This window comes from Bufo bufo, chromosome 2 (assembly GCF_905171765.1).
Source record: "Bufo bufo chromosome 2, aBufBuf1.1, whole genome shotgun sequence".
Taxonomy (NCBI): domain Eukaryota; kingdom Metazoa; phylum Chordata; class Amphibia; order Anura; family Bufonidae; genus Bufo; species Bufo bufo.
This window is the reverse complement of record NC_053390.1, coordinates 62,627,673-62,771,851: the sequence shown is the minus strand read 5'-3', so window position 1 is coordinate 62,771,851 and position 144,179 is coordinate 62,627,673.

Genomic DNA, 144,179 nt, shown 5'->3' with positions numbered 1-144,179 from the left:
TATATGTGGTAAAAATCTTTATTGAATTATTTCGGTCGAAAAACGAAATTTATTCAGTGGTCAGCGCTGCGATTATATGTGGTTAAATCTCCATGATGTCTCCATGATAAATCTGCAGCGTGGGGGCCCCATGTGGCTTCTATATACTTTAAAATTAATCCTTCAGCAGAGCGAATAGATGCCGGATGACTAGGACGCTCTATGACCTTCCCAGGAGCTGCTATCAGGAGCAGCGGTTCATTTCTGAGACGTCCGTATAGTGCGGGGGGAATCCGAAGACCCTTTCCATCTCCGTGATCTGTTATATGTGGTAAAATCTTTATTGAAGTATTTGGGTGGAAAAATGAAATTTATTCAGCGTTCAGCACTGCACTTATAGTAACATAGTCACATAGTACATAAGGCCGAAAAAAGACATTTGTCCATCCAGTTCGGCCTGTTATCCTGCAAGTTGATCCAGAGGAAGGCAAAAAAAACCTGTGAGATAGAAGCCAATTTTCCTCACTTTAGGGGAATAAAAAATTCCTTCTCGACTCCAATCAGGCAATCAGAATATCTCCCTGGATCAACGACCCCTCTCTAGTAGCTATATCCTGTAATATTATTACACTCCAGAAATACATCCAGGCCCCTCTTGAATTCCTTTATTGTACTCACCATCACCACCTCCTCAGGCAGAGAGTTCCATAGTCTCACTGCTCTTACCGTAAAGAATCCTTTTCTATGTTTGTGTACAAACCTTTCCTCCAAACGCAGAGGATGTCCCCTCGTCACAGTCACAGTCCTGGGGATAAATAGATGATGGGATAGATCTCTGTACTGACCCCTGATATATTTATACATAGTAATTAGATCTCCCCTCAGTCATCTTTTTTCTAATGTGAATAACCTTAATTTTGATAATCTTTCAGGGTACTGTAGTTGCCCCATTCCAGTTATTACTTTAGTTGCCCTCCTCTGTACCCTCTCCAGCTCTGCTATGTCTGCCTTGTTCACTGGAGCCCAGAACTGTACACAGTACTCCATGTGTGGTCTGACTAATGATTATATGCGTTAAAATCTTTTGTGACTTATTTCGGTGGAAAAAAAACTTGTATTCAGCATTAAGCGCTGCACTTGTATGCGGTAAAATCATTTGTGACCTATTTTGGGGGAAAAAAAATTGTATTCAGCCTTAAGCAAGGGGTCGTCATTGATGGGTGGTATGTGTCACCGAGGTTCCTGGCCTGGTTGAGGTAAGAGCCGTTTTTTCCCCCTGAAATGTCATTAATGCAGTTTGACACTTCAGCTGGTTAGTATGGCTGTAAAGCTGATCCGGGACGGCTCTTACTGGAAGTAGTCAAAGTGCTGGGTGGGTGGCTACTCACCATGTTCCAGGCCGGGTCTTGGGAGGCTTATAAAAAGCAGTCAGCACTGTCAGGTGGTGTGGATTATCCTCCATCTCACAGTGAAGCTGTGGAGTCTCTGTGTTTTGGGATCTGAAGATGTGGGGCGTGCTAAAGGGCTGAGAGCCGCATGCTGGAAAACAGGCCCCTAAAGAATGCTGGGGACCGCTGATGAAAAACTACTAACAAGGTGAATGTTTTGTTCTGTGGACTTTCCATAGAGTGAACGAACACCAAGACTGTGAACTGTCAATATGTTTTGCCTTCTGTGTGAATAAACACTGAACTGTTTAAGTTAAAGATTTTGTGGTTGCCTCTATACTGCCTCCGCTAACCTGCCTACCAGAGTGAATCCCCACACTGCATATAAGTGCAGCGCTTAACGCTGAATAAAAAAAAAATTCCCCCCAAAAAAGTCACAAATGCTTTTACCGCATATAAGTGCAGCGCTTAATGCTGAATACAAGTTTTGTTCCACCAGAAATAAGTCACAAAAGATTTTACCGCTAACTTAGTTCGGTGAAAAAAAAAAATTGGATTCAGAGTTAAGCGATGCACTCTTCAATATATTTATTAATGATCTTGTAGAAGGCTTGCATAGTAAAATATCAATTTTCGCAGATGTCACTAAACTGTGTAAAGTAATTAACACTGAAGAGGACAGTATACTACTACAGAGGGATCTGGATAGATTGGAGGCTTGGGCAGATAAGTGGCAGATGAGGTTTAACACTGACAAATGTAAGGTTATGCACATGGGAAGGAATAATGCAAGTCACCCGTACATACTAAATGGTGAAACACTGGGTAACACTGACATGGAAAAGGACCTAGGAATTTTAATAAACAGCAAACTAAGCTGCAAAAACCAGTGTCGGGCAGCTACTGCCAAGGCCAATAAGATAATGGGTTGCATCAAAAGGGGCATAGATGTCCGTGATAAGAACATAGTCTTACCACTTTACAAATCGCTAGTCAGACCACACATGGAGTACTGTGTACAGTTCTGGGCTCCTGTAAACAAGTCAGACATAGCAGAGCTGGAGAGGGTCCAGAGGAGGGCAACTAAAGTAATAACTGGAATGGGGCAACTACAGTACCCTGAAAGATTATCAAAATTAGGGTTATTCACTTTAGAAAAAAGACGACTGAGGGGAGATTTAATTACTATGTATAAATATATCAGGGGTCAGTACAGAGATCTATCCCATCATCTATTTATCCCCAGGACTGTGAGGAGGGGACATCCTCTGCGTCTGGAGGAAAGAAGGTTTGTACACAAACATAGAAGAGGATTCTTTACGGTAAGAGCAGTGAGACTATGGAACTCTCTGCCTGAGGAGGGGGTGATGGTGAGTACAATAAAGGAATTCAAGAGGGACCTGGATGTATTTCTGGAGTGTAATAATATTTCAGGCTATAGCTACTAGAGAGGGGTCGTTGATCCAGGGAGTTATTCTAATTGCCTGATTGGAGTCGGGAAGAAATTTTTTATCCCCCTAAAGTAGGGAAAATTGGCTTCTACCTCACTTTTTTTTTTTTATCTCTGGATCAACTTGCAGGATAACAGGCCGAACTGGATGGACAAATGTCTTTTTTCGGCCTTTTGTACTATGTTACTATGTTAACTTACTATGTTACTTCTATGCGGCTAAATCTTTTGTGACTTATTTCGGTGGAAAAACAAGTTTCATGCAGAGTTCAGCGCTGCACTTATATGCAGTAAATTTTTTGTGACTTATTTCGGTGGAAAAGCTAATTTCATGCAGCGTTCAACTCTGCAGTTATATGTGGTAAAATATTTAGTGACTTAGTTCGGTGGAAAAAATATATATATATTCAGTGTTAAGCGCTGCACTTACAGTATATGCGGTAAAATCTTTTGTGAATTATTTCGGTGGAAAAACAAATTTCCACCTCCTCCAATAACTTCCTCCTCTCTTCATTCTCATCCTCAACACATATACTGACTTGACCCCCGTACCCCCAGCTATACATATGAGAGGTCCCAGCACAACCTTGCGGCGAATAAAGGTAAATGACACTGCCTGTTAAAGGGAATTACAGCATGATACCACAATACATTTGATATGACATTTAGCAACAGTTTAAAGTGCCCACATATAGCACATAGTGGGCCACTGCATCAAGATGAATCAGGCATGGATCAGCCAGGATTTCCACACACCAATGCCTGATGCATCAGACTAGATCATCCATGGTGCCACACCAACAATTTGACAAAAGAAACTGGTTTCTTCTAGCTACCTGCCTCAGCTACTATTCTGATGCTGCAACCCACCTGATGCCACTTGATCCTTCTTGTACCTACCTTCGTCAGCGGGTACTGGTATTGCCCCCCACTGCCCCATCTCCAAACTATGTCACCTTGCCACTCTGTGGCCTCCTCATGCTGCTGCCATATCCACACTATTTCACCTTTCCACTCTGTAGTCTCCTGATTCTGCTGCTTCTGCTGCTACTGCCAACTCCACACTATGTCACCTTGACACTCTGTGGTCTCCTCATGCTGCTGCCATCTCCACACTGTCACCTTGCCAGTCTGTGGTCTCCTGATGCTGCTGCTGCCATCTCCACACTATGTCACCTTGCCACTATGTGGTCTCCTGATGCTGCTGCCATATCCACACTATTTCACCTTGCCACTATGTGGTCTCCTGATGCTAATGCTGATACTACTGCCATCTCCACACTATGTCACCTTCCCACTCTGTGGTCTCCTGTTACTGCCATCTCTACACTATGTCACTTTGCCACTCTGTGTCATCCTGCTGCTGCCATATCCACACTATGTCACCTTGCCACTCTGTGGTATCCTGCTGCTGCAGCTGACATATCCACACTATGTCACCTTGCCACTCTGTGGCCTCCTGATTCTGCTGCCATCTCCACACTATGTCACCTTGCCACTCTGGGGTATCCTGCTGCTGCCGCCATATTAACACTATGTCACCTTGCCACTCTGTGGCCTCCTGATGCTGCCGCCACCTCGCAGTTATGGCACCCAACAGGTGAGTTTTAGTGTTAGGACAAAATGTATTTGCTAAGCATCTCTAAGTTATTAGCATAGTATTTGCAATGTAATATACTTTTGTACTCTACTTTTGGTTTGTAGTGTGCTGTTGCACCTTGTGTTTGTCAGATGTACAGTATATATGCAGCCACAAGCAACGTGCACCTGCGTATTGGGATGAGCTGATCCCCCCCCCTTTTTGTACCTCCAAACTATGTCACCTTGCCACTCTGTGATCTCCTCATGCTGCTGCCATCTCCACACTATGTCACCTTGCCACTCTGTGGTCTCCTGATGCTGCTGCCTTCTCCACACTACGGTATGTCACCTTGCTATTATGTGATCTGCTGATGCTGCTGCTACCGCTACTGCCATCTCCACATTATGTCACCTTTAGAGATGGCCGAACATCAGCCGGGACGGTTCGCAAATGCGAATGCGCGTTTGCGATCAAATGTTTACGAACCACGCGTTCGTGGCGGGCCCCATTCACTTTAATGGCAGGCGAACCTGAAAAACTTCAGGTCATATTTGCAGCCACCAAATACTTACTAGAAGTGCACAAATAGTCCCACAACATGGACAGTGACATGCCAGAGGGGGATCATTGGCAAAAATTCACACAAAAATTATGTATTTTAATGAGGGGCTATTTTTATGCGTCTTAAAGGGAAACTCTCAAAAATGTGCCCTGCTGGAGCCTAAATTTTTTTATTTTAGGCCACGGAAGTACAGGCCCAAAAAATTAGGCATTCACCTGACAGAAAAGAACTTGTGATGATGTGGCTAGAGGTACATTAGGCGGTCAGTGGCTAAAAATGTTACTGTAGGCCAGAACAGGCCCCAAAAATTAGACAGTCCTCTGACAGAAAATAACTTGTAATGATGTAGCTGGAGGCAGTGGAGTTGCAAGGGGGGTGCGGCGGGTGCGGGCCGCACTGGGTGACACCAATCTGTTGGGGCGAGTGCAAAGGGATGCGCACGGGGTTGGGCTGCTGGGCACACCCTAATCAAGCCTGTCACCTACGTGCTCCCGGGTGCCCCCCGCTGATTCCACTTTAACGCTGTGAATACTAATCAGAGCTTCCATTTTGGAAGCGTTGATTAGTACCGGAGGACCGGGAAGCGGTGAAGGATCTGTACTCACTGCTTCCTGGTCCTCGGCTGTCTGCTGTGCAGGGCTGCGCACAGCGTGCTTTGCTCTGTGACGTCACGCTGTGCACACCAGCTGACATCAGGAGGAAGAAGATCGCAGGAGGTTAAGGGGTACAATACTATCTGCACATTGTAAAAAAATATATATAAACAGGCACCAAATTATTTTCTATCTGCCGCCACAAAACAATCTAGAAGTGCCCGTCCCGAGGGGTAAATTATACAGGGGGTAATATAACTAGGGGTATTAGGGTACATTATTATACGGGGGTTATATAACTTTTATTTTTGTTCATATTGATAATTATATGAGTGCGGGTATGTATGTATGTATGCAGAGTGTATTTGTGTATAGATATGTGTGTGTGTTTTGTGGCAGTGGAGCTGCCAGAGGGCCACATGACGGCCATTGAAAGGGTGTATCTCACTCAGAGGAGCCTGGGTGAGAACAGAAAAGTCCCGGCAAAGCATGTAAAGGGGTTGTTGTTTGCACCAGGAGTGTGTCACCAAGGGGCCCAGCCTTGGTGGAGTAAAGGCCCTAGATATAGGTGGCCACTAAGCTAGTTGGTGGACACCAAGCTACTTAGCTTAGCTGGCTTCAGCTAGTCCAGGGCGGGCTTTTACTGGGAACAGGCAATGTGTTGGGTGGGTGCCTGTTCCCCACGCTCCACTGCGGGATTTAAGAATATGCCCATGTCCAGGGATGCTATTTAATCCTGTTGCTGGACTTGGGTGGGGCTCTCAGTCTGAGGAAGGAGCAGGCTGTGCTAAAGCCTGTGGGAGCCGGGACCCTCTGACCCTGTGTGGGGTAAGCACTGCGGTGTTTTGGGGAGCTGGGTGGTACTGTAGACCTGGATCCTGCTGGAGAGAGACTATACTGTTTAGTCAGTGGCCAGGCAGCTGAGGATTTGTTTTGGTTGCTTTTTGTGCATGAAGACTGCCAAATAAATGCACTGTTTGGACACTAGAGCCTATGTCTGGAAGAAGTCTGTGAGAATGACCCCCGAATAAAAAGACGATCCTTTACAGTATGTATGTGTATATACTGTAATATATTTATACATACATACATATGCTGCGTGTGTGTTTGTGCTTTAGGCTGCGCACGTCTATGGGTGAGTGACATCACCAGCCAGACCCAACACCACTTGCACCCCCCCTCCGGTAAGCGATCTGACTGCTAGCATTCACCTGACAGAAAATAACTTGAAAAGAAGATATCCGGCACCTCAATTTTTTTGTGCTTGAACGATGTTTATTCCACAAACCAAGTGTACAGCGGTAAGAAAATCCTCAAAGTACAAGCCCCAATACGGTCTATGCGTTTCGAACCAGGTGGTTCTTAATCATGACCTTCACAATAAATTTCTGAGGAAATATATATATAGAACTGAACAAAAAAAATCCCTCCCCCCCTAAACTAACTGGGCGGTGCAAACCATCCCAGGTGTTTCAATCAGAGGTGCTAGCAGAAATTTAAATGCACAAAACAGGTTTAAAATCTGACATGAGCCACTATGAACAGACATTTTATGACATTAGATTCAGCAAAAAAAGGGAGAAAATAACTTGTCATGAAGTGGCTGGAGGTACATTAGGCGGTCACTGGATAAAAATTTTACTCTAGACCACTGGAGTACAGGCCCCAAAAATTAGGCACTTGTCTGACAGAAAATAACTTGTGATTATGTGGCTGGAGGTACATTAGCCGGTCACTGTATAACATTTTATTGTAGGCCAGTACAGGCCCCAAAAATTAGGCATTCACCTGACAGAAAAGAACTTGTGATGATGTGGCTGGAGGTACATTAGGCGGTCACTGTATAAATTTTTTACTGTAGGCCAGTACAGGCCCAAAAAAATTAGTCATTCAGCTGATGGAAAAGAACTTGTGATGATGTGGCTCGAGGTGTATTAGGCAGTCACTGGATACAAATTTTACTGTAGATCAGTACAGGCCCCAAAATATAGGCATTCACCTGACAGAAAAGAACTTCTGATAATGTGGCTGGAGGTACATTAGGTCACTGGATAAAATTTTTACTGTAGGTGACTGGAGTACAGGCCCCAAAAATTTGGCATTCACCTGACAGAAAAGGCCTTTTGTGCCGCTGTATATACATAAGGCAAGGACCATTCTTTCTTCTGAGTGGTGGTGGATATATGTGGGCTGGCATGAGGAAATTTAATTACACGTGGTCATCACAGATGTTGAATTCCTCCGAGATCCATGCTTCATACATTTTTAAAAATGTGAGGTAGTCCACACTGTCGTGAGCTAGGAAAATGTGCTTATCGGTCACGATCCCCCCCTGATGCGCTGAACATCCTTTCGGACAGGACACTCAACAAGGGACAAGCCAAGAGTTCCATGGCAAATTGTGCCAGCTCTGGCCACAGGTCAAGCTTGCACACCCGGTGGTCCAGGGGTTCCACGCTTCTCAGAGCGTATACATCGGCCGTTAACCCGATTGTATTTGGACACCTGTTGGTCTAGGCGTTCCCTGAGGCTGGATCCAGAGGGTGGCTGTCGATGGGTTGGCTGCAAGAATGATCTCATATCTGAAGTGACCAACACATCTTCAAACCGCCCTCTTTTTTCAGGCGTGGTGGGATTGGTACCCGCACCTGTTTTGCTGTGGGTGGAAATTCCTCTGCCAGCGCCCGCAACAGCAGAATGCAGCATCTCTCACAGCAAGACCTGGAAATGCTGCATTCTGACAGCACTCTGTGATGCTGGTAACATGTCCACCATTTTGTGTTTGCACCGGGGGTCTAAGTACGTTGCCACCCAGAACAGGTCCTTGACCTTCATGCTTTTTATAAAGGAGTCCCTCTTCAAACACTGGAGCATGAAGGCCCCCATTTGCACTAAATTGGAAACGGTGGAGCGCCCTGGCTCCTGCTCATCGCAAAGGAGAATGTCGTCCTTGGTCTCCTCACCCCAGCCACGGACAACACCAGGGATCCCTGAAAAGTTTAAAGCCTGCTCTTCTTGCTCCTCCTCCTCCCCCCCAGCCCCTATCCTCCTCTGACTCCTCTTCAGACTCCTGCTGACTTGTCTCAGATGGAGTAGCCCGCCCATGAGAATTCATTAAGTATTGCGACTTCTTCATCTTCCAGCTCCTGCTCCTCGACGGCTTGATCAATGACACAACGCAATGCACGCTCCAGAAAGAAGGCGTAAGGTACGATGTCACTGATGGCGCCCTGACTGTGACTGACCAGTTTGGTGATCTCATCAAATGGCAGCAGAAGTCTGCATGCGTCGCGCATTAACAGCCACTGGCGCGGTGAAAAAAAAACAAGTTCCCCAGAACCTGTCCTGCCACAGAGTTCGTACAGGAAGTCGTTAACTGCACGTTTCTGCTGGAGAAGCCTATCGAGCATATACAAGGTGGAGTTCCAGCGCGTCATGCAGTCACAAATCAGACGTCTGACGGGCAAGTGGTGTTGCAGCTGAACGTCAGCAAGGCGAACCATGGCCGTGTAAGATCTTCTAGAATGGCCAAATTATCCTGGCCTGCCGCAAGACGCCCTGGACCCCAGCCCTGTTTCAGCGCGCTCAGTAGATTGACACCGTTATTGCACACCACTTTACCAACTGTCAAATTGAGCAGGATTAGCCACTGATCGGCCTGTGACCGCAGAGCTGAAAGCAGTGCAGGACCGGTTTAGCTCTTGGCTTCCAAGCTCAACAGCCGCAGCACAGCATGGCAACTTCTCACCTGGCACGTCAAATAGGTTCTGGGGGTGCAGCGGAAGAGGCAGTAGCAGTGGAAAAGGAGAAGTCAGCCGAGGAGGAGACAGAGGATGGAGTAGAAGAGGCAGGCCTGCATGCAAACCATGGCGGTAACGCCAAATCCACATGGGCGCCACGGGTTACATGCTTGACAGCCGTCAGAAGGTTCACCAGTGGGCAGTAAAAGTCATGTACCTTTCATGCCCGTGTTTGCTAGACCACGTGTCTGTGGTCAGATATATCTTGGCACCGACACTGTGTGCCAGAGATATATTAACTTGCAGCTGAACGTGGCCGTATATTTCAGGGATGCCCTTCTGGGAGAAATATTTCCTTCCGAAGACCTTCCATTGCGGTGTGCCAATGGCCTAAATTTTCTAAAGGCCTCCAAGTCCACCAATTTATATGGCAGTAGTTGGCGGGCTAGCAGTCATTTTTTTTCTGTAAAAATGATGGGTGACTGCAAAACTACTTTTGCTGTATGGACCGAAGGACGTCATGTGAGGTCGTGTGATGTCTGAAAGTGTGAGGAAAATGTCATGGTGGGGAGTGGGGGAAACTCCCCACCGTACGATAATGGGTAAGCGGTGAAGCAGCTAGGCCAGGATGCTAGGATAAGGGAGCAGGTCACCTCCTAAAGCGTCCCTAATCCTCGCCCTAACTCCTCACCGTATGAGCGGACCTGGATGGTAGGACAGCTCATACCCAGTATACCTAGGACCCTGAGTCGCCCTGATAATCTCTCTCATAGGAGCAGGGGAGAGACGACCTGATCTTCCAAGACACGGATGAACCGGAGTCTCCCACAGGCCTAGCAACAAAGGAAAAGGACACCAAGTAGAATGACAGGTAAGTAACCAGTGGCCAAAGACAACTGAACCAAGAACAACAGTAAACCTGGTCACTTACCTGCCGCAGTTGCTGAAAGGCACCAAAGAAGAACACACGGTAGAAAACTGGAATCCATACAAATGCACTGCAATCCAAAACCATAAGGATGCAGTACGCATAGACACACAGTGTTCTGGTTCTGATCAATGGTCAGGTAGGTTGATACACTGCTCCAAATTAGATAGATAGATATGTGCATACACGGCGAGAGAAATAACACTGACACTCTAGATAAGGTCAAAGCCTAACTCTAATTTATTAGGTGGGGGCTTTACATTATATACCCTCCATATTAGTGGGAAGAGTGGGCTCACATGATTGGTGTTTTAGCTAGAATGAATTTAAACAGGAAATAAGTTTAAGGCATATGTATGATAGACTCAGAGGAATTCCTGACAGTTTCAAGTTTTTGCTGCAAATAGTTTCAATCATAGAATGCATACTGGGGGTTGTCTCTCGGACAGACACCATTTTGTAAGTGCCAAGCAAGTGTCCATTATATTCCATAACAGTCCCCCCTTGGATTCTTGATTGTAGAACTTTCCCTGCCTAGTAAACCCCTGGGAATACCATTCGCAATCCTCTTCACCCACAGTGGCGACAACCTACCCCTTTTGGGTAGACTCCCGGTTAATTGGACTTATGATAGTACCCTGGGATTCATCTTTCCCTATCTCGGTATGGCATCATAATTGGTGGGGGAACTTGTGTTGAATTCTTTGGTTTCCATTTCTTCTTCACCATATAGCAGCATGATGGGCTGTTCAGCAGTTGAAATCACAATTTTTTCCCATATTTTTCGAACACAGGGTACAATGCAACATAACACTACTGACATTAATACTAGCATCAAGACTATCACCATACCTATCTGGGTGAGGAAGGATTTCCAATTTTCGAACCATCCAAAGTACTCATCCCATGGGTCTTTTATCCCTGAGTTGCGTTTTAATTCCTCTGAGAGGTTAGTAAGCTTGTTTATTGCTTCAGTTACCTTCCCTTTGGGGCCAGTGTTATCTGGGATGTAGGTGCAGCAAGTTTCCCCAATCATTTTACAATCTCCACCAGTCTCAACTAGGATCATATCTAGGGCCATCCTGTTCTGAAAGGCCACAGCAGAAGTAGCCTCTAACTGTTCTGCAATTCCTTTTAGGGCATCACGGGTGTAGTTTACAAATCGTTGCTGATTATAATATATGTAGTTTATCCAGTCGACATTCTTGTTGATTGTCACCATTGGGAGTAGGGATTCAAATCCAGCTGCCACTTGATCTCTGGCCTTAAACTTGTTGGGGACCCAACTTAGGACTCCTATTGCGTCTATATACACTTGTGGGTCAAAGCTCCCCTGTGGTGAGGCCTCCCTTTTTGACCTCCCTAAATAGGTTTTTTGAGTATAGCCTCTAGCTGTGGGGTCATCTTCTAGTATGTGAAGGGGCATTATGGCTTTCGCTAGGGTGCATTCACCGGACCAATTGCCTTCTAACCTAGTTCCTTTTTTCTGTCTCCACAGATCCAATAGATGTCCCCCAAAGATACCCTCTGATTCTGTGTTTCAGTGGACAGGTTGCTGTAGGATGAGCAGTACCCCTCTGTGAAGTTGCCCAAGAATCTCTGACTGCCAGGGTTAAAGTAACAGGTGTAGTTACCGGGGTATATGGTTATGCCTTCACCTGGTTTGGGGGTTTTTAATACCAGGGGGTATTTTCTCTTCCACTTTTTACAGCTGCTGCATCCGCCATCTCCAGACTCTGTCATTTTGCCACTCAGTGGCTTTCTCCTGATGCCGCCACCTCCAGACTTGGTCATTGTGCTACTCGGTGGCCTCCTCATACTGCTGCCAAATCCAGACCCTGTCATTGGGCCACTCTGTGGTCTCCTCATGCTGCTTCCACCTCACCACTATGTCAGAGGTCCACTCTGTGGACTTCTCATGCTGTTCCCACCCTCCCCACTTCATGACTGGTCCACTATTTTGGCTTTCGGCCTGGCTGACATCATCATTTGTTTGACCTTTCTTCTGATCTGTCAGAAGGAAGGAAAAATGAGACGCGCAACGGATCCTGTCTGTGTAGCAGCTGTAAGGCCTGTATGGTCCCATCAGAATTGGCTTGTGATTTGGTAGCCAAAAGCAGGAGTGGGTAGAAAACACAGAAGACATGCAAATATTCCATTCACGTGTCATCTCTGTTTTACATCCGCTCTTGTTTTTTTTGGCATTAGCAATACTGATGGATTATTTTGCAAATGTTGCCCGATTGAAGGCATATGCTCCACAGACAGGATCCGTTTTTTGTGGGTTATTGTTCTGACGGATCAGAGGAAGGGCAAATTAATCAGTGACTCTGTCCTGGGGGCTCTACTTGTATACGTGTTTAATAGAACAGGTTCTGGTAACATCTATGTGGAGTTAGCTGGCAACAGTGTAAAAGGAGTGTGCTTCTTCTTGGCGCTAACATCGACCTGTAATGACTCTTTCACACGACCATATGGCTTTTTCAGTGTTTTGCTGTCCGTTTTTCACGGATATGTTGTACGGTTGTTTGCTTCCATTTTGTTTCCGATTCTGTTCTGTTTTTCCGTATGGCATATACAGTATATAGTAATTACATAGAAAAAATTGGGCTGGGCATAAAATTTTCAATAGATGGTTTCGCAAAAACGGAACGGATACGGAAGACATACGGATGCATTTCCAGATGTGTTCCGTTTTTTTGGCGTACCCATTGACTTGAATGGAGCCACAGAACGTGATTTGAGTGCAATAATAGGACATGTTATATCTTTGAACAGAACGGAAAAAAATAGAAATACAGAAACGGAATGCATACAGAGTACATTCCGTTTTTTTGCGGAACCATTGAAATGAATGCTTATACGGAACGAAAAAAACGACCAGTAAACGTAAAAAGAAAACGGTCGTGTGAATAAGGCCTGAGGCTGAGTTCAAACTTGAGTTATTTGGTCAGTTTTTGCCCCGTGACTGCCCTAATAAGTGAAGTGTGCAGTGATTCTAAGAGCGACGCTTGTCATCTGCATGTCATACGAACTCACATTATTATTTCACTACTACAGTAGACTCCCTATGCGTGTTACTTCAAGGCACAGTGTTCTACACCACTATAAAGGCTCTCAGCAGCCAGGAAATAGACATTTTTTTAACGCGATTCACCGCGATTAAATTCGGATCGAAGCAAATTTTTCCAGAAAATTGAAAAATTTGCTCATCTCTAGCCCAGTCCTATCCCCTCCTACCTGCTCTGTGCGTTGGCACGCGCGTGGAACGCATGCCCACTGCACGCGCTTCCCTGGAGCGCTCGGAGAGGGAGGTCACTTGGTAGATAGGGCAGCCAGAAGGAGCGTGACATGACAACCAACCGTCGTGCGCTGCTAAGCAACCTGACAGCGCCTGGCCCCTCATCTTCCCATGTTGTTGTTTACAAGTAAAGGAGTAATGGTACTCCAACCAGATTTAGGCAGTACCCAGTAAGGGAATCTATATGTATTTGGAAAGCAATAAAAAGCAGGCCAGATGATAAATAATAATAAAAAGGTGATGATACTTAAATAATATATGGCCTGGGATCAGAATAAGGTAACAGATCTAGTGTAGATCTGTTTTTTAAATGTGGACTTTGCAGGAAGCCAACCATGTCGCTACCTCCAGGAGAATTCTAAGTATAGTTGAGGAGGGTGCCTTAAGTACTCAGGGATAGCCAGCCATTAGATGGTCTCATTTGCATGTGCCCATGCTGGACCTTTAAAGGGAGAGAATTAGCACACTTGCACCCCAGTAAACAGGCCAGAAAGCTTTCAGCAGTATTCACCGGCCCCAGGCTAGAGAGGGCACAGTCTGCGACCATGGCCAGGAGCATCTCCAGCTAGAAGGAGATGGAAGAGAGAATGGCAGCATATGGGGATCAGTAGGGTAAAATATGCCGTGTCTGTGCCCCCAGGAGAGAGCAGAAGCATGGCAGACATGGACCACCAGCATAATAACAATTTCAAAGATACCGATAGGTAGGCACATGTCAAAGAGCTGTAGGTTTTTGGGACTTTTTAATATTCTTAATGTACGGTAATATTCTTAACATTTTTTACTTCCCTTTTTTGATATTTTTGTAAGGCTACATTCACACGAATGTTCATGTCTATGGGGCCGCAAAAGATGCGGACAGCACATGGTGTGCTGTCCACATCCGTCGTTCCGCACCGCGGGCCAGCAAAAAAAAAATAGAACATGTCCTATTCTTGCGGACAAGAATAGGCATTTTCTATGATAGCTGTGGCATGTGCGGTCTGCAAATTGCGGAACGCACATGGGCCGATATCCATGTTTTGCGGATCCACAATTTTCGGATCCGCAAAACACCACGTTTGTGTAAATGTAGCCTTCAGTTGTAAACTTGACTCCATCATTCTTACAAATACATAACCTCATTCACGTTTCTTAGTAAACAATAAGGCCGTTCATTCATTTTTTTTACATTACTTTTACTAGAGGTTTTCTGGGGGAAACAAAATTAAAAAAATCTAGGCCATAAAGCGTTAAAAAATATGCCTGAATCTAGGACCAGTAGGTAAAGAGCAGCAGAGACCTGACCAGCCGTGGAATGGCGGCAGAGGTGGATTGGTGAGGATGAGCATAGTTTGTATTTAACCCTTTGAAACCCTCTTAAATTTTTTTTATTTCCTCCGAAAATTCCCTTTAAGGCCTATTTTACGCAAACTTTTTGGTTCCGTTCTGTGCATTGGGGACCGCAATTTGCAGTCCCCAATGCACGGGCAACGTCCGCCTGGCGGCTGGGACGGATCTAGACCCATTTAACTTGAATGGGTCCGTGATCCATCTGTTCCACAAAAAGATAGAACAGGTTCTATTTTTTTGCGTAACGGAAGCACAGATCGGAACCCCACGGAAGCACTCCATAGTGCTTCTATGGGGTTCCGTTTCGTGCTTCCGTTTCGCACCGCACCGCCTCTCCGGATTTGCGGACCCATTCAAGTGAATGGTTCTGCATCCGTGATGCGGAATGCACATGACCCGTGTATGCGGCCCACAATACGGCCACGGGAGCACTATGGCCGTGTGAAAGAGGCCTAAGGCATTTACTTGAATGGGTCCGCAAATCCGGAGATGCGGTGCGGAACGGAAGCATGGTACGGAACCCCATGGAAGCACTACGGAGTGCTTCCGTGGGGTTCCGATCTGTGCCTCCGTTCCACACAAAAATAGAACTTGTTCTAGTTTTTTTTTTGCGGAACCGACGGATCATGGACCCATTCAAGTTGATACGTTCGTGTGAAAGAGGCCTTAGTCCTCACATATCTTGATTAAAATATCAAGTCCTGACTGTACATTTCTGCATTTACCATTTTTGCCCTTGCACTGAAGGACAACATGGATGGTTATGACATGATCTAAAATACAGTGGAAACAAATCTAACTCATATCTATAGCAAAGGAAATAGGAGTCGATGTGAATCAACTGAATGCAAATATTTATAAAGCCTACGGGGGGAGTAAGTGCCCCTTTAAGGATATGAGTCATCTCTGCTCTCTTCAACTGGCACAAAAGTTTATTGAAGGAAAGTGCTGTTGGCCTAAGTTTGATGGTGACATATGTCACGTTGATCCTTGGTGTATGCGACTTCCAGCTGATTTGGCTGACAGGACACAAAATAACGCTGAATAGAAGAATGCCGGGGATGAGGAAAACACGGCTCCTCACACTTATTTGGAGACAGATGCTCAAAGTAACACATCACCATTCGGTGACTCAACCCGTCCAAACTTTTCAGAAGCAGTTAAATCTCCGCTATTTGTATCTCTGCATTGGCAATCTGTGTTTTTTTTCCATTTTATTATTCTATTTTTGATACATTGCATTCAGTTTCGTAAAGTAAAGAAACTTCATGGCTAAAGAAAAAAGAAATGTTCATATTGTTTTGCTTTTGTATTCTTTTATGTGCAAGTTATATTTTTTAATATTTTATACATTTATATATTATATATATTTTTTTTTATTTTACATAAAATCTTCTACATTATTTTATATTAAAACTAATTTTAGATATTTTATCATTATTATGCCTTTATATTTTATTCAATTTATACTGCAGATAGGTACCGTATTTTTCACCCTATAAGACACATTGGCCCATAAGATACACCTAGGTTTTACAGGAGTACAATAAGAAAAAAAAAAAATTCATTAGACCTCAGATCAGACCCGCAATCAGACCCCCAATGTTAATCAGAACTCAGCTCACAGCCCCAATCAGACCCCCAATGTTAATAAGACCCCAATGAGACCTCAGATCAGACCCCCAATCAGACCTCAGCTCAGACCCCAATGTGAATGACCCCCAATCAGACCTCAGATAAGAGCCTCATGCCTCTTATCTGCCCCCCATTGCCTCAAATCTGCCCCCATGCCACAGAGAACATTAAAAAAAAAAGTACCTTTCCTGCTCCTGCTCCGGACGCGGCCGCTCCTCACCTCCAGCGCTCTCTCTTCTTCTTCCTGTCGGTTGTGCTGTGACCTGATGCGCACAGCATGAGGTCACAGAGCGCCCTCACGCTGTGCACAGCCACAGCACAGTCGACAGCCGAGGACCAGGAAGTGGTGAGTACAGAGCCTTCACCGCTACCCACTCCTCCAGTACTAATGAGCGCTTCCGTAATGGAACCATCAGTGGAGCCATCGGTGTGTTATCAGTTCAGGGGTCTGACACAGGAACCCATAAATCTGCAGTACTAAATGGCAGTGGCCCCATTACTGTTTGTCAGGACACTGCTGCTCTTCCGTACACACAGCCAAGCCTGATACTGCAGCTCAGTGATATTTAAGCCGCTGTGCTAGAGAAACATTAAAAGGGGTTGTCACACCTAAAAAAAATAAAAAATCTACATATTTAAATGCAGCACCTGGATCTGAATACTTTTGTAAATTTAAGTATTTAACAATTTAGTATCGCCTCTGAGTTAATCGATAAAATGTATCTTTATAACGCCATCTGCTGTTGCGTCTTGAGGGGGGAGTCGCACATGCTCAGTTCTATCCTTCAGCTGCCAACAGCCATAACTACTGTTAGAAGCTGTGACAGTTACAGGAAGAGAGTGGTAGCGGAAAGGACAAGCCCCCTGAGAAAGGACACCCCCCCCCTGAGCTGTAATAGGGAGAGAGCTGCAGCAGAATGGACACACCCCCTGAGCTGTGATAGGGAGAGAGCTGCAGCAGAATGGACACACCCCCTGAGCTGTGATAGGGAGAGAGCTGCAGCAGAATAGACACACACCCTGAGCTGTGATAGGGAGAGAGCTGCAGCAGAATGGACACATCCCCTGAGCTGTGATAGGGAGAGAGCTGCAGCAGAATGGACACATCCCCTGAGCTGTGATAGGGAGAGAGCTGCAGCAGAATGGACACATCCCCTGAGCTGTGATAGTGAGAGAGCTGCAGCAGAATGGACACACACCCTGAGCTGTGATATGGAGAGAGCTGCAGCAGAAATGACACACCCCTAAGCCAGCCTCATGACAATCTAGCAAATGAATTTAAGCAATGAATTGGGTGAGTTCTGGATCCATGTGAGGTACAAGGCTAGTTCTAGTTTTTTTTACAAAGAGATTGTCATGTGCAGGGGACCCATAGAAAGAATCTGAATTGGGCCCCCTAACCCCGCCCACTACCACCCCTGGCCCATCCCACCTCCTGTCCTGGATCCTCCCCTGCCACACCCCCATTTGCCAATAAAGAAATGTATACATACGTCCGTACGTATTCATACTGACCCAGAGAATAAAGGGCACAGGTCAGTTTTGCGGCAAAGGGAATGCCGTAGGAACAAAGCCCTGTGGTATCTGAGTCTATGGACCTCCTGTTGATATTCCATAAAAGTATAAATCTGCAGTTCTCTGTAACACTAACAATAACACAGTGATAACTCTCTGAGTACAGATCATGTAGTAGATGTCACCTGCAGTCCTATGTAATACCACAGATAACACAGTGATAACTCTCTGAGTACAGATAATGTAGTAGATGTCACCTGCAGTCCTATGTAACACTAACAATAACACAGTGATAACTCTCTGAGTACAGATCATGTAGTAGATGTCACCTGCAGTCCTACCTAACACCATAAACACAGTGATGGCTCTCTGATTGCCGAAAATGTGGTAGTGTTACCTGCAGTCCTATGTAAAACCACAGATAACACTAGTGCTGATAATATGGTAGTGTTACTTGCAGTCCTATGTAAAACCACAGATAACACTAGTGCTGATAATGAGGTAGTGTTACCTGCAGTCCTATGTAAAACCACAGATAACACTAGTGGTAGTGTTACCTACGTCCTTAGTCTGCCTCCCTGTGTCTCTTCCTGACCTCTGCTCTGCATGCCTCCTTCTGAGCGCGACCTGGCAGCATCAATCAGCGTCAGCAGGCACGTGTGTAGAGCCCGCTCCTCATTGGCTCAGCGTGCCTGCTGACGTGTAGGATGCACTCCCTGAGCATGCACTCCCGACAGATAAGTAAATAAACAGGGGGGTGGGGAACCCGGGCCACCACAATGCCGGCCCATTGATTTTATAGTAGGAATAGTTTTGCAGAGTAGACGTAGGGGGCGGGGCCTTCCATGCGCTCCAGTCCCCCCTGTGCCGCGGGCCCCATAGCAGTGGCGTACCCTACCTGTATTGGCGGTACGCCACTGGTCATGTGCTTTAGGATCTCAGAATTTTATTTTTTTACATTAACCATGGAAAAATCCTTTAAAGAGGCATGAGTGTCAATCCTGGGTCCTAATTGTAAGGCCTTATGCACAAGGCCGTTGCTTGGCCATTCCGTGCATTGGGGACTGCAATTTGCAGTCCCAATGCATTGGCAACATCTGTGATTTTTCGCAGACAGATTCAGACCCATTCAACTTGAATGGGTCCGTGATCCATCCGCACCGCAAAAAAAACATGTTTCAATGGGCACACGGCCGTTTCCCGCATATTGCGGACCCACTGTTTGCAGGCCGCAATACGGGCACGGCCGAACAACGGATGTGTGCATAACGCCGAAATCTGTAACAGGGACCCCACCTTCCATGTGTCATTTATAAAACTGGCGTCTGCTTTAGTGTTGAGCGAATCAAAGCTGACGAAGTGGAATTTGATCTGAAAAAAATTATTTGTCACGAATCCGAATTTCCGCGTGCTTCGTGTAAACGAATCGCATTTATTCTAAAATGGCTGCTGCACATGTTACAAAGTGAAAGTAAGAATCCTGGGATCGAGGGATCACCCATAATGCCATGCAGACAGCCAATCAGCAGATAGCCAGCCCCTGTGATGTCACAGCCCTATAAAAATGCCTCCTCATGCCCGATCTCCGCCATTTTACAGTGAACTTAGTGCAGGGAGAGACGTTACAGGCACTAGGGACAGTGTTTAGAAAATACTAAAAAAGCGATTGAGCTGTTCAGGGAAAGATCATTCAAGATGTAAGGAAAGGATAGGGAGTAGGGTGGCCAGATGTCTGGTTTTTGGCCGGAGAGTCTGGATCTCTGGCTCTCTGTCCTCCGTCCAGCGCAGGGCACTGAGCTGTCTGAGCGTGAGCTGCAGCAACTGACTGAGGCTTCTCTCACGCCAGTCAGTCACTAGAATGGCAGATATGGCTCCCCGTGGCTTCACAGAGCTGGGCGCAGCTTGTCCATTTGGGGGCGTGGCTGTTAGGTCCGGCATTCTGGGGTGAAGCCAGTGGCCACTCTAATAGGGAGGCATCATCTACACTATAGGGAGAGATCAGGGACCAATAGGGGAGTGTACAGCCTGGGTAATAAGTTCAATAACAAATGTATGAAAATAGGACATCAATGGTTGTGCTCACCTTATAGTGTTGTGCATACGTAGGCACAACACTCGTGAGGACAGGGGGTCGGTGTAGCCGGTATCTTCTCAGTCCTCGTAGGTGGAGTGGCCGATTCTCCAGAGGAATGATATGGAACACAATGGGAAAAGTTCTGTGTACTAAAATAGTACACCAATTGATACCTTCTGGCGCAAAGACACGACCTCAGTAGATAAATAAAGGGTCTTTATTGATGAGTGACAACGCGTTTCGGAGTCAGTACACTCCTTTTTCAAGTAGAGGAGGAAAAGGAGGAGGATGAGGCACATCCTCCTCCTCTTCCTCCCCTACTTAAAAAAAGAGTGTACTGACTCCGAAACGCGTTGTCACTCATCAATAAAGATCCTTTATTTATCTACTGAGGTCGTGTCTTTGCACCAGAAGGTATCAATTGGTGTACTATTTTAGCACACAAAACTTTTCCCATTGTATATGTTAGAGGGACCAGGGCTAAAGTGCATCTGGTAGCACAGCTTCACCTACTGTATAGCTGCTCCCTTGGCTGCTACACTTTTAGAAAGTACTGCAACCCCCCAATCAGTAAATGTCTCAGGGTCGGCCATCAGTTGTTGTTTTTTCTGGACAACATATGCCAAAATCGCGGACAGCCAATATTTACTACAGACAAATTGGAAAACCATAATGAATGATAAAGATTCTAAGTAATACATGTCTATAGCTCAATATACTGTGAGCTGTAAAATGATAATTTCCACCAAAAATAATCTAGTCAAGAGCCACCAGCTGCAAAAAGTCACAGACACATCAATTTTTTTTATTACGCGCACATTAAAAAAAGTTGCCTATTTTTACGGACTGTCCACAAATTTCCAGACAGTTGCCTCACCCTGCCCTGATCCCACCGTTCCAGTCCCTGCTGCTCTTTACTTCCTGGACCCAGCTGAACACACAGGAAATGGCTGGATAGGCCAGCTCAGCCAATCACTGGCCCCATCAGGCATTGATTGGTTGAGCAGGCATTTCCTGTCTGTTGAATCGGAAGCAGGAAGTGGAGAGTCACAGGGACCAGAGCAGCATTAATAAGGCAGCGGAAGAGAATAGGCAAGAAAGAAAAAAGTAGCAGCACTTAAGAATCTATAGCAAAAAGTCTCTATGGTGCTGGTGCCCGCAGTTTTGGATACCAGTCTGTAGCATCCCCAAATCATCCAGAATAAATCAAAAATAAAACTGCAGCACTCGCCGCTCTTCAATTCATGCTGGTTTATTCAACAATTTTTGGTGAATAAACCAGCATGAATTGAAGACCGGCGAGTGCTGCAGTTTTATTTTAGATTTATTCTAGAGAATAGGCAAGGTGAATAATGCTTATTTTTTTTTATTTTTAACCCCTTCCGTCCTTCTTTAAAACAAATGTAAAACCCCTTTAATGTGATACTATCCCTTCCCTCCCCAGTCACCTGCAGAAAGTCATTGGCGATGTCATTCCGCGCGAACCCGTAGTGTGATTGCTCTCAGCCCATTCGGCTCTGCCCATTCCAGGTAAATAAGAGACATTTTATGCAAGATCGTGCATTCTAAGATGCAGTATTAACAATTTTATTAACATGAACACAGATTGCCTTCCATTAGCTTATTGCATCCTAATAAAAATGATGGCGCCTTTCAGGAGTACAATTTGATATAAACTGAAGTGATTAAACCCTGCTTAGATATCTACGCTGTGACTATTCAATTTCAACAATAAGCCTGTAATTTTATGCATTGCTGGTTTCAAATGGCATAAATTGTTATAATACTGAAAATTATCAAGGAGAACTGGCTGGTGGAAAATTAGAAATAGCTTAGAATCAAATAATTAGAATTTCTGTGCATGTGAAGGGAATGTGCTCCGTACGTTCCATTTTCTATTTCATTAAAAAAATATGCGTGGGAATTAACATTAAATGCTCTGCTCGGTAACTTATACACATCAGCGATCTGTTTATTACACGGTCAGTGGGGAGTGGGGCAGTTTAAAAGGGGGATTCTGATACTAATATCACCTTCCTAACACTTTGCAATACCCTTTATGAGAGGCAAATGGACCCCCCCCCCCCAAAAAAAAGGAAATCGTAGCTTATTATTTATTTACGGATGCAGCAGTGCTGTGTTTGCCATCTAAGGATTAAAGGGGTAGGTTTGTCTCAGACATCGATGGACTATCGCCAGTGGCGGATTAACATAGGGGCATTAAGGCCCGGCATCGCTGAGGGGCCCAATGCCGACCCAAACGCCCACGTACTGCGTCGAGGCACGGAAACGCATAGTTCCCTTCCCCGCCGCCAATCACAAATTTAGGCTTCAGGCCTAGTAAGCCTGAGGCCTATGTGGTAGTATAATCCCGACGCAGGCGTGCGTGATGACATCATGGTGCACCTGCACGGGACGGCAGGACAATGAAGATTGTGCGCCTGTGGCTTGCCTCACCATCAGGTAAGTACTAGTTTTTTGTGTGTTTTTTTTTTCTGTGTGTGCCAACTTTGGGGGGCAGAGGAGATGTGGGCAGTGTGGGGAGAAATCACTTCGGGGGGGGCAGTGTGGGGGCAGATTATTACATGGGGCAAATCACTTCATTGGGGGCAGATTATTACATGGGGCAAATCACTTCATGGGAGGCAGTGTGGGGGCAGATAAATTCATGGGGGGCAATGTGGGGGCAAATTACTTCATGAGGGGCAGTGTGGGGGCAAATTACTTCATGGGGCAGTGTGGGGGCATATAACTTTATGGGGAACAGTGTAGGGGCAAATTACTTCATGGGGAACAGTTTGGGGGCAAATTACTTTATTGGCGCAAATTACTTTATGGGGACAATGTGGGGTTAAATTACTTCATGGGGGAAGTGTGGGGGCAAATTACTTCATATGGGTAAATTACTTCATGCGGGCAGTGTGGGGACGAATTACTTCATGGGGCAGTGTTGGGGCAAATTATTTCATGGCGCAGTGTGGGGGCAAATTAATCAGGGCGCAGTGTGGGGGAAATTACTATATGGGGCAGTGTGGGGTAAACTACTATATGGGGCAGTGTGGAGGAAATTATTATATAAAGCAGTGTGGGGAAAATTACTATATGGGGCAGTGTGGGGGAAATTATTATGTGGGGGCAGTGCGGGGGAAATTACTATATGGGGGCAGTTTGTGTGTTGCTATTAGGGGACATTATTTTTGGGGACACTATATAGGCATTATTACCCAGAGCAAAATATAGGGAGTTATTATTACTGGGGGCACTCTTAGGGACATTATAACTGCTATAGACACTATAGGGACCTTTGGGGTAATTTATCAAACTGGTGTAAAGAAGAACTGGCTTAGTAGGCCATAGCAACAGATTCCACCTTTCATTTTTGACAGCTCCTTTGAAAAATGGGCAACTAGGCCAGTTGTACTTTACATCAGTTTGATAAATGACCCCAATTATGAGAAATCGAACGTGTCTGTGTAACAAACTCTGTAGAGACGAGATGCGGCTGAAGGAATTTGTCATGATGGTCTGGGTCAAAGGGAGGAGAAAATAAAAGAGAAGATCTACATGACAGGAGATGTGTCATGCCCCGCTCTGACAATGTGCGGAGGTCGGCCAGGATAGCAGCACGAGTTTAGTGTTTGTTTTGGAGCCATCCTGGATCCGCCTCTCATCAGGTGCACTGGGTGGGGTTATGTGTTTAAATAGCACTCTACCCCAGTGCTCTGATCGGATTATATTATTCACTTTGGTCTTGGAAGCTGGAAAGGAAGGTTGTCTGTTCCAGCGCAGAGAGATAAGTGTGGTTTCCTGTTTGATTGTTTGGTGTCATCTTCCCCTTCCAGGTTCTGTGCGAGCAGGCTGCTCCTATTTCCCCTCTTCACCATCTCAGGGAATTTAGGGTGTTTCAGTCCAGGCACGAGGACACTTCATACCTACCACAAAGGTATGCATGTGGGCTGAGCAGTGCAGTGAGAGAGGTCAGGGATAAGTTAGGAGGTGACCCTTCCCCTGCCTCTCGCCTAGAGCCTGGTTGGTGGTTTAACTGTTAGTCTAAGTGCACGTCCGCCGTGACATTATAATCCGCCCAAAACTTTGACTGTCATTGCGCAGCGGTTTTGTAATGGCGTCAATTGAGGCATTAGTTGACCGCATGCAGGGGCTATCCCTAGAGGTTGCGGAGCTGCATGGTTCGGTCGCACGATGTCAGAGTGCTCTGGCATCAGGAGGAGGTCAAGTTTGTGTGGAGCCTAAAGTGGCTCTTCCTGATCGATTTTCAGGGGGTACGGATGACTTTGTCCGTTTTAGAGAGTCCTGCAAATTGTACTTTCGGCTGCGTCCATCTTCATCAGGTGATGAGGGTCAGAGGATAGGAATAATTATTTCTCTGCTTAAAGGGGACGCGCAATCCTGGGCCTTTTCTCTGCCGTCTGGTTCTCGGGCCCTCCGGTCGGTGGAGGAATTTTTTAAGGCTCTGGGATTGATCTACGATGACCCAGATCGTGTCTCGATGGCAGAGTCGAGATTATGTAATTTATTTCAGGGGGAACATACTGCAAAGGCTTATTGTGTTGAATTCAGGAGATGGGCTACTGAATCAGAGTGGAATGATCCTGCGTTACGTAGCCAGTTTTGTCAGGGGTTATCTGAAAGACTGAAGGATGCCCTTGCTTTTGATGAAAACCCAGACTCTTTGGAGAACGCCATGTCGTTAGCAGTACGACTAGACAGACGTATCAGAGAGAGGTATAGGGCTTCTCCTGCACGAGGTATCCCTTCTGTGAGTGGTTTCGTCTCTACTGCCTCCCCGGGTGATGTTACAGGTAACGTGGGGGTAGCGGAGGAACCCATGCAATTGGGTCAGATTTCTTTCCATTCGAATAGTAGAGACTTTAGGAAATCGCACAAACTATGTTACTATTGTGGAAAGGGTGGTCATTTTGTTTTTGCTTGTCCTTATGTTAAACCACAGGTGGTAGAGAAAAAGAAAAAAAAAACTTCCCTAACACTTGGTAGCATGAATGGTGTGGTGGAGCAGGCAGGTATGCAAGCTCCCTGCAGTTCCCGTTTTCTCCTTCCAGCTATGGTGGCGCTGGAGTCAAGAAATGTTTTTTAGAGGTGTTCCTTGATTGTGGTGCTGGTGTAAACCTAATTGACTTTCTTTTCCTTCAAGATTTAGGACTAAGTACTTGCACTTTAGAGAACGAGATTCGTGTTTTTGCAATTGATTCTTCCCCTCTTTCTCAAAGAAGCCTTACTCACATTGTTCATGGTGTTCATTTAAGGGTGGGTGATTCACATGTGGAAATTATTTCTTGTTTTGTCTTGAAGGATTTGCCAGCTCCTATAGTTTTGGGGTTGCCATGGTTGACTAAACATAACCCAATTATAGACTGGCAAGCGAGACAAATCATCGGTTGGAGTGAGTTTTGTTCGGATAATTGTTTTGGCACTTCTATCTCTGGTGTGTCCACTTCGGCTTTACCTCCGTATCTCTCAGATTTTGCTGATGTCTTTTCGGAGGGTGGGGCTCAGGAATTGCCCCCTCATCGTGACTACGATTGTCCAGTCAATCTCGTCCCAGGGGCTAAGTTGCCAAAGTTTCAGCTTTATAACCTTTCTCAACCCGAAAGAGAGGACATGCGAAAGTATGTCGCCGAGAGTTTGGCAAAAGGGCATATTAGACCATCTAAGTCTCCAGTGGCAGTGGGGTTGTTCTTTGTGAAGAAAAAGGATGGATCACGGAGACCGTGTTTGGATTTCCGGGAATTGAACCGTATTACAGTCCGGGATCCATATCCCCTGCCTTTGATCTCTGACCTTTTTGATCAGATTGTTGGAGCCAAGGTGTTCTCCAAGTTGGATTTGAGAGGGGCCTACAATTTGATCAGAATCAAGGAGGGGGATGAGTGGAAAACGGCCTTCAATACGCACGAGGGTCATTTTGAGAACCTGGTTATGCCTTTTGGGTTGACGAACGCGCCAGCAGTATTTCAGCGATTTGTCAATGACATTTTTCATCATTTGGTGGGGAGGTTCGTCGTAGTTTACCTGGATGATATTTTAATTTATTCTCCTAATCTGAAGACCCATCAGGATCATGTGAGACAGGTTTTGACGATCCTTCGGGAGAATAAATTATATGCTAAGTTGGAGAAATGTTTGTTTGCGGTGCAAGAGCTTCCGTTCTTGGGATACCTGCTTTCTGATTCTGGTTTTCGTATGGACCCCGAGAAGGTCCGTGCGGTTCTGGAATGGGACCGACCAGAGAATCAGAAAGCCTTCATACGGTTCTTGGGGTTTACGAATTATTATAGAAAATTTATTTCAAACTATTCTACCATAGTAAAACCTCTCACTGATATGACCAAGAAGGGCGCCGACGTCTCTGTCTGGTCGGATGAGGTATTGCAGGCCTTTTCGGCTATTAAGGAGCGTTTTGCGTCCGCTCCCATTCTGGTGCAGCCGGATGTGTGTCAGCCATTTGTAGTGGAGGTTGATGCATCAGAGGTGGGGGTTGGAGCGGTACTGTCACAGGGTTCATCCCCGGGCAAGTGGGTCCCGTGTGCCTTTTTCTCCAAGAAGCTATCGGTCGCCGAGAGGAATTATGATGTTGGAGATAGAGAGTTGTTGGCTATCAAGTTGGCCTTTCAGGAATGGCGCCACTGGTTGGAGGGGGCAGTTCACCCCGTTACGGTATATACAGACCATAAGAATTTGGCTTACCTGCAATTTGCCAAGCGTCTGAACCCTAGGCAAGTCAGATGGTCACTGTTTTTTACCAGGTTCAATTTTGTGGTTACCTTTCGCCCAGGGGTCAAGAACGTCAAGGCAGATGCCTTGTCTCGCAGCTTTCCTGGGGGAGGTGATTCAGAGGATCCTGCGGCGATTTTAGCGGATGGGGTGGTGGTCTCCGCTCTATACCCTGAATTGGAGATGGAGGTGTTGGGAGCCCAGGAGGGGGCTCCTGGTTCTTGTCCCCCAGGGAGGTTGTTTGTTCCTGAGGGCCTACGATACAAGGTGTTCAAGGAACATCATGATACTGTCCTTGCTGGACATCCTGGTGGTAAGTTCACCTGTGATCTGGTGTCCCGGAGGTTCTGGTGGCCAGGGTTACGTAAGAGCATTGAGAATTACGTGACAGCCTGTGAAACCTGCGCTCGGTCAAAGGTTGCTCATACTCGACCGGCTGGTTCACTTCTTCCATTGTCTATTCCGTCTCGTCCTTGGACGCATTTGTCTATGTATTTCATTACGGATCTGCCGAGTTCCTCCGGGAGAACAGTGATTTTGGTGGTGGTTGACCGTTTCAGTAAAATGGCTCACTTTATAATACTAACTAGTCTGCCTAACGCTAAGACTCTGGCGCAGATTTTTGTGGATAATATTGTGAAATTGCATGGTATTCCTTCAGATGTGGTCTCTGATAGGGGCACGCAGTTTGTCTCCAGGTTTTGGAGGGCGTTCTGCTCTCGGTTTGGCATTCAACTTTCTTTCTCTTCGGCTTTTCTTCTGCAGTCGAATGGTCAGACGGAGCGTACTAATCAAAACCTGGAGACCTACTTGAGGTGTTTTGTGGCTGAGAATCAGGAGGACTGGTCCTCATTCTTGTCCTTAGCAGAATTTGCGTTGAATAACCGTAGGCAGGAGTCCACGGGTAAGTCGCCATTTTTTGGTGCATACGGTTTCCATCCTCAGTTTGGTACCTTTTCTGGGACTGGTTCCTCTGGGATGCCAGAGGAGGAGAGATTCTCTTCTGCCTTATCCTCCATCTGGCGGAGGATTCAAGGGAATTTGGAGAGAATGGGTGAGAGGTATAAACGAATGGCTGACAGGAGACGTGTGACTGGTCCGGACCTGTGTGTGGGTGATCTGGTATGGTTGTCCACTAAGAATATCAAGTTGAGGGTGCCATCTTGGAAACTGGGTCCAAGATTTATTGGTCCGTATAAAATTTCTGCGGTGATCAATCCTGTAGCGTTTCGGCTGGATCTTCCGCAGACTTGGAGGATCCATGATGTGTTCCACAGGTCGTTACTAAAAAAATATGTGAAACCAGTGGAACCATCGCCATTGCCTCCTCCTCCTCTTCTGGTCGAGGGAAACTTAGAGTTCGAGATCTCCAGGATTCTTGACTCTACAATTCTTCGGGGTTCCCTTCAGTACCTGGTGCACTGGAGGGGATACGGCTCTGAGGAGAGGACGTGGGTTCTGGCGCTAGATGTCAACGCCAGCCTACTGGTGAGGGCCTTTCATAGGTCCCATCTGGATAAGGTTGGTCCAGGGTGTCCGGAGGTCACCTGTAGAAGGGGGGGTACTGTCATGCCCCGCTCTGACGATGTGCGGAGGTCGGCCAGGATAGCAGCACGAGTTTAGTGTTTGTTTTGGAGCCGTGCTGGATCCGCCTTTCATCAGGTGCACTGGGTGGGGTTATGTGTTTAAATAGCACTCCACCCCAGTGCTCTGAGCGGATTATATTATTCACTTTGGTCTTGGAAGCTGAAAAGGAAGGTTGTCTGTTCCAGCGCAGAGAGATAAGTGTGGTTTCTTGTTTGATTGTTTGGTGTCATCTTCCCCTTCCAGGTTCTGTGCGAGCAGGCTGCTCCTATTTCCCCTCTTCACCATCTCAGGGAATTTAGGGTGTTTCAATCCAGGCACGGGGACACTTCATACCTACCACAAAGGTATGCATGTGGGCTGAGCAGTGCAGGGAGAGAGGTCAGGAATAAGTTAGGAGGTGACCCTTCCCCTGCCTCTCGCCTAGAGCCTGGTTGGTGGTTTAACTGTTAGTCTAAGTGCACGTCCGCCGTGACAAGATGTCACTGGAAGAGGTATGTGGTGCTGTATTCTCCTATATATAGAGCTGGCTCATTACTGTGACCTGCGTCTCATCTTCTCCAAGTCTTTTTTATCATAATCATATGTATTTTAAATTTGGCAACTAAAATTTCAATTTGTCATCTGCAGTCCTATGTAACAGCCCAGATAACAGTGATAACTTTCTGTGAGCAGATAATGTAGTAGATGTTCCATGCAGTCCTAGGTTCACTATGTTATGTGGGGTGTTACATAGGACTGCAGGTAACATCTATAACATCTGTACTCAGAGAGTTATGAGATGGTGGGGGTCAGACTCCTGGCACCCCCGCCAATCAGCTGTTTGAGGAGACCGCGATGTTCCAGTGAGCGCTGCAGCCTCTTTGCTCGTTACTGTCCATTTGATAGCACTGTGCTTGGTATTACAGCTCAGCCCCAATCACTCAGATGGTACTGAGATGCACCTAGACCATGTGAACGATGAATGTGATGTCATGTGGCCTAGGAAGAGACTGTTGCGCTCAAGAAGCGCCACAGCCTCTTCATACAGAAAAAAAATTAACTAAAATGGAGGGAGTTGGGTATCATGCACTTAATCCGCCCTTGACTATTGCTAAGATATTAATATCAGATAGGTGCGGGTTCCAGAGGGACCTGCTCATATCTGCAGAATGGGTCTCCGGAACTGAAGGGAGAGCAGCCGCGCATGCACAGCCACCCTCTATTAACTGCTATGGGAGTTCCAAAAATAGTGCAGTGCTGGCTATCTCCAGCAGTCTCATAGCCGTCAATGGAGCGGTGGCTGCTCAATGATCTCTCCATTCACTACTGTGGGACTTCTGAAAACAATTCCCCTAGAGATGATTGGAGAGCACGCTGTGCATTCGCTGTGTTCTTTCCTTCACTTCAGAGATAGCAGAGGGTCCCAGAGACCTGAGCCTAGCTGACATTGGTGACATATCCTAGTGATATGCCATCAATGTCTGAGATGGGTCTAGTCAGTACGACATTATTCCCACACCACTAGTCACCAAGGTGGTCTCACAGTGAGAATGTGACATGGGACACCTCCCGATTGTGGCAGCCAATGGTTGGCCATAGAAGTTGAATGCTTCTGATTTTGGTGAGTGCTGCAATTCCCATATGTGGCCTTCACACCGTATGATCTATAATGATGACACCATCACATGGCATGGACAACAATTATATTAGGAAGCAGTTAAAGAACTGAGCTAAGTTTAAAAGGAGATCGACACTGGAAGAAACATCAACCTCTGCCAGTCCTCTGAAAACCCATGTACTAAAAGGGAGATCAGTGGAGGTCATCAACATTAAATCCTACTCTGGAATTGAAATGTCTGATGTGTCCTCTTCAAAAAGAACCTGTCATCAGGAGGTAGGCTCCCAATCTGCCACCAGTCTGGAGGGTGGCATCTTCGCAATGATGTCCTTATACCTTCCTAGAGGTTTGGCATTAGTCAGAAAATACTGTACAGTTTAATTCCACTATTGTAATCCATTTCAGGAGCCATGGGGGAGGAGCTACTCCTTTGAAGTCACAATGACCTGTCCCCCTCTTGGCCTTATTGATGTCCCACAGCCCAGGTACATTATCATAATCTACTTCCAGCAGCATCTGGCATATGTTCATGGAAGCAAAGCACCATGCCTCCAGCTTCAAATGGGCACATACTCTGTCACAAGATATCTATGTCATATAAGTCCATGTGCCGCCACCCAGTGGTTGTGATATGCATTGCAGCTGGTCAAGGGTTTATCTAGGAAGTCGTGATATTGTATTGATCTGGTTTCATTTGAAATTGGAATCTTAACCAGATTGAGGCTAAGGTAAGGGTGGATATATAGATAGATGAATAGTGGTGGTGGATTGCTATGACAAACTGGCATATGCTAGTGACATCACACCTCTAGTATTTATTAACCTGGCTCTAGCAGCAACAGACACTGCCTGATTATTAAGGAAATGTCATCGACATTCGTGCCTGCTTATTCCCTGCCCTGATACATCCAGTCCTGCTACATCATCTGAGATCTTCTACTTGGCTCTTCTACACCCTGCCAACTGCATAAAGTTCAACGGGTGATCCCATGATCAACGAGTGATCCCATGACGAATGTAAAAAATGAAAACCAGACATCATATAGTACATGATAACCAGCCCTGTGCCTCACATGGATCCAGAGATCTCCACATTTATTGCTCTGCTAGATTTATATCAAGGTGACAGCTCAAGGGGAATGTCTTTTCTGTTGCAGCTAAGGGGGCGTGTCCATGCTCTCCCTATCACAGCTCAGGAGGCTGTTGAAGGATGAAACTGAGCATGTGCGGCCTTCTCAGTGAGCAGGACAAAGAAATAAGAAAAACAAACAGCAGGTGGCGCCATACAGATACACTTTATTGAATAACTCAGTGGCTATGCAAAGTTTTTAATTACATGAAATTGCAAAAGTATTCAGATCCAGGTGCTGGTTTGAAAACTGTAGAATATTTTTCATGGGACAAACCCTTTAAGCTCCACTCAGAATTGACTGGGCCCCACAACAAATTTTTGAACGGGGCATCCCCCTGGTTCTCCTATAGCTACGCCCCTGACTCCACTACTCCAACCCTGCTATATCAGTTCATTTCCCCTATTCCAGTTCTGCTTCATCAGTTCAAGCCCATTATTCAGTGCTGTTCCACTACTCCAGCTCTGCTGCAAGAATTTGCTTTGCTACTCCAGCTCTGCTGTATCAGTTCAACTGTGCTACTCTGGCTCTACTGCATCAACTCTGCTATATATCTACATTTACTCTGTTGCAACTCTAATACACCACAGCATCAACTCTACCTCATCTCTGCATCAACCCTGCTACATCACTGCATCAAATCGGCTACACCACAACCTCAACTCCGCTACTCCTACTCAGGTCTTCTGGACCAGGCCTATGTTCTGCCGCACATGTTCTCCAGCTATGCTACTTCTGCCTTCATCATTCTGCACCATCTATTTAGGACACGCAGCTTACAGCTTCCACCTTACCAGGCGAGACATACAGTGACACTGTGTCCATTCACCTGCCGTGTTTGTGATTGCAGCTCATCCCCATTTAAGTAATTAGTTCTAAGCTGCAATACCAGACAGAACCTATGAACAAGAGAGGCGTTGTTTCTGAACTCTCTAATTTCTCATCTCTAAGCTTGGACAACCTCAAATAATAACATTGTCTTTTTCCTAGATTGGCAATCCACCTACTTTGAAGTTTCTTTCTCCTCTTCCAAGTTTTCTCATATATCGGAGATAAGCGGTAAGTATTTTCATCATTATGAAGGGTTCAGGTTCAATTGCTTTAAACATTAACATCATAAAATGAGTGAACCGAAATGTCAAGTTATAATTTCCATTTGTGCAAATGGAAATTCTTATTTTATTTTCCAATACTCGGCTACATTCCGGCTAGGACGCTCAGAGTGTGGAGTATTTGCCCAGCTCTGGACCACTCGAATATCACAGAGTTATTTAGTTAATGAAGCCTAATGGAGCCGCGCTCGCTGCACCCAGGTTTATGGCGAAAGGCAAATACAGTGAATCTTGATTTTCAGAATGACCTTTTGGGGTTTTATGATCTTCACACATGACGGTGTTACCTCCTGCATATTCTCCTAATCGCTGAGAATGAATCTCTGCCGAGTGATGTTCAGTATCAATCATTCTGATTACCGGCGAGCAGAAAACATGTTTGCGGAAATGTTAACGTCATACCTGAAATATTTTATTAGTATGTGCACTGAAGCCTAAGTAAATCTCACTGACCATAAAACACCCATCACACGACACTTTGACAAAAGCTTGTGTTTATATGCAGTGCCTTACATCTGAGAAGAAGCCGGAATTTTAGCCTTTTTTAGGTCAGTGAAAAGGCAAAAGAAAAATATATAAAAAATGCATAATAACAATAATAATCAAAGTATAATAATTACTATTTTATGAATTATGGGCATCATTTACTAATAGATATACACCGCTTTTTGGCAAATATCTGTCGCCGATTGCGGAGCAATAGATATTTGCGCTGCAATCTGCGACTTTTTCCGTGTGCTGTCCACATCCGTTGCTCCATTCCGTGGCCCAGCAAAAAAAATAGAACATGTCCTATTCTTGTCCGTTTTGCAGACAAGAATAGGCATTTCTACAATGGGCCGCCTGTTCCGCAAATTGCGGAAGGCACGCGAGCGGCTTCCGTTTTTGCGGATCCGCGGTTTGCGGACCCCAAAAAAACTGAATAGTCAAGTGCATGAGGCCTAAGTTATATAGCAGCCAGCGCCTCTACAAAACTTAGGAAAATGAACCAACAGCGGGGATGAAGGAGGAACAAAGACATCATGTTCCCCTATGTTCTTATTTACGTTGCCCAAAAAATAGAATTTTACCAATTTGCTTTTGACAGTAACAATAATAGAAATATTCTTATTATTATTATTATTATTATCATTATTATTAAGAATAAAAAAATAATAACAATACTAATAATTGTTAATTTTAGATTTTTATTCTCTAAGGTTGTGCTCTTAGAGGGTAGGAATTACGTTACATGAGTTGCACTGATGTTGTAAGTCATATTGATATAAAGAAGGGGAGAAGGGATGAGAAAATGGGGGGAAAAAGATTGGTAATTAGGTTGTCTGGTCAGATCCAACCATTTGCCCCTCTTACAGACCAGGTACATTTTCTGTTTTTCAATTACATGCATCTTTGACAGCCATAACGGTCTTTTCTTTCCATCGGTTATGTAAAAAAAATTTTGCACCTTTGTTAAGTCATAAATAGGGCTATATTTTTGTAATTTTCATTTTAGTATTTTTTTTGTATTTGTGTTTATTTTTATACCTTGGAAAAAGTTGAAAAAAAAGTATATTTTCGCTTTTTTTTTTTCATTGTGCTAGTCAGCTAAAATATTCATTTTTTTTTCCATTTTATACTTTGTTCCCCACATAAGGTCTATTTTTTTTTTTTGCTGGTTTCATTTGTAACTGGGCTGACATGTTAGCCCCACTTGCAGAAGGAATACCGTCCTCAGAAACTTTAAAATGCTCACTGCAGAGCTGATCTGGGTCTTTTGTGCAGTTTGTGAAGTTACCTGGACACCGATGAGTGGATGAGTGGTTCAGAGCAGGAATCCGTACACAGCAATACAGAAGATGGGAACTGTAAAAAAAGACATCCCTGACTTCTCTATGGGGAAACCTGCTGTCACTAACAGTGGGCTCCCCATTCCCGCAGCTGCACACTCTCTGTGCAGCTGCTAACTTTGCAAGAGCGTTCATGATGTACAGCACAGAGTCAACAGACAGTCCGGGACTGGTAAACAAACAAGTCAAACGAAAAAAAGCAAAACAAACCTGAAACTGCCCATCACTACTGTTCTGACACTCCCCGCAAGTTTCTACTTCCAGGACCTTCTCAACATACAGGAAATGACTGCTCACCACTGTGGCCAGTGATTGGCTGCATGGTCATTTTCTTTGTGTCGAGAGGGTCCAGGAAGTACTTGGGAAGTGTTGTAACATGAGCAATGAGGGATGAGTGAGGTGTTGCTTCCTGTGGTTTCTTTAAATTTTTTTATTTATTTTTTCACTTTTACATTCTGACCCTTTTAAAAACATGCTTTAAGGTTATGATCGACTGGAGCTTTCAATTTAGACAAAAACTTTTTTTAACTTTTTTTTCAATTTGTCAATCAAAAGAACAACTTATCCTCACAAGACTTTGCTCGGTGTAGAAGATAATCATCAGCACTTATTGAGTATCTTCAGCCTCAGAGAAATTGGTACTTAAGATGCTGACTGGTGCTTCAGATGTATAGGGACCATGTAGATTCCTTCACAGTCTGAACACAGTGGAACAGATTTATTACCGGTTCACTTCACAATTTTTATTTAGTGTGGCCAAACTCCAATGTACGCACTAATGCATCTATAGGCGTCCTTTTGTCCTCTGCCTGGCTGGTAATCAACCCTAGTAGACCACACTATTCTATACAATAAAATCCAGTACCTGACAGTATATGTATTATTTTTCTGGAGCCTATAAAATCCATCATCACTCTATTTAATGCATGTTTGTGGCATTCCAGAGCTGAAATTTGCACTCTGGTATCCTAAATTTGTCCTGGTTGAGTATCTCGAGAAATGTCAGCATCTCCCTTGATGTGTAGTTAGAACAAGTAGCCTTTTGTGGGATCACCCCTGGAGAGGGGCGATAAAATCAGCACAAGGTGGGTCACAGTAGCTGGACACTGGAAATTGACCGAATATATGGACCAGTGCCATAGGCATGGTGCCCCTGGTCTTTTGGAGCTTTCATGGGCAAGAGATAACAAGAATCTAAAAGAATATTAGCCAACTCTCCTGGAAAGTCTAGGAGGCTCTCAAAAAAGGACAGGTCTTCTAGGCTCCCAGAAGAGCATGAAAATCTCCCAGGACCAGCATGTTTTCTCCCAGAAAGTATCCTACAATTTACAGTGCTTTCAATGTATACAGCGCCAGGATGCTGTGTCACCGTATGAAGCCCTAGTATACAAACATGTATGGGGGGTGTGGTGCCATAATAAAGGGATGAGACTTCATAAGAGAAGACATAGGGCTCATAAAAAGATGGTGCATCTTAAAAAGGGCAAGGTAATGTCCATTAAAATTTGGGTGCAATGCTTTTCAAAAGTTGGCAAGTATGCCTAAAAGGTGCCTCTGTATGTATGGCCCTTGACCAGGGAAGCTGGAAATTCTCCTTTACATGCATTCTGGTATCTGTATAGAGTCCTCCTGGCATATACCTTTAACATAGGCTGCCACAGTATGTTGATATGGTTACTGGTGCTTCTCCCTACCATGCCTTTTGGTACTAGTATAGAGTACTCCCGGCATATACTTATGACATAGACTGCCCTAGTATGTTTATATGGTGTTGTGGGTCTGTGTGGTTGTGGTAGGGTCGGCCATGACAGATTCATAGATTTCAGGGGTTAAAAGTTCAAACAACATTATTTTCAGGCATCCAAGGTCATTAGTTACTTTTAGGCATCCACATGGAGGTGTCATAAACAAAATAAATCATCTTAAATGTCTGGGCGCTAACTATCTATCAGGTTACCTCACCTAGGTACTTAAGATCCAACACAGGGAGATCAAGCTTTGCACAGTCACCAAGCCATCCGGCCAGTGGAGTACTTAGAGAAGTAAGCCATTTTACCCACTGCCCCGCTTGCTAAAAGTTATTCCTTTAGAGGGTAGAGTCCAAGTTTTCACCCCCAGTTGAAGAGAAGATGATCCCTACTGGGCCCCCTCTTGCCCTGGGCCCCATAGCAGTCTGCCACTATGGTAGTTACAAGTGGCTTCCAGGCACTGATACTGACTGATTTCAGCCCTGTATTTATCCCCACAGCAGTGAGCCTAGCAGCTACACCGGAGTTTACTTTAGACTAGAGTAAAATCTTGTACTGCATTAGGGAGGGAATGGTAGGTCCTTATACCAAACCTACCAACCATTCCATAAAAATCCAGGGCCATAAAACCTTGTAAAGAAAAGTGCCTCAGCAAACTACACTTTGCTAAAACCACCCAGCTTTCCTGAATTATTTTATCTCAATCATCTGAGCATTCTATGTGAGATATACACCCCCTCCAGTACATTACAAGCCACCATGTTACAATGGTCGCTGATGTTTTTTTTCAACGTGCCATCTGGTAACAGTATATAGTCCTTCTGGCACATACAGTTGCAAGAAAAAGTATGAAACCCTTTGGAATGATATGGATTTCTGCACAAATTGGTCATAAAATGTGATCTGATCTTCATCTAAGTCACTACAATAGACAATCACAGTCTGCTTAAACTAATAACACACAAATAATTTAATGTTACCAATCCATGTTTTTATTGAACACACCATATAAACATTAACAGTGCAGGTGGAAAAAGTATGTGAACCCATAGACTAATGACATCTCCAAGAGCTAATTGGAGGGAGGTGTCAGCCAACTGGAGTCCAATCAATGGAATGAGATTGGAGGTGTTGGTTACAGCTGCCCTATAAAAAAAACACTCCAGTTCTGGGTTTGCTTTTTACAAGAAGCATTGCCTGATGGGAATGATGCCTTGCACAAAAGAGCTCTCTGAAGACCTACGATTAAGAATTGTTGACTTGCATAAAGCTGGAAAGGGTTATAAAAGTATCTCCAAAAGCCTTGCTGTTCATCTGTCCACGGTAAGACAAAATGTCTATAAATGGAGAAAGTTGAGCACTGCTGTTACACTCCATAGGAGTGGCCATCCTGTAAAGATGACTGCAAGAGCACAGCGCAGACTGGTCAGTGAGGTGTAGAAGAATCCTAGAGTGTCAGCTAAAGACTTACAAAAGTCTCTGGCATATGCTAACATCCCTGTTAGCGAATCTACGATACGTAAATCCCTAAACAACAATGGATTTCATGGGAGGATACCACAGAGGAAGCCACTGCTGTCCAAAAAAAACATTGCTGCACGTTTACAGTTTGCACAAGAGCACCTGGATGTTCCACAGCAGTATTGGCAAAATATTCTGTGTACAGATGAAACCAAAGTTGAGTTGTTTGGAAGAAACACACAACACTATGTGTGGAGAAAAAGAGGTACAGCACACCAACATCAAAACCTCATCCCAACTGTGAAGTATGGTGGTGGGGGCATTATGGTTTGGGGCTGCTTTGCTGGGTCAGGGCCTGGACGGATTGCTATCATCGAAGGAAAAATGAATTCCCAAGTTTATCAAGACATTTTGCAGGAGAACTTAAGGCCACCAGCTGAAGCTCAACAGAAGATGGGTGTTGCAACAGGACAACGACCCAAAGCATAGAAGTAAATCAACAACAAAATGGTTTAAACAGAAGAAAATACGCCTTCTGGAGTGGCCCAGTCAGAGTCTTGACCTCAACCCGATTGAGATGCTTTGGCATGACCTCAAGAAAGTGATTCACACCAGACATCCCAAGAATATTGCTGAACTGAAACAGTTCTGTAAAGAGAAGTGGTCAAGAATTACTCCTGACTGTTGTGCACGTCTGATCTCCAACTACAGGAAATGTTTGGTTGAACTTATTGCTGCCAATTAGGTTCAACCAGTTATTAAATCGAAGTGTTCACATACTTTTTCCACCTGTACTGTGAATGTTTACATGGTGTGTTCAATAAAAACATGGTAACATTTAATTCTTTGTGTGTTCTTAGTTTAAGCAGACTGTGATTGTCTATTGTTGTGACTTAGATGAAGATCAGATAACATTTTATGACCAATTTGTGCAGAAATCCATATAATTCCAAAGGGTTCACATACTTTTTCTTGCAACTGTAGTTATGACATAGACTGCTGCTGTTTGTTTATATGGTTGCTGGCACTTCTCCCCACCATGCCTTCAGGTACCAGGATAGAGACCTCCTGGCATATACTTTACCTCTGACATAGACTGCCCATAGACTGTGATTTGGCTTCTTCGCCGAATTTCACAAAGAAATTTGCTTTGTGACGCATTACTTCATCACAATTTTTTGGGCATTTCTTTCTGAGGAGAGGGCGAAATGACGAGGAACGGCAATAGCGTCGCCCCCTCTGTCATTGAACCCCTCAGATGCTGCATTCTTCACTGATTGCTGTATCTGAGATGACCATTGAGGACTTTCAGGGGTAATCTGTTTAAAAAAATATATATTTATACTCACCTATTTGATTGTGAATGGATGAGGCGTGTATGATTGTTTTTTTACCACCATTTTAGGGAAAATTGATTCGTTACCATGAACACAAGGAAATTCGGCTTCGAATTTGAACACTTTTGCTGTGGTCAACAGACATTGAAATATCTGTAAATCAAGAAAGACCTGACCATTTTGCATAGGGTCAGTATGATATTCAGTAACATACGATTTACTGCCATATACTATAAAGTTACAGTGTAATCAGTTACTGCTATTTTTACATTTAGATCCTTTTTGAGCTACACAGCAGTATCATTCGTCTGCTCTGCACCTCCCTGACTCTCTGTTCTTATACAGAACTTCTTGGAAAACCTCTTCGCCTGAGTTTAATACATTTTCTGTTCTGTAAAGGTCACGGCTGGCAATGATGTATATAGAAATCATTAAGCAGACACATTTTGAAAAATTCTTTTTAAGCTGCAGCAGTATTAACAAGGTCTTTCTTGGGCTGCAGTGCAGAGCACTCTGCACAGAATTGTACATTGTGACCTCACACAGCATACGCCGCTCTTACAATAGTCATTAGTTCCAACTCCATGGCTACAGGAGAATGAGACTGCTTCAGAGTTGTGGCCAAAATGTCACGAGAGGTCGTGCAAGATACGGAAAATCCTCCAGAACATACAAGTTCTAAACCTCAGCTTTCAACTGACAGTTTTGCTTCCAACTTCAACTTTGACTTACATGTGCCCAATGGTCTGTCTCATGTCCTACTGACCTGAGTAGACCTTGCTTCCTACAGTAGCTGTGAGAAGTTATATGTTTCATTGGCATCATTTTGAGACTGCCACTTACTGCCCCGATCTTGATATCCCCTGCACTGCTGGAGGATCCCCTGCTCAGACCTCGTCATAAATAAGCAGCATCCTTTAGAAGTCCATGTGCCTAAACAGAAATCTACAGCATCTCTGACCTGCCGTAGATTCTGGCTTTATTTTTGCCTGAAAACTGGACTAAATGAAGATAACTTTGTTGCGGCTGCTGGCCGTCCCCGTTCCTGGACAGCTGTGGATGTAGTTTTTCTGGATTTTGCAAAGGCTTTTGATACTGTCCCTCATAGACGTTTAATAAGTAAAGTAAGGTCTATAGGCTTGGAAAGTATAGTTTGTAATTGGATTTAAAACTGGCTGAAGGACCGTGTCCAGAGAGTTGTGGTCAATGATTCCTATTCAGAATGGTCCCAGGTTATAAGTGGTGTAGTACCCCAAGGTTCAGTGCTGGGCCCTTTATTATTTAATTTATGTATTAATGATATCGAGGACAGCATTAATAGCACCATTTATATTTTTGCAGATGATACTAAGCTATGTAGAACTGTACAGTCTATGAAAGATGTCCATAAAATCCAAGCTGACTTGAACATTCTCAGTGATTGGGCATCAACTTGGCAAATGAGGTTCAATGTGGATAAATGTAAAGTTATGCATCTTGGTAGTAATAATCTCTGTGCTTCATATGTCCTAGGTGATGTAACACTGGGAGAGTCACTTATAGAGAAGGATTTGGGTGTCCTTGTAGATGGTAGATTAAAAAACCTCACACAATGTCAATCAGCTGCTTCTAAGGCCACCAGGATATCGTCATGCATTAAACGAGGCATGAACTCGCGGGGCAGGGATGTAATACTACCACTTTACAAAGCGCTGGTGCAGCCTCATCTGGAATATGCAGTACAGTTCTGGGCACCAGTCCATATAAAGGATGCTCTGCAGCTGGAAAAAGTACAGAGGAGAATGACTAAACTGATAAGGGGCATGGAGGGTCTTAGTTATGAAGAAAGATTAAAAGAATTTAATTTATTTAGTCTTGAGAAGAGACATCTAAGGGGGGACATAATTAACCTATACAAATAGATAGGAGGAGGAGGAGCGGCATGACGTAGGTGTGCCGCGCTCCTCCTCCGGCTGCCGTCTCCACTCTCTCTCCTCTCTCCACCTCGCCTAGCTTTGCTCCCCGATGTGCATCCTGAAGGAACGCCGCCCCCTGGCCAGGCCTGGCTAGCCGATCCTAGATGGGAGTTCGAGTTACCTGCCTACTGCCCGCTGTGACCCGCCGTAAGCCGTGAGCTGACTGTCTTGGCCCGTCACCTGATTCCGCCTGCCTGCTGTGACCAGCGGCACGATGGTTCGCTCCTGCCGAGGTGCCGTGTGCCGGCGGTGGTAAGCCTCTGATATTCTGGACTGTGGCTCCTGTCTGCCGCCACCAGTCACCTACTGTATACCGCCCGCCTTAATCCGACATCTGATGCCCGATACCCGCTCCCTGCCGTGACTTGCCGTGGCCTGCTCCATGTTGCCCTGCTGCCTGGGGGGTGCTAGGTGTCGGAGCTGGTAAAGCCACTAGGTAAATTGGGCTGCGGCCCTTGTGGGTGAAGTAGGGGTTCGGTGCCAGACACCCTGCGGGTGAATTGGACGTCCCGACCCTGATACTGAGTGCTGAGGAGTGTGCTGACCCCCGGTGTGGTTGGGCGATGGTGGTGGCGTGGTGTTCTCAGCCTGCTGTGCCATCTTTTCTGTCCCTGTTGGGGAGCCCGGCTGATTGCGGCGGCTGGCTGCGGGCCCTGGGGCTGTCAGATGTGTGGTCTGCTGTGGTTGCTAGGGTCTGGGGCTGCGATATTAGTGGAACTAACGAACAGTAAAGGCACATAAAGACCCTCTTTAATTCACAGTCTTCTGGATTTTGCCTGTTTTCTTCTGGATGGACTGGCGCCCCCTGACAAACCCAGTTGCTAGGGGCAATCTGATTTCGCAACTGTGTAGCTGAAAAGCCAAACTTTGGTGTCTGCACCTTGAACGTAAGAGGGTGCCCCCACTGGGTACCCTGCTCCTGCATACTGCTTATGGGACATATTCCTTAAAACCTGCTTTGATACTCTGCTTTGATACTCTCATAATCTGCTTTGATACTAATTGGGTTTGCTCCATTCATATCTCTATGACTGTTATATAACTGCCGGCAACCTTATTTTAGCCTGTTAGCGGTTTATCTCGCCTCCGTCTATATCACCGTTATATAACTCCAGGCAACTCTACTTAGCCTCTTATTTGGGGGTGGTAACCAGTTAACTTGCACATATCCTGGGTTCTTAGTATTTACACCTAGTCAGTGACTACTCTTCTCTCTGATGTGATATGTGTATATCTAACTGGTATTTGCCTCTTTTTCCTATGTGTTCCGGCTAAAATAGATGAGTGGTGCCCTGTACATATTTATATATGAGATATAGCTGTGTGGGAATTGTGTTCATAGATGCAATATATCGAACTATATAAAAATGCCGCCAAAATATCGTAAATCAGGTGGTCTGTCCTCTCCAAAAGGTGGATCAGGGGGGAGCCCACAGGCTCGACTAGATAAATTTTTGAAATCACCACCCCCTAAAACTAGAGGAGGGGTTCAGAGATCTGCTCTTCAGGCTGAGACAGGATTGGATAATGCGGATCGGTTAGAGCAGGGTTTATTAAAGAGCAGCTCCTCCCATAGTGAAGGCTTTGAGAGCATTAATAAAAAATTGCAGGATATACTGGGAGTAGTAAATGCTACCAGCACTTCGGTCGCAGAGTTGGCTTCTTCCCTTGCAGTAGTACAGGGGGACGTCACCATAATAAGAGACAAAATGACGAAGCTGAGACTAAAGGTGAAGGAATTGGAAACTGCAGTTAACTCTGTCAGTGTAGAGAACGGTGTATTAAAGAACAGACTAAAAGAAGTAGACGAAGACCGTACTTGGTTAAGAAGGAAAGTGGTAGAACTGGAGGACAGATCGCGTAGGTATAATTTGCGATTAGTAGGGTTCCCAGAGGGGGCAGAACAGGATAACTCGCCGAAATTTATCCAGAAGTGGCTGGTAGAAAATTTGGGGCCAGACTACGATGCATCTACCTTCTGTGTAGAAAGGGCCCACAGGATCCCCTTTAAAAAACCACCTCCAGGTGCCCCTCCTAGGGCAATTTTAGCTAAATTTGTCTGCTCAAAGGATCGGGATTGGGTTCTTAGACGCAAAAGAGAAATATTAGAAACATACTTTGATAATAACCTGATATCAATATTCCCTGACTTCTCTCGAGGGACGCAAAACAAAAGAAGATCCTTCTTTGATGTTAAGAAAAGACTGATCTCAGCTAAGATTAAGTATTCAATGTTATATCCCGCTAAATTAAGAGTGGTAGACAATGATACTGTCAGCTTCTTTTCTACACATGAGGAGGTGGCACAATGGTTGGATTCTAGGGGTTTATGAAATATTATGAAGAGGAGGTAGGGAGGGGGGTGGGTGAGGGGAGGTGGCGGGGGGGAGGTTTGGTGGAAGGTGAGAGGTTGATGGGTATTGTAATTTGCCTTGTCAATCATGCAGGGGGGTTTTTGGGGGTGGGTTTTAGGGAGGGATTGGCTGCCGTTCTCCGTCTCGTGGTCATGCGTGCCTCTCCGCTGAGATTGTAGATACCATTACTCATATGACATGCCGTGTAACATCTTATGTTGGAATGTGAGAGGGTTGGGAGACAGAGTGAAGAGGACGGTGGTATTTGACCTTGTGATCCGTCATTTGCCCGCGATTGTGGCACTATTAGAGACCCACGCAACAGAAGATAGGATTTATACACTGAAAAGGAAATGGGCCTCTCTGGAGTACCACGCTTGCTACTCTTCTTACGCAAGAGGTGTCAGTGTATATATTCATAGAGGGATAGAGTTCCAACCGTTAGACAGTTCCATCGATAAAGAGGGGCGATATGTATTTCTTCATGGGTTTTGGAAAGGGCAGGAGGTGATACTGGCTTTTATATATATCCCCCCTCCATTTAAATCAACGTTTTTTTCACATTTAGCTCAATATATATCTACTAAAAATCAATGTGCCTTATTGGTGGCAGGCGACTTTAATGCGGTACCAGACCCTGAGTTGGACCGGTTCTCTTCACTCTCTGGGCGCGGTCGCAGTGGGTCCCCTTTGACTGCTGTGTGCCAGGAGCTGGCGCTGGTTGATATCTGGCGCCACCTCTATGGCAATAAAAAAAATTCTCATGTTTTAGCCAGTCATACGGGTCTATGTCCCGTATTGATCTGGCATTTGCTAGTCGGGATCTGTGCGGTCGTGTCCTGAGAATGAGGTACGAGCCTCATGGAATCTCGGACCACTCTCCAGTCTTGATCGTGTTTGTGGAGGCTCCAACTTCAGGAAGAACCTTTAAATTGAACTCGCACTGGTTTGAGGTGATAGGGGAGCAATCCCGTGTAGATCAGGATATTCAGGAATTCTGGGGCTTCAACGTAGGCTCAACACATATTCATTATGTGTGGGACGCGTTGAAGGCCCATATTAGGGGTCTGTACTTTAATAAAATCCATAGATTCAGAATGGAAATACGTCGTAGGGAAAAACAGCTGACAGACTCAATAAGGAGTTTGCGTGCCGCATTGATTGACTGTCATGAGGAGCAACTTATCAGTCAATTAAAGGAGGCCAATTCTCAGCTTAAGACACTTTTATATAAAAAAGCACAACATAAGCTCTTTTTCCAAGGTCAGAACCGATTCTGCGAATCTGGTAAAACGGGAAGGTTTTTGGCTCGTTTGGTGGCCAACCAGAGAGAGGTTACCACTATAAAAGAAATTAGGAATTCTCAAGGAATTGGGGTGAGATCCGCAGAGGAGATAAGAGAGGAATTTGTGAAATATTATTCTACCCTCTATAAATCTGAGTCTATGTTTAGACGTACGGACATGGATCAATACCTCCAACAATTGGCGCTCCCCCAGTTATCTACCCAGGAGAGAGGGATGCTGGACTCCCCCATCCTTTTGGAGGAACTCCAAGTGACTCTTCAGTTTTTAAAGTAAAGTTCATCTCCCGGCCCAGATGGATTGCCGTTTGAAACCTATAGGTACCATGCCAAATCTCTTTTGCCGATTCTACTTCAAGTCTTTAATGAATCCTGCGCATTCGGCTCTTTACCACCATCATTTAGAGAGGCAGTGATTATCCTGGTCTTGAAAAAGGAGAAGGACCCATGCGATGTGGGGTCATATAGACCCATATCGCTCTTAAATACGGACTATAAGATCTTTGCAAAAATTTTGGCTAACCGCTTGAAGAGGGTTATAGCTGGTCTGGTCCACCCTGACCAGACGGGCTTTATCCCGGGCCGCCAAATACAGACGAGCATATATAGGGTCTATCTGAATCTGTCTGTTGGGGGTAGTGCGGACCACTCCATCCTGTCATTAGATGCCGCAAAGGCATTTGACAGGATGGAGTGGCCTTTTCTCTGGGCTACGATGTCCCATTTCGGCCTTGGGAATCCATTTTTGGAAATGACCCAAATGTTATATGAACAGCCAGTTGCATATATTAATATCAATGGTATGAGTTCCTCTCCCGTGGCGATGTGGAGAGGGATGAGACAGGGTTGTCCCCTGTCTCCCCTCCTTTTCGCTCTTTTTATTGAACCATTGGCTTGCCGGATACGTTTGGAGAATCGTATAGAAGGCTTCGGGGTGGCGGGAGTGAACGATAAAATAAGTCTGTATGCAGACGATGTGATTCTGTTCCTGGATCAGGGATGGAAAATCCTTCCGTATGTCATAGAGGTAATAGAATCCTATGGTAAATTATCAGGATATATGATCAACTGGACAAAGTCATCGCTCCTCCCGCTGAACCGGAAAGCTGTAGATTTGGGGAGCCGAGTCTGCCTCTTGGCTCCTAACGATTCCTTGAACTATCTGGGGGTTAAGATCGGGGTTCCAATAAGTAGGTTTTACGACCTGAATTTGGCCCCAGTTTTGAATAAAGTTAGGACCAAAGTTGGCGCTTGGCGGAAATTAATATTGGCACAGACAGATCGAATTGCATTGATCAGGATGATTATTTTGCCTATAGTCTTGTTCCCGATGTGTACTTCCCCTATTTGGATTGACGATATCTTCTTTCATAGATTGGAGACCCTGATTAACGACCTAATCTGGGGTAGGAAGAGGGTGCGTATAAAGCAGAGATATCTATGGTTGTCGGAGGCAGATGGTGGGCTGTCACTACCTTTTTTTCAAGGTTACTATTTTTGTGCACAGATTCAGCGGTGTTGTCATTGGAAAGAGAGCTTATTATCACGGTACTTGAATAAAGTTATTGACACACCAATAGAGAATATTTTTGCATGTTTGGAAACTGGTACTATGGGAATGAGGAGGTCCTTGCTGGTCCCTTGCTCACTACAGAGGGTGTGGAACAGGCTGAAGGAGATCCTTAAAGTCTCCGGTCCGTTTGGTTTCACCCCTCTGTGGGGGAACGGGGCGCTGGAGGAGTTCTTCAAAATTACAGACTTTGGTTATTGGTCACGAAATGGCATCTATACGGTGTCTCACCTTTTTTATTTAGGTCGCTTTAAATCACTTTTGGAATTCGGTTTTAATCATTGTTCACCATTAGATGTATTTATGTATGCACGTTTGAAACATTTATTTGAAGCCTCTAGGAATAGGGGTCGTATTTTCCCATGAGAGAATATATTTTTCGATTACTGTCACGCCCAGAAGGATGAGAAGGTGAAAATATCTAGATTATATACTAAACTCCGAATGGCACTGGCAACTGTAATGCCTTTTAAAAGCCCAAGTAAATGGGAGCAAGAGTTGAATTGCCCTCCTTTACATTGGTCTACTATTTATAGGAACGTGAGAAGGGCGACAGTTTCCAGTGCACGTAGACTAATTCAATTTAAGATCCTCCATAGGTTGTATTATACGCCCAAAACTCAAGGAAAATTTCCCCAAAATAGGGGCCGGGACTGTTGCTGCCCTAAATGTGGATATGTTAATGCGAACTATGTCCATTTGCTTTGGAGTTGCAATAAAATAAGAAAATATTGGGATGAGGTTTTCTCTGCTCTATAAAAGGAATCCTCAATGAACTATAACCCGGGGATCTTGATAGTGATTTTAGGAGATTATGGTTCAGAAACGGAAGTCCCCCCCCAGGTTAGACGGATTTGGATGAGAGGTTTGATGGTGGCGAAAGCTATATTGGTGAAGTACTGGGGCTCTGCCTCCCAGCCCTCTTCAAGGGAGTGGGATCTATACCTTCAACAAATTAAAATTTATGAGGATATGGAAAGGAAGCGGAGAGTAGCACGCAGAGCCACGTAGATATTTCTAATGTATTTATTGTTTTGTTGTATTTGAATGAATTGAGGGGGGGAGGGCTATAAGGATATGTATGATTGTTATACTATATACACTGATTTGTTTTAAATTGGTCTATGTATTAATTTTACGTATTTTCAAAATAAAAATATAAAGAATTTAAAAAAAAAAAAAAAAACCTATACAAATATATAAATGGGCCATACAAAAAATACGGTAAAAAACTGTTACATGTAAAATGCCCTCAAAAGACAAGGGGGCACTGCCTCTGACTGGAGAATAAAAAGTTCAGTCTCCAGAAGCGTCAAAGCTTCTTTACTGTAAGAACTGTGAATGTGTGGAATAGACTTCCTCAGGACGTGGTCACAGCAGGAACAGTGGACAGTTTAAAAAAGGGTTTAGATGAATTCTTAAAAGTAAACAACATTAACATTAATGCTCAGAAAACGTGTAGAAATCCTTCTGGGATTCGCGTCCCCACCTATCCCTTAGTTGAACTTGATGGACTTATGTCTTTTTTCAACTATGTAACTTTGTTGCGGCTGCTGGCCGTCCCCGTTCCTGCCCTTGTCTGAAAAGTAGCGAGGGCAGCATCGCAGTGAAGAAGTCGCAGACGCATAGTTTGCCACTTTTTTACACCACTTTTCAGGCACATGGGAGATAACTCTCCCCCATATAATTTATTAGCTTTGAAGGGATGCTAAAAAAAACCCATAAAAAACAGGAATTTCTTTGTGGTATTTTTTCATTATTCCCATGCAGAAAGAAAGGAACATTTTAATGTTATTCTATAGTTTGGAACAAATGCTGTGATACCAAATGTATTGTTTAGTTCACTCATTTATGTAGCACCAACATATTCCATAACGCTGTATACAGTTTGTCATCACTCCCTTAGAATCTAAATTCAAAAGTAAATGGTCTCATGGTTGAAGGCTACATCCATCACTCACAGCAGGGGGCAGGGATTGTGGAGCTGCTCATGCATTGAAAGTGAAGCGGTGCAACCTGAGGGCTCATCCAATGCACTTGCGGGAGCTGCACCCTGGCCATTCACAGTTTATTTTTACAGCACTCCATGAATTAAAATCTGGGTGTAAGATCCTCACCTGTCTCGCACTCCGGTGTGACCAAAAAGGGTCCTCGTGGAGCTGCGGGACAGGTTACGCGTGTCTCCATTTATACACCAGCTCCGACCCTTTTGCGAACCAACGTGGGGATGTGTTCACATGTGCGCCGGAGGGGAAGACCGTCTGGCTTTCGGGGACAGCTTGGCCGGGCTAGTGGCAGTACGTTGCGGCCGGGCTTGTCTCCGGTGCCTATTGCGGATTCCATTCCGGTGTCCATGTCGACGCGCTCGCACACTCTCGCAGAGCCTGTCGTGCATCCGCATTTACATTCGAAAACAGGTTCGCAAGGAGATACGCGGTTGCGCGCACGCGCTTCTTATGCGCTTCGCCAACCAGCGAAGGGAATAGCACCTGGCCACAAGTTCAAAGCAGATTAGGGGGCCGGCATTGGTCTAATTGGTGTAGGGCAGGATCATGACCTATGGGGAGTGGACACTTGGCGCCCTGGGATTTGTTAGCAGGCACATAAAAAGGTGGCCTCCCAGGTCGGTCAGTGCCCACTGTTATCTCTTCTTATCCAGGTGCAGATCAGTACTGCTAGCTACTGAAGTTTGCTGGGACTCCATCCGTTACAGTGGGACCCAGGACCCGAGACTTTCCGTGACGCATCAGTTTACCTGGCAAGTTGCACAGAGACTTATGCACGGATGGGGACTACTCCTGGCTTTCCTTTGTTTTTTGTTTGCCTGATATTTGGCCAGTGAAGTTTACCTGGACTTTGTTTATTTTGTTAATAAACCCCGTTGACTTCATCCTCACTGGTCTGTTTAGTTGGTGCCTTGCATTACACTGGGACAGAGGTATATATTGCCTCCTGCCCCTTCCCTCTGTCTGTCAGCAGTTTTAAATTGACAAAACCCAATATTATTGCCTGTCAGTGTGCCACTCACAGGTAAACTATTAGAGCATGCCTATGGCATTATTTGGGGCTATCACTTATTGATTACGTTTTATTTATTTTTTAAAGGGTGCAAAAATGTTTTGCATTTTTGCTTATTTTGTTTATGTTTTACCTTTATTTATTTATTTTTGCTTTTTACCGTGTGGTGAAAATATGTTAAATGGATAATCCCAGGCTTGGACTGGCCCACAGGGGTACAGGGGAATCCCCCAGTGGGCCCCTGGGCAAAGTGGGCCCCTAGTCTCCCACTCCTTGCCCAAGTGGCACATAACACATTAGACTTACTGCACTACATGCATATATTCAATGTGCAGCGCCTTCACCAGTCTATGTTCATATAAAAAACTTGTTAGATTATTTATTATATTTGAATGTATCCGTACGGTGGGCCCTCAAAATAAATTTTACTGGTGGGCCCTAGGTACCCCAGTCCGACACTGAATAATCCAATCTCCATATGACCACTTCCACCCTCCTTCTATCTGGATGTGGCAACCTGAGATAGGAGAGACTATGGAAAAATTGCAGTGGGTTCTGCTATGCTGTTGCTGCAGCTCCAATACAATGAAGCAAAGGGAGCTGTGCTGTTTTCATATCTCGGCATAGCACTCCCCTTTGGCCTTTTTCCATTGCACCCCTAGTCACCATGTTTAGACCCGTTTTAGAGATAGGTGTCAGCACCTGAGGTGTTGCCTGCATCTATCAGACAGACATTTACAGTGTAGCCCGTTGACATGCCATGAATATTTGATATGGGAAAACCACTTAAAGGTGTTGTCCAGGTTCAGAGCTGAACCCAAGCATATCCACATTTTCATCCATATGGCCCCCCTGATATGAGCAGATGCTCTCCCTTGCCCTGCACTGTACCGTGCAGGGCAAGGGCTTTCTTTATGTTTTTGCACTGCTAGGCGTAGGCTTCAGTCTAGCAGTGTTGCTGGTGACGTCACCGGCACTGATGGGCCAGATAAAGCCTGCCCATTAGTGCCGGTGATGTCACTGGGATCACTGCTGGGCAGAAGCCTCTGCCTAGCAGTTCCTTTGGAGAGCCTAGTATGTCCCCAGATCTTCTAAAAAAAGCCTTAGCCATGCGAGATTCATATTAGGGGGCTGTCTGGGTAAAAATGTGGGTATGTCCGAGTTCAGCCATGAATCTGGACAACCCCTTTAACCTTTACTGTGTGGGTCAGTATGAATATGGTGATCCCAAATGTGCGCAGTTTTAGCACGATAAAAACGTTTTGGAGAAAAATATAATTTGTAAAATATCCTTTATTAACCCCTCGAGGACAAAGCCAATATTTGATTTTGCTTATTCGCTTTCTCCTTCCTGTCTTCACCACATGAGGGCTTGTGGAACATGATGCATTTTAATGACACCATTTAATTTACCAAAGCTTATATTGGAAAATTGAAAACAAATTCTTAGTGGGGTGAAATGAAAAAAAAAAAAAAAAGAAATTCTACCATGTTTTTGTGGGTTTTGTTTTTACAATGTTTTCTATGCACTAAAAATGATATGACAACCTTATTATGTACGATTATGGCGATACCAAATTTATAGTTTCTTTTACTACTTTAAAAAAATGTTTTAGTACTTTAAAAAAATAAAAGCCTTATTAGGTGAACTTTTTTATATATCCGTCAGGGAGGGCAATTTTGTTTTGCTAGGCAAGCTGATACAATTTTGGGGTACATACAATTTTTTACTGAAACAAACAAAAATGAAATTTTTTTTCTGCTGCAGCATCCATGATAAATATTTTTTCTAGACCATTAGACCAGATATTTTTGGACATGGTGATACCACTGATGTTTATTTTTATTTTTTTTATTTTTATATGTAAAATTGGGAAAGTGGGTGATTAGAATTTTTTCATATTTTAGTTTTTTATATTTTAAACATTTTTCACTGTACTTTTTAGTCTTCTTAGAGGACTTGTACATGTGATCTTCTGAACGCTTCCCCCATAGATTGCAATAGAATATAATTGCAATCTATTATATATCAGCATTTGATATATAAATATATCAAATGCTGCGCAATGTTTGATAAATGTGGTACTTCTTTAAGTCTAACACTTTTGATTTTCATCTTTTTTCTATGCCGCCCATTTACAGAAGTAAGATTACCACATTTGTTGTGACTTTTTTAAAGTCTCACTTGATAAATTTGGAGTAAAACCATATAGGGTGTGACACAGTGAGAGGTTTGGTCTGGGAAAACATGTATTTTCCTCCCAGCATGTTTTACAGCCAGATGAGGACCGGATTTTAAGTGCCAGTCAGGTTTGGACAGCTCCTGGCTGTCCTTTAATAGGCAGCTGGGCTCAGAAGCGAGATCTCTGTGTTGGGATCTGGGAGCCTTGTGTCTGGATGAAGGCTTGCTACCTGTTTGGCGTGAAAACAGGTTGGTGCTGTTATGCTCAAGGACTCTTTGAGGCAGAAATGCCGCATGGTGTAAATTACCACCAACACCGTAAGGTGACTTTTTGCTTGTTTATGACTGCTTGTTTTGTCACTTGCCTAAAGTGTGAATAAAACACTGAACTGTTTGATCCAAAGAACTTGTTGTCGCCTCTATACTGCGTCCGCTAATCCTGTCTACCAGAGTGAAACCCCACAAGGGATTTGGACTTCATTGCAGGGAATCCTCCAGTGATTACCTCCTAGTGTAGTCCCAGCTGATCCAAGATGGTTAAAGACTCTGGTACAAAGTATCGAGGGATCAGGCATAGCTTGTGGTCAGTAACAGGCCGAGTTCACGGCAGGCTGAGTTTGTGCAAATCCGAGAAAAAGTCAGGCAGCTCTGGGTCAGTATGATGAACAGGCATGGGCCAGGTCAGGCAGCGAAGGGTCAGTACTTAGTACAGTGAACATGCACTGGTCAGGTCAGGCATCATAGGGTCAGAAACCAGAAATGAGGCAGAGGTGCTAAAGAGCCTATTACTCTTAGGTGCCTTAAATACTCAATCTCCACCGGGGGCACAAGACTCCATCTGCCCGCCCTGCTGTTGGAGAGCAGAGGTGGTGCAGTGGGGGCTGGCTGCCAGGCAGGGGCTAGGTGAGTGATGAGGCACCTATTCCTGCCTCGGAAAGTAGGACAGCAGTGGGCACAGAGCACCGCCATGACACTCACAGTACAAATTTAATACAATATTGTCACATGCTCTCAAGATCTTTAACAGGTTGAAGATCACACCACAACCACTGGGTGGCCACCCATAGACACATAAGGTGTAAACAACTCCTGACAGATTATCGCAAAACAATGTTTTATCTTCAGAGCTGGTAATCTTGTGCCATCTCAGGATATGTCGTTCCGACAGGAAAGGTAATGAAGGACACGTCTGTACTAGTCCAGTAATGCTACTATATCTTGGCCTGGAGCTCCTCTGCTTTTGATTCTAACCCATATTCAACTTTTCTAAATGTTGTTGCTAGAGGTAGGTTGCTATGAACATACAAATTTGCTCCTGTGGTTGTATAATTAGGTCTGGTGAACATGTTCTACTGTACCTTTTGCATCTTATTGATAAATGTATAGAGTTAGGCTTCGTTCACATCACCGTTCAGCCTTTCCGCTCTCCTGCTCCGTTTAGGAGCAGGAGAACGGAAAGGACGGAAAAGGCACATAACTGACGCCAAACTGAGTCAAACGGAGCCCTTAGGACCCCATAGACTATAATGGGGTCCGTTATGTTTCCGCTCAAAAGATGATTTTTAAGCGGAGACAAAAGTTGTGCATGCAGGACTTTTGTCTCCGCTTAAAAATCATCTTCTGAGGGGAAACATAACGGACCCCATTATAGTCTATGGGGTCCTAAGGGCTCAGTTTGACTCAGTTTGGCGTCAGTTATGTGCCTTTTCCGTCCTTTCCGTTCTCCTGCTCCTAAACGGAGCAGGAGAGCGGAAAGGCTGAACGGTGATGTGAACGAAGCCTAAGGCTACTTTCAGATCTGCGTTTTTGCTGGATCTGTCATGGATCAGCAAAAAACGCTTCCGTTAGGATAATACAACCGTCTGCATCCGTTATGAACGGATCCAGTTGTATTATCTCTAAAATAACCAAGACGGATCTGGCACTAAAACAATTGTTAGAAAACAGATCTGACACCATTAACTTGCATTGTGTCTCATTTCGGATCTGTCTTTCTCCATATCCCATGATGCACTCAAAAACGTTGCTTACAGCGCTTTTGTGTGCGTCATGGGAATGCCACGAAACAGACCGGAACGCATTCTGGTGCACTCCGTTGTGTTCAGTTCAATTTTGTCCCCGTTGACAATGAATGGAGACAAAACTGAAGCGTTTTTTTCCGGTATTGAGACCCTATGACGGATCTCCATACCGGAATGGAAAATGCAGATGTGAAAGTGGCCTAAGTCTTTTTCATTTTCTCCTCATTTTCATTTAGATGTTCTCAATAGTGATGGCCTTGCGGTTTGCCCGGCGGTCGGTTCGCGGCGAACTTTGCTCGTTTGATATTCGCCGAACATATGGCAAAATTCGCGCCCGCCATATTTTTCTACATTGTGAAGAACTTTGACCCATGACACATCCATCAGGTGGTACAGGACAGCCAATTGAAAAGTTTTAACACATGGACACACCCCCTACCTTATAAATAGACCCGATCTGGCCGCCATTTTACATTCAGTCTTTTGCCAGTGTAGGGAAAGATTGCTGTGTGGAGCAGGGACATGCTGTTAAGGACAAAAACGCTATCAAATAGGTCCACAAAAGTCCTTTTAAGGGTCCATTCACACGTCCATAAGCGTTTTTGCGGATCCGCAAATTGCAGATCCGCAAAACATGGACACCTGCAATGTGCGATCCGCATTTTGCGGACCGCACATCACAGACACTATAATAGAAAATGCCTTTTCTGGTCCGCAATTGCGGACAAGAATAGGACATGTTCTATTTTTTTCAGGAACGGCATTGCGGATCCCGAAAAACATTCCAGCCCCATTGAAAATAAATGGGTCCGCAAATTGCGGAACGAATGCGGACCCAAATTACGGATGTGTGAATGGACCCTAAGGACTGGTATAGGTGTACTATTAATTGGTGTGCAGTACAGAGGGGTGTAATACACTTATAATATACTTTCTAACATAGAAAGCATATTATAGTGGATTTGTATTGTGCAGCAGTGATGTGCGGTTCTGCAGCGATACTGCAGCTACACAGAGTGACAAACGCAATTAGAAAAAATTATTATAACTGGTGTGATATGCCAGTCGCCCCCCAAAAAAATGATAGAAGCGGGGTGTTATATACCAATAATATACTTTCTATACAGTGCATTTGGGTACAGCAGCATTGGTTTGCAGTTTTGCTGCGTTTCCTCTGCTACACACAGTGACAAACGGTATTGAAAAAATAATAATTATAACTGGTGTGCGCATGCGCGTACGCGAAAATTATATTGCCGACATTTCGCATTGAAATTTTTTTTTTTATGGAGATCGCAAATTCGAATAATACATCTGGTATGTCACTGTCCATGTTGTGGGACTATTTGTGCACTTCTAGTAATTATTTCTTGGCTGCAAATATGAGCTGAAGGTTTTTCAGGTTCGCCTGCCATTAAAATGCGTTTGCGCGATCACGTTCGCGAACCGTCCCGGCAGATGTTCATCCATCACTAGTCCTCAATTATCAATAGGACAAAGAAAAATGGTGGCGTACCTCTGTACTGATTTATTCCTACATGGGCACCATTTTCCATACATTTCGCACAGCTGCACCAATTAAGGCTACTTTCACACTAGCGTTTCTATTTTCCAGTATTGAGATCCGTCATAGGGTCTCAATACCGGAAAAAAACGCCTTAGTTTTTTCCCCACTCATTGTCAATGGGGACAAAACATAACTGAACAGAACGGAATTCTCCAAAATGCATTCCGTTCCGTTTGGTTGTGTTTCCATACCGGAGAGCAAACTGCAGGATGCTGGGGTTTTTATTTCCGTCATGAGATGGGGAGCAAGACGCATCCGTCATGACCCACAATGCAAGTCAATGGGGACGGATCCGTTTAACTCTGACATAATCTGACACAGTAGAAAACTGATCCGTCCCACATTGACTTTCAATGGAGTTCATGACAGATCCGTCTTGGGTATGTTAAAGATAATACAACCGGATCCGTTCATAACGCTTGCAGATGGTTGTATTATCAGTAACTGAAGCATTTTTGTTGAGCCCTGCCGGATCTGAAAGTCGCCTTACATTAAAATTGTTGACTGAATATATTTTTCAGTTTTACATTTTGAAATAAATGTGAAAAGCACATGCTAACAATGACAATAATATGACCATGTCCATATTTATTATTGTTTCTATGCAAATTCTCAGAGCCGGGCACTTACTTGTTATCTGCTGTTTTTATACACTTGGTAAAATAAGACATTTCTGCTTAAACATGAATCTAAAAAGTCGATTTTCAATATTAAGGAACTTTAAAATCCCATCATAAAACATTTCAGAGATATTATACAGTGCATTAACTTAAAGAATAATAAATCTCGGAGATATATGGATACAATTTAACAGCATCTTCCTTTTCCTTTGTGTGACCTTCAGCAGATAAGTGTAATTTGATGGTTTGTGAATATTATTCAGAGCTAGGTGCATTGTACAATGTATGCTAAATTAACATGCTGATTGCAATTGTCATTTTCCTTCCATCACCAGTTCCACTCCCGATGCTAAACAAAGGTTGGGAATGATTTTTTGCTAACTGCCAATTTGTCACAGGAGCTTTAAAAGGTGTCTCATTAAAGGTCCCAGCCAAATAAAGTTAGGTCCATATATATTTGGACACTGACACAAATTTTGCTTTACTACCTGTTTACTAAAACATATTTAAGTTATAGTTATATAATGGACATAAAGTCCAGACTTTTAGCTTTCATTTGAGGGTATCCACATTAAAATTGTATGAAGGGTTTAGAAGTTTCAGCTCCTTTACATGTAGCAACCTGTTTTTTTAAAGGGGCCAAAAGTAATAGGACATTTGACTCAAAGGCTGTTTCATGGGCAGGTGTGGGCAATCCCTTCATTATTTCATTCTCAATTAAGCACATAAAAGGCCTGGAGTTTATTTGAGGTGTGGTGCTGAGAAGTAAACATTAGAAATGGGAAGTTCGAATCTTTTTCATGAATCGGTTCATTTGAATCAGTTCATTCAAAAGAACCGATTCATGAATCGAATCTTCGATTCACTTGCTGAGTCGGCTGACTCGGCTGAAAAGCAAGTGAACCAAAGCTCAGGTGGTGCGCAATGCGTATGTGCAGTTGATCGAATCTTCGATTCACTTGCTGAGTAGGCTCTCGGCTGACTCAGGCTGACAAGCAAGTGAAGCGAAGCTCAGGAGCCGGATAGGTAATAAGTGTTACATGATCAGTGGTGACCTGACTGATGGCTAGAACAGGAAGGGGGAGCTGGGGGCACTGATTTGGGCATTATACTGAGTAGGGGGCACTTCTGGAGATGTTCTATTATATGGAGGGGTGCTTAGGGGCATTATACTGAGTGGAGGGCACTTCTGGAGGTGTTCTATTGTATAGAGGGCACTTAAGGGCATTAAACTGCTGCAACCTGGTCATTAGACTCAGTGTACTGTTCTGGTGACACACGATTCTTTAAACTCAAAGAATTCAATGTAGAATCATTAAAGGGGTTATCCCACTTAGCAGTTTCATACTTACCTGCTGCCACCGCGCGTTCACTTCCTGGATTCTGGCTGGGGGCGGGCTTCATCTTGATTGAAGTCTTCTCCCGGCCGGGCCGCGCGCTGGACTGAACGCGCACGCTGCCGCGCATGCGCAATGTGACTTATTTCTGGCCAGTATAGTACAGAGCCGGCGTGCGCGTTCGCAGCTCTGTACTATTCTGGCCGGGAAGAAGTTACCGTCGCGCATGCGCGGCAGCGTGCGCGTTCAGGACAGCGAGTGGCCCGGCCGGGAGAAAAGAAGAAGTCTTCTGGGCAAGCGCGACCATCGGGATTTTGCGGAAGAGCGGTGGTCGTAACCAGGGGAGACCGAGTCACAGCAATAAGGTAAGTGGGGATGAATTTTCTCCTAATCAGTGGGAATTTGTTAATAAAGTATATTTACAAAAATGATCACTGTCAAATCATTAACAGATTTAACAGTGATCATTATGATGGGATAACCTCTTTAAATTCTTTTAACTAGTAGACTCTCGTTAGATTCTTAGACTCAGTGTAGGACTCATTGCTTGTGCTTCACAGATCTGATTGGTTGCAGGGAGGGGAGGGGCTGGCAGAAGCCTGGCTTTCCCCCTAGGATCATATTACACAAGACCTGCTGCTAGAGTCTCTGCTATGTACTGAGTCTGACTGAGCTGTTTAAGGGCTCTTTCACACTTGCGTTATTGTCTTCCGGCATAGAGTTCCGTCGTCGGGACTCTATGCCGGAAGAATACTGATCAGGATTATCCTAATGCATTCTGAATGGAGAGTAATCCGTTCAGGATGCATCAGGATGTCTTCAGTTCCGGTACGGAACGTTTTTTGGCCGGAGAAAATACCGCAGCATGCTGCGCTTTTTGCTCCGGCCAAAAATCCTGAAGACTTGCCGCAAGGCCGGATCCGGGATCAATGCCCATTGAAAGGCATTGATCCGGATCCGGCCTTAAGCTAAACGTCGTTTCGGCGCATTGCCGCATCCGACATTTAGCTTTTTCTGAATAGTTACCATGGCTGCCGGGACGCTAAAGTCCTGGCAGCCATGGTAAAGTGTAGTGGGGAGCGGGGAGCAGTGTACTTACCGTCCGTGCGGGTCCCCGGGCGCTCCAGAGTGACGTCAGGGCGCCCCAAGCGCATGGATCACGTGATCACATGGATCACGTCATCCATGCGCATGGGGCGCTCTGACGTCATTCTGGAGCGCCCGGGGAGCCGCACGGACTGTAAGTATACCGCTCCCCCGCTCCCCGCTCCTACTATGGCAACCAGGACTTTAATAGCGTCCTGGGTGCCATAGTAACACTGAAAGCATTTGGAAGACGGTTCCGTCTTCAAATGCTTTCAGTACACTTGCGTTGTTACGGATCCGGCAGGCACCTCCGGCAACGGAAGTGCATGCCGGATCCCAACAACGCAAGTGTGAAAGAGGCCTTAAACAGATCAGCTCAGTCAGATGAATCGACTCCTCCACTTCAGTGAAGGAATCGATTCAAAAGAACGATTCATTCATGAACCGGACATCACTAGTAAACATGCGGTCACAGGAGCTCTCCATGCAGGTGAAACAAGCCATCCTTCATCTGCGAGAACGTAAAAAAAAACATCCAAGAAATTGCTACACTATTAGGAGTGGCAAAATCTACAGTTTGGTAGATCCTGAGAAAGAAAGAAAGCAGTGGTGACCTCAACAATGCAAAAAGACCTGGACACCCACAGAAGACAACAGTGGTGGATGATCGCAGAATAATTATCATGGTGAAGAGAAAACCCTTCACAACAGCCAACCAAGTGAACAAAACTCTCCAGGATATAGGCATATAATTTCCAAATCTACCATAAAGAGAAGACTGCATGAAAGTAAATACAGAGGGTTCACTGCACGGTGCAAGCCACTCATAAGCCTCAAGAATAAGAAGGCTAAATTGGACTTTGCTAAAAAAACATCTTAAAAAAACAGCACACTTCTGGAAGAACAGTCTTTGGACAGATGAAACCAAGATCAACCTCTACCAGAATGATGGAAAGAAAAAAGTATGGTGAAGGCATGGCACTGCTCATGATTAGAGTTGAGCGAACACCTGGATGTTCGGGTTCGAGAAGTTCGGCCGAACTTCCCGTAAATGTTCGGGTTCGGGATCCGAACCCGAACCGAACTTCGTCCCGAACCCGAAACCCATTGAAGTCAATGGGGACCCGAACTTTTGGGCACTAAAAAGGCTGTAAAACAGCCCAGGAAAGAGCTAGAGGGCTGCAAAAGGCAGCAACATGTAGGTAAATCCCCTGCAAACAAATGTGGATAGGGAAATGAATTAAAATTAAAATAAAAAAAATAAAAATTAACCAATATCAATTGGACAGAGGTCCCATAGCAGAGAATCTGGCTTCACGTCAGCAGAGAATCAGTCTCTTCATGCCATAGCAGAGTATCTGGCTTCATGTGAGCGCAGAATCAGTCTTCATGTCATAGCAGAGAATCAGGCTTCACGTCACCCACCACTGGAACAGGCCACTGTCACACATTTAGGCCCAGGCACCCAGGCAGAGGAGAGAGGTCCCGTAACAGAGAATCTGGCCTTATGTCAGCGCAGAATCTGTCTTCATGTCATAGCAGAGAATCAGGCTTCACGTCAGCCACCACTGGAACAGGCCACTGTCACACATTTAGGCCCAGGCACCCAGGCAGAGGAGAGCGGTCCCTTAACAGAGAATCTGGCCTTATGTCAGCGCAGAATCTGTCTTCATGTCATAGCAGAGAATCAGGCTTCACGTCACCCACCACTGGAACAGGCCACTGTCACACATTTAGGCCCCGGCACCCAGACAGAGGAGAGCGGTCCCGTACCAGAGAATCTGGCCTTATGTCAGCGCAGAATCTGTATTCATGTCATAGCAGAGAATCAGGCTTCACGTCACCCACCACTGGAACAGGCCACTGTCACACATTTAGGCCCCGGCACCCAGGTAGAGGAGAGAGGTCCCGTAACAGAGAATCTGGCCTTATGTCAGCGCAGAATCTGTATTCATGTCATAGCAGAGAATCAGGCTTCACATCACCCACCACTGGAACAGGCCACTGTCACACATTTAGGCCCAGGCACCCAGGCAGAGGAGAGAGGTCCCGTAACAGAGAATCTGGCCTTATGTCAGCACAGAATCTGTATTCATGTCATAGCAGAGAATCAGGCTTCACGTCACCCACCACTGGAACAGGCCACTGTCACACATTTAGGCCCCGGCACCCAGGCAGAGGAGAGAGGTCCCGTAACAGAGAATCTGGCCTTATGTCAGCGCAGAATCTGTATTCATGTCATAGCAGAGAATCAGGCTTCACGTCACCCACCACTGGAACAGGCCACTGTCACACATTTAGGCCCCGGCACCCAGACAGAGGAGAGCGGTCCCGTAACAGAGAATCTGGCCTTATGTCAGCGCAGAATCTGTCTTCATGTCATAGCAGAGAATCAGGCTTCACGTCAGCCACCACTGGAACAGGCCACTGTCACACATTTAGGCCCAGGCACCCAGGCAGAGGAGAGCAGTCCCGTAACAGAGAATCTGGCCTTATGTCAGCGCAGAATCTGTATTCATGTCATAGCAGAGAATCAGGCTTCACGTCACCCACCACTGGAACAGGCCACTGTCACACATTTAGGCCCCGGCACCCAGACAGAGGAGAGGTTCATTCAACTTTGGGTTGCCCCGCAATATAATGGTAAAATGAAATTAAAAATAGTATTGAATGAGGAAGTGCCCTGGAGTAGAATAATATATTGTTAAGGGGAGGTAGTTAATATCTAATCTGCACAAGGGATGGACAGGTCCTGTGGGATCCATGCCTGGTTCATTTTTATGAACGTCAGCTTGTCCACATTGGCTGTAGACAGGCGGCTGCGTTTGTCTGTAATGACGCCCCCTGCCGTGCTGAATACACGTTCAGACAAAACGCTGGCCGCCGGGCAGGCCAGCACCTCCAAGGCATAAAAGGCTAGCTCTGGCCACGTGGACAATTTGGAGACCCAGAAGTTGAATGGGGCCGAACAATCAGTCAGTACGTGGAGGGGTGTGCACAGGTACTGTTCCACCATGTTAGTGAAATGTTGCCTCCTGCTAACACGTTCCGTATCAGGTGGTGGTGCACTTAGCTGTGGCGTGTTGACAAAACATTTCCACATGTCTGCCATGCTAACCCTGCCCTCAGAGGAGCTGGGCGTGACACAGCTGCGTTGGCGACCTCTTGCTCCTCCTCTGCCTTCGCCTTGGGCTTCCACTGGTTCCCCTGTGACATTTGGGAATGCTCTCAGTAGCGCGTCTACCAACGTGCGCTTGTACTCGCGCATCTTCCTATCACGCTCCAGTGTAGGAAGTAAGGTGGGCACATTGTCTTTGTACTGGGGATCCAGCAGGGTGGCAACCCAGTAGTCCGCACACGTTAAAATGTGGGCAACTCTGCTGTCGTTGCGCAGGCACTGCAGCATGTAGTCGCTCATGTGTGCCAGGCTGCCCAGAGGTAAGGACAAGCTGTCCTCTGTGGGAGGAGTATCGTCATCGTCCTGTGTTTCCCCCTAGCCACGCACCAGTGATGGGCCCGAGCTGCTTTGGGTGCCACCCCGCTGTGAACATGCTTCATCTTCATCCTCCTCCACCTCCTCCTCATCCTCGTCCTCCTCGTCCTCCAGTAGTGGGCCCTGTCTGGCCACATTTATACCTGGCCTCTGGTGTTGCAAAAAACCTCCCTCTGAGTCACTTCGAAGAGACTGGCCTGAGAGTGCTAAAAATGACCCCTTTTCCTCCTCTTCCTCCTGGGCCACCTCCTCTTCCATCATCGCCCTAAGTGTTTTCTCAAGGAGACATAGAAGTGGTATTGTAACGCTGATAACGGCGTCATCGCCACTGGCCATGTTGGTGGAGTACTCGAAACAGCGCAACAGGGCACACAGGTCTCGCATGGAGGCCCAGTCATTGGTGGTGAAGTGGGTCTGATCCGCAGTGCGACTGACCCGTGCGTGCTGCAGCTGAAACTCCACTATGGCCTGCTGCTGCTCGCACAGTCTGTCCAGCATATGTAAGGTGGAGTTCCACCTGTTGGGCACGTCGCATATGAGGCGGTGAGCGGGAAGGCCGAAGTTACGCTGTAGCGCAGACAGGCGAGCAGCGGCAGGGTGTGAACGCCGGAAGCGCGAACAGACGGCCCGCACTTTATGCAGCAGCTCTGACATGTCGGGGTAGTTGCAAATGAACTTCTGCACCACCAAATTCAGCACATGCGCCAGGCAAGGGATGTGCGTCAAACCGGCTAGTCCCAGAGCTGCAACGAGATTTCGCCCATTATCGCACACCACCAGGCCGGGCTTGAGGCTCACCGGCAGCAACCACTCGTCGGTCTGTTGTTCTATACCCCGCCACAACTCCTGTGCGGTGTGGGGCCTGTCCCCCAAACATATGAGTTTCAGAATGGCCTGCTGACGTTTACCCCATGCTGTGCTGAAGTTGGTGGTGAAGGTGTGTGGCTGACTGGATGAGCAGGTGGAAGAAGAGGAGGAGGAAGCTGAGTAGGAGGAGGAGGAGACAGGAGGCAAAGAATGTTGCCCTGCGATCCTTGGCGGCGGAAGGACGTGCGCCAAATAGCTCTCCGCCTGGGGCCCAGCCGCCACTACATTTACCCAGTGTGCAGTTAGGGAGATATAGCGTCCCTGGCCGTGCTTACTGGTCCACGTATCTGTGGTTAGGTGGACCTTGCCACAGATGGCGTTGCGCAGTGCACACTTGATTTTATCGGACACTTGTTTGTGCAGGGAAGGCACGGCTCTCTTGGAGAAGTAGTGGCGGCTGGGAACAACATACTGTGGGACAGCAAGTGACATGAGCTGTTTGAAGCTGTGTGTGTCCACCAGCCTAAATGACAGCATTTCATAGGCCAGTAGTTTAGAAATGCTGGCATTCAGGGCCAGGGATCGAGGGTGGCTAGGTGAGAATTTACGCTTTCTCTCAAATGTTTGTGAGATGGAGAGCTGAACGCTGCCGTGTGACATGGTTGAGATGCTTGGTGACGCAGGTGGTGGTGTTGGTGGTACATCCCATGTTTGCTGGGCGGCAGGTGCCAACGTTCCTCCAGAGGCGGAGGAAGAGGCCGAGGCGGCGGCAGCAGCAGCAGAAGAGGCCGAGGCGGCAGCAGCAGAAGAGGTAGCAGGGGGAGCCTGAGTGACTTGCTTGTTTTTAAGGTGTTTACTCCACTGCAGTTCATGCTTTGCATGCAGGTGCCTGGTCATGCAGGTTGTGCTAAGGTTCAGAACGTTAATGGCTCGCTTCAGGCTCTCATGGCACAGCGTGCAAACCACTCGGGTCTTGTCGTCAGAACATTGTTTGAAGAAGTGCCATGCCAGGGAACTCCTTGAAGCTGCCTTTGGGGTGCTCGGTCCCAGATGGCGGCGATCAGTAGCAGGCGGAGTCTCTTGGCGGCGGGTGTTCTGATTTTGCCCACTGCTCCCTCTTTTGCTACGCTGTTGGCTCGGTCTCACCACTGCCTCTTCCTCCGAACTGTGAAAGTCAGTGGCACGACCTTCATTCCATGTGGGGTCTAGGACCTCATCGTCCCCTGCATCGTCTTCCACGCAGTCTTGATCCCTGACCTCCTGTTCAGTCTGCACACTGCAGAAATACGCAGCAGTTGGCACCTGTGTTTCGTCATCATCAGAGACGTGCTGAGGTGGTATTCCCATGTCCTCATCATCAGGAAAAATAGGTGGTTGTGCGTTAGTGCATTCTATCTCTTCCACCCCTGGGGAAGGGCTAGGTGGATGCCCTTGGGAAACCCTGGCAGCAGAGTCTTCAAACAGCATAAGAGACTGCTGCATAACTTGAGGCTCAGACGGTTTCCCTGATATGCATGGGGGTGATGTGACAGACCGATGGGCTTGGTTTTCATGCGCCATCTGTGCGCTTTCTGCAGAAGACTGGGTGGGAGATAATGTGAACATGCTGGATCCACTGTCGGCCACCCAATTGACTAATGCCTGTACCTGCTCAGGCCTTACCATCCTTAGAACGGCATTGGGCCCCACCAAATATCGCTGTAAATTCTGCTGGCTACTGGGACCTGAGGTAGTTGGTTCACTAAGACGTGTGGCTGTGGCAGAACGGCCACGTCCTCTCCCAGCACCAGAGGGTCCACTAACACCACCACGACCATGTCCACGTCCGCGTCCGCGTCCCTTATTAGATGTTTTCCTCATTGTTCCCGTTCACCACAATTTTGAGAATGGCAATTTTGGGAATGCTTTTTCAACCCAGAACAAAAAGTCTGCTTTTACGGTCACTACAAATAACTTGACCAGCTAAAACTGTGCAGATTTGGTTGAATAGAGATGTGAGACCTGTTTTTTTTTGCGCTGTGTGACAGTTATAGGTTTAATCACAGAATGACACTTCTATCAGCACGCTAGCGTTTGTCTTAGGTTTTTCTGAATGACTCTATCAATACCTTCAATGTAAGATTTTCTTTTTGGGATAGATTTCAAGTAGGCCTCAAATACCACAAACTAGTTATTTTCAGAATGGCAAATTTGGGAATGCTTTTTCAACCCAGAACAAAAAGTCTGCTTTTACGGTCACTACAAATAACTTGACCAGCTAAAACTGTGCAGATTTGGTTGAATAGAGATGTGAGACCTGTTTTTTTTTGCGCTGTGTGACAGTTATAGGTTTAATCACAGAATGACACTTCTATCAGCACGCTAGCGTGTGTCTTAGGTTTTTCTGAATGACACTATCAATACCTTCAATGTAAGATTTTCTTTTTGAGATAGATTTCAAGTAGGCCTCAAATACCACAAACTAGTTATTTTGAGAATGGCAAATTTGGGAATGCTTTTTCAACCCAGAACAAAAAGTCTGCTTTTACGGTCACTACAAATAACTTGACCAGCTAAAACTGTGCAGATTTGGTTGAATAGAGATGTGAGACCTGTTTTTTTTTGCGCTGTGTGACAGTTATAGGTTTAATCACAGAATGACACTTCTATCAGCACGCTAGCGTGTGTCTTAGGTTTTTCTGAATGACACTATCAATACCTTCAATGCAAGATTTTCTTTTTGGGATAGATTTACAAGTAGGCCTCAAATACCACAAACTAGTTATTTTCAGAATGGCAAATTTGGGAATGCTTTTTCAACCCAGAACAAAAAGTCTGCTTTTACGGTCACTACAAATAACTTGACCAGCTAAAACTGTGCAGATTTGGTTGAATAGAAATGTCAGGTCTATTTTTTAGGCGCTGGGTGACAGGCTCAACTTGCCCCTGATGTAATATATGGCCAAAAAATAACCACACTGTTGATGGTTAAATGCACTTGGGTGACACAGGCTCAGCCTGCAGCTGATGTAGTATATGGCAAAAAAATAATCAGACTGTTGATGGTTAAATGCACTTGGGTGACACAGGCTCAGCCTGCAGCTGATGTAGTATATGGCCAAAAAATAACCAGACTGTTGATGGTTAAATGCACTTCGGTGACACAGGCTCAGCCTGCAGCTGATGTAGGATATAGCACAAAATAACCACACTATCGATGGTTAAATACACTTGGTGATAGCTCGTGCTGGCGCACCACAAGTCACAAAATGGCCGCCGATCAAAAACGCTCTGGGCAGCCTCAAAAAAGTGAGCAAGTCAATAATAGCACTTCAATGATCCACAGCTGCAGATCGATCACAGAATGAAGTCTTTTGGAGGAGTTAATCTGCCTAATCTCGCCCTAACGTCGCAGCTGCAACCTCTCCCTATACTGATCATAGCAGAGTGACGTGCGGCGCTACGTGACTCCAGCTTAAATAGAGGCTGGGTCACATGGTGCACTGGCCAATCACAGCCATGCCAATAGTAGGCATGGCTGTGATGGCCTCTTGGGCCAAGTAGTATGACGCTTGTTGATTGGCTGCTTCGCAGCCTTTCAAAAAGCGCCAAGAAAGCGCCGAACACCGAACCCGAACCCGGACTTTTACGAAAATGTTCGGGTTCGGGTCCGTGTCACGGACACCCCAAAATTCGGTACGAACTCGAACTAAACAGTTCGGGTTCGCTCATCCCTACTCATGATCCAAAGCATACCACATCATCTGTAAAACACGACAGTGTAATGGCTTGGGCATGCATGGCTGCCCGTGGCACTGGGTCCCTAGTGTTTATTGATGATGTGACACAGGACAGAAGCAGATGGATGAATTCTGGGGTTTTCAGAGACATACTGTGTGCTCAAATCCAGACAAATGCAACCAGACATAATACAGAGGGACAATGACCCAAAACATAAAGCCAAAGCAACCCAGGATATTATTAAAGCAAAGGAGTGAAATATTCCTGAATGGCCAAGTCAGTCACCTGATCTGAACCCAATAGAGCATGCATTTCACTTGTTAAAGACTAAACTTAAGACAGAAAGGCCCACAAACAAACAGCAACTGAAAACCGCTGCAGTAAAGGCCTGGCCGAGCATTAAAAAGGAGGAAACAGATGGGGTATAGACATCTGTACGCTACGCTGGGACACAGAAGTGGATGTGCTAGCTGATGGTGCTTGTGAAGGTCCAGGTGTATGGCGGGAGGCATCCAGGCCTGCGACTTGGCCAGCACGTAGCACAGGGGAAGAGGAGGCAGTGGTGTGACCCGCAGACATTGGTTGTGGACCCAGGCGTTCCGCCCACCTATTTGGGTGCTTTGATGCCATGTGGCGGATCATGCAGGTGGTGGGGAAGTTGCTAGTGTTCACGCCCCTGCTCATTTTGGTACGGCACAGGTTGCAAATGACAATTTTTTTATCGTCAGCACTTTTCTCAAAAAAGCACCAGACTGCGGAACACCTACCTCTTGGCAAGGGAGATTGCCGCAAGGGGGTGCTCCGGGGAACAGTTGCGGGCCTGTTTGGCCCGCCTTCTCCTTTTTGCCACCCCACTGCCTGTTCCAGCCTGTTACGGTGCTGCGGATCCCTCCCCCTCTGTACTGCTGTCCTCACTCGTCTTGCCACCTTCCCAGGTTGGGTCAGTGACTTCATCGTCCAGGACCTCCTCTTCCACTTCTTCACTCTGGTCATCCTCCTGACTTGTTGACATAACAACAACCTCAGTTATTGACAACTGTGTCTCATCCTTATCATGAACCTCTTGAGACACTAATTGCGGTTGACTTATTGGCAACTGTGTCTTATCATCATCATCCATTGCCGTTCCCCACCGTCATCTTCTTCTGACTGTGGATGCTCCAGAGTTTGGGAATCAGGGCACAAGATCTCCTCATGTCCCTCTTCAAGCGGGCTTGGCGAGAGGCCCAAATTAAGGAATGGCGATGAAAACAGCTACTCGGAATATCCGAGTGTGGGATCACTTGTTTGCCAAGACTCTCCATGGTGGGTGGAAAGAGTATCAGGGTGAGGATTATGTTGACCAGACTCTTGGCTACTGAGACTGGACTTTGTGGAAGACAGGGTGGTGCTTATCCGACTGGAAGCATTATCTGCTGCAATCCAACTGACTACCTGGTCGCACTGGTCTGACTTCGAGAGTGGTGTCCTGTGCCGCCTTGCAAACTGGGACAAGAAGCTAGGTATTGTGGATGACTATGTTTCTTGTGCTCTGGCAGCAGGAACAGTTTCACTGCGCCCAGGGCCACAGCCTCTGCGTGCAACATCAGCAGCACGGCCACTTCCTTGTCCCTTACTGCTCGCCTTGCGCATATTAAATGGAATATATGCTTGCAAGTATGTCACATGTACAGAAGCGCAGGTTTTGTAAGTGTATGCGCAAATAAAGTACACAGAATGTCACAGATATTTTTAGGATACGCACACGTTAAACACTAGGTATAGCGCAAGTAATGTCGCTGTCACCACCGCCTAATAAAAATTACACTGAATGACTGTCACTGATATTTAATCTGTTCTGTTATAGACACATTGATTAATAGTCCTCAACACAATGAATAAAGTACCAATATACCCATAAATATGTAAAACAAAATATATATTTTCATTAAAAAACACATACCGTACATACAATAACGTGGAAACAAATAAAGTGCCAGCAAGCGATTGATCACATCTATCCTACGACATCATAATATAATATCATACATAGGCTATCATCTGAAATACATCGTAAATATAATATCTAAGAGTTATATATGGGTGAATCAAATCACAACTTACTACCATAAATAATCTTATAGTATAGGAGAATCTCCATATACCATCAATGTAACCACATGTAGTGTGATTGATACAGCCCCTGTATCTCTATCATATGTCTATGTCCTCTCAGTGGCTACACTATTTCCATGGAGGTCTTTTTAATTGTCCTAACAGCCAATGATCTATCTCCCTAGCTTCCATGTGATCAAAAATACGTCTGCTCGGTTGTCGGCGCATCGCAATAGTTCATTAGTATGGCGCATCTGGAACTTCCGCCCTTCCGCCTACGTGATCTCAGTGAGGGCAGCCCCTACGTCTGACATCACCAAGAACACCAGCGACGGAACGGCGCAAGTCCGCCCACCTCTGAACCGCGATGCGCACTGGAGTCAGAAGGTTAGTATCTCCAAATATGAACCTTGATCTATATGAGAATATATTATCTAACTATTACCTATCATTGTTCTTATCTCTTCTCCGGTGCTTGAGAAAAATCCCATTGAGAGGATTGAAACGTCGCATGCTTGATGAATAAAGCTTCTTTTTACTTTTTGATCAATTGGATGTGCTGCGGATTTCTTTTTTTCTATATTATTTGGAGGTGGATCGCCTACTCAGCCGCTGGCACTCCGTTTGTACTATTTTGACAGTGGTGCTGCCCACATTTTCTCTATTCTCCGGTACATAAACATATATAACGTTTAAAGTTTTAAAAAATCTTGGGATTTTTAAAAAACATACAATATATAACATCAACAGAATATCTCTAAGATACATACGATGTGTAACATATATAGAATATCCCTATCAGTCTTTCAATGTGGGCATAACTCTCTTATCATCTGTGCCGCGCGGTTAACAGCAATACCACTCTGGGTAGTGTCGGCAGCACTACGATCACCCACACCACACAGACGAAACAAGGTGCCATGTGCAATTATTCATAGAAAATAAATAAGATATCTTGAATATATCATTATACATATAAAGTGCTCAGTACAAATATACTATTAAATAATAAAATAAATGTGAAGTATAATATATACATATATAATTATTCCATAATCTATAGTGTCCTCTCATCATAATATAATAACATTATTGTGCCACTCATATATATCACCATCCTTCTTAAATCGATTTAATATACAGTATATTACAATCAAATAAATAAAGTGCTAAGTGCCACATGTGTATTCTTAGTTAAATATGCCTAAAATAATATAATAATTCATTACTAACTATATATAAATATATCCACATTCTTAAAGGGGTTCTGCACTTTCATTTAACTGATGATCTATCCTCTGGATAGATCATCAGCTTCTGATCGGCGGGGGTCCGACATCCAGGACCCCCGCCGATCAGCTGTTTGAGAAGGCAGCGGCGCTCCAGCAGCGCCGCGGCCTTCTCACTGTTTACCGCCGGGCCGCCGGCCCACTAACGTCACGACTAGTATCAACTCTGTTCACTTGAATGGAGCTTAGCCCCGCCCACGCTAGTTGATACTAGTCGTGACGTCAGTGGTCCGGCGGTCCGGCAGTAAACAGTGAGAAGGCCGCAGCGCTGCTGGAGCGCCGCTGGAGCGCCGCTGCCTTCTCAAACAGCTGATCGGCGGGGGTCCTGGGTGTCGGACCCCGGCCGATCATCAGTTAAATGAAAGTGCAGAACCCCTTTAATACATAATGCCGATGCTATCTTACATATCCACCCATTAATTCAAGATATCTTTTACATTATTATTCTTCCTTTGTTTGTTCTTTATTTACTTTTTAATTCTTCATATATTCTTTTCATTCTGTTAGATGTCCCATCACTGGACTCCAGGCTCCTCCGTCACCTCATAGCAGACCCGACCACAGGTAAGTTCTACAACTAATCATAAAGACAATTGTTAAAAACATTCCTAATTACATAAAAACATTTAAAACCTCCTACAGTATTTTTACAAAAAGGAACTGAATCCCAAAGTCTCATCGACCAAAGTATATAATGCTTCCCTTTCCTTCTTACTTAGATTATCTTCTTTTTTTTCTTCCTTGACCCGATAATTCCATCAATTCCTCACTCACTAATTTAACAAAAATTTCAATTGCAGGACACAATTGGAATGGGGGGAAAATTGGTGGATTTTTTATTTAACTCCATAGGGATTATACTCACTTTTACCTGTTCTTCTTCCTCATTCGCTAGGTCTTCTAGAATTTTTAATGCTTTGATCTCCTCCTCTGAATCTAACCCGCCGTCATGATTCATTTTTTTGTTGTGTAATTTTTTTTAAAGCAATTTTCTTGCAAATAAATGCAAGTCCTTTGTTACTGTGAAGACATCAAAATTATTTGCAGGTGAGAAACTTAATCCTTTATTTAATACATTTATCTGATCTTCCGTTGGTACTGATGAAAGGATTGAATCATGACAAAAGTTATCTAATTAGAGAATATATCTCATGTTCTTCAAAAGGGGTAATCTAACATGCGCAGTGCCCATGTAATAAAATCTATATTGGCCTAACGACTAGAGAGTTGAGAAAGCGAGTCAGAGAACATATACGGGATATAGAAAAAAGTAAGGAAGAAGAAGATTTGAGTAATTTGAAAACTATACCCCGACATTTTAAATTATTCCATCAAAGTTATGGGGATTTATTAAAATTTACAGGCATAGATCAAATACATATGGGCATGCGAGGAGGTGACCTGAGTAAGAGGCTGGCACAAATAGAAAGCAAATGGATCTTCCGACTAGGAACTATGGTACCAAGAGGATTAAATGAGATTTTGGGATTGAGGATTAAATGAGACTTTCACCTTTTTGTAAAAATACTGTAGGAGGTTTTAAATGTTTTTATGTAATTAGGAATGTTTTTAACAATTGTCTTTATGATTAGTTGTAGAACCTCCCTGTGGTCGGGTCTGCTATGAGGTGACGGAGGAGCCTGGAGTCCAGTGATGGGACATCTAAAAGAATGAAAAGAATATATGAAGAATTCAAAAGTAAATAAAGAACAAACAAAAGAAAGAATAATAATGTAAAATATATCTTGGGTTAATGGGTGGATATGTAAGATAGCATCGGCATTATGTATTAAGAATGTGGATATATTTATATATAGTTAGTAATGAATTATTATATTATTTTAGGCATATTTAACTAAGAATACACATGTGGCACTTAGCACTTTATTTATTTGATTGTAATATACTGTATATTAAATCGATTTAAGAATGATGGTGATATATACACTCACCTAAAGAATTATTAGGAACACCTGTTCTATTTCTCATTAATGCAATTATCTAGTCAACCAATCACATGGCAGTTGCTTCAATGCATTTAGGGGTGTGGTCCTGGTCAAGACAATCTCCTGAACTCCAAACTGAATGTCAGAATGGGAAAGAAAGGTGATTTAAGCAATTTTGAGCGTGGCATGGTTGTTGGTGCCAGACGGGCCGGTATGAGTATTTCACAATCTGCTCAGTTACTGGGATTTTCACGCACAACCATTTCTAGGGTTTACAAAGAATGGTGTGAAAAGGGAAAAAAACATCCAGTATGCGGCAGTCCTGTGGGCAAAAATGCCTTGTGGATGCTAGAGGTCAGAGGAGAATGGGCCGCCTGATTCAAGCTGATAGAAGAGCAATGTTGACTGAAATAACCACTCGTTACAACCGAGGTATGCAGCAAAGCATTTGTGAAGCCACAACACGCACAACCTTGAGGCGGATGGGCTACAACAGCAGAAGACCCCACCGGGTACCACTCATCTCCACTACAAATAGGAAAAAGAGGCTACAATTTGCACGAGCTCACCAAAATTGGACTGTTGAAGACTGGAAAAATGTTGCCTGGTCTGATGAGTCTCGATTTCTGTTGAGACATTCAAATGGTAGAGTCCGAATTTGGCGTAAACAGAATGAGAACATGTATCCATCCTCTGATGGCTACTTCCAGCAGGATAATGCACCATGTCACAAAGCTCAAATCATTTCAAATTGGTTTCTTGAATATGACAATGAGTTCACTGTACTAAAATGGCCCCCACAGTCACCAGATCTCAACCCAATAGAGCATCTTTGGGATGTGGTGGAACTGGAGCTTCGTGCCCTGGATGTGCATCCCTCAAATCTCCATCAACTGCAAGATGCTATCCTATCAATATGGCCCAACATTTCTAAAGAATGCTATCAGCACCTTGTTGAATCAATGCCACGTAGAATTAAGGCAGTTCTGAAGGCAAAAGGGGGTCCAACACCGTATTAGTATGGTGTTCCTAATAATTCTTTAGGTGAGTGTATGAGTGGCACAATAATGTTATTATATTATGATGAGAGGACACTATAGATTATGGAATAATTATATATGTAGATATTATACTTCACATTTATTTTATTATTTAATAGTATATTTGTACTGAGCACTTTATATGTATAATGATATATTCAAGATATCTTATTTATTTTGTATAAATAATTGCACATGGCACCTTGTTTCGTCTGTGTGGTGTGGGTGATCGTAATGCCGCCAACACTACCCAGAGATTACAGGGGTGCTGGTGGTATTGCTGTTACCCGCGCGGAACAGATGATAAGAGAGTTATGCCCACATTGAAAGACTGATAGGTATATTCTATTTATGTTACACATCGTATGTATCTTAGAGATATTCTGTTGATGTTATATATTGTATGTTTTTTAAAAATCCCAAGATATTTTTAAAACTTTAAACGTTATATATGTTATGTACCGGAGAAGAGATAAGAACAATGATAGGTAATAGTTAGATAATATATTCTCATATAGATCAAGGTTCATATTTGGAGATACTAACCTTCTGACTCCAGTGCGCATCACAGGTTCAGAGGTGGGCGGACTTGCGCCGTTCCGTCGCTGGTGTTCTTGGTCATGTCAGACATAGGGCTGCCCTCACTGAGATCACGTAGGCGGAAGGGCGGTAGTTCCAGATGCGCCATACTAATGAACTATCGCGATGCGCCGACAACCGAGCAGACGTATTTTTGATCACATGGAAGCTAGGGAGATAGATCATTGGCTGTTAGGACAATTAAAAAGACCTCCATGGAAATAGTGTAGCCACTCCTCCTGAAGAAGCTAACGCGAAACACGCGTAGAGGGGCACGCCAGCTAATGATTAAGAGCCATCACACATACCAGAGTGACTAGGTAAGAGTGGATAGGATTGTGCAGTTATATTCCTAGGATACGTTTTTGGATGCATGAGTATACTGGTGAGAGTGGTCCCGGTCTTTGTGGGCCAGTCAATCAGTATAGATATAGGATATGATGCACTGAATAGGGCGATCCCTATGCTCTTTGTAGTCCCATATGACATTATGGCATGTTAACTATACATGGCTACATAGTAAGTATGAGAGGACATAGACATACGTTAGAGATACAGGGTCTGTATCATCCACACTACATGTGGTTACATTGATGGTATATGGAGATTCTCCTATACTATGAGATTATTTATGCTAGTAAGTTGTGATTTGATTCACCCATATATAACTCTTAGATATTATATTTACGATGTATTTCAGATGGTAGCCTATGTATAATATTATATTATGGTGTCGTAGGATAGATGTGAGCAATGCCTTGCTGGCACTTTATTTGTTTCCACGTTATTGTATGTATGTATGTATGTTTTTTTAATGAGAATATAATAAATTTTGACATATTTATGGGTATATTGGTACTTTATTCATTGTGTTGAGGAATATTTGGAGGAAGTACACCCGTGTACGCACTGGCTATATTGATCCAGTAGAATAACATTGATTAATAGATAACAAATTCTATTAGTCCCTGATTCACAAAGTGTGGTGATACACTTGTCTCATTCTACTGTTTGTGGTGTGTCGACATTGATTAAAAGATTAGCAATTACATTATACCCTGACTCACAAATTGGGGTGATACACCTGTCCAATTTTACTGTTTGAGGCGTGTCCACATCGATTAATAGATAAGCAATTCCATTATTCCCTGACTCACAAATTGGAGTGATACACCTGTCTCATTCTACTGTTTGTGGTGTGTCTACATCGATTAATAGATAAGCAATTCTACTAGGTCTTGATTCACAAATTGGGATGATGCACCTGTAAACAGGTATACAGCAAAACTGTTAGACCTCATGCACACAACAGTTTTTATTTTGCAGTCCGTATTTCACAGATCCGTTGTTCAGTTTTTTGTATCTGTAGTGTTTCCATACTGTTTCCATTCCGTATTTACGCCAAAAAATCTCTGTATGGTTTCTGTATGCTATCCGTTTTTTGCGGATTGCAAACAGAAACAGGAACTTGGTAATCCTTTTTGGACACATCCCCTTTTTCACTCCCCCTATATAACTTGGTCATGTGATTGTTGTTACTCCATTTTATGCAGCTTCTTGCAGCATTGAGAGCTTAGTTGGAATCCTGTGTTTGGCAGACATTGGTTTATGGCTATAATTTTCCGTTGTATCATGGCTGACGATTCGGAGGAACTGGTTCTCTTCTGCTGCTGCTTTCTCGGCAACAGTAACAGCAGCCAACTATGCTGAACATGGAACCGAGGAGGAGGAGGTATTGGGTTCACCCAATTGTCTCTCAGCGGTGCAGGAAGGGTCACTTCCACATGCTATAAAAGGATCTGTGACAGCATCCTGAGAAATTTCATGGGTATTATCGTATGTCTGTGAACAGTTCGACTTTTTGTTAGCGACCCTGCGCCCTGGCCTCACATCCCAGGACACAAATATGAGGCGCTGCATTTCTCCTGAGAAACGGCTCATCGTTACGTTGAGGTATGTATTTTGTAAATTATTTTCTTTTTGGTGAATGTGCAAAATATTAAATCTTACTATTTTTTCTATTTGTAATATGTGTGATAGTGTAGCTACAATGTGATAATGTGTATATTTAGATTTGGTGTGTATTTTTGGTGTGAGAGTATTTCTGTGTAGCAGTAATTCTTTTTCTTTTTTTCCCCAGATTTTAGGCAACTGGGAATTCATTTGCATCTCTGGATTTTAAGTTCCTGCTGGGAGTCTCGAATATTTCTCAGATAGTACCTGTGATTTGATTTGGCAGCGACTCCAGGAAGCGGTGATGCCAGAGCCCAAGGCGGAGGATTGGATACGAATTGCTGAGGGAATTTATGTTGATGGAAGTTTCCAAACTGCATTCGGGCACTGGATGGCAAATACATGCGTGTTAAGAAGCCGCCTCACTCAGGGTCCCGATACTACAATTATAAACAGTATTTTTCTGTTGTGCTTTTGGCCTTGGCTGACAGTACTTACAAGTTTATAATTGTGGATATTGGGGCCTATGGGAGCACTGCAGATGCGCACATTTTCAGTTCTTCTAGAATGTGTAAGAGACTTCAAGCCAACCAACTTGCCCTCCCAGGACCCAGAAGACTGCCAGGTTCTGCTGGACCACCGGCTCCATTTGTAATTATGACTGATGAAGGGTTTGCTTTGGCTCCACATGTCATGTGCCCCTTCCCCAGATGCAACCTGGATGACAGCAGACATATCTTCAACTATCAGCTGAATAGAGCCCGTCAGTATATTGAGTGTGCGTTTGGAATATTTACACACAAGTGGAGAGTATTACTGTCATCATTACAGATGACACCGGAGAATGCACCCTGGTTATTCAAGCATTTGTGATCCTGCATAACTTCGTCACGATTCATGATGCTCCCTCAGAACTTGATTTATTAGAACCTGGTACATACTCTTTATCTGGAGGATTGGACCAGACTATTCATGGATGACCTGGAACTGCAGGGCTTGCAGTTCAGGACCTCTATGAAGAATATTTTTCAAGCCTTGAGGCTGCATTGCCGTGGCAGATGGACGTAATTCATGGCAGACTATGAAGTGATCTGGACTCTGGTCATCATAGTTTTTGTTGTTTTCTAGTGAGTTTTTTTTATTTTGGTGGGGGGTTATATATAGATAGTGTAGGGACAAAGAGGACCGTTGACGTGGGCTTGTGGGCTGGGGTTAACTGTAGGCAAAACCTAAAAACATCTGTCTGTGTTAACTCATGTTCATTTTTGAAATGTGCATGAGTTTGTAATTTTTTCTTTTTTGCCTACAAAAACCCTCTAATACCTCTTTAATTATATCTTTAGGACCTATTTAATGTTTGATTACGTGCCCACCTGTTTGGATAGGTTTTAACAACATTTTTTGTTTCTTTAGGCATGCAGAACACTTCAAGACGCTGTCCAAGGTCCCTGCTTTGGAGGCTATTCCAGCACTTAGAACATTTGGAAAATCATTTGTCATATGTATGGTTGTCTACACACAGGCCTAGTTGTAATTAATAATATAAAGTAATCTAAACTATGTGTGTTATTTTTTTAATGTTTGCATCTCAATAAAAACATAAATGGTGTTATTGTTTGAATGTTATCACGTATTTAATAGAGGGCCAGACAAACAACATTGGCTTATCATTCAGCCACTATAAAAAAATAAAATAAAAACAACTTATAAGTCCATAAGATCCCTGATGAAAGGTCCCGGCCCACGTGCAGGAGGGGCAGCCACATTACTTTGGTGATGGTATGGCATTCTGAGGCCTTGAAAATGCGGCAAGGAGCCATATTCATGCTCCTGGGAGTATAGGGGGTGCGAATATGAGCTGGGCCTAGCATTTTGTGACAACATGTTGGGCCCAGATTGTGATTCTGCTGACAACTAGTGATGAGCGGGAGGTGCCATATTTGATTTCGACAAAATTCACGAATATTCGCTTGAATATTCGTCTCATATTCGTCAAAATCGAATATTCGTCATTATTCTAGTTATCGCGATTAATATGCGATTTAAATAATCGCGTATTGCGATTTTAACTTAAGGTAACTTTCCTATTGGTTTGATATCTAGAATCAGCGAAGATGACGAATATGACGAATGTATTCGTCATATTCCTCAAAACGAAGATAACAAAGTATTCTCCATCTTCGTTTTAGCTCCATATTCGTCAACTTAGCTCTAAGTTGAAATCGCAATACGATTAATATAACTTGAAGTAATCGCATTGCGATTTCAACTTAGAGCTGTGTTTCTAATGGGTCAGCTTGCTAGAATTAACGAAGTTAACGAATATGGAATATAGCAGTGCTAAGTTGAAATCGCAATTCGATTAATATATTATAATTAGCGAAGATAACGAATATGACGAATGTATTCGTCATATTCCTCAAAACGAAGATAACAAAGTATTCTCCATCTTCTTTTTAGCTCCATATTCGTCACCTTTGCTAATTCTAGCAATAAAATAGGAAAGTTGACTAGAGACAGCTAAGTTTTTAATTCGCTATGCGATAATATTACTTAGCTTTTTTTTTATAAATAAAATAATTATAATACTTGATAATTATTATAATTATTCTATATATTAAAAAATAAAAGCTAAGTAATATAATCGCATAGCGAATTAAACACAGCTGTCTCTATAGTCAACTTTCCTATTTGATTGCTAGAATTAGCGAAGTTGACGAATATGGAGCTAAAATGAAGATGGAGAATACTTTGTTATCTTCGTTTTGAGGAATATGACGAATACATTCGTCATATTCGTCATCTTCGCTAATTCTACCAAGCCAACCATAATAAACCAGGTCTAAGTTGAAATCGCAATGTGATTACTTCAAGTTATATTAATCGCATTGCGATTTTAACTTAATTCTCACATCCGACAGTACATTCTAGTATGGAGGCGTTACCATGGTGATGGGGACGCTCCATGAGCACGGAAGTCGGCAGAAGCGGTAACTGGCACTGACTGGAGCAGCCAGGAAGCCAGGAATCCTCAGGACAGGTAAGAACTACTTTTGGGAAGTGGGAAAGAAAAAAATATAACAATAATAAAAAAATAAAAAAATGAATATTAGAAATAGCGATTTTTTTTAGCGAATGTGGGCACTTCGCTAATTCGCGAATATTTCGAAGTGCCCACATTCGCTAAAAAAATTCGCTATTCGAATATTCGCGCTCAACACTACTGACAACAATAAAGCTTGCTGCTTCATGTAATCGACAGTCCGCACCAGCTCCATAGGATCCATAGGTGAATCCATTATTGTGGCAACAGAAGCCATAAGGAATGTCTCGAGCCCCCCTTCTTTGCCGTGGCTGTTTCCTGGGTCTTTCTGGGCTGGATAGAAGAGCAGCAGCTCCCTCCAAAGCTGATGACTCTTCCTGCCTCTCAGGACGAACCAGGTGCTCCACACTTTCTGCCTTTTCCACCACAGGACGAGGGAATTCCAGGGGGCCAGCAGCTTGCTCTTCCTCGGTAGAGCTGCTCGCATTACCCCCTTGTTCCTCCAGGCTGTCAATGGTGCTGTGAATGAGATATCATTTTGAATAAACAATGTGTGTAAAGGGTATGACCATAACACATTTAATAACCCACACTGGAACACAGGGGTCCAGCAGCCTTTTTAGATATTGATGAACTATTTTGAGTATTGGTTGTCAATATTAAAAGGCTGTAGAAGCTCTTAATAAAGTGGTTCTTTGGGTTCCAAAATGGCACCCCAAATAAACCCTTCATATCTCATGTAGTCTAAGTAAGTACATTTTTGGTTAATGTCTTGGTCCATTGTTCCCATTAGCCATGTGCTGCATTGCAGAGGGCAAGGTCTGGTTCAGTACTAGTGATGAGCAGCAGGGGCAATATTCTAATTCGCGATATTTCGCAAATATTTTGTAGAATATTCGTCATATATTCGCAAATTCAAGAATTCGTGATTATATTCTTGATTGCGAAAATCTCCCCCTAACTATCTGAATTAACTTTTTTATATATATATATATATATATATATATATATATATATATATATATATATATATATAAGTTAACTGTCTAATGTAATACAACAAAGCACAAAGTACAGCAATGACACTGCTGTCTCTTTCATAACTGCAATAAACTTTAGAAAATAGCTGCTGGGGAGGTTCTTATATAGTAAGGGGCAGGCAACTTTCCTATTCGTTGCTAGGGATGTTGCTATGCTCAGACAAAGACATTGTAGCCTTCACATTGGCCCACAAGCAAGAAGAAGGGAGGGATCATGGGTTCAGATGAAAAAAAATCTAGAATATTCGTAAATACAAATAAATAGCACTATATTTTAAATCTTCGCAAATTCTCGAAGTTGCGACATTCGTGACTAATATTTGCAATTCAAATATTCGCGCCCAACATTATTCAGTACTGGCAGTGATGTACTGTCCTTGTCCACACTATGCTAGACACTGACCTCCGCATAGCAATGTTGATGAGCTGTTGACGGGACCTGCACAGATGGATGTTCCTTATTGCTCTCCTCACCTGTTTCAGATGTCACCCATTTGTGCAGGTCAGGTCAGGAGAAACAATGCTAGATGGAAGTCTTCTTCTAGCATGATCTGGACAAGGGCAGTATATTACCGACTGCGAACAAATTGTACCAGGTATGTGCAATCCAGGCCAATGCAGAGCATTGCATCAAAAATTACTTCTATGCTGTTATCATTCATACAAAATAAAAGCCAAAATCAAGCTTTTATTTGCATGTATAAAATTATAACAAACAAATAAAAAAATGGCATGGTGTTACACAGGCAGGAAGTGCTCAAACCCATATGCAGTTGTGCATGTATATACAGGGGAACAAATCCTGCACTTGTGGCCCATTGATAATGGCGATCCCCAGAAAAAATGCATACAGTGTACAGGATGCCTGCAGCGGACCACAAGTACCACAATAAACATCCAACACAAGATAGCAATTATGTGGATGTGATAACCAATAAAGCTAAATAATAATATTAGCAAAGACAGGTGCACTCTGCGGTCTTCCTAAACCCTCAAACTGATGCTAAAAATGAGAGATTAGCCAACATATGCTACTGTGTCTTTGCTAAAATTATTATTTTGATAAAATTATAACAACCACTAAATACATTTGGTACTCACGGCCTAAGATCAAGCACAGGTCGCAAAAACTACAGATGTTTAGTATAGAGATAGGGCTTTTTTCTAACCCCCACATCACCACTGTGTCCCTGTGACATGACCAGTTCCCACCGAAACTGGTCTCGGCCTGATTGCCAGCAGGTCTTTACTCGTTGCACTGTAGAAATATAACATAACCATTCTAAATGTATATGTACACACACACACACACACGTATAAATGCACATGTGTACAAATGGTTAAACAAAATGTTTACATGAAAAAAAAAATATTATGTTAATACCATACACAGTAACGTTTACTGTACTAAGATTGTGCTATAAACCAGTTCTTTACTAATTAGTTGGGGCATATATATTCAATGGCCCTCTAAACAAACATTTCAGTCTATTTGATTCTAAAGGGGTTGGGTCACATCAGCAGATAGCCTTTATAATGCAATAAATTAGACCTGATGCTTTTATTGACCTGTAATACTGATGCACAGTAATTCCACAGCTAACAGAAGGGATTAGCTATGAATCTTGGTGCACTGCACAGTTATGTACACTGCGATAAATTACACCTGTAATACTGATAGCACAGTACCTACAGAACAGATTAACTATGTATGCGAGTGTACTAGAACGTAATGAACATGGCGATACCCTCTCCCTGCACTGGCCCTGCAGTTCAAGTTCCAAGTCTTCACATTTAGATTGGGCCACCAAGTGGGATGCATATGATTAGTAGGTATACATGGGTATACCTGATTTATTGTGATTCAGGACAAATTAATTTGGAAAAAATCTAATTTCTTGAAGAATTTCGGCGAAGAACTTTGCTCATCTCTAGTGATAACTAATGTGGCATTTTAATATTTTAGACTTTCTTATTGTTGTGTGTTTTTAACATGACAAAAAGGGTAAATTTTTTATATTTTTGTTTTTTTATATATTTTTTAAAAAGTTATTCAGATGATTTTTCCTTTTATTTTAGTCCTCTTGTTCAATTGCTTGTACTTTTCACTGCAATACAGTACTTCTATTTTGCTGTGAATATAAATTTAAACTGTCGCAGGAAGGGTATAATAGAAGCCATAACATGACAGGTTTGGGGTTCTTCAAAAGGTCCCAACTGCCATAACAACCAATCAGCAGCCTGCAATTGCACCTCAGGGGTGTTATCAGCGGACAGAGTGAGCATGCTCCCTCTGTCTAACAGTTCAGATAGCACGGTCATTATTGACAATGGCATCTGAAAGATTAAATGGCCAGGATCATCATTATCTCCCTTAATGGCCATGGTAAATAGGTGTCAGCTGTATAACACAGCTGACACTGGCCATGTATGAAGTAGGTCTGCTCCTTACATTCCTTTGCAACTAATGATGTATATGTATGCTTATTGGTTGCTAAGAAGTTAATATGCAGATCTTTAAGATGTTGACTGCTTTTAACCCCTAAAGTATGGAGCCATATGTGGGCTATATACATCTTTGCACTTTATTTCTGGGGTGTAATAATATTACAGGTTATAGTTTCTAGAGAGGGGTTGTTGATCAAGGGAGTTATTCTGATTGCCTGATTGGAGTCGGGAAGAAAATGTTTTCCCCTAAAGTGAGGAAAATTGGCTTTTACCTCACAGGTATTTTTTTTGCCTTCCTCTGGATCAACTTGCAGGATAACAGGCCGAACTGGATGGACAGATGTCTTTTTTAAGCCTTATAAATTATGTTACTATGATATATTTTTCTATTGGTCATTTGTTTTATGAATGCAAAATTTAGCAAATTTCTAAATAATCTTCAATTAAAATTTCCTACAATTTTGCTCTTCCCATCCCTTCTCTCAGTGTTAGAGATAGCAGCAAGACCTTGCACATGGCAGATATGTATGGAGAGGGGGAAAGGTTCAAAAGAGGACAGTTCAAACAGACTACAGATATGGGGAAGACAGCAGCAAGTCGGAGTAAAATGCATAGCTATCTCTGTCAGTTCCATAGACTTTGAATGGAATGGCAGCTCCCTTGTGTGACCAACGTTCTGTTCAAGGGCGCTGCCATTCCATTCAAAGTCTATGGAATGGCATGGAAGTACCGTTGTGTGACCAATGTTCTGTTCAAGAGGTGGACACGATACATACCAAGTGAAACCTCTTCAACACACAAAGCAAATATGTAGTAAGAAACTGTCATCTAGAGGGGTTGGTCTCTATAAGAAGAAAGCCAATATACATAGGATGAAAGGAAATACATGATCCACAGAAAAATCACATGACAGAAAACATCTGGATGAAAGTAGAGCCGGTCATTTTAAAGAAGCTCATGGGTCTTAATGCAAGACCTGTAAGAGGGTGCCCCACCTACCATGTGCCATAAATAAGTACTGGTAACTTATGTGGCAGTGGGGCTTTGGGCTGCCTCAGGCACCAGGGCATCAGTATGACAGCTGTTAACCTGTTTATAACTAATAAAACAAATATATAAAGAACATTCGCTTCATGAAAAATATTCTACATTTTTCAAACCAGCCCCCGGATCTCTATATTTTTGTAACTGTAAGTAATTAAAAATGTAGTATAGCTGATAAGTTATTCAATAAAATGTATCTGTATAGCGCCACCTGCTGTTTGTTCTTTTCTTTATTTTTCTGTCCACCCCAGAAACATCGCTGAGGTGGATGCACATGCTCAGTCTCACCCTTCAACTGCCACCAGCTGTATCTACTGTTAGAAGCTGGGACACTTACAGGGAGAGAACTGCTGCAGAAAGGACACACACCCTTCAAAAAGTACATATCCCCTGAAAAGGACACACACCCTGAGATGCAACCTTGAAATAAAAATCTAGCAGAGACATTGGAGCAATGAATGGGGAGATCTCTAAATCCATTTGAGGTAGAAGGCTGGTTTAAGCTTTTTTAGAAAGAGATCTGAGTTTCATATTTTTGTTACTAATGGGATAACAAATCATTTCATTAACAAATCATTTCCAAAACTTTTAGACTAATGAATACAGATGAGCGAATTTCTTAAAAATTCGATTCGGCCGGTTCACCAAATTTTCGGAAAAAATTTGCTTTGATCTGAATATATTTGCGACGAATCGCGATAAAAATCGGCTATTTCCGGGCTGCATAGAGCCTTTATATGGGTGTAGAACACTGTGCCTTGCAGTAACATGCATAGGGAGTGTGCTGGCATAGTGAAATCATGCAGATGACAGGCGTCGCTATTAGAATCACTGCCCACTTCACTTATTTGGGCAGTCACGGGGCTGACATAGTAGCCCCAGTTACAGAAGAAATGCACCCCCCAGAGAGGCTGTACAGCGCAATACAGTGCTGTGCAGCCTCAGTGCAGGGCTGATCGAGGTCCCGGCGATCATATGACCTGTGTATACAGTGATCTAGAAGGCAGGGACACCTGGGCACTGTCCCTGCCTTCTCTAAGGGTTGCCCTGCTGTCACTGACAGCAGGCAAACCAATCAGCAGCTGCACGATTAGCGTGCAGCTGCGATCTCTGAAAGGACATTTTAAAACGTCCATTAGGAGATAGACAACCACCTCCCGGACGTTTATATTCAATGGGCGGACGGGAGGTGGTTAAAGGGCTGTGACATCACCGGGCTGGATGGCTGCTGATTGGCTGCTTGCATGGCATTATGGGTCATCCCGCCTTCCCAGAGTTCCTTGCCCCATGTCCTCACACGTGTGTCCACCATTTTATCCGCCATTGTAGCCGGATAGCCGCCATGATAGGAAAAATTGAGATTCCTTACCACGAAGAGCAAGGAAATTCGCATTTGTTCAGAATAAAAATTTTCCTGAAATTCGGAACGAATTAGATTTTGTCAGCTTCGATTCGCTCATCTCTACTAATGAAGATTGGGGGAAATCTATGAATTCTGGTATGCTGGTTTTATGGTGTTAAAATGTGGCTGGACGACGTGATTTTTTGCACAACATTTTGTGACCAAGTACATCATTTATAAAGCGGTTCTCTCATCAGAACCTCTTTAAAAATGCCTGTGGCATCCCAGGACAAGCTCCCGCAGGACTTCAGGGCCAGACTTGATTATTTCTTTACTGCCGTCAATGGTGGGGGCGCGGCATGAAGGGCAGTGAGCGTAGCTTCTGGTAGCAACAAGATGCATCAGCACCATCATGAATGCTCCTAGGCGCTCATTTGCATATTATAAAACATCAATTTTATCAAGAAATTTAGCTCCCAGGGACGGACTGGCCATAAACACTTTGGGGAAATTTCCCAGTGGGCCGATGCCCAGCGGGCCACGTAAGCCCTCCTCTTGGCCAAAAGCCTAGTACATAAAGATCTGATGCTCTCAGCATTCATTAATTTAGGCAGTAGTTTGTGATGCACTGTGGTATCTGGTTCTACTGAGGTAGTATTTTGTACTGCACTGTGGTGCCTGGGGCCACTTTAAGTTCCCAGTCTGCCCCTGAGAGCGCCTAAGAAGATGGGACCAAGACTGTAGTGTTCAACTGTCAAGCAAACCAATAGTGTGCTTAGTGCCTACATCTAATATGTCTTAGAATGCAAACATACAGCTATGACTTCCTGTGAAATATCCCCTAACACCCTGGTTATCGGCTTGACGGCGCTCAGAATACTTTAATAACGTGCTCTCTCACATAGTTCATAGATAATTCGCTGAGAATCTCATACTGTGCGCGGGTCAAATGTAAATGTGAACAACAGGAATTGGCTGATTTTTAATTAAAACTCTGATGAGGTTACCCACGGTCTCATTAAAAAGATTAACACTTGTCACTGTTTTAATTCATTTTTGATATATCTAATTTATCAGCGAATTCATAAAGATTGTAATTATTCGATTTACCTGCAGTCATTTTTTCGTGATTGTTTTCTTGTTTCAAGTTCCAGAGAAAATTGCAATTTGCCAAACTTTTTTTCTTTTGCTGTAATGGATCAATCCAATATTTCTTGCGGTCAGTGGAAACTTCTAACTAATTACAATTATAATTGCTTCTTTAAGGCATCCAAACCATCTGATTTGCAAACTTTTCTACATTTGCAGCACAATTTACCTCCTATTTTCAACATAGGGAGCAGACTAATTATATTTCTTTATTTTCTCTTTAATCCCTTATTCTTCCAGCGATAAGAACTTTTTTTTTACTTTTCATTGTTTTGTTTACTTTGCTGTCTTGAGTTTTAGTTGTTTAGATAATGTTTAGAGCATATACTCTACATTACAAATTGCATAAAAAAAAAAAGTAAAAAAAAAACTATATCTGCATTTTTTTTTATTCTCACAAAAAAACCTTAACACATACATTTTTTGTGCTTTTTTTGTGCAGTTTAGTGGTTTATTTGTATTTTTAGCACCTTTAGCTTTTAGTGTACATTTTGCAGTAAAAACTCAAGCTGAAGATATTTGTTGAATTTCTATGGGAAATATGAGCACAAGACACACAAGCTTTTTTGATACTACTATTTTTATTAACTAGATGACATTTTTGGGTTGAAAAACACAGAATGTAAAAGCTCTGTTTTTTGTTTTTTTCTGGTGAATTTTGACACAAAAATTTGAGCAGTTTCTATAGCGTTTTTAAGTGAGCAAAAAATGCCAGAGCTAAATCATGTGTGTTGGCCCCGCTAAAAGGGTTAACCTGGATTTTAAAAACATGTCAACTTTTTTCAGAAAACAGTGACACACATATCCACTGGTTGTGTGTGGTATGTGCAATGCTATAGCACAGGCATGCTCAACCTGCGGCCCTTCAGCTGTTGTAAAACTACAACTCCCCCCATGCCCTGCTGTAGGCTGATAGCTGTAGGCTGTCCGGGAATGATGGGAGTTTTAGTTTTGCAACAGATGGAGGGCCGCAGGTTGAGTATGCCTGCTATAGCATATCACACATACTATATGTGTATAATGGGTTGTGACCCTGATCCTGCACCCCGCATGGCCAGAAATGTCAACATGCAGGAAAAAACATGAAAGATCATGTGTTTCAGCATTTGGACTCCCACAAGTCACAAAGTGGGGCATATCTTAGTGATATGACATTACTTAACCCTTTCCCGACTGCAATCTGTATATATACGTGATAGCTGCACATGCCCCGTGCAGCTATCACGTCTATAAACGTCAAGACAGTTCTTTAATCCAAGCGCTGCAAAGCGCTTGGATTAAAGCTTCTGCCCCTGCCCTGCTGCTGTCACGGACAGCATACAGTTCAGTAATGTCGGCAAGGGACCAATCAGAGTGGCCCCTTGCCGACAATCGATCCGATTGGTTAGTCTGTGCAGACTAACCAATCGGATCGCGGCAGTGGAAAAAATGCCGGTTTCAGGCTCTGATCTGCGCTCTGCAGATCACAGCCTGAAATCAGGTAGTGTCTCTGTGGCCCCCAATCTGTGCCCCCTTCCTGTGCCCCCCGATCTGTGCTCCTCCAACACCCCCCTGTCAGCGCTTGCCCCTGATGAAGTAGTTCCCCCGCCCGATCCATATTCATGTAGTCCCTCCCTGATGCGGTCCGCCCCATGCTGTCTCCCCGCCCCTCCTGCCCCAGCCTCCCTCACCCTGAAGGTTAGCCGCCGTACCCCAATACCCCCCCCCCATTCCAGCGCTGCCCCCGATCCTGTGCCCCCGCTGTGTGTGATGGCGGCGGCTCCATTCCTGAGCCGCCGCCATCAGCAGCGAGTGTCAGCTCTATGCTGACACTCTGCTGTAACCCCATAGATGCCGTGGTTGCAGCATCCATGGGGTTAATAGAGGGAGGTAGCTCCCTCTCTGAACCATCGGGGCTGCAGCGCTGATAGCAGCGCCCGATGGTTGCCATGGCAACCGGACGCTTTGCAAAGGCGTCCGGTTGCCATGGCAAAGGCATCCGGTGCTGCCACCTACAGGGCATCTAATAGTATTATACTTTGCAATGCAAGAGCATTGCAAAGTATAGTACAGCCATCAGCCCCATTGGATCTTCATGATCCAAGAGGGACTTGATAAAAAAGGAAAGTGAAAATAATAAAAATGAAAAATAAATAAATAAATAAAAATGTAAATTAAAAAAAGAAATTGCCTTTTCCCATAAAAAAAATGAAAAAATAAAATACACATATTAGGTGTCACCGCGTCCGTAACGACCATCTCTATAAATATATCACATGATAGACCCAGTCCGATAAACACTATTAAAAAAAAAAAAAAAAACTGTGCCAAAAAAGCTATTTTTGTCACCTTACATCACAAATAGTGCAACAGCAAGCGATAAAAAAGGCTTAAGACCCCCAAAATAGTACCAATTAAACCGTCACCTCATCCCGCAAAACATGATACCCTATTTAAGACAATCGCCCAAAAAATATAAAAGCTATGGCTCTCAGACTATGGAGACACTAAAACATAATTTTTTTGGTTTCAGAAATGCTATTATTGTGTAAAACTTAAATAAATAAGAAAAAGTATACATATTAGGTATTTCCACGTCCGTAACGATCTTCTCTATAAAACTATCACATGACCTAACTCCTCAGATGAACGCTGTAAAAATAAATAAATGAAAGCTGTTCAAAAACAGACAATTTTTTGGTCACCTTGCCCTATAAAGTGTAATAATGAATGATCAAAAAATCCTATGTACCCAAAAATGGTACCAATTAAAACCTCAACACTTTCTGCAAAAAACGAGCCCTTGCACAAGACGATCGGCAGAAAAATAAAAAACATATGGCGTTCAGAAAACCAATCCAGCAAAATCTGCCTTCCAAAAACCGTATGGCATTCCTTTCCTTCTGCGCCCTGCCGTGTGCCCGTACAGCAGTTTACGACCACATGTGGGGTGTTTCTGTAAACCGCGGAATCAGGGTAATAAATATTGAGTTTTGTTTGGCTGTTAACCCTCAATGTGTTAAATAAAAAAATGCAATAAAATGGAAAATCTGCCAAAAATGTGAAATTTAGAAATTTCATCTCCATTTTCCTTTAATTCTTGTGGAACACCTAAAGGGTTAAAAAAGTTTGTAAAATCAGTTTTGAGTAACTTGAGGGGTGTAGTTTCTGCAATGGGGTCATTTATGGGGGTATCCACTATGTAGGCCCCACAAAGTGACTTCAGACCTGAACTGGTCCTTATAAAGTGGGTTTTGGAAATTTTCTTAAAAATTTGAAGAATTGCTTCTAAACTTCTAAGCCTTCTAACGTCCTAAAAAAATAAAATGACATTTCCAAAATGATGCCAACATAAAGTAGACATATGGGAAATGTTAAGTAATAAATATTTTATTAGGTATGACTTTCTGTTTTAGAAGCAGAGAAATTGAAATTTGTAAAATTGTGAATTTTTCAACATTTTGGGTACATTTTGGATTTTTTCATAAATAAAGGTGAAATATATTGACTCAAATATATGACTATCATGAAGTACAATATGTCACGAGAAAACAATCTCAGAATGGTTTGGATAAGTAAAAGTGTTCCAAAGCTATTACCACATAAAGTGACGCATGTCAGATTTGTAAATTTTGACCTGGACATTAGGGCATCAATGACCCTTGGTCATGAAAGGGTTAATATTGTAGGAAAGCGGTCATGATAAAAATGTTTTTTTTTTTTTTATATTTTTAATTAAAAAAATTTATTACTGTCATTGTAAGGCCCACTTTAACATATAAAAGTTGTTTCTGGCTAGCTATTTTAGACTGGGAGCCAGACTCAACTGATATATGTACACAGCACTTCAGTGCCCAAATCTGGAATCCACTGATAGAGCCAGACAGAAAAACTGAGAATGCAGCGTTTTTCTGTGCAGCATTATTGATGCGCGTATGTATGAGAATGATCCCTTAGAAAACTATGGGATGGGTTCTAGCTTCAGTTCCCCCTTGGCGTTTTCTTCTTCACGCCAGAGGGGTACTGAACAAGATGTCTGGACGCATGTGAAGAGCGCATTTATTATTTTAAAAAAATATAGATACTGCCATGGAAAATTAAAAATAACTGCCAATTGTACAATCATAACTGTGTAGGAAAGAGTCTTTTTGGGCTACACTAATGTATTTTCAGCATAATTATCCCTCATATTCATCTGCACAGCTAGATGCATTTCTCTCACAAGCAGGGGGCATCCCCCTTCTGTGGAATATGCCAGCATTGTAATTCTCTGACATCCTTTCTCTTACTTCCCACTATGTTTTTTTTCAGCTCCGGAGCTCACAGAACAGATAAGGAGGGGGAACATCTCACGTACAGAAAGGCAAGAAGTCCCTGTGATTTTCAGAAGTATTTTTTTTTTTTTTTTTTAGGCTCAGGATCTCAGCTAGTTCTGACACCCCCCCACTTCTTCTCTGCTATCTTCTGTGTCTCTGTTTCCAGGGACAGATCTTGTCTGACAATAGGCATTGGACTGCAAATTAGGAGGAAATAAGACCCCTAGTGGCCATCGCTTAACAGCTTTTTCTGGTGGATACAGGGATATTTTTTTTATGAAATAATTTAGAAATTTGCTATTTATGCCATTCTCTATTAAACAAAATTAAATTGTCTGAAAGTACAGCGACTCTTTAACATAAAATCGTGATTTAAACAATAGGTCATTTTCTGAAGACACGTTCTCTTTAAATCAGTCTCCCAGACTCCGACCTGTGGCCAACCTCTGCTCACGCCCCTCTGACTATTTGCTAAAATGGGGAGGTAGTTGGATAAGGTTAATATTTGTGTTTTTTTTTATATAAATTTGCATGTTAATTCAAGAGAATACAGCAGTTATACTCTATTGCATAATCCATTATCTTTTCCTTTTAAAGATATATATATATATATATATATATATATATATATATAGCAATATTAACATAACATTTCTATGAATATATACTTTGAGAAAAAAAAAAAAAAATTGTAGAACAAACCAAAAAAAAAACATTGAAATTCACACAATACGAAACTTTATTATTATTATTATTATCAGTAAAAGAAAATGAGAAGAAAGAAAAATACTTTATCGTTTTCATTTGTATCTTCAGAACATTTTCACCTCCAAATGATGAAACAAGACAGATCGTCTCCAGCTTTGAATTACCAAATGAAAGATTGACAAACTAATAATCTCTTATTAGAGGTATGAAAATGACACGGCGATGAATAAACCTGAAACAGAGGAAAATGATGCAAGAAAAGGCTTCGCTGCTGATTGTTCTGTGTATATGGAAGAGATTTAAATATAATTCTTTGTTCAATAGGTAATCAGGGAAGATTAATGAGCAATTCACAGACTGGGGAGAACCAGAGTTTATTTAAAACGAGACTTGCTGGAGGATTAATGATCAATTGAGCAAAGGGAAGATATTTTTAGGCAAAGCGAGAAAGGGAGGATGTCAATGCTTTAATCAATTTTATAAGGGCCCGGGGAGGGAATCAGAAACCTTTGGCGCGTCATTGCTCAATTAACGTGCAACTGATGATGATACAGTCCAACACCAACAATAATTATAATATTAAAAACATTCACAACGAGAGTGGAATGGAGCTAATTATGGAGATTACAGAAAGAATAGGCTACAAAATGTAAGGTTGGAGTGGAATCAGAATGGAGATACAGCTTCAGCTGTTGTCCAAAGGACCACATTACGGGTGTTGTCAGATGTAATGGCTGCCTGTATTACAGCTGAGCTATGGCTGCAATGTGGCAAGGAGGCACAGGTCCACCTAGCTTACTGATGAAATAAGTACTTAGTCTTTACTCTTTCATAATGGCCATTCAGTTTGCCTAAAAAACATGCTGCCATCAAAGAGGTTGTCCAGAACTTTAATATTGATTGTCTATCTTCAGGATAGGCCATCAAAATCTGATTAGCAGGGATCTGACAGCCCGCACCCACGCCAATCAGCAGTTCTTCAGTAGCTGCAGTATCTCCAGTGCTGAAAGTCAGCATCGGAACTACACAGCTTCATCTGTTTCTGTAATGGAATGAGCTGGTAAATGCAGCACTGCTCCCATGAATGGGAACAGTGCTGCAGTTAACAGCTTAGTCCACTACAGAAATGGACAGAGCTGTTTACTTCCAGTTCCGACTTCTGTCTCCAAAGCTACTGCAGCTACTGAAGAACTGCTGATCAGTGGGGTGTCTGATGCTTGTGGATCAGATATTGCAGATATTGATGGTCTATACTGAGGATAAACCATCAATATTAAAACAACGGAAAACACTTTAATAAGGAGCAAGTAGTAAACACTTGCTACTGCATACCGCCTTGCATGCAACTTAGTGTACTACTGTGTACTGCAGCGTAATAGTTGACATCAATCTTGGGCTACCAGACATATAATAAACCTATTAAAGAAATAGAAAATTTGGAGTGAGAGAATGCGCCCTCCATAGGGGGCATCTCTCCTCAGGTTTTTCTTCTTGCCTATTTCCCTTATTTTCTTTTCCTTTTTTTCTTTCTTTCTTTTTATCTTGTATTTTTTTCTTTTTTTCTTATTTACCAACATTACTCCCTGGGTTGAGATATAGGGATTTCTCCCCAATTATTATATTTTTTTTCATAGATGTTTGGTAAAGACGAGGACTATGACTCTAAAATGGAGTCTTTCATTATGGAAACTGTGATATGATATATGTCTTCATTTCCTTTTGTGAGATGTAAACATGAATAAAATATACAGAATAAAAAAAAATGGGGGGTACTACTACTAACAGGGGAACTCTCGGGGAGCATTACCTCTGTAAGTGGACTATTACTAATAAGGGCACTCTGGGAGACAGTTATTACTATTGGTGGGACTTTTGACATCACTTTGAGAGCTATCTGTATTGCACTGTTACTTCGTAAATATAGCATTTGCGAGCACTGGGCAACACAGCAGGCACAGTACAGGTAGCAGCAGGATAGAACTATTGAGGCACCGACAGGAGGAGGAGGATGATAGAAAAAAGAGGAACCTAATATGTCTGTGTGGCAAATTCTGCAGAGACAAGACATGGCTGACAGAAGTCATCATGGTTGTGTGGGTCAAATGAAGAAGATGAGGGAAGAGCATGTCTACATCAGAGGTATGCAGTTCTGTATTCTTCTGTTTGCCTGATACAGAGGAATGTCCATTCAAATATGCAATTAGTACTGGGGCTGGGTGCTTGGATCGAGAATTTGATGCATATGCATTGGGGCCTGGGCCCTGAATCTTTTGAGACCGCAGTAACAACCATTTGTAGTTACCGAACGAACATCTTATAGTTACATGTAGTTATGCTGTTTTTAATTCTGCTTCATGGTTGGTGTAATATAAATATCACTGTACTTTCTCACATATGTCACTTGTTCACAATTTGCTAAATGCAAATGTTTAAGCCTAAAGTAGTTAAGCCCAAAAATTACATATGTTCATACACTAGACATCCCCTGCACTCAAATCTGATTTCCTAATAATCTAAATTATTATAATTTGGGTCAAAAAAGGGCCGGACTGGGAATAAACAGCAGCCCTGGCACACAAACCCCACCAGCCTGCATGAAATAACATGACAAAATAGTAATGTGCAATGCACGCTTCCACAAATGTTGCTTTACTTGGTCACTTACTGCTCACTTAACCCATTCACAACATGCCAGGTCTTTAAAGATAGAGCCCACTCAGCAGCTCGTGGCAGAGTCTATAATTGGCGATAATGCCAATCATGGAATTTTAACCCATCAGATGTCATGGTCAGTTGCAACCACTTCACCTGAGCAGTTATTTTCCAGGGGTACTGCACCTCTGGTTACCAAATGGCTCTCCATGCCATGATCTAGGGATCTGTTAGGTTGATATGGTAGCCTTGGGCCATCTGAAGGCTCCGAGTTCTGCCACAGCAAACATACTGATTCTACCATAGACTGCAATGGTAAGGCACTGCAGTCTATGGCATAAGAGATCAGACAACTGCATGTTAAAGTCTCCTAGGGGAACTTAAAGTAAGTGTAAAGAAAAGTGAATAAAAAATAAATAAATAATAATAATTAATTAATAAATAAAATTATATATATATATATATATATACACTCACCTAAAGAATTATTAGGAACACCTGTTCTATTTCTCATTAATGCAATTATCTAGTAAACCAATCACTGCTCCTGGTCAAAACAATCTCCTGAACTCCAAACTGAATGTCAGAATGGGAAAGAAAGGTGATTTAAGCAATTTTGAGTGTGGCATGGTTGTTGATGCCAGACGGCCAGTCTGAGTATTTCACAATCTGCTCAGTTACTGGGATTTTTACGCACAACCATTTCTAGGGTTTACAAAGAATGGTGTGAAAAGGGAAAAACATCCAGTATGCGGCAGTCCTGTGGGCGAAAATGCCTTGTGGATGCTAGAGGTCAGAGGAGAATGGGCCGACTGATTCAAGCTGATAGAAGAGCAACGTTGACTGAAATAACCACTTGTTACAACCGAGGTATGCAGCAAAGCATTTGTGAAGCCACAACATGCACAACATTGAGGCGGATGGGGTACAACAGCAGAAGACCCCACCGGGTACCACTCATCTCCACTACAAATAGGAAAAAGAGGCTACAATTTGCACGAGCTCACCAAAATTGGACTGTTGAAGACTGGAAAAATGTTGCCTGGTCTGATGAGTCTTGATTTCTGTTGAGACATTCAAATGGTAGAGTCCGAATTTGGCATAAACAGAATGAGAACATGTATCCATCATGCCTTGTTACCACTGTGCAGGCTGGTGGTGGTGTAATGGTGTGGGGGATGTTTTCTGGGCACACTTTAGGCCCCTTAGTGCCAATTGGGCATCGTTTAAATGCCACGGGCTACCTGAGCATTGTTTCTTACCATGTCCATCCCTTCATGACCACCATGTATCCATCCTCTGATGGATATTTCCAGCAGGATTATGCACCATGTCACAAAGCTCGAATCATTTCAAATTGGTTTCAAATTGAGTTCACTGTACTAAAATGGCCCCCACAGTCACCAGATCTCAACCCAATAGAGCATCTTTGGGATGTGGTGGAACGGGAGCTTCGTGCCCTGGATGTGCATCCCTCAAATCTCCATCAACTGCAAGATGCTATCCTATCAATATGGCCCAACATTTCTAAAGAATGCTATCAGCACCTTGTTTAATCAATGCCACGTAGAATTAAGGCAGTTCTGAAGGCAAAAGGGGGTCCTACACCGTATTAGTATGGTGTTCCTAATAATTCTTTAGGTGAGTGTATATATATTCAAATAATTTCCATTTCCCCATTTTTTTTAATTTAATATCTTTATTAAGGTAAAACAATTACAGATCAGGTTTTAATACAATATCAGAAGTCAATATTATATTTCTCTTTCCCCCTAAACCTCCCAACCTCCCCCCCAGCCCTGTGATGTGTCTCACATCTCACTATCTCACTATCACTCAAAGAAACAAAAGGCCTCCCATATCTTGATCCACTTCTCTTGAGTATTTCTTTGCTTATATAGGATATTCTCATAATTTGTTACCTTGTTGACCAAATTTATCAAGTTTTTCACATCTGGGGTATATCGTGAAAACCATATCTGAGTAGCCAAGAGTCTGGCCAAGAATAGTATTCTACCTAGAAAAATCTTTTGATATTTATGACTACTTAACTCAATATAAAAGATTCTACCGTAAAAGGATTCTGTACCTTCAGTTTATGGATAAGAATGTTATTAATACCATTCCAATATTCTTTTAGTTCTGGACAGGACCAAAACACGTATAGATGATCCGCACCTGGATAATCACACCGCGGGCACCTATAGCTGTTCCTTAGCCCACATTTACTAAGCCATAGGGGCTTGACATATAATCTATGAAAAATATTAAATTGTACCAAAATGGGATTAAAATGATGAGATAATAAACCTAAATTCAAAAATATATTCCCCCATCCCTCTGATTGAATACTTGGACAATCCACCTCCCAGGCCCTTTGTCCTGGTGATTGTGTTTTAGTAAATCGGGCCTTAAGAAACAATTTATAAATATTTGCAATCTTCAGTCTCTGTTCTAAATTCCCTGTCAACTCATTAAAGAAAGTGCCGATCACAGCTGAATGTACATAAACCATTTTGCCATTTTAAAAATAAAAATTAAACAATATAAATATAGTAAAGACCATTATTATTGCCGCATATTAAAATGTCTGTACTATTAAAATATTAAAAATATTTATCCCATATGGTGAAGGCCATAACGGAAAAAAATATTAAAATGGCAGATTCACTGTTTTTTGATCGCTTCCCCTCCTGAAAAGAAATGGAATAAAACAGGATCAAAAAGTCATACATATCCCAAAATGATATCAGTAAAAACAACAGATATCTCCACAAATAGCCCAACAAAAGCTGAGCACTCACACAGCTCCTCAGATGTAACTATAAATAAGTTATGGAGGTCAGATTATGGCGATAATGCAGTATCGCTGTAATCGTACTGACCCAGGGAATAAAATTAACAGGTCAATTTTACTGTATAAAGAAAGCCGAAACGAAACTCATAAAACTATGCCAGAATTGCTTTTTTTTCGAATTCCCCTCCACATAGAATTTTTGTTTCCACTTCCCACTACTTCGTATGCAATACAAAATGGTGTAGTTAGAAAGTACAACTTGTCCTGCAAAAAACAAGCCATTATACGTCTATGTGAACGGAAAAATATAAAAGATATGGCTTTGTTAACCCGCACCAGCAACATAACAAAGAATATAAAAGTGAGACACCTAGTCACACAGAGACATCTAATCACAGGGTCAAGGACAGGGGTACACTCTCTTTAAAACCTTTTACTATCCTACTAAATACATAGGTTTACTATAGTGCCAGTAGTGGTGAAACCAAGCTTACTGCATAGATATGCTACCAGAACCACATATACTGCATATATACAGCACAAGAACCAAGCTTACTGTATAGATCCAGTACCAGAACAACATTTACTGCATGGATGCATAACCAGAACCAAGTTTACTGCATAGATACAGTATTAAAACCAAGCTTACTGCTTAGATCCAGAACCACATGTACTGCATACAGTGAGGAACAGAAGTATTTAAACACCCTGCGATTTTTCAAGTTCTTCCACTTAGAAATCATGGAGGGGTCTGAAATTCACATTGTAGGTGCATTCCCACTCTGAGAGAATAAAAAAAAAAATCTGGAAATCCCATTCTATGATTTTTAAAGTCTTGCACTGCTGAACATAAGTATTTGAACACGTGAGGAAATCAGTGTTAATATTTGGTACAGAAGCCTTTGGTTGCAATTACAGAGGTCAAACGTTTCCTGTAGTTCTTGACCAGGTTTGCACACACTGTAACAGGGATTTTGGCCCACTCCTCCACACAGATCTCCTCTAGATCTGTTAGGTTTCGGGGCTGTCGCTGAGCAACACTGAGTCTCAGCTCCCTCCAAAGATGTTCTATTGGATTTAGGTCTGGAGACTGGCTAGGCCACTCCAAGACCTTGATATGCTTCTTATGGAGCCACTCCTTTGTTATCTTGGCTGTGTGCTTCGGGTCATTGTCATGTTCGAAGACCCATCCTCTCCTTAATACAGTGCAGTCATCCTGTCCCCTTCGCAGAAAAGCACCCCCAAAGCATGATGTAACCACCCCCATGTTTCACAGTAGGGATGGTGTTCTTGGGATGCAACTCATCCTTCTTTTTCCTCCAAAAAACGACAACTGAAGTTTAGACCAAAAAGTTCTACTTTTGTCTCATCTGACCACATGACTTTCTCCCATGCCTCCTCTCGATCATCCAGATGGTCATTGACAAACTTCAGACGGGTCTGGACATGTGATGACTTGAGCAGGGGAACCTTCCGTGCAATGCATGATTTGAAACCATGACGGCGTAGTGTTCTACCGACAGTGAACTTTGAAACTGTGGTCCCAGCTCTCTTCATGTCTTTGACCAGCTCCTCCCTTGTAGTTCTGGGCTGATTCCTCACCTTACTTATCATCAGTGATACCCCACGAGGTGAGATCTTGCATGGAGCCCCAGTCCGAGGGAGACTGATCTTTAGCCTCTTCCATTTTCTAACAATTGCTCCAACAGTTGATCTATTTTCATCAAGCTGCTTGGCAATTGCCCCGCAGCCCTTTCCAGCCTTTTGGAGGTCCACAATTTTGTCTCTGGTGTCTTTTGACAGCTCTTTGGTCTTGCCCATGGTAGTAGTTGGCGTCTGACTGACTGTGGGGTGGACAGGTGCTACTAAGTTAGATTAATGAGTGGAGTAGAGGTGGACTTTTTAAATACACAGTAATAGGTCTTTGAGAGCCAGAATTCTTGCTGTTTCTCAGGTGTTCAAATATTTATGTTCAGCAGTGCAAGACAAATAAATTCTTTAAAAAACATACAATGTGACTTCCTGATTTATTTATTTTTTATTCTGTCTCTCAGAGCGGGAATGCACCTACAATGTGAATTTCAGACCCCTCCATGATTTCTAAGTGGGAGAACTTGCAAAATCGCAGGGTGTGCAAATACTTCTGTTCCTCACTGTATGTAGATACAGTACCAGAATCTCATTCACTGCAAAGATATAGTAACAGAACCTAGCTTACTGTATGGATACAGCACCAGAACCAACTCGAGCACCACGACAATGGTCCCTGCTGGGATGGTGGTGCTTATGTCGCATTCATTGTTCACACCAATCACTGGTCATGTCTGCATGAACAACACATGATCATTGAGGCCAGGTACTGGCTGCAGCATTACATGGGTCATGCACAGCATGTGACAACGGCAGGATCAGCGGGAGCCACAGGACATTTTAAAGGTGTGTAAAGTTGTTCTTTTTTCATTATTTTTATTTTTACATGGCCCCTTACTCCCTGACAAATTTTAAGAAATCTTGGATAATTCCTTCAATGCTGCAACTTGAGATGACCATCAAGAAAGATGTTTCCACTGCATGAGCATGGTTTCTCTTAAAAGCAAAGTCCAGTTACTGGTCTCATATGTCTCTGCATATGTGACATGCAGTACAGTAGGGGGTAGCATTACATGACGTAATGTCACCCAGCTTTCCTTATGTCTTACCTGCCACATGTGCAGAGGCATAAGAACAATATGAGAAAGCTGAGCAACACCCATCTATGTTCTCATGCCTCTGCGGTTGTGCCATGCAAGACATCAGGCTGGTTGGCAATACGTCATGTAATGTCACCCGGCTTTCCTGCTGTACTGCCTGTCACATGTGTAGAGGCATGAGAACAGTCTGGGAACAGTCTACTCCCCATGTTCTCAGGCCTCTGCACTTTTCTCAGCCATTGGCACTCAATACTTGTCACTTACATGACAAACTAGGCAGAGCGGGCCCACCTGCTTGAAGGAAAAAATCTGTTGGGGTCGAGCACACATGCTGTCCCGTGTCCACTACAAAATTAAGCTTGAAACACCGCCCATGGGGGGGTCAAGATGGAGTAAGTGTGGGTAAGAACCAGGGACAGGGCTATATTTGCTCCATCCACGCAGAACATCAAGACTGAAGGGAGAGGAGGAGGAGGAGGAAAGTCACTGATGTCAGCTCTGAGACTGACAGAGTGACGTTATGTGTGACCTGGGCTGCGGTTGTGAATTACAGTTAGTTTAGATTACAGGGGGTAGGGCGGCAATGTGGAGCATCTGCTAGACTTGTTTGGAATATCTGAGCAAGAGTAGGAAGCAGATGCTTATACCGGGCCTGGGTCAAAACACAAACATCATACTTTGTAGCTAAATGTTTCATACCAATAGGGTAAAACAATTACAAAACCCACTAAATATAAAAGAACAGTGTGCATTTTGTATTTTAATCCAAAAGTTTCCTGCAAGTAAAAGTAGATTATATACTTTGTTTATAAATTATAAAATGTATATATAAAATGTAATAGCTAAAAATTCATAAATTATAAAACATAAAGTTTGAGAATCATTACAGATCACATCTGCCTCAGTTTGGGTATTTCTGTAGTGATTAGTGTGGTTATAGCACCATCTAGCGGTGTTAAGTTGTATTACACTTTGTTTTTCCTGTTACAAAGACTGCTGCATTGTGGGTGGTGCAAAGCATTGTGGGAGTGCAAAGCATCCTGGGAGACAGAAGTCTCCAGTCACCAGGACACATCAGCAGAGCTGTCCTTCTGCATATATCCTTCTCAAACTCCACCATCCTTGTAAAACCATATCTGGTGAGAGATCTACCTTTGTTTCAGGGATATTATGTTATGCAGAGCTGTTCAGTCAGTTGTAATTGTTACTCTGAGAGTTGTTACTACTGTTAGTTAGACATGTAGTCCTATGTTAAGCAGCCATTTTATCATCTGCTTCAGTGTTATGCAACTGTAACAATACATCACACAGAGAGTACAACCTGTTGACCAATAAACAAGTTAGACTACAAAGCACAGTCCTCTTATTTGGAAGACAGGAATGGCTTATGCTGAATGTCAGACTGCACACTGTGTGAATGTGTGAGGCTACTTTCACACTCACGTTTTGGGCGGATCCGTCATGGATCTGCAAAAACAGATCCGTTACAATAATACAACTGCATGCATCCGTCATTAACGGATCCGTTTGTATTATCTGTAACATAGCCAAGACGGATCAGTCATGAACTCCATTGAAAGTCAATGGGAGACGGATCCGTTTTCTATTGTGCCAGATTGTGTCAGAGAAAACGGATCCGTCCCCATTGACTTACATTGTGTGCCAGCACATATCCGTTTGGCTCAGTTTCGTCAAGCGGATGAGGGGCAAACTGATGCATTCTGAGCAGATCCTTTTCCATTCAGAATGCATTAAGGCAAAACTGATCCGTTTTGGACCGCTTGTAAGAGCCCATGACGGATCTCACAAACGGAAAGCCAAAACGCGAGTATGAAAGTAGCCTTAGAAGACAGAACAACGTGTATCAACCAATAACGCCACAAACCTAGAACTTTAGGATAATAAAATGTTTGTGACTTTGTTGTGAGACAAGTGATATCTAGTGGAGAACTGAAGGAAGGTTAGTGGTGAAAACAGTCAAGAATAAAGGGGTTTTCAGAAAATTTAAAAGGGGTTGTCTCACTTCAGAAAATGCCATTTATCATGTAGAGAAAGTAACTACAAGGCACTTACTAATGTATTGTGATTGTCCATATTGCCTCCTTTGCTGGCTGGATTCATTTTTCCATCACATTATACACTGCTTGTTTCCAGGGGTGGCCCTGTAATCCATCAGCGGTGGTCGTGCTTGCACACTATAAGAAAAGGCACCAAACTATGCGTGCTTCTGCGATCCCAGCCACCAGAGAGGCTGGTACTTTTTCCTATAATTTTCAAGCATGGCCACCGGAATGAGGAGGACATCCAGAGGACTATAGTGTCAGCTATTTTTGGGACAAACATTCGCAATTAACATATTGCAGCATCTCATACTTATAATAATTGCACGCTGCGTTGGAGTTGTCTTTTATCCTTCTCCATAAGCTGCATGAGGGCCCTATTCCTCACAGTGACGAGATCTAATAAATTCATGATGACTGGGGTCACCACCCTTAGATCGTCTCCTGATGTCTCAGCCTCGGATATGTCAGTAGGCAATTTCTGTGCATCATAAGTGCGCATTGAAGAGTTAATCTGTGCAACTTTTGTATTTATCTTTTAGGTTAAACAACTCATTTCAATCCGCTAAGTATATATGCAAGTGTCTCCTGATATCAGTCAGGGATAGGATTGGGGTCAGACATCTATTTCAAAGTAAACAGCTCAAAATGTATAAGTTGTACATGGAGATACTGAATAGATGTTCCAATTCAGGAGTACAATACTGTAATTACGGGAATGGCAGGTGACAAGTGTCTGCGCAAAATACACTCAGGCTTTTAGAAAATCACAGATCCTTTGTGTAATATTACAATATGGAGACTTTAGGTAGCAATAAAGTGCAGGGAGGCACATTCTGCATGGTGTGCTTTTTAGTGGTGTGGAGGAGACCCCCTGGATGTTGTTGGGACCGCTTTAAAGGAAATGTGTTGTTCGCTGTTACATCAGAAATAATGCATTGTAGGGCTCGTTCAGCTTAACATATTAAAAATATTGAAAACTGTGTTTTCCCCAGAAATTTAAAGGGCATCTGTCAGCAGTTTTGTACCTATAAAACTGGCTGCATGTGTGCTTGGCAGCTGAAGGTATCTGTGTTGGTCCCATGTTCTGTGCCCGCATTGCTGAGAAAAATGATGTTCTAGACAGCCTGTCTAAGGTTACAAGTTAAAATCCTTCCACAATTTTGCAAAAAATCCAAAAAAACAATGCAGTTCACACGAACGCTGCCACCTCTTCAAACAGCTGATTGGCCAGGATGCTGAGAGTCGGACCCTTGCGATCTGATATTGATGACCTTTCCTGAGGATAGCTCATCAATATCTTTGTAATACACAAGCTCTTTAAATGGGTAGTGTTGAGCGCGAATATTCGAAAAGCAAATTTTTATCGCGAATATTGGCACTTCGAGAATTCGCAAATATTTTGAATATAGTGCTAAATATTCGTAACGACGAATACTCGTATTTTTATTTTTTTAACTCAGTACAGGTGATTATCCCTCCCTTCTTTTAGCTTGAGGGCCAATGAGAAGGCTTTGTCACAGCTTAGCAACATCCCTAGCAACCAATAGAAAGGTTGCCTACCCCACGCCGGTATTTCGCGCGCATTCCGCAATTAATACATTGCCGATTTTCAAAATCAAGAATATAATCTCGAATTTACAAAATATTCACGGAATATCGCAAATTTGAATATTGCCACTGCCGCTTATCACTATAAGCGGGTTATCTGGGTTCCGCGCTGAACCCAGACATATACCCATTTTTACCTCTCCACCCCCCTGATATGAGCACCGGAGCATTTCATGCTCCGATGCTCTCCCTTGCGTATAGCGCAGGGCAAGGGCTTTTTTGTTTACAATGGCACACTGCTAGGCAAAGGCTTCCGCCCTGCAGTATTCCTGGTGACATCACCGGCTCTGATGGGCCGTTTTACAGGCTAAGGGCAGCGCTAAAACCTGTCCATTAGTGCCAGTGACGTTATCAGGCTCACTGCTGGGCAGAAGCCTCCGCCTAGCAGTCCCTATGGAGGGCCCAGTACGTCACCAGATTTCCAAAAAATGCCTTTGCCCTGGGGCGAGGAGAGGGAGGGGGGCAGAGGGCGGAGGAGTGAAGATAGAGATATGTCCGGGTTCAGCTCTGAACCCGTACAACCCCTTTAATTCTTCTCAGAAATGTTTTTTCTTTTTTAGTTTTGTTTCAGGAAAATAAAATAAATTGTTAAAATTGGTTTCCTATTTTTTGTTGGTCATTTTTATATACACTCACCTAAAGAATTATTAGGAACACCTGTTCTATTTCTCATTAATGCAATTATCTAGTCAACCAATCACATGGCAGTTGCTTCAATGCATTTACGGGTGTGGTCCTGGTCAAGACAATCTCCTGAACTCCAAACTGAATGTCAGAATGGGAAAGAAAGGTGATTTAAGCAATTTTGAGCGTGGCATGGTTGTTGGTGCCAGACGGGCCGGTCTGAGTATTTCACAATCTGCTCAGTTACTGGGATTTTCACGCACAACCATTTCTAGGGTTTACAAAGAATGGTGTGAAAAGGGAAAAACATCCAGTATGCGGCAGTCCTGTGGGCAAAAATGCCTTGTTGATGCCAGAGGTCAGAGCAGAATGGGCCAACTGATTCAAGCTGATAGAAGAGCAATGTTGACTGAAATAACCACTCGTTACAACCGAGGTATGCAGCAAAGCATTTGTGAAGCCACAACATGCACAACCTTGAGGCAGATGGGCTACAACAGCAGAAGACCCCACCGGGTACCACTCATCTCCACTACAAATAGGAGAAAGAGGCTACAATTTGCACGAGCTAACCAAAATTGGACTGTTGAAGACTGGAAAAATGTTGCCTGGTCTGATGAGTCTCGATTTCTGTTGAGACATTCAAATGGTAGAGTCCGAGTTTGGCGTAAACAGAATGAGAACATGTATCCATCATGCCTCGTTACCACTGTGCAGGCTGGTGGTGGTGGTGTAATGGTGTAGGGGATGTTTTCTGGGCACACTTTAGGCCCCTTAGTGCCAATTGGGCATCATTTAAATGCCACGGGCTACCTGAGCATTGTTTCTGACCATGTCCATCCCTTCATGACCACCATGTACCCATCCTCTGATGGCTACTTCCAGCAGGATAATGCACCATGTCACAAAGCTCGAATCATTTCAAATTGGTTTCTTGAACATGACAATGAGTTCACTGTACTAAAATGGCCCCCACAGTCACCAGATCTCAACCCAATAGAGCATCTTTGGGATGTGGTGGAACGGGAGCTTCGTGGCCTGGATGTGCATCCCTCAAATCTCCATCAACTACAAGATGCTATCCTATCAATATGGGCCAACATTTCTAAAGAATGCTATCAGCACCTTGTTGAATCAATGCCACGTAGAATTAAGGCAGTACTGAAGGCAAAAGGGGGTGTAACACCGTATTAGTATGGTGTTCCTAATAATTCTTTAGGTGAGTGTACACTGTGTGCAGAATTATTAGGCAAATGAGTATTTTGACCACATCATCCTCTTTATGCATGTTGTCTTACTCCAAGCTGTATAGGCTCGAAAGCCTACTACCAATTAAGCATATTAGGTGATGTGCATCTCTGTAATGAGAAGGGGTGTGGTCTAATGACATCAACACCCTATATCAGGTGTGCATAATTATTAGGCAACTTGCTTTCCTTTGGCAAAATGGGTCAAAAGAAGGACTTGACAGGCTCAGAAAAGTCAAAAATAGTGAGATATCTTGCAGAGGTATGCAGCACTCTTAAAATTGCAAAGCTTCTGAAGCGTGATCATCGAACAATCAAGCGTTTCATTCAAAATAGTCAACAGGGTCACAAGAAGCGTGTGGAAAAACCAAGGCGCAAAATAACTGCCCATGAACTGAGAAAAGTCAAGCGTGTAGCTGCCAAGATGCCACTTGCCACCAGTTTGGCCATATTTCAGAGCTGCAACATCACTGGAGTGCCCAAAAGCACAAGGTGTGCAATACTCAGAGACATGGCCAAGGTAAGAAAGGCTGAAAGACGACCACCACTGAACAAGACACACAAGCTGAAACGTCAAGACTGGGCCAAGAAATATCTCAAGACTGATTTTTCTAAGGTTTTATGGACTGATGAAATGAGACTAAGTCTTGATGGGCCAGATGGATGGGCCCGTGGCTGGATTGGTAAAGGGCAGAGAGCTCCAGTTCGACTCAGACGCCAGCAAGGTGGAGGTGGGATACTGGTTTGGGCTGGTATCATCAAAGATGAGCTTGTGGGGCCTTTTCGGGTTGAGGATGGAGTCAAGCTCAACTCCCAGTCCTACTGCCAGTTTCTGGAAGACATCTTCTTCAAGCAGTGGTACAGGAAGAAGTCTGCATCCTTCAAGAAAAACATGATTTTCATGCAGGACAATGCTCCATCACACGCGTCCAAGTACTCCACAGCGTGGTTGGCAAGAAAGGGTATAAAAGAAGAAAATCTAATGACATGGCCTCCTTGTTCACCTGATCTGAACCCCATTGAGAACCTGTGGTCCATCATCAAATGTGAGATTTACAAGGAGGGAAAACAGTACACCTCTCTGAACAGTGTCTGGGAGGCTGTGGTTGCTGCTGCACGCAATGTTGATGGTGAACAGATCAAACAACTGACAGGATCCATGGAGGGCAGGCTTTTGAGTGTCCTTGCAAAGAAAGGTGGCTATATTGGTCACTGATTTGTTTTTGTTTTGTTTTTGAATGTCAGAAATGTATATTTGTGAATGTTGAGATGTTATATTGGTTTCACTGGTAAAAATAAATAATTGAAATGGGTATATATTTGTTTTTTGTTAAGTTGCCTAATAATTATGCACAGTAATAGTCACCTGCACACACAGATATCCCCCTAAAATAGCTAAAACTAAAAACAAACTAAAAACTACTTCTAAAAATATTCAGCTTTGATATTAATGAGTTTTTTGGGTTCATTGAGAACATGGTTGTTGTTCAATAATAAAATTAATCCTCAAAAATACAACTTGCCTAATAATTCTGCACTCCCTGTATAATAGTATAATATGTCACAGAAGCCATGCGGTTACAAAGGTTTTAGTTTTAGTTTAGTTTTTATTTATTTGCATATATTTTGGCACATAATATGCATCATCCACCAACTGATCATAAAAGACCTCTGTGGGACAATTTATTTTTATTTTATTTTGCACTTTCTACTGTAACTGGAATATCTACAGGAGCCCCAGTTGCAGAGGAAAATAGACTCTTGTCTTCTACCCAGTGTGGCTTAGCAGTAGGAAGGGGTGTCTTAAAATGCATGTTGCATGTAAATCTTGCCCAATGTTCTTCTTCTTAGCTCCTGTTACATTTACAGAAATATCTCCCCAAAAGACCATGTACCTTTGCACAGGCCTAACCATCTCTCAGTCTCCAGTAACCCCTCAATAGGAACCACACCCCTTGACTAGGCTCTGACTTGAGAAGATTCTACTGCCTCAATTCTCCTGCCAAATCCTAGTACCACACACTAAATTTATAAGTGTGCTCAGTGTTAATACACTGTGCGGTTAAAAAGTTAGGCCCTCCTTCCATGTCTCTAGGAGACCAATATTCAACATCTTGAGATGGCAATTGCAGCATCCCAAAGTAGGCCCACCTACAATCTCCCCTGGTTTTGAACGATGACAGCAGAAGTCCCTACCACAACTAATCCTACCCAGGATGACTTTGTTTGCAATCTATCTCCTCCTAGGTTCTGCTCTGATGATGATGATGCCCTCCTTTAGAACCCTGTCTCAGTTCACCAGGCAGTCCTTTTGCACAGCCATCCATGGACTAAGTTCACTATCCTTTTCAACTACCTCAGCAGAAATTAGGTCTTAATCAGGCTCCACCACACAGCTACTCAAAAAGTGGAATCATCCCAGTAGCTCCAATAGGTTCTGCTTGATCTCCACACACTGTCTCCTTGTTTGTTGCCAAACCTCCCCTTTACCAGTTCCCCATTACTCCACCCTATGACACAGCACACTGGTCATCACATACAGGACACCTTCCTCCTCTGTAGTACTAGGTTCTTCTTGTGCCTATTTGGACCTGCAGATTGTCTTGGCAGCACCACCGGCCATTGTGTTCTCTACATAGTATCCTTAAGCCTGCATAATGGGTACTATACTGAGACATCTACATATGGTTTAAGAAAAACACATTTACATTCATTATTTTCACTTAGCACCAGTTATCTCAACAATCAACTTTGTAATTGTAATTTTGTAGTGTATTTCTTTTCCCTGTATTGCTCCTATCTCCTGAGTCGGGCTGTGGTCACATTACCAAGTTCATGCAGCTCTTTTTTATTTCCTGTGATGTTATCTCCATGGGTGAAGCAGTGATAGGAGAGTAACTATGTAACTAGCTGGTGGGAGGAGCTATAAACTAGCTGTAAGATGTTAGAGGCGGTGCTGGAGGTGTGGCAGAGGAAGGAAAAGTGCATCATGGGTTTGGTTGGATGCAGCAACAGGAAGTGCTACATACAGGATGAAAACAAAACAGAATATTTGGCTTACATGGTAAAAATGGGTCAAGAGAGTCCAAATTGGAAAGAAGAAAGCATGGGGAAGATGTACATGAGAAGAACCATAGTGATCCCAGAAAACCCCTTTTAAATAATCAGAATGTGGGCAAGTAAGCAGCACCAATAATAGCTCCTACCCCATGCATTAACCCCTTAGGGATGAAAATTAGCTTTAGTTACAGTCCATTACATATCAAGCCATGGCAAAATGATATAGATGGCAGCAGGTGGCAAGTGACAATTCCGTGTCAGATACATCTGTAGCGCTATCATTTCTTCAACCTCATTGGGGCAGATTTATCAATAAATTAACAAAAATTAAGAATACAATGACAATTATACCATTCAGACCAAAAGCCGTATTGGCGAATCCTGTACTCCCACTTTTTTGACAAATGGGGCTTCAGAGCTGCACTTCCTTAACGCTATTCTTTCCCTAACACCCAACCTGACATTGTTTTAATCCCACTGGATTTTCTTTGTCAGAGCCTGCTCCCTGTAGAAGAATATAGCATACACTGCCCTCGGGGACTGACTGGCACATCACCCTAATGGTACCCCAATATTAATACATCACTCCCAGATAAAGATTACACCTTGTTGCAATTCCTATTCTCCATGTGACAGAAAATTAAATGAGCGACAGATGTGATATAGCTGGCAGCAGGTGCCAAGTGACAGCATGGCGCTGGCTACATCGGTAGGGTAATTAACCCTTTACAGGATGTTTTATAAGGAGCCAATCCATTTTTCATATATCTGCTTTCACCACAAGACTTCGGTCAGTTATCCGAATGTTAGAGATTTCGAATCAACTTTTAGAGAAGTTAAAAACAGTTGCCGTTTTCCTCCGAGGCAGATTTCTACTGCATATATCAAGGAGTTTTTTATCTTACAAAACAAGGATGCAAGTCAGCAGCAGGGGAATGTTAGATTCTGTAGGAAATGGTATGCTTCACTTAACACAATGTTTCAGTCTAGCTAGATATTTTAGCTTAGCTGGTCATCTCTCATAAGAAAGCACTGTGAAGATAAAATTGTACACTTTCCAGTTAGTTACAGTAGATCTGTGTGCCAGTAGCAAATGCATTTTCTTGCATCATGTCTTAGATGCTGAGGATTGCCTGCCATCTAGTGGCAGCAAGGAGAAGCGTTGCAAAATTAGAAAATTCTATACTATAATATGGCCAAAAAATGTATGGAATAGTATTGTTTACTCCACTGTTCCATCGGCCTGGCTTATGCCACATACGTCAGATCGATGGGGATCTATAGATACAGTCAGCATTTATACCAGGAGCTTTCCTAAGACAGATCCCAAACATATACAAGATGTGAACAGGCTCTTATAGCCAAATTTTTAAAGTGTACACAGATGTAACAGTGCAGAATTTGTCAAGTAGCTGTTCCTTTCAAACTCACTGATTCAGGGTACGTCTACAATGCAAATTTTGCCTACAGCAGCTGTCGTGCAACCAAAGTGTAGCAGGTCTGCCATAGGAATGAATGGGTTCGCAGTGAGACTTGCATGTTTGCTGCAACCGCAATACATAAAGCTCAAAAAATTCAGCACTGCTGGATTTGTTTGTGATTTGCACATTGTGGTCGTGGTCGCACTGTAACTCTATTCATTCCTATAGCAGCCCTGCTACACTGCAATCTTTGGTTGTGCAGCAGTTGAGGAGAACCAAATCTCTGTGTAGACACATCCTTAGGCATCAGATACATGGCGACTTGTGCAGAAAAGTCACTGACATGCCTGGATAGTTTTGCGACTGTCATGTCACAGTTGCTGCATGTCACATTAGGGAAGAAAGGGATGCAAATCAGCTCTTAACAAGCTCTGCCTGTAATGCCACCAGATGTAAGGCAGCTATCCTATAAGTCAATGTTTAACCCTTTAAATAAGCCTTGAGACATGACTCTGATATTAAATAAGCCAGCACCTCATCTGCATGGCTGTTTTAGGGAGATCACCCCTCATCAGTGCAGCACAGAGAGTGCTGGCTTAACTGGGCGAGAGGCCTAAGTCAGGACAGGATTTGGAGGGTACTACCTCTCCTTGGGGAGAGAGTACCTTAGTCAGCGTGAGGAGACTTATAGGCCATGCCTGCTCCTCAAGAATTCTGGGAAGAAATAGATGCAAATGAGCTCCTAACAAGCTCTGCTTCTAAGGCTACTTTCACACTCGTGTTTGGTGCAGATCCGTTTGTATTATCTTTAACATATTACTGATTGATGCACTAAGTATAGAAGTGAACTTGTGACATCACAGCACTATGTCTGTAGCATTTATGTATGGACAGCAGAACCTAACTGTCACGGTGGGGAGTGGGGGAAACCCCCCACCATGCGGTGTCAAAGGATAAAAGGAGATCAGCCTGGCCCAAAGGAGTAATAATAATAATAAGAATAAGGGAGTAGGTCACCTCATACAGCATCCCTAATCCTCTCCCTGACTCCTCACCGTATGAGCGGACCCCGATGGTAGGACAGCTCATACTCTGGATTCCTAGAGACCCTGAGTCATCCTGGTAATCCCTCGAAGAGACGACCTGCTCATCCCAGTCATGGAGGAACAGGAGTCTCTATCTGAGGCCAGGCTGCAAGGAGAGGGAAACACATACAGCATATGGAGTTGGCATAACCCATAACACACTTACCTGCCACAGACACACTGACTTGAACCCATGCACAAGTGCTGCTGTACACACCAACATTAAAGGACACAGCACAAACCACAACCACCTAGGAACCCAGGACATCCATAGCTGCAATAAACGTGAGACAGGGGAATGTCTAGCAAACATGCTGGACACCAAACATCACCAGTCATGTAACAGAACACAAGACATACAACACCCTGAACATAACCCACGCAAACCAAAAGATAAGAAGGGAAAGAGACACCATAATAACATCAATGACCACAAGGGTGGCCCTCACTGGACAGATGGTAAAAGTAAGGAACAGTGAACCACCAGCATACACCAAGGCTGGAGGAACCCTGAGATTCAGGCATCCAGCAGAGTCTAAATAGCCCAAGCAGCCACACCCACACACACACAAACCCAGTGTTCACAAAACACTAGGAAGGGAGTTAACCCTTCCAACACCAGACAGAGGAAGAAAGCCACTTAAAGGGGAAGTGCACACACAAGCATACCAAACCACACATTACCACCGGCAACAGCATGCGTGGCAACCATGTCACGGCAATCACCCAGAAGGCCAAGACACTGCCACCGCATGCTCTCACAGCAACACGTTGCCACGGGCTAGCGCAAGTGTGGCAACAGTGTCACAGCGCAAACCAAAGGCCGTGACACTATCACACTACGTAACACCCCACACTGGAACCTATCAGCTACACTATATCATGATCTAACCTACACTGACTATCTCCTACTAACTATCTGTATATTATATAAATAAGCTAACTAACTAATGTAATGACACAGCAAAGCACAGAGCACAGCAATGACACTGCTGTCTCTCTCAGAACTGCAAAAAACTGCAGAAAATGGCTGCTGGGGAGGTTCTTATATAGTAACGTTTAGGCAACTTTCCTATTGGTTGTAGTGGGGAGCTGGGGGGGGGAATCTGAAAAGGGTTGGAATTGGGAAAAAAAAAACTATATTGCCACTATTTTATGGGTTTTGTTTTTACAGCATTCCCTATACAGTAAAACTGACTTGTTACCTCCATTTTCAGGGTTAGTGCAATTACAAAGATACCACGTACAATTTTATTTGTGTTTTAACACTGAAAAAAGATTTTGGGGAAGGTGTTCAAGCCCTGGGAGTGCAGCACTCCAGTAGAAACCCATCTCAGAGGCCGTGTTCACAATTGACAGCGGCAGTTGAGGGGTTACAAGTCTCAGATCAGCATTTCCACTAATCGCGGATATTAGCCCTGGGACTCTCCTATTTAAGACAGCTTAAACCTGGTGGCTATGGTGCCTGCTGTGCTTGTGAGTGGGCGCCATATTTGAGGTCCCAATTTCCATCATGTATGGCAGTGGTCGGAGTTGCAGGTGCTTGATATTCATAGGGTACGAGATGCTGCCCACCCACAGAAAGTGAAGGGACCAGAGCTGCAGAGGGGCGAGTAAAGAATATAAAAAGAGGGAAAATTACACTGCAAAGCAGTATTTTTTGCACTGATACAGATCTCTTGATGTATGCATACACTTGATAGATGTTCCAAGTACCTTTCCGCTGCATATGCCGATCATTCTCTGCAAATGTAGTGTGAACATAACCTAATAGTCTTTTCAATAGGATTATCACACATCACCTGCCTAGCGGTCAATCTAAAATTACTTACATTTTTAAAGGGATTTTCTGGGAATTTACTATTGATGACGGTAGAGGAGGGCAAGACGTTTTTTTTGCTGTTTTTGTCTTTCATTTCATGGTAATCATACTTTTGTAAAATAAATAATAGTAGAGAACTTTTTTAAATTCCCACTGCTTCTGTATGCCCTGTCTATAAATTCTGTGCAGTAAAATTTATATGAGTTATGAAGTAATACATTATCTAATGCTAAGGAGAAAAATCTAACTTCATAGTTTTTTTTTTTTATTCTGAAAATCACATCATAATTATAGAGCAGGGATTGATCGTGTACTGATTGTAATTACAACCCTAGCCTTTTGAAAATTCAATTATAAATTATGGTTTGAAACTGCGGCTCACTCGTTCTGTATATACCAGGAAAAAAAAACACCTGATCCTTCCTACTGCAGCTTTGCCAAATGTCAACTGGTTTTCAAATCTTTTAAATGTTGCGTTTATGCCCTCGGTTCCGTTGCTATATTAGGATTCAGTAGACGTAGGGCACTGCATATATGGCTCAAGCTGACATGATATTTGCTTTCGGCAGTGGGGTATACACGGGCAAGACAATTCTTCTTCAACATGAGAAAAAGAAGTGAGGAAAACATTTTTGAGGTTAAAATACAACTTTTTTTTTATTTTTACTGTGAATTGAGATTATGTTGATGTGTTGAAATCAGCACCACAAAAAAATCATATTACAGAAAAGGCCAAGCAAAAAAGATGATACATAATCTGTGGGTCTAATAAATTGAATCTTTGATACTTAGGCTACTTTCACACTTGCGTTGTTCTTTTCCGGCATAGAGTTCCGTCACAGGGGCTCTATACCGGAAAAGAACTGATCAGGTATGTCCCCATGCATTCTGAATGGACAGTAATCCGTTCAGTTTGCATCAGGATGTCTTCAGTTCAGTCGTTTTGACTGATCAGGCAAAAGAGAAAACCGTAGCATGCTACGGTTTTATCTCCGGCTAAAAAAACTGAAGACTTGCCTGAATGCCGGATCAGGCATTTTTTCCCATAGGAATGTATTAGTGCCGGATCCGGCATTCAGAATACCGGAATGCCGGATCCGTCCTTCCGGTATGCGCATGCGCAGACTGAAAAAAAGGTGAAAAAATAAATGCCGGATCCGTTTTTGCCGGATGACACCGGAAAGACGGATCCGGCATTTCAATGCATTTTTTCGACTGATCAGGCATTTTTAAGACTGATCAGGATCCTGATCAGTCTTACTAATGCCATCAGTTAGCATACATTTTGCCTGATCCGGCAGGCAGTTCCGGCGACGGAACTGCTTGCCGGATCTCTCTGCCGCAAGTGTGAAAGTAGCCTTACATGCTTACAAACCTCGGTTGATCTAGCAGGGGGGAAAAAAAGGATCACCGACTGACCTTTCAATTTGCTACAAATTGGGGGAAACAAATTTCATCAGCATTATGCATTAAAGGGAACCTGTCATATAGAAGATGGTGTCTGAGCTGCAGAAAGCATGGTTTAGAGCACGAGGAGCTGAGCAGACTGCATAGGTTACTGTAGTTTTGTGTACTGTATAAAACTATAGTTTTATGGAAAAATATTCAGTATAACTTGTATTTCATTCATTTAAATTCCTGCTTATTCAAGTCTTAGAAGTCCAGGAGGCGGTCCTATCAGTGATTGACATCCTTCCCTCTATGACTGTGTATACAGAGATAGCTGTCAATAACTGATAGGACCACCTCCTGGACTTTAAAGCCAAAAGTGAGCAGGAATTTAAATAAATTAAATAAAATTTATCCTGAAGGTATAACAGGTTTTTATGATCCGTAATCACCGTGACGTGATGAGCTGCCCCCTCCAAAAAGTGACGCCATTCCTCAAACATTAATTTTATAGCTAAAATTTCCCTGTTGCCTACAGTACAGATCAAAAGTTTGGACACACCTTCTTATTCAAAGAGTTTTCTTTATTTTCATGACTATGAAAATTGTAGATTCACACTGAAGGCATCAAAACTATGAATTAACACATGTGGAATTATATACATAACAAACAAGTGTGAAACAACTGAAAATATGTCATATTCTAGATTCTTCAAAGTAGCCACCTTTTTCTTTGATTACTGCTTTGCACACTCTTGGTATTCTCTTGATGAGCTTCAAGAGGTAGTCCCCTGAAATGGTTTTCACTTCACAGGTGTACCCTGTCAGGTTTAATAAGTGGGATTTCTTGCCTTATAAATGGGGTTGAAACCATCATTGGCGTTGAGGAGAAGTCAGGTGGATACACAGCTGATAGTCCTACTGAATAGACTGTTAGAATTTGTATTATGGCAAGAAAAAAGCAGCTAAGTAAAGAAAAACGAGTGGTCATCATTACTTTAAGAAATGAAGGTCAGTCAGTCAGCCGAAAAATTGGGAAAACTTTGAAAGTAAGGGTTATTTGACCATGAAGGAGAGTGATGGGGTGCTGCGCCAGATGACCTGGCCTCCACAGTCACCGGATCTGAACGCAATCGAGATGGTTTGGGGTGAGCTGGACCGCAGAGTGAAGGCAAAAGGGCCAACAAGTGAAAATATGTCATATTCTAGATTCTTCAAAGTAGCCACCTTTTTCTTTGATTACTGCTTTGCACACTCTTGGTATTCTCTTGATGAGCTTCAAGAGGTAGTCCCCTGAAATGGTTTTCACTTCACAGGTGTACCCTGTCAGGTTTAATAAGTGGGATTTCTTGCCTTATAAATGGGGTTGAAACCATCATTGGCGTTGAGGAGAAGTCAGGTGGATACACAGCTGATAGTCCTACTGAATAGACTGTTAGAATTTGTATTATGGCAAGAAAAAAGCAGCTAAGTAAAGAAAAACGAGTGGCCATCATTACTTTAAGAAATGAAGGTCAGTCAGTCAGCCGAAAAATTGGGAAAACTTTGAAAGTAAGGGTTATTTGACCATGAAGGAGAGTGATGGGGTGCTGCGCCAGATGACCTGGCCTCCACAGTCACCGGATCTGAACGCAATCGAGATGGTTTGGGGTGAGCTGGACCGCAGAGTGAAGGCAAAAGGGCCAACAAGTGCTAAGCATCTCTGGGAACTCCTTCAAGACTGTTGGAAGACCATTTCAGGGGACTACCTCTTGAAGTTTATCAAGAGAATGCCAAGAGTGTGCAAAGCAGTAATCAAAGCAAAAGGTGGCTACTTTGAAGAACCTAGAATATGACATATTTTCAGTTGTTTCACACTTGTTTGTTATGTATATAATTCCACATGTGTTAATTCATAGTTTTGATGCCTTCATAGTCATGAAAATAAAGAAAACTCTTTGAATGAGAAGGTGTGTCCAAACTTTTGGTCTGTACTGTATATCATAATTCTTCTCAGCTGCCGACAATTTTTTTAGAAAAGAAAGCACAAGGATGCCATTTACTTGGAGACGGACCCTGGGACAGTACAGCCCCCACACCCACCTCCGATGCATCAACCTCCACAATAAAAGGTTGAGAAACATCATGCTGGATCAGTATGGGTGCCGAGGTGAAACTCTCCTTTAGAGAGGAAATAGCCAGTTTAGCAGCGTCAGACCATTTAGAAAAATCAGTCCCCTTCTTTGTCATGTCCGTAAGGGGTTTGACAATCACCGAATAGTTCTGAATTAATTTTCCATAGAAATGAGCAAAACCCCAAAAACGCTGTTGAAATTTTAGGTTCTCAGGAAGATCCCATTCTAGGATCGCTCGGACCTTCTCTGGATCCATATGGAACCCCGAAGCTGATACCAGATACCCCAGGAATTGTACCTCCTGTACGGCTAATACACATTTCTTCAATTTAGCATATAACTTATTTGTCCGTAAAATCTGCAACACCTGCCTGACATGTATTTTGTGTGTCTACAGATTGGGTGAATAGATCAAAATATCGTCAAGATATATCACCACAAATCTGCCGACAAGATGACAAAAGATATCATTGACAAAGTGTTGAAAGATAGCAGGAGCATTAGTCAGGCCAAATGGCATGACCAGGTTTTCATAATGCCCCTCGGGAGTGTTAAACTCTGTCTTCCACTTATCCCCCTCTTTGATGCGAATCAGATTGTAGGCTCCTCTTAAATCCATTTTGGAGAACCATTAAGCACCAGCAATCTTATTAAAGAGGTCGGGAATGAAAGGAAGAGGATAAGGGTCTCGGATAGTTATCCGATTTAGTTCATGGAAATCTAGGCAAGGACGCAAGCCCCCATCTTTGTTCTTCACAAAGAAGAACCCTGCAGCAACGGGTGAAGAAGAGGGTTTGATAAGTCCTTTAGCCAAACTGTCGGAAATATAGTCCTTCATGGCTTGTCTTTCAGGGCCAGAAAGATTATATAACCTGGTTTTAGGTAACTTTGCTCCAGATAGCAGGTTAACCAGGCAATCATATGGACGATGGTGTGGTAACTCCTGACACCCCTTCTCAGAGAAAACATCTTCAAAATCAGACACAAATGCTGGTAAGGTTGTGTCACGGATGAAGTTAGCAGATAGCTGGAACATATAAATAAACGAGCGACTGGCTTGATCCCAAACTAAGGAGCTTATAGGTGAGCCCTATAAAACCCTAAGAGCTCTCCCTGACTGCTATGCACATGCAAGGGTCTGAATGGTAGACGATTGCATGCCCGCGTACCAAATACTGTGTGACACCTGAAAACCCTATAATAGTCAGAGACACGACCACCGGCTCCCTGCACTTACTACAGACGGAGTCAGGGTCACCTAGAATCAAGCCAGCAAGGAAACACAATAAAGTAAATGACTTATCTGAACAAACAGCAGAAGCAGCCTCCAGCAGTGAACACCTCATCCAGGAAATAGTATAAACCACAAAGTGAGGCAGTATAGGAGGGATTATAAAGGAAGACGATTAGTCGAAATAAGTGACACCTGGCAGAAGGAAAGGAGATGAGAAAGTGAAACCAAAACAAAGAACATCATACAAGAGGTAGAGAAGAACGTCTGCCAGATCTTCTCACAGAACTGGCGGTGACAGGTTGTAATGGAGGTGGCTGAGCAACTGCTACTTAAGCAATTGTCCCATACAATGCTCACTCTACTCCAATATCTCCCTGGCCTGCCAATCAACAACAGGATTGTGTGCTACCAACCAGGGAAGACCCAATACCATACAAGTATGAAGACCTTCAAGGACATAGCAATAAATAAACTCATTATGGAGGGCCCCCACCTGAAGATGTATGTTGTGTACAATGTGTGTCATATTCCCCTGAGTAAGAGGAGCAGAGTCATTAGTGAATATGGGGATAGATCTCAGTAAAGGACTAAAAGAAAAACCCAGAGATGGAGCGAATCGGGCATCCACCAAATAAACCCCCGCCCCACTGACTAAGAGAGCAGAAATCGCCTGAGTTTTAGTACCCAAAACTACCATAGCTGGAAAAATAAACTGAGATGTTTGTATGGAGGAAATGTATACACCCAGGTTTCCATCCTCCACACAACCTGGGGTCAGTAGTTCCGGTGGTTGTTTCTTTTTGGGTAAGGATGGACAAGCTCCAATGAAATGACCCCTCTAACCACAGAAAAAACAAGCCCTTCTCTTAAGGCGAACACCTGGATGACCAACCTGATAAGTGGCTCCCCCTAGTTGCATAGGGTAGTCTGAGTCAGAACAAACAGACTCCTGCCTGAGAAAAGTCTCTGGAGGACAAGAACTCCTCAGCCTATCCGTAAGGCGTCTATCAATTGTTATAGATAGCGACATAGCGGCCTCAATGGATATAGGAGTCTCATACAGTGCAAGCGCATCTTTTACATTCTCTGACAACCCCTGGAAAAACTGGTTCCTGAGATTCGGGTCATTCCACTGAGTATCTGTGGCCCACCTTCGAAACGTGGAACAATAAACCTCTGCTAACCGATCTCGCTGCTGAAGCTGCCGTAATCTAGACTCAGCTAGGGAGACTCAGTCAGAGTCATCCCCAGGGCCTCAAAAAACTCATCTACTGACCGTAGGGCCCGGATTCCAGCTGGCAACGAAAATGCAATGAAAAAGCCCAAGATTGGAGATCCCCTTTGAGAAGGTAGATTACAATCCCCACCCGCTGTTCCTCATTACCAGAGGAATTTGGGCGCAGCCTGAAATATAATTTACAGGCTTCTCGGAACACTACAAATTTGTCTCTCCCTCCATAAAATCTGTCTGGGAGAGCAACTTTAGGTTCCGGATTGACCTGGTTACCCATAGCAACCACTGAGCTCGAGGTTTGCTGCAGCTGCTGCTGCTGAAGGACCGACACCCTCAATTCTGTCACTTCAAGAAACAGACCTTGCAACTGCTTTGCCTAAGCAGCAATAGGATTCATAGTGGATCTTAAAAAAAATTTGGATTTTTTTCAAAATAAGGGCCAGATATAATATCACGTCTGATCTGGCAGGTAAAAGATGTGTGGCGCAGAGGGGAGGAATGAGAGAAACCTTTCACTAAGGAGAGGGAGGAGTGGTGACCCCTAACTCACGTAGCACTGACACCTAGCTGCTCTGACATTCCTAGATGGGCTGCTAACCCATACACTGATCACGTGCCTTGTCCCTGGCTTACCCTAAAATAAGCCCTAGGTAGTAATTAGGGCGGTGGGAGCAAAACACAAACAATCCCCAAAGGGAGACAACAAACAGGAGACAACAACAGGAGTAAAACGGAGATCGAAAAGCTCCAGTTCCAACACCTCCACAGCAACTCCAACTCCACCAGAGGTCAGAATAGAAGATCTGGAAAGAAGGTCTAAATCTGGCAACAAGGGAAGCAGAAAGGGAGAATATATAATAGCTGGGAGTGGCTGACAAAGAACAGCTGAAAGGAAAAGCTACAGATTCCTAAATGGGACAATAAGGATCGAAAATCTAAGCAGGAAAACCTGGACCGGAATCCATTCCCACCACTAGGTCATGGAGCTATCTTTTGAAATTGAGTGAGTAGCCACCCGCTTTGACTTTCTGACCCCAGGCACAACAGGGTCAGCGATAGGTTGTGACACCCTCGTGACACCTTCTACAAGATCATTAATAAATATATTAAAGAGAATAAGGCCCAATACTGACCCCTGTGGTACCCCACTAGTGACAGTGACACAATCTGAGTGTGTACCATTAACAACCACCCTCTGTTTTCTATCACTGAGCCAGTTACTTACCCACATACAGACATTTTCCCCCAGTCCAAGCATTCTCATTTTATATACTAACCTTTTACATGGTACAGTATCAAATGCTTTGTAGACGTCCAGATACACGACATCTATTGATTTGCCGCGGTCAAGTCTAGAACTTACCTCCTCGTAGAAACTGATTAAATTAGTTTGATATGACCGATCCCTCATGAAGCCATGCTGATATGGCGTTATTTGCTTATTTTCATTGAGGTACTCCAAGATAACATCTCTTAGAAAACCCTCAAACAGTTTACCCACGACAGATGTTAAACTTACCAGTCTATAGTTTGCGGGCTCTGTTTTTGGACCCTTTTTGAATATTGGCACCACATTTGCTATGCACCAATCCTCTGGAACACTTCCTGTTAGTATAGAGTCCTTAAATATCAGAAATAAGGGTGTATGCCATCTGGTCCTGGTGATTTGTCTATTTTCATATTTTTAAGACGCCGCTGTACTTTTTCCTGGGTCAGACAGTGCACTTTTAACGGGGAATTTACTTACTTACATTCTGCATTTTATCTGACAGTTTGTTTTCCTCAGTGAATACAGTGGAGAAAAAAATATTTAATAGCTTTGCTTTCTCCTCATCGCTCACTGCAACTCCCCCCTCATTACTCGCTAAAAGGCAGACACCTTCAGATTTATACTTTTTACCATTTATATAATTGAAGAACATTTTAGGGTTAGTTTTACTAATCTCTCTGTCTCTAGTTTGGCAGCTTTTATTGGTCTTTTACCTATTCTAGTTTTTTCCATGTGGTTTTTTAATGCTTCCTCGCTACCCTCCTATTTTAGCGATTTAAATGCTATATTTTTGTCATTTATTGCTTTCTTTACAGTTCTATTTATTCACATAGTTTTTTTCTTGTTCCTTAACCTTTTATTCCCTTAAGGTATGCACCTCTCACAATTAGATTTTAGGATGCTTTTAAAATTATCCCATTTTATGGCTGTATTTAAATTTTTGAGGACTTTGTCCCAGTTACACCTATGGCCTCTCTAGGCTAAATTTAGCTTTTTTGAAGTTTGGTATTTTTATTCCTCCCTGAAGAAACACTCTTTTGAATGAAAATTGGAAGGTTATTATTTTATAGTCACTATTTCCTAGGTGTCCCCCAACCTGCACATCTGTTGTTTTGTCAGGTCTATTGGTAAAAAATAAGTCCAGTGTGGCCGTCCCTCTAGTTGGGTCCTGAACCAGTTGGGAAAGGTAATTGTCTTTGGTTATTGTCAAGAGCCTGTTTTCTTTATAAGATGTACAGGTTTCAGTTTCCCAGTCTATATCTGTCCATAATAGCGACCTCATTATGATTTGCTGCCTCGTCTATTTAGTTTAGAAGTAGATTTTCTGTGGACTCTGGTATATTAGGTGGTTTATAATAAACTCCTATCAGTATTTTAATATTGTTTTTGCCTCCATGTATTTCTACCCACAGTGACTTCACATGTTGATGTCCCTCGCTTATATCTTCCCGGAGTGTGGGCGTTAGACAGGACTTTGCATTAAGGCAAATCCCTTCCCCTCTCTGGTTTTGACGATCCTCTCTAAACAGACTGTAACCCTGTACGTTAACCGCCCAGTCATAGCTATCATCCAGCCATGTCTCAGTTATTCCCACTATGTCATAGTCCTCCTCACACATCCCTAATTCCAGTTCACCAGTTTTATTAGTCAGGCTTCTGGCATTAGTATACATACAATTAAGAGGTTTATGTATATTTTCTACCCTACACCTTTCCTTCTGAACTGTTCTAGTCCCTCTTTCCATTTCTCCCCCAGTTCCATTTCCTCTTCCCAGGTCTCTATCTTCCCCTCCTATAATGTAATTACCCTTCCCCCAATCCCTAGTTTAAACACTCCTCAAACCTTCTAGCCACCTTCTCCCCGAAAACAGCTGCACCTTCCCCATTGAGGTGCAGACCATCCCTACTATAGAGCCTGTAGCCGACAGAGAAGTCGGCCCAGTTCTCCAGGAACTCAAACCCCTCCTTCCTACACCAGTTCTTGAGCCGCTTGTTAACCTCCCTAATCTCCCGCTGCCTTTCTTGTGTGGCTCATGGTACAGGTAGTATTTCGGAAAACACTACCTTTGAGGTCCTTGCCCTAAGCTTGTGACCTAAATCCCTAGGCTCCACCTACTTCTAACTTTGTCATTGGTTCTGATAAGGACTATGACTGCTGGATCTTCTCCAACCTCTCGCAGTAATCTCAGTACCTAATACAAAAGACAATCCCTGACTATACAGGTACAAATGGCAAGTATTGGGTGGCACATGCAATACCTTCTGTAGTTCAGCAGTCAGCTCTCCAGGTATCGCCACACTCCTCAGCTTTACATTGAGCTTTAAATTAGGCCCCAACGACCTATGTGACCCGTAGCTGTGGGCTATGGAAGCCCAGGGTCGAAGCCCAGGAGGAGTGAGAGTCCCACTGCCAACCTCACTCACTCCAGTATAAGCAGGTCCCAGTACGTATTTTACAATCTGTTTATGTTAGCTATGGCTAACATAGACAAAACAGACTAACAACCCTGCTTATCCTGTGTCTGAGTTAACCTCTCGGTTCCCAGAGACACACCCAAGGCTTACCACACACAGTTTAACTGTTTCAACTGCAGATATTGCTTCTCCCAAACCATAAATCAATGTACACACAACCAATTCAGCAATGGTCACTGTTAAGATAGCTGAGGGTAACCCAGATTCAGAAAACACTACACTATTTAAATCCCACGGGTACCTTATAGTTAATACAGAACTTTTATTATGAGTTGACTAAAATTGCCCTATTAATAGGTGTCTATATTAAAATTGTGCAAAACCACATTATTCTGCAGCGCCACTAAAGACTAGGAATGGGGGTCTATGATCCTGGGTCACTTGCATCTATTTTGCCCTGCCAAACCTAATGTCTTATGCTAGCTAACTGTCCCTCCTTGTCCCTGTGCTGCGAGAGTGACTGCCCAGCTTCGTCAATTGCTAAGGGAAGGACCTTAATGCTAATCAATAGTAAATGTACGCAATTAGTCCCTAGTACATAAATAAGTAAAGGACACAAATGTCAATACAAATAATTGTCTGCAAATTGTCCCAACTACATAGATACGTAGGGGACACAAATGTCAATACAAGAAATTGTCCACAAATCGTCCCAACGCGTTTCGTTGGTTAGAAGCCAACTCATCAGGGGACTCATCTATTCATAAGTGCCTCATTGTAAAGACACAAAGTATCACATTTGATTGTTCCACCCAGGTTGGCGATGGTCAGTCACCCCAATCCTGGATTTATATTGTATTCAGTACATAGTCATACAAACCCAAACGAGGCTAGAATACATTTGTCACGAATGGTGTTGCAGAAAGCAATAAGTAACAAATAAAGATCCGACTGACTTGATCCAAAACTAAGGAACAAAAGGGTGAGCCATATTAAAGCCCTAGAGCTCTCCCTCACTGCTCAGCCCATGCAAAGATCTCAATGATAGAAAGTTGCATGTCCACGTACCTTAGACTGAGTGACACCTGCAAACCCTATAATAGTGAGGGGACACAACCACCGGCTCCCTGCACTTAATATGGAGGGAGTCAGGGTCACCTAGAATCAAGTCAACAGGAAAACACAATACAGTAATAGACTTATCTTGAGGAACCAGCAGTAGCAACTTCAAGCAGTGAAACCAATCCAGGAAGTAGTATAAACCACAAAGTGAGGCAGTATGGAAGGAGATCTATAGGGAGGCAATCACTGCTAATAGATGACAGCTGGGAGAGGGAGAAGAGATGTCAAAGCGAAAGCAAAACAAAAGAACATCATGCAGGAGGTACTGAAGAACGTCTGTAAGAACTTCTCAAAGATCTGGTGGTACAACATTAGCATTAGCTCAATGATAATTCAAACATCAAAAAAGCTGCGAGATACTTAGCTCTTCTCCTCATATATGGGTAAACATAGAGTGGAATCAGCCTCCTGCATGTGGCAGCGGTACAGGCGGCATCCACAATGGCGATTTTTGAAACAGCCGCCCGGGACACCTGTCACAACCAGACAGCTGAGAAGCTCTGACAGGAGCCTTCCAGATCCTCCTCCTTGAGTTTCTTTGTTTTGGTTTCAGTTCCTCATCTCGTTAGTCTATCTCAGCTGTCATGCAGTTGGACTGATTGCTTCCCTTCAAGTTCCTCCCCATAATGCAGTAGTGTGCGGCTTATACAACTTCCTGGAGTGTGTGTGCATGCTGTTCCTATTTCCCAGTCCTCTGCAAGATAAGTGCTGTTCCTTTATTTGTGATTTTCTGTCTGCTGGATTTCAGGAGACCCTGACTCCCTCCGTGTCTAGTGTAGGGAGCCGGTGGTCGTGTCCCCTCACTATTGTAGGGTCTTCAGGTATTAGATAGCCGAGGTACGTGGATATGCGCCCATCCACCTTTGGGGTGTTCGCATAGGCTGAGCAGTCAGGGAGAGTGGCAGGTCTCATGCAGGGGTCTCCCTTTTGTTCCTTAGTTGTGGATCCAGTGAGTCATTGATTATATTGCATTGTCTTGTTTCCTGTACACCATCCGTGACATTATAAGCCGCCAAAACCGTCTCAAGCATGGATCCGGTTTCACTTTTGGCTGAACGCTTCCAGGGTCTTTCATTGGAGGTAGCTGATCTCCGTAAGACTTTTTCTCAGTTTCAAGTGACCGGTTCAGCTTGCGTTCATGGAGTTTGTTCTGAGCCTAAGATCTCGCTCCCGGATACGTTCTCCGGGGGTAGTGAGTATTTTGTGCGTTTTAGAGAGGCTTGCAAACTCCATTTTCGCCTTCTTCCCCATTCCTCTGGTGATGAGGAACGGAGGGTGGGGATCAGGGGTCGAGTCGAGGGGGAACGGGTGGGAACGGCGTTCCTGCACTTTTTTCACAGCAGGAACGCCGTTCCCGTTCTGGGCCGGCGCTTCCATAAGGCAGACCAACTGCCTTAGGGCGCACTCTGCACAGAGAAAGGGGTGGGCGGAAAAACTAACTTTTTTTTTTATCACTTACTTGCCAGCAGCGCTGCCGGGCGCCCTCCCCTCCCCTCCCCAGCCAGTGTTCACTCTGTCTAAGCCGCAGATAGGAGCAGGAGGCTGCTGATTGGCCAGTATCAGCTAGCTCCCCTGCCATTGGTCCATCCTTTCACACCCCCTTCTCCCTGGAGCTGAACACAGCAGGAGGCAGGCGTTCTCACAGTGGATCATGTGACCATGAAGGAGCATGTGACCAGTGACGTCACAGACCTCCTTCTAACAAATCCATTCTAGCATCTACCCAGCATGTATGGCAGGACTCTGCTGAGCAAAGACCATGTGCCCAGGTGAGGTGACCACAGAAGTGCCCTGGCATCTGTCTGCTGCTGGAAGCTCAATGTGGAGCTTTATGAATGTAAAAACTAATAGCCAAGAGGCTAAAGAAACCCTGCTTGTCTGCTTCTGACCCTAATCATAACACATAACGTTAATTTGATTGCAATCTACCCTAACACCTAAAGGAATTTTTTTTAGGCCCGCTGTTTCTCTAGATGACCTTATGCTGATAGTAGTGTTAATAGAGTCTCAAAGGTCTGTAAAAATAGGGTAACTGCTTTTATAGAACCTTGAGCCTCTATTAACACTACTATAAACATAAGGTCACCTAGAGAAAGAGCAAGTTAAAAAAAAAAAAAAATTCCCTTTAGGTGTTAAAACATTACTTATTTGATTGCTTGAACACCTAAAGGAAAACAAATAAAAAACCTGCTGTTTCTCAAGATGACCTTATGTCGATAGCAGTGGTAATAGAGTCTGAAAGGTCTATAGAAGCAGTTACCCTATTTTTACAGACCTTTGAGGCTCTATTAACACTACTGTCAACATAAGGTCATCTAGAGACACAGCAGGTTTTTAAAATGATTTTTCCTTTAGGTGTTACAGCAATCAAATGAAAGTTATGTTATAACACCTAAAGGAAAAACATAATAAAAAAAAATGATGTTTCTCTAAATGACCTGATGTTGATAGTAGTGTTAATAGAGTCTCAAAGGTTTGTAAAAATAGTGTACCTGCTTCTATAGACCTTTGAGACTATTACCACTACTTTTAGCATAAGATCATCTGGAGAAACATCAGGTTTTTTAAATTATTATTTTTTCTTTAGGTGTTAGAGCAATCAAATGGAGGGGGAGAAATGTGACATGGGTGAGGATGGGGTTTACATGATGGGCCGGAGACAATGTCTGTAGTCTGTCTGTGCCATGGACGGGGAGAAATATGACATGGAGTGCTGATGGCTGACATGGGGGTCTGATCTGAGGCATTGGGGCTGTGCCTGTGAGCTGAGGTCTAATTAACATTGCTGGTCTGACCTGAGGTGGAATGAAAAATATTGTTTCCTATTATCCTCCTCTAAAACCTAGGTGCGTCTTATGGGCCGGTGCATCTTATAGGGCGAAAAATACGGTACTTGCTTGCTCCTCCTCCCAACCTCCCCTGCCCTTTGTGTACGCCGTGCGCCGTGACGTCACGCGGAGGCATTTGGGTGAGTTCCCACACTTTTTTTCCCAGGACTTGACCCCTGGTGGGGATCATTATATCGCTGCTCAGGGGTAACGCTCAGTCCTGGGCCTTTTCGCTGCCGGAGGGGGCACGGCCCCTCCGTTCAGTGGATGAATTCTTTTTAGCCCTGGGTCAGATATGTGATGATCCGGATCGTATTGCTCTGGCTGAGTCTAGACTACGTCTGTTATGCCAGGGTAAACAATCCGCAGAGATATACTGCTCAGAATTTCGGAGATGGGCAGCTGATACTGGTTGGAATGATGCTGCACTCCGAAGTCAATTTTGCCATGGTCTTTCAGAGGGATTGAAAGATGCATTTGCCTTTCATGAGAGACCTACCTCCTTGGATTCTGCTATGTCTCAGGCCGTTCGTATTGACAGGCATCTTAGAGAGAGAGGAGAGATCTCTCCTTCCTGTCATACTCAGTCCCGGGACAATGCAGCGGTCTCATTCTGTGCGCAGGGGTCTCAGTCGCTGTCAGCCCCTTCTGAACAGGAGCCCATGCAGCTGGGGTTGATTGCCTCTGACAGTAGAAGATTCAGCCCGCATTGGGAGGGTTTGTTTTTGTTGTGGAGGTATAAATCATTTGGCAAATGTTTGTCCCTCTAGGAGATTCAGGCAGTCTTCTGGGAGTAATAAAGAAACAAAAAGGAAAAAATCTTTTAAAAATGTTCCGTCTGTTACTATCGGCAGGGTTGAGGCGGAAATTGAAGGTTTTCAGTTTGCTTGTAGTTCCCGTTTTGTCCTGCCTGCTAGGGTGGCGCTAGAGAGCAAGAGCATTTTTTTTTAGATTTTTGTGGATAGTGGAGCAGCTGTCAATCTCATTGATAATCAATTTGCAATAACTCATGGTTTCCAGGTATGCACTTTGGGAAAGAATATTCCTGTTTTTGCTATTGATTCCGCTCCACTTTCTCAGAAATCATTAAAGGGCATAGTTCACAATATCCGTTTAATTGTGAGTGATGCTCATGTTGAGGATGTGTCATGTTTTGTCCTTAGCGGTTTGCCTACTCCTCTAGTGTTGCGGCTACCCTGGCTCACTAAACATGACCCCACCATTGATTGGCAAGCGAGGCAAATAAATGGTTGGAGTGACTTTTGCAGAGAGAATTGCCTCATGAAATCTGTTTCTAAGGTTTCTACTAAGACTGTACCACCTTTCCTTTCTGAATTTTTGGATGTCTTCTCTGAGAGTGGAGTTCAGGGTTTGCCTCCGCACAGGGAGTATGATTGCCCTATTAATCTCATCCCAGGCGCCAAGCTGCCTAAATCTCGTTTATACAATCTCTCCCAACCTGAAAGGGTCGCTATGCGTGCTTATATCTCTGAGAGTCTGAGAAAGGGACACATACGACCCTCGAAGTCACCTGTTGCCGCTGGTTTTTTCTTTGTTAAGAAAAAAGATGGTTCTTTAAGACCTTGTCTGGATTTCAGGGAGCTGAACAGTATCACTATTCGTGACCCTTATCCGCTTCCTCTGATCCCGGACCTGTTTAACCAGGTTGTTGGGGCTAAAGTCTTTTCCAAATTAGACCTAAGAGGGGCATACAACTTGGTCAGGGTCAGAGAAGGAGACGAATGGAAGACGGCTTTCAATACCCCTGAGGGCCATTTTGAGAATTTGGTTATGCCTTTTGGTTTGATGAATGCCCCAGCTGTTTTTCAGCATTTCGTGAACAGCATTTTTTATCATTTAATGGGAAAATTTGTATTAGTGCATTTGGATGACATTTTGATTTCTTCTCCTGATTTCAAGACTCATAAGGAACACTTACGTCAGGTCTTGCTCATCCTGCGGGAGAATAAATTATACGCGAAACTGGAAAAATGTGTGTTTGCGGTTCCAGAAATTCAATTTCTGGGGTTTCTTCTCTCCGCTTCTGGTTTTCGCATGGACCCCGAGAAGGTCCGCGCTGTGCTTGAGTGGGAGCTTCCTGAGAATCAGAAGGCGCTGATGTGTTTTTTGGGCTTTGCCAATTATTACAGGAAATTTATTTTGAATTATTCCTCTGTTGTTAAACCACTCACTGATATGACCAGAAAGGGGGTCGATTTTTCTTCCTGGTCAGTAGAGGCGTGTAAGGCCTTTTCTAATATCAAAGTGAGTTTTGCTTCCGCTCCCATCCTGGTACAACCTGATATTTCGTTACCCTTCATAGTTGAGGTTGATGCTTCTGAGGTAGGGGTGGGTGCGGTCTTGTCTCAGGGTTCCTCTCCTGCCAAATAGCAACCATGTGCCTTTTTCTCGAAGAAACTCTCCTCCGCAGAGAGAAATTATGATGTGGGAGATAGGGAATTGTTGGCCATCAAGTTGGCTTTTGAGGAATGGCGCCATTTGCTAGAGGGAGCCAGACACCCTATTACCGTGTTTACTGACCATAAAAATCTGGCCTACTTGGAGTCAGCCAAGCGTCTGAACCCGAGACAGGCCAGATGGTCTTTGTTCTTTTCAAGGTTTAATTTTGTTGTCACGTTCCGCCCTGGGGTTAAGAATGTGAAGGCAGATGCCCTGTCACGTTGTTTTCCGGGAGGTGGGAATTTTGAAGACCCGGGTCCCATTTTGGCTGAAGGTGTGGTGGTCTCTGCTCTTTTTCCTGAATTGGAGCCAGAGGTGCAGGCAGCCCAGTCAGAGGCTCCTGATCTTTGTCCTCCTGGGAGGTTGTTTGTGCCTCTCGCTTTGAGACACAAGATTTTTAAGGAACACCACGATACGGTCCTTGCTGGGCACCCGGGGGCAAGAGCCACACTGGATCTCATCGCTCGGAGATTCTGGTGGCCTGCGCTTCGTAAGTCGGTTGAGGGTTTTGTGGCAGCTTGCGAGACTTGCGCTCGTGCCAAAGTCCCTCATTCACGGCCATCAGGTCCTCTCCTTCCCTTACCCATTCCTTCCCGTCCTTGGACACATCTGTCCAGGACTTCATAACGGACTTGCCTCGTTCCTCGGGGAAGACTGTGATTCTGGTGGTGGTGGACCGTTTTAGCAAAATGGTGCATTTCATCCCTTTTCCTGGTTTGCCCAATGCTAAGACGCTGGCGCAGGCATTTATTGACCACATTGTCAAATTGCATGGTATTCCTTCAGACATAGTCTCTGATAGGGGCACGCAGTTTGTTTCCAGATTCTGGAAGGCTTTCTGTTCTCGCTTGGGGGTTCGGTTGTCATTCTCTTCTGCTTTCCACCCGCAGTCGAATGGCCAGACCGAGCGCGTCAATCAGAATCTGGAGACATATCTGCGCTGTTTAGTGGCGGAGAATCAGGAGGATTGGTGTTCTTTTTTGTCCCTTGCTGAGTTTGCTTTAAATAACCGTCGTCAAGAGTCCTCTGATAAGTCACCATTTTTTGCTTTATTTGTGATTTTCTGTCTGCTGGATTTCAGGAGACCCTGACTCCCTCCGTGTCTAGTGTAGGGAGCCGGTGGTCGTGTCCCCTCACTATTGTAGGGTCTTCAGGTATTAGATAGCCGAGGTACGTAAATATGCGCCCATCCACCTTTGGGGTGTTCGCATAGGCTGAGCAGTCAGGGAGAGTGGCAGGTCTCATGCAGGGGTCTCCCTTTTGTTCCTTAGTTGTGGATCCAGTGAGTCATTGATTTTATTGCATTGTCTTGTTTCCTGTACACCATCCGTGACAACACCGATCCCGCCCCCCTGAATCACATGACTCGTCACGTGACCCGTCAGGTGCTTTGGCTGGATGACTTGCAAGTCACATGACCGGAGTGAGATGCGCAAGTGATCTCCATGCGCATCTTTACTGGTCACAGTGCGATGGGGCGGTAAAAAGGCAGGGAGTGGGAGGATGTTTAGGGCAAAACATCCTCCTTCACCTCCACACCCATTGAACTTTGAGATATAGTAAAATGCTCCCTGTCCGTATGGTGGTGAACCACAGAGCACTAGGGCTTAGATTGGCAAGGGTAAGAAAGTCTAACTGATGGTACATCTCCCATTATTTTCCAGGATGAATATCTTATATCCTAATCAGTCCGATATAATAGGACATTTCACATTATTCTCTATACCTATTCACAGTATCACATTGTAAAATTATTCATGTATAATTCTCAAAGGTCAGATCGTTAACATTATTTCATATTTCTTTACCCTAACTACATATATAGATGGATGGATATGGCAGCCCAAAAAAAAAAAATAATAATTATGAAACAATACAATCTATTGGGGTGTGTCATATTAATGTACACAGCCCAATCACCATATCATATTTGTTCACACTATTCTTCACACTGAGACCCTCAGTCAATTGTCTCACAAATCATAAATATATGTATAGTTAGATATAGCAGCCATATAGCAGTTGCTCATTAAGACCCGTCGGCTGCATCGTACGTAATTCAAAAATCCACCAGGTCTCTCTTTGCAGGATTTTTGTGTCCCAATCACCCCCTCTCATTGGGGGGACGACACAATTTCAATACCCATGAATTTGATTCCTGAATAAATACCCCCATGATGGCTTTCAATATGCTTGGCCAATGGGGTGTCTCTACTGTGTCGCATATCACCCAGGTGTTCACCAATACACCTCCTTAGCTCCTGAGTGGTCTTACCCACATATTCCAGGCCACATCCACATGTTGCTTTGTAGATGACTCCCCTAGACCGACAGTTGATAAATTGTCTTATCACGTATCTCTTTTAGTCAACTCATAATAAAAGTTATGTATTAATTATAAGGTACCCGTGGGATTTCAATAGTGTAGTGTTTTCTCCCAAACCATACCCTTCTTACAGCCCTTAGAAGTAACTCCAAGCCAAATTTGTTCAGTGACATAGTGGATCCATATCCGCTTTGTGACAAACATGTTTACTACCTACTCAATTTAACATATCAGGTTGTAGTTACATCCAGCACTGGAATGTGCAGTTCAGTAGAAGTCATACTCACCTGACCCCTCTTCCGCCATTCCCGCTGTGTCAGAACAAAAAGGAGTAGGATAGGAAGGGGGTAATTCTGGATGTTTTAGGAAGGGTTGGCACAAGTCATTTTTTATAAAAATTTCATTCTATTTGAACCCTCAGCTGACTTTGTCTTGAAAAGTTGCATGAAAATTTTTCACAGAACTTTGGCATTTAAATTTTTTTTGTATTTTAAACCATCTGGCTGATTTCCCCACATACTGAGGCTCATTCTCTTCAGACTATATCAGACCTGATATTTTCACTGGCAATTCACAGGTCACAGCACAACGAGAAGATCAAGAACCAGTGAGTACAGAGCCCAAACAGGGAGCTGTACTAATAATGGCTTTCATTATAGAAGCACTCATTAGTATTCGCCCCATAAGACGCACTTTCCACCCCCCACTGTGGGGAAAAAATATGTCTTATAGGGCGCAAAAATAAGTATGAACACTTAATGTTTCGCACTTTTCCTAGGCACTCTATAGAAAGCATAAAAGGCAAACCATCAAAGTATAAAATACTTTCTTCCATAGGGCGTCGCAAAGTGTTGGCGCCAGAAAATCACCCCCATACAGCGACGGCGCCATAACCAAAGTGAGGACAATACTGGTCTTTTTCTCTTGCTTTTCAGTAAGAAAGTTTTGTTTCTTCTATGTTATATAACACCAGGTGTAGTTTATTGAGGACATTTGCATTTTTTCTGTGCAAGAACAAGTGACAAACTATGAAGTGTCTTGTGTGAGACAATGAAGTGCATTCTAGCCTTCCTGCTGCAACAAGTGACAATACTGGTCTCTTTCTCGTGTTTTTTTTTTTTTTTTTGTAATTATTTTTTTTCTTATCAACGACAAACAATGTATATTTCCAGATACATGGAAAACAGGAGATACATGAGTTACATTCTACAGTATATCTCTTCATGTCAAATAGGAAATATCTTTTTCCCTTAACAGGGACTGGACAAAAGAAAAGTCCAGTCGTATATCACATTGGAAAGTATGATCAACTCGCACAAATTATGCCGAAAAGATTCAATACATATGAAAACATGAGTAATCGTAAGGAAACATATGGAAACTTTAGGATATGCGCGAGGAAGGTCCTCCAAACTCTAGTGGAGTGATCATCTCTCAAATCATTCCGACACAAATTGATGGACATCATGGCTTCTAGCAAATTCCAGCCATGGGTCCCAGGTTCTATGATACCTGATCGAACCTGCACCTATGTTCGATCCCAGCTCCTCCAGCCTGGCTACCTGACTCACCTTCTGCAGCCAATGTGCCACGGAAGGCGCCTGCGTTCAATTAGAATCATCTGTTTCCAAAGATTGACATTGAATGTAGATGTGTAAGTAGGTTGTAGGTTAAGAAATAGCAGTTGTGGTGTCAAGGATGGAGATCCTATACACATTTTGTCAATTACCACTTTCACTTTGATCCAGAATGATTTTATCAAAGGGCTCTCCCACCATATATGTAAATAGGTCCCTGACTCCCTTAGGCATCTCCAACATGACGCGGGCAGGAGTGGGTTCATAGCGTGAAAAAAACCACTGGAGTTTTGTACCATCTACTAACTACGTTGTATGACGTCTCCTGCATAGTGATACATCTAGATGGTCCACATGAGTTTTTGTATATATTTAGGATTAGGGATGAGCGAACCCGAACTGTATAGTTCGAGTTCGTACCGAATTTTGGGGTGTCCGTGACACGGACCCGAACCCGAACATTTTCGTAAAAGTCCGTGTTCGGGTTCGGCGCTTTCTTTGCGCTTTTTGAAAGCCAATCAACAAGCGTCATACTACTTGCCCCAAGAGGCCATCACAGCCTTGCCTACTATTGGCATGGCTGTGATTGGCCAGTGCAGCATGTGACCCAGCCTCTATATAAGCTTGGGTCACGTTGCGCTGCACATCACTCTGTTGATTGAAGCATAGGGAGAGGTTGCAGCTGCGACGTTAGGGCGAGATTAGGCAGTGATTAACTCCTCCAAAAGACTTCATTCTGTGATCGATCTGCAGCTGTGGATCATTGAAGTGCTAATATTGACTTGCTCACTTTTTTGAGGCTGCCCAGAGCGTTTTTAGATCACTTTTTTTCTGGGGTGATCGGCGGCCATTTTGTGACTTGTGGTGCACCAGCACAAGCTATCACCAAGTGTATTTAACCATCAATAGTGTGGTTATTTTGTGCTATATCCTACATCAGCTGCAGGCTGAGCCTGTGTCACCGAAGTGCATTTAACCATCAACAGTCTGGTTATTTTTTGGCCATATACTACATCAGCTGCAGGCTGAGCCTGTGTCACCGAAGTGCATTTAACCATCAACAGTCTGATTATTTTTTGGCCATATACTACATCTGGTGCAGGCTGAGCCTGTGTCACCCAAGTGCATTTAACCATCAACAGTGTGGTTATTTTTTGGCCATATACTACATCAGGGGCAAGTTGAGCCTGTCACCCAGCGCCTAAAAAATAGACCTGACATTTCTATTCAACCAAATCTGTACTGTTTTAGCTGGTCAAGTTATTTGTAGTGACCGTAAAAGCACACTTTTTGTTCTGGGTTGAAAAACTATTCCCAAATTTGCCATTCTCAAAATAACTAGTTTCTGGTATATGAGGCCTACTTGAAATCTATCCCAAAAAGGATATCTTACATTGAAGGTACTGATAGTGTCATTCAGAAAAACCTAAGACACACGCTACCGTGCAGATAGAAGTCTGATTCTGAGATTAAACCTTAACCTGTCACACAGTGCAAAAAAAAACAGGTCTCACATTTTTATTCAAGCAAATCTGTACTGTTTTAGCTGGTCAAGTTATTTGTAGTGACCGTAAAAGCACATTTTTTTTTCTGGGTTGAAAAACTATTCCCAAATTTGCCATTCTCAAAATAACTAGTTTCTGGTATTTTAGGCCTACTTGAAATCTATCCCAAAAAGGATATCTTACATTGAAGGTACTGATAGTGTCATTCAGAAAAACCTAAGACACACGCTACCGCGCAGATAGAAGTCTGATTCTGAGATTAAACCTTAACCTGTCACACAGTGCAAAAAAAAACAGGTCTCACATTTCTATTCAAGCAAATCTGTACTGTTTTAGCTGGTCAAGTTATTTGTAGTGACCGTAAAAGCACATTTTTTTTTCTGGGTTGAAAAACTATTCCAAAATTTGCCATTCTCAAAATAACTAGTTTCTGGTATTTTAGGCCTACTTGAAATCTATCCCAAAAAGGATATCTTACATTGAAGGTACTGATAGTGTCATTCAGAAAAACCTAAGACACACGCTACCGTGCAGATAGAAGTCTGATTCTGAGATTAAACCTTAACCTGTCACACAGTGCAAAAAAAAACAGGTCTCACATTTCTATTCAAGCAAATCTGTACTGTTTTAGCTGGTCAAGTTATTTGTAGTGACCGTAAAAGCACTTTTTTTTTTCTGGGTTGAAAAACTATTCCCAAATTTGCCATTCTCAAAATAACTAGTTTCTGGTATTTGAGGCCTACTTGAAATCTATCCCAAAAAGGATATCTTACATTGAAGGTACTGATAGTGTCATTCAGAAAAACCTAAGACACACGCTACCGTGCAGATAGAAGTCTGATTCTGAGATAAAACCTTAACCTGTCACACAGTGCAAAAAAAAACAGGTCTCACATTTCTATTCAAGCAAATCTGTACTGTTTTAGCTGGTCAAGTTATTTGTAGTGACCGTAAAAGCACATTTTTTTTTCTGGGTTGAAAAACTATTCCCAAATTTGCCATTCTCAAAATTGTGGTGAACGGGAACAATGAGGAAAACATCTAATAAGGGACGCGGACGTGGACATGGTCGTGGTGGTGTTAGTGGACCCTCTGGTGCTGGGAGAGGACGTGGCCGTTCTGCCACAGCCACACGTCCTAGTGTACCAACTACCTCAGGTCCCAGTAGCCGCCAGAATTTACAGGGATATTTGGTGGGGCCCAATGCCGTTCTAAGGATGGTAAGGCCTGAGCAGGTACAGGCATTAGTCAATTGGGTGGCCGACAGTGCATCCAGCACGTTCACATTATCTCCCACCCAGTCTTCTGCAGAAAGCGCACAGATGGCGCATGAAAACCAAGCCCATCAGTCTGTCACATCACCCCCATGCATATCAGGGAAACTGTCTGAGCCTCAAGTTATGCAGCAGTCTCTTATGCTGTTTGAAGACTCTGCTGCCAGGGTTTCCCAAGGGCATCCACCTAGCTCTTCACCAGGGGTGGAAAAGATAGAATGCACTAACGCACAACCACTTATGTTTCCTGATGATGAGGACATGGGAATACCACCTCAGCACGTCTCTGATGATGACGAAACACAGGTGCCAACTGCTGCGTCTTTCTGCAGTGTGCAGACTGAACAGGAGGTCAGGGATCAAGACTGGGTGGAAGACGATGCAGGGGACGATGAGGTCCTAGACCCCACATGGAATCAAGGTCGTGCCACTGACTTTCACAGTTCGAAAGAAGAGGCAGTGGTGAGGCCGAGCCAACAGCGTAGCAAAAGAGGGAGCAGTGGGCAAAATCAGAACACCCGCCGCCAAGAGACTCCGCCTGCTACTGACCGCTGCCATCTGGGACCGAGCACCCCAAAGGCAGCTTCAAGGAGTTCCCTGGCATGGCACTTCTTCAAACAATGTGCTGACGACAAGACCCGAGTGGTTTGCACGCTGTGCCTTCAGAGCCTGAAGCGAGGCATTAACGTTCTGAACCTTAGCACAACCTGCATGACCAGGCACCTGCATGCAAAGCATGAACTGCAGTGGAGTAAACACCTTAAAAACAAGGAAGTCACTCAGGCTCCCCCTGCTGCCTCTTCTGCTGCTGCCGCCTCGGCCTCTTCTGCTGCTGCCGCCGCAGCCTCGGCCTCTTCTGCTGCTGCTGCCGCCGCCTCGGCCTCTTCCTCTGCCTCTGGAGAAACGTTGGCACCTGCCGCCCAGCAAACATGGGATGTACCACCAACACCACCACCTGCATCACCAAGCATCTCAACCATGTCACACGGCAGCGTTCAGCTCTCCATCTCACAAACATTTGAGAGAAAGCGTAAATTCCCACCTAGCCACCCTTGATCCCTGGCCCTGAATGCCAGCATTTCTAAACTACTGGCCTATGAAATGCTGTCATTTAGGCTGGTGGACACACACAGCTTCAAACAGCTCATGTCGCTTGCTGTCCCACAGTATGTTGTTCCCAGCCGCCACTACTTCTCCAAGAGAGCCATGCCTTCCCTGCACAAACAAGTGTCCGATAAAATCAAGTGTGCACTGCGCAACGCCATCTGTGGCAAGGTCCACCTAACCACAGATACGTGGACCAGTAAGCACGGCCAGGGACGCTATATCTCCCTAACTGCACACTGGGTAAATGTAGTGGCGGCTGGGCCCCAGGCGGAGAGCTGTTTGGCGCACGTCCTTCCGCCGCCAAGGATCGCAGGGCAACATTCTTTGCCTCCTGTCTCCTCCTCCTCCTACTCAGCTTCCTCCTCCTCTTCTTCCACCTGCTCATCCAGTCAGCCACACACCTTCACCACCAACTTCAGCACAGCCCGGGGTAAACGTCAGCAGGCCGTTCTGAAACTCATATGTTTGGGGGACAGGCCCCACACCGCACAGGAGTTGTGGCGGGGTATAGAACAACAGACCGACGAGTGGTTGCTGCCGGTGAGCCTCAAGCCCGGCCTGGTGGTGTGCGATAATGGGCGAAATCTCGTTGCAGCTCTGGGACTAGCCGGTTTGACACACATCCCTTTCCTGGCGCATGTGCTGAATTTGGTGGTGCAGAAGTTCATTCGCAACTACCCCGACATGTCAGAGCTGCTGCATAAAGTGTGGGCCGTCTGTTCGCGCTTCCGGCGTTCACACCCTGCCGCTGCTCGCCTGTCTGCGCTACAGCGTAACTTCGGCCTTCCCGCTCACCACCTCATATGCGACGTACCCACCAGGTGGAACTCCACCTTGCATATGCTGGACAGACTGTGCGAGCAGCAGCAGGCCATAGTGGAGTTTCAGCTGCAGCACGCACGGGTCAGTCGCACTGTGGATCAGACCCACTTCACCACCAATGACTGGGCCTCCATGCGAGACCTGTGTGCCCTGTTGCGCTGTTTCGAGTACTCCACCAACATGGCCAGTGGCGATGACGCCGTTATCAGCGTTACAATACCACATCACTTAGGGCGATGATGGAAGAGGAGGTGGCCCAGGAGGAAGAGGAGGAAGAGGGGTTATTTTTAGCACTTTCAGGCCAGTCTCTTCGAAGTGACTCAGAGGGAGGTTTTTTGCAACAGCAGAGGCCAGGTACAAATGTGGCCAGACAGGGCCCACTACTGGAGGACGAGGATGAGGAGGAGGTGGAGGAGGATGAGGATGAAGCATGTTCACAGCGGGGTGGCACCGAAAGCAGCTCGGGCCCATCACTGGTGCGTGGCTGGGGGGAAACACAGGACGATGACGATACGCCTCCCACAGAGGACAGCTTGTCCTTACCTCTGGGCAGCCTGGCACACATGAGCGACTACATGCTGCAGTGCCTGCGCAACGACAGCAGAGTTGCCCACATTTTAACGTGTGCGGACTACTGGGTTGCCACCCTGCTGGATCCCCGGTACAAAGACAATGTGCCCACCTTACTTCCTACACTGGAGCGTGATAGGAAGATGCGCGAGTACAAGCGCACGTTGATAGACGCGCTACTGAGAGCATTCCCAAATGTCACAGGGGAACCAGTGGAAGCCCAAGGCGAAGGCAGAGGAGGAGCAAGAGGTCGCCAACGCAGCTGTGTCACGGCCAGCTCCTCTGAGGGCAGGGTTAGCATGGCAGAGATGTGGAAAAGTTTTGTCAACACGCCACAGCTAAGTGCACCACCACCTGATACGGAACGTGTTAGCAGGAGGCAACATTTCACTAACATGGTGGAACAGTACGTGTGCACACCCCTCCACGTACTGACTGATGGTTCGGCCCCATTCAACTTCTGGGTCTCCAAATTGTCCACGTGGCCAGAGCTAGCATTTTATGCCTTGGAGGTGCTGGCCTGCCCGGCGGCCAGCGTTTTGTCTGAACGTGTATTCAGCACGGCAGGGGGCGTCATTACAGACAAACGCAGCCGCCTGTCTACAGCCAATGTGGACAAGCTGACGTTCATAAAAATGAACCTGGCATGGATCCCACAGGACCTGTCCATCCCTTGTGCAGATTAGATATTAACTACCTCCCCTTAACAATATATTATTCTACTCCAGGGCACTTCCTCATTCAATACTATTTTTAATTTCATTTTACCATTATATTGCGGGGCAACCCAAAGTTGAATGAACCTCTCCTCTGTCTGGGTGCCGGGGCCTAAATGTGTGACAGTGGCCTGTTCCAGTGGTGGGTGACGTGAAGCCTGATTCTCTGCTATGACATGAAGACTGATTCTGTGCTGACATAAGGCCAGATTCTCTGTTACGGGACCGCTCTCCTCTGTCTGGGTGCCGGGGCCTAAATGTGTGACAGTGGCCTGTTCCAGTGGTGGGTGACGTGAAGCCTGATTCTCTGCTATGACATGAAGACTGATTCTGTGCTGACATAAGGCCAGATTCTCTGTTACGGGACCTCTCTCCTCTGCCTGGGTGCCTGGGCCTAAATGTGTGACAGTGGCCTGTTCCAGTGGTGGGTGACGTGAAGCCTGATTCTCTGCTATGACATGAAGACTGATTCTGCGCTGACATAAGGCCAGATTCTCTGTTACGGGACCTCTCTCCTCTGCCTGGGTGCCTGGGCCTAAATGTGTGACAGTGGCCTGTTCCAGTGGTGGGTGACGTGAAGCCTGATTCTCTGCTCTGACATGAAGACTGATTCTGCGCTGACATAAGGCCAGATTCTCTGTTACAGGACCTCTCTCCTCTGTCTGGGTGCCGGGGCCTAAATGTGTGACAGTGGCCTGTTCCAGTGGTAGGTGACGTGAAGCCTGATTCTCTGCTATGACATGAAGACAGATTCTGCGCTGACATAAGGCCAGATTCTCTGTTACGGGACCGCTCTCCTCTGTCTGGGTGCCGGGGCCTAAATGTGTGACAGTGGCTTGTTCCAGTGGTGGGTGACGTGAAGCCTGATTCTCTGCTATGACATGAAGACTGATTATGCGCTGACATAAGGCCAGATTCTCTTTCATGGGACCTCTCTCCTCTGCCTGGGCCTAAATGTGTGACAGTGGCCTGTTCCAGTGGTGGGTGACGTGATGCCTGATTCTCTGCTATGACATGAAGACAGATTCTGTGCTGACATAAGGCCAGTTTCTCTGTTACAGGACCTCTCTCCTCTGTCTGGGTGCTGGGGCCTAAATGTGTGACAGTGGCCTGTTCCAGTGGTGGGTGACGTGAAGCCTGATTCTCTGCTATGACATGAAGACAGATTCTGCGCTGACATAAGGCCAGATTCTCTGTTACGGGACCGCTCTCCTCTGTCTGGGTGCCGGGGCCTAAATGTGTGACAGTGGCCTGTTCCAGTGGTGGGTGACGTGAAGCCTGATTCTCTGCTATGACATGAAGACTGATTCTGTGCTGACATGAAGCCAGATTCTCTGCTATGGCATGAAGAGACTGATTCTGTGCTGAGATGAAGCCAGATTCTTTGCTATGGCATGAAGAGACTGATTCTCTGCTGACGTGAAGCCAGATTCTCTGCTATGGGACCTCTGTCCAATTGATATTGGGTCATTTTTATTTTTTTTATTTTTATTTTAATTCATTTCCCTATCCACATTTGTTTGCAGGGGATTTACCTACATGTTGCTGCCTTTTGCAGCCCTCTAGCTCTTTCCTGGGCTGTTTTACAGCCTTTTTAGTGCCCAAAAGTTCGGGTCCCCATTGACTTCAATGGGGTTCCGGTTCGGGACGAAGTTCGGGTCGGGTTCGGATCCCGAACCCGAACATTTCCGTGAAGTTCGGCCGAACTTCTCGAACCCGAACATCCAGGTGTTCGCTCAACTCTATTTAGGATGTCTTCTTTAGAAAACTTGATATCTAGTTCTCTTTCCCAAGTGTTAATATATGGGGGAGATTGCCCCTCTGGATGTTTATTCAGTATTTTGCAGATGGTGGTAATCAGTTTTGGTATTGTCGCTGTTTGTCTCGTGTTTTTCAGTAAGAAAGTTCTGTTTTTCCGCTCTGTTATAACAATTATTAATGTGGTTTATTTAGCATTTCTTTCTTTTATTTTCACAATAAAGGATTTTTAACATTTAATACTTTTAACATTTCATACTTTGCCTAAGGAGTACTCACCATTCTATATATTGCCTAGGCAAAGTATATAAAAGACTGAAATACCATAGACATTTCATACATTGCCTTAGTACTTTAGGCACTCTGTAGAATGTCTAGGCATTTTATATAGTGCCTGCATTGCATATATTGCCTGTACCATATACAGTCGTGGCCAAAAGTTTTGAGAATGACACAAATATTAGTTTTCACAAAGTTTGCTGCTAAACTGCTTTTAGATCTTTGTTTCAGTTGTTTCTGTGATGTAGTGAAATATAATTACACGCACTTCATACGTTTCAAAGGCTTTTATCGACAATTACATGACATTTATGCAAAGAGTCAGTATTTGCAGTGTTGGCCCTTCTTTTTCAGGACCTCTGCAATTCGACTGGGCATGCTCTCAATCAACTTCTGGGCCAATTCCTGACTGATAGCAACCCATTCTTTTCATAATCACTTCTTGGAGTTTGTCAGAATTAGTGGGGGGTTTTTTGTCCACCTGCCTCTTGAGGATTGACCAAAAGTTCGCAATGAGATTAAGATCTGGGGAGTTTCCAGGCCATGGAACCAAAATGTCAACGTTTTGGTCCCCGAGCCACTTAGTCATCACTTTTGCCTTATGGCACGGTGCTCCATTGTGCTGGAAAATGCATTGTTCTTCACCAAACTGTTGTTGGATTGTTGGAAGAAGTTGCTGTTGGAGGGTGTTTTGGTACCATTCTTTATTCATGGCTGTGTTTTGGGGCAAAATTGTGAGTGAGCCCACTCCCTTGGATGAGAAGCAACCCCACACATGAATGGTCTCAGGATGCTTTACTGTTGGCATGACACAGGACTGATGGTAGCGCTTTTCTTCTCCGGACAAGCTTTTTTCCAGATGCCCCAAACAATCGGAAAGAGGCTTAATCTGAGAATATTACTTTGCCCCAGTCCTCAGCAGTCCATTCACCAAACTTTCTGCAGAAGATCAATCTGTCCCTGACGTTTTTTTTGGAGAGAAGTGGCTTTTTTGCTGCCCTTCTTGACACCAGGCCATCTTCCAAAAGTCTTCGCCTCACTGTTCGTGCAGATGCGCTTACACCTGCCTGCTGCCATTCCTGAGCAAGCTCTGCACTGGTGGCACTCCGATCCCGCAGCTAAATACTCTTTAGGAGACGATCTTGGCACTTGTTGGACTTTCTTGGACGCCCTGAAGTGTTCTTAACAAGAATTGAACCTCTTTCCTTGAAGTTCTTGATGATCCTATAAATTGTTGATTGAGGTGCAATCTTAGTAGCCACAATATCCTTGCCTGTGAAGCCACTTTTATGCAACGCAATGATGGCTGCACGCGTTTCTTTGCAGGTCACCATGGTTAACAATGGAAGAACAATGATTTCAAGCATCACCCTACTTTTAACATGTCAAGTCTGCCATTTTAACCCAATCAGCCTGACATAATGATCTCCAGCCTTGTGCTCGTCAACATTCTCACCTGAGTTAACAAGACGATTACTGAAATGATCTCAGCAGGTCCTTTAATGACAGCAATGAAATGCAGTGGAAAGGTTTTTTGGGGATTAAGTTAATTTTCATGGCAAAGAAGGACTATGCAATTCATCTGATCACTCTTCATAACATTCTGGAGTATATGCAAATTGCTATTATAAAAACTTAAGCAGCAACTTTTCCAATTTCCAATATTTATCAAATTCTCAAAACTTTTGGCCACGACTGTATATGTATTTTGGCTAATAGAGCAAATCAGCCCATTAAGCATTGGCGTCCTGTTGACTTTATGCTGGGCTTGTGCTTGTTCACGGCAGCCAATCTGAAGATGCAGAGCTACAGTGCAAAGTGTGAGCAGACACAGCAGCAGCCTGAGATACGTTTCAGACTCGCATCAGACAATATTCACTGATCAAAACTGATTACTACAGATAACAAGCCAAGAGCAAAGCAACCAAGCAGCAGAGAAACATGGCCCATCATTAGTGATATACGGTACATAGTATTTTAAGGGGGATGTGACACCTATCGTTTGTTTCTGCCAGTTAAACCCAGATGATAACACATCTCCTCTTATTGTAAACTGTTTTTATTTTCTGAATGCAGATGTCTTTATTCTAATTTCTGAACATGATTATTGGGGCGGCCATCTTGTCTGAGCTGTTCTTAACAGCATTTAGAGATATACTATGGGCCATAGACACAATGGAGGAGGGGACCTTATTGATTTCTATGGGAAAGTTTTCTAGGCATGTTCTGTGCGTTGTGCAGAGGTCAGGAAGAAGTAGATAATCTGTAATATCAGTATTAGGAATGGTGGCTTCTGTTGTATCTATATGTAGGTGATAACTGTCATTGTACTTCTGCCTGTGATTATAAGCAGATGACTGCTGAAAAGTGATCTCTGCAGACTAGCCAACTACTATCTATCTTCTATCTATCCATCTCATATCTATCTATCCAGGGGCGTAGCTAGAAATTACTGGGCCCCATAGCAAAAAATAATTTATGCCCCCCCCCCTCCTGGATCTCCTACCCCCACATACCTCTCGGACCTCACTGCCACATCTGCAGCTCCTCATGCACTTGCCACGGTTACGCGTAGGACTGAGCACAGACAGTTGGTCACTGGCAACGCATTTGTGCCAGTGTAGGAAATGTATGAATCTAAAGGTCTGTGTATTAAAGAAGATTGTTAAATTGTACAGGGGTCTGTAACACAAGAAGGTGAAAGTACATATCGTGGGGTGTGTATGTGTATTAGACAGGAGGTAGGGATATGTATCTTGTGTAGTTTGGGTATTAGGGAGAGTAAGGGGTATATATCTAGTGCTGATACACGTGTAGATGAAGAGCTGCTCTTCAGAAATAAACAGCTCAGGAACGGCTCCGGTAAATAAGGTTACAAGCTGCTGGGGACTACACCCCGGTCATGAGGAGCCAGCAGGAGATGCCGCCGGCCGTGCTGAGGGGAAACGGGAGCAGCCAGTGACAGTGACAGTGACTGTCGAGATGTGGAACTGAGCGGAACGGCGACCACCGTGAAACAACGGAAGGCAACTCTGAGCAAGGTGAAGATAGGTGGCTGTGTCTTCGCCATCAACCACACTATTAAATAATGCAGCTGCCAGCTGGTATCCTGGCTAAATACCGTACATGGGCTTCGGACACACCACTACAGTCCCACCAGAGTCAGCCAGAGCCAGCCCTCACCTCAGCCACTTGAACCGTACGTCTGCGCGCCAGCCGTCCACACTTCAGCAGCCGGCAGCTTCGATGTGCGCTCCGAGTCCGCCTCCTCCACTTCCGGCCAGTAGGACTAGTCACAACTGCCGCCCAGACTGCGGGACCACTCCCTCTCTGTCTCCGGCCGCACCTCTCTGTCTTTGGGGCACCGCAGCAGGAAGTGAGCTCCATCCTCCACGGCCTCCTGGTCGCACTGCTGGCACAGTCTGCTCTCCTTGGGCATGTACCTCTGTCGTGACACCCAGATTCAATGAGCAGGCTGTGGGAGCTCAGTCTGTAGCGGCTCAGGATCTGTCGGTCTCTTGGAATGGGGAGTTTCTCCAGATATGGGTCCAGTTTGTACTCCCTCTGCAGGCTCTGGTATACTGTCAGCTTCTGGGATGTTCGGATGTCGTTCCTCCAGACGCTAATATACTCTTCTTTGCTCTTGTGTATCATCCTCTGGATTTCCCCCTTTGCCAGGCTGTATTGGTTGGTGGCTTGGGCAGGCTGGGTTTGGGTGACTTGTTGCAGGGTGCTTTGTTTTTCTGGGGCTTGTTGGTGTCGCAAGGCTTTGTGATGGTAGGAGCTGGGACTGCTGCTATGCAGATGGGCTCTGAATGATAGCGCCCTCTTCTGGACAGCAAAGTATCATATCTATCTATTATCTATCTATCTTTCTATCTCATATCTATCTATCTATCTATCTATCTATCTATCTATCTATCTATCTATCTATCTATCTATCTATCTATCTATCGTTCTATCTTATATCAATCTATCAATCTATCTCATATCTTTATGTCTATCTATCTATCTATCTATCTATCTACCTATCTTCTATCTATCATCCATCTATATTTTTATCTCATATCTATCTGTCTATCTATTTCATATCGAATTATGTATCTATCTGCCTATCTTCTATCTTTCTTTCTATCTATTATCTATCTATCTATCTATCTATCTATCTATCTATCTATCTATCTATCTATCTATCTATCTATCTATCATCTATCTACATACACAATTTATCCTCACAGGGACAATGGCTTCTCTGTGCCAATAAATTCCATCAGATTATCTATATTTCTTTAATAAAACAATGTAAGTGCATAATTTAACTTACGCAGGGAAACTAATGGCAGAGAAATCATTTATGGATTTTAAACGCCGCTCCATGTAATCTGCGATATAGACGAAATTAAAGAGACTTCCATCAGTTGGAAACATTCCATAATGAGAACCCAAAGAAGGAGGGCAATAAATGTCACCACTGTCAATAGATGTCTTCAACCTGCACGGAGTCAACACGCAGAAATTATCTCAGTCTCCTGCGGTTTAAGCACCTTGCAAGGTAGTTGTGTGTGATCAATTACTGTGGATTTAAATGAGAAGATAAGAAAAGCTTATGGTAATGCAGAGTGAAGAGGAGAAAAAAATGCGAAATAACAACCCAGGAGCGGGAAGTGGTCAAATTAGACAGATTTTATCTGCCGACAGCAAAGTTTATGTGCAGGATGTTTTTACTCAGTTTTGTCTGTGGAATTTTATGGGATTTATTTATGCATGTAATAGATTGTAAAATATTATGGTCATTATAAAACCTAATAAATTCACATTATTGTTATATTTATTAGTAGTGGTATTAGTGCTGTTATTTTTATAGTATTTTTCTATATTATTTATCCTATTTGTATTTTGTTTAATTTATTCATATTATTTTTACAATTCAAAGGGTTCTCCAGGATTTACATACTGATCCTCAAGGTAGGTCATCAATATGAGATTGGTGGGGGTCCCAATCTCATGACCCCCGCAAATCAGCTGTATGAAAAGGCAGCAGTGCTCGGTGAGCGCTAGGGAATCTTCCTAGGCCATCATGTTCATTGGTCCCATGGCCTAGACTAGATTGAGTGAATAGAAGTATCCGAAGTGGACTTCAATACGAATTTCAGGAAAAATTTGATTCGCCGCAAAGCTAAATTTCCTCGTGCTTTCTGGTAACGAATCAATTTTCCCTGAAATGGCGTTAAAAAAATAAACATACTTACCTCATCCCTTTGAGCGTGAAGAGGCCGCTGCGGCCATCTTGATTGAAGATCCCACACAAAATCTTGTGCGCTGTGACATATGAAGTCACCATGCCAGCCAGAGTGATGATGTCACCACTCACCACACGAGATCCTGCGAGGGATCTTCAATCAAGATAGCTGCTGCGGCCTCTTCTCGCTCGAATGGATAAAGTGAGTATTTTGTTTTTAACAGACTAACCACTGAAA